This window comes from Schistocerca piceifrons, chromosome 1, assembly GCF_021461385.2.
Source record: "Schistocerca piceifrons isolate TAMUIC-IGC-003096 chromosome 1, iqSchPice1.1, whole genome shotgun sequence".
Taxonomy (NCBI): Eukaryota; Metazoa; Arthropoda; class Insecta; order Orthoptera; family Acrididae; genus Schistocerca; species Schistocerca piceifrons.
The window spans coordinates 814,705,502-814,849,680 of NC_060138.1; the positions used below are offsets into that span (position 1 = coordinate 814,705,502).

The following is a 144,179-nucleotide window of genomic DNA, read 5'->3' on the forward strand; positions in this document are numbered from 1 at the left end:
GGATGTGTGTGATGTCCTTAGGTTAGTTAGGTATAAGTAGTTCTAAGTTCTAGGGGACTGATGACCTCAGAAGTTAAGGCCCATAGTGCTCAGAGCCATTTGAACCATTTTTGAACTCATTGTTGGCCGCCCTTTAGCATGCGTGGCCCGCTGCTAGCATCTCAGTCCGCCTTTGCGCGCACGCGGACTTCGTGCCACGGCGATTGGCCATCCAGAATATGCAGCGAGCCCAGCCGCCGGCTCCATTAACTATGGAGCTTTCTTTAACGCCGCCACCGTTATCGTGCTATATTTTTCTCCACAACTCGGAAGAGCTACGCTGCGGTAGACTGTTTAGTGTTGAACTGGTGTACCTGCTGCTCGATGTTGAGTTGGACGCGCTCTGGACTTAGAATCAAACTGACATATTGGAAGCTGGACTCGAACGTTCACTAGGCCTAGTCTGTCAACGGAATTTCACATTCCACTTGCACTTCCTGGACATTGATATAACCATCTTAATTTCATATTATTTCCATAAAGGGTTCGCCTACCATTTGGCGCTTGGTGACAGAATTATTTGTATAAGTGTTGTGTTAATAAACCGTGTAGCTGTGATATGTTAATTGTGCTATTACTGGCTATAACTCAAATAAATGGCGACGAGCCAGCAACTATCTATATTGGAAACGCTACTCATGCAACTTATTCATCAGCATGACGAGAACCAGAGATTGGTACTGACCATCCTCCAACCACTTCTTCAAGGCCTACTGCAGGAGCAAGCAACGCAGCAAGTGCCAGCTTTCTTTTCTTTCTTTTGATGATGCGTTAGAGAATTGGTCTCAGAGATTACTGGAGCATTCCCACACATTCAAGGTAACTGACACCAGCCGCATGAAATTTTCATTTTTGTCTCAGTCAAACTTGAGATTTACCGGCTTCTGTGCAAACTGCCCCCCTTATCTAAGCCTTCGGAGCTCACCTTTTCAAATAATCGCTCGTTGCTAAGGACTACAAGCGGCATACCCATGTTATTCTATCCTGGGCAGCCTTTCACCAATGCAAGAAACAGCCAAAGATAGAGAATAGTCCGCAGAGCTGCAAGGCTAGGGGCGAAAATATTTTGTTATCCCTAAAAGTAAGGAGTCTTATGCAGAAGAAATGATCGAGGGACGTGATCATCCGGGGTAGTCCAGACAGATTTTCAGCACGAGACCCTTCAACTCGAAGACCCGTTGAAACGTCCCCTTAGAAAAATTATATATGACTGTGCTTAAACTGACACACAATATTTTTTTAGCGCAACGCAGTTTGACTTTCAATAATCCCTACAAAAGAATGGCCCTGACTAACATTAACCTATACGTTTCACAAATCACTTACCTCACAAAAATCTTCGTTACTCGAACTACTGTAATACAGCGAGTGCCACTACTGCCAGCTAAATAAAAGATTCAAACTACTGAAGGCACTAACTACTGACAGGCATAGTTAGCAAATGAAAGATTTTGATAGAGAACAAACAATGTATTTACCTCAATAGTGTTCAAAAATGATAATATGTATACAGCAGTTCATGACATCCATTCTTACAAATGTACTGTTTCTGATGGACACACGTCCAGATCATCCGCTCTCAAAAATGCGCCATCTCACTTCCCAACATCCACCATTGCTGGCGGCTCACCTCCAACTGCGCAACGCTACGCCCTGTTAACAGCCAACAGCCCAACACTACAATAGCCAACAACAATGTAAACCAGCCACAGACTGCACACAGCACAGCCAGTGATTTTCATACAGAGCGCTACGTGGCGTTACCAATATAAAAACCTAAAGAGACTACTTACATAGCCCCCATGCTCCCCACAAAAAAAATTTACAAATTGTTTTGGGCAGTGGCCAATACAGATTTGAAAAAAAATTTTCATAATTACAATAACATGGATATCAAATGCACACACTTATTGATACAATGTTGGTCAAAAGCTAAAATTTTCTCACAGTCCATAAAGACAGTCCTGATTATTCATCACAGTAAAATTGCAGTGTTTTTTTCCCTCAAAGTCTGAGCAGTAAAAGAGAATGCACACAGACGTAGAGGATTTCTATGCAGTCTTGAAGAAGTAGTGTTGTCCTTCCAACGGAAAGACAATGCTGACTCTTGACATGCAGACAGGTAATGGGCCTCAACGGAGCAAACCCACAGCAGAGTCAGTCAAAGTTTTGAAGAATATTGGTAGGTAGGTCATCACAGAGCAGACCCACTGTAGTCTTGGTAGAGAGTATGGTATTGGTGGGCCACCAGAGGTGCAGACCCACTGTAGTCCTTGTAGAAATAACGGTATTGGTGGGTCATCAAAGGTGCAGACCCACTGCAGTCCTTGTACAAATAATGGTATTGGTGGGTCATCAAAGGTGCAGACCCACTGTAGTCCTTGTAGAGACGGCCAGTAGCCATCTGTTGCGACTGTGCAGGTGCACAATCACCAGCGAAGAGTCTTGCAGAGAATATAGCAAGTCCATAAATCACCACTTGTGCACTCACAAAGTTTTTGTAATTATCCTTAGAACCAGCAATGCTGTTAACCAGTCCCTTGCTGAATTATCAGTGCAAACACTAACAGTCCCAACTTCTCATCTATTGTGCATATAATATGACCAACAGAAACGTGTGCAGTGCAATGTAACTTAATTTGAAGAACTAGTGGCTATACAATTATAAATTTACAACATAAGAATACAATTACAAAGGTACAAACTACATCATTAAAGAACATAACAATACAGATAACATTTGTAGTACAGGCTTTACAAAAGAATCGAACTAACATATACATCAGTGTTACAGGAATTATGACATAAGTAAATACATAAAAGATCAGAATAACTTTTGAAACATCAGCTTCACACATGAGCATTAAAACAAAACAGAATAAATAATGTCTAAGCATCTTTATAAGGTAAATAACATATTATCAGAAAAATTCTACAAAATAAATCTTATTAGCTAAACACATACAGACAGGAAAAACACAAATGCACATAGTGTAATATCACAAAAATACAGGACATGGTTTGTTTTCAGTGTAACATTTGTTACTGCAGTCCAACCTAAAACTTCATGCCATAGATCTTTCGTCTTATTTCAACATTTGTTTCCACCAAAAAAATCCTATCCAAGCATGTTTTCTGTATTTAAATGTTCACATATTTCTTACCTCATTATTTATTTTCCATTATCTTACCTCATCATTTATTTCCAAGAAACTCCAACCTAAGCCTGTTGTCCCTAAACCCTACTTTTTTGTTCATATCCTCTTTCAAAATACTTTTTTGACCAAACCATTTTCTTATAGCTCCTCAATGCATTTCTTTCCATTCATCACAACTCGTTCTCTTATCCTACGCCATCTTAAGCTAACTTAAATCTACTGAGCTCAGATGCTAAACTAAGGGACAAGGCAATGCAGCAGCACAAAACAATTAACACAAACGGCAATGACAAAGAAATGCAAATTGGCAAAGCAAGCAGCAGTAAATGTAATAACTTATATCTAAACATGACAAACCCACAAGCAGAAAAAATAGTACACTGAAGACAACAATGCATATAAGGGAAATGTCTATTCACATCTTAATGTCTATGTAATTAAAGTGGTGCACCACAAAAACTAATTCTACAAAAAAAATTACCTAGTACTTGAAAAGAAAATTGTATATGCAGTTACTGTTATTAGTCCCTTCTTATTGTTCTTTCCATTCCAAGAGCTCCTTGTTCGAAGAATGTGGATCATAAAATAATTATTTAATAGATCTGTTGACAGAAAGTGTTCACATTAGCAAATGCATTTAAGTTTATTTTATAAAACCAATGCTGCAACACAGCTGGAAAATAGATATCAAATGAAATAAACAATTACGCAAACCAAAGCATAAAAACATCATTCAATATCTATGTGGCATTTCGTAAGTCAGTAGCTCTCAACTCTCGTAGAAAGACACTTGTCATAATCAGGTTTGCAGATGTAAGAATATTTCCCTTCAATTGATAAGCCTTTCAGTAAGTAGCACAAAGTACAATATGTTTCCAAGTAATGAGCGTGTCGTATTTGCGATGCTTTCTACAATGGAATGTCAATAGCGAGGTTAATGGTTTCTTTTTTTTCACCTAATGCCTTTTTCTCCAGGCGACTCGCACAGCTGGTCGCCCATAACGCATTACGTCAAGGTCACTTAGTTTTCTTACCGAAATATTTACGACACCAGTTTGTACTGCAGTGACAGTCCCATATAAAAAATTTCACAGGTCGAGAATTTGCGTTACAAATGTGTAGAAACAAAATCCTATAAATATAACAGTGTCCAAAAAATTTTCGTCGGCGCTGTGATACATTTACACATATACATACATTTCATAACTCTTAAAGTACGATTCTTGGTTTCCAACGTCCCTTTTCACAAATCAGAGTCCCTAACCACTACTCATTATGCCTTACCTTATTACACATATACATACCCGTCGACAATTCTTTAATATTTCATCATTATAAATATGTAGCATAATCAAATTCCTCATATAGCATCAGCTTATTGATCATAAACATACCTCAACAGCATAATACACATCGTCGTAGTAAAAATAACATCATAACAGATCAATCACATCTCAGAATCGTCGCAGCTTCTTTCAATAATTTCAAGACCTTCAATAAAGTCATCTACCTCAAACGTACTTCAAAAATCATGGTCCCTTACCAAACACATCATTCAAAGCTCTCATAGTATCACAATGGTTCCGAAAAATATGAACAGTTCACAAAGTACAGACAAAATACAGTTTCATAAGTGCGAAGTTATTCAACTGTGTAATTACGTAAACATGTGTCATTGATGTAGTAAAAAAAATGTTTGTCTCTCAGTTAAATGATCAGATAGCTGTGTAATTTATGTGTTAGAGAAATATGGTACTGATGTGTAAAGTTGTATAAGCAAATACCATATTAGCTAGGGCTCCTTGTGCTTGCCAAACACATGGTACACAAAGTAAGCGTGTACCCCCCTGAGGATTAATGTAATTATACCCTCAGGTGTTACAGATTACAGCAGTGGAATGAAATGTATCATGGAAAACTTTCTTTGTAATTCAAAAATCTTGAAAAATAAATGGTTTAAGTACAAAATTAATCACTCAAATGCGTGTCCTGTAGCGCTAAATGTGCGTCTTGCTGTAAGATAATTCTGTGGAACTGTCGTAGTTATCGTCCTCTGTAAGCAAAGTTCTGCTGAAGTCAATGTACTTACCTCATCATAAACGAAAGTGAAATGCTTTGCGTATAGATATCGTAGCTATTACGTACCTTACCGTGATCAAGAAAGTACTATAATGTAGCGTATTGTTGTGCTACGAAAAAGGCTGTCTCATTGTAGCTATACCACAAAAGTTACTACTAAAACATGTTTTACTTTCCAGAATAATACAGAAAAACTGTGCAGATATAAAACAGATACAGCGCAAAAGCAACATTGTAAATTGTGTCACTCGTTAGTAGCGTCGTGATATAATCGTGTAGCTGTCAAATAAACTAACCACTGTGTCTTCTGATATCTCTCAGAAAGTACTTTAAATACATAATGTATTTCCAAATAAACCAAAATGTTGCATTAAAATCTCATTAGCAGTATATGTTCTAAGTATGTAAGCCTTATAGTCGTTACGTAATCGTGCAATTAACAAGCAAGAATATACACACACAATAACACTGTGTCCTCTGTTGACTATAACAATGCATTCGTAATTTCTGTTTAAATAAGTACTCTTGGTTCATGACTGGATATTTAACTTCAAACATTGTCGCATGTTAACAGATTCTAAGTCTGACAAAGCATACTAGTAATTTAAAGTGAAAAATTTTATAGCAAAGATTAAGTTAGAAAAACAGATTATCTCTCAATAAACGGTTTTACATGTGAAATTTGGTGTAATCCTTTACTCTTCCTAGTACGCAGAGGTTCAACTTGAACGCAATTATCATGCGGTATACGTCGGTAAGGAATGCTAAAATTTTTCTCAAGGTTTGCGTCAATGTTATTTTTCTCTGAGCCAGCCGGCGCACGTGGCTGCCTGGGGTGCAAGTCATTGTCTGTCTCTTTGTTGGCGCGCGTCGTTATTGGGATTTGGAGATCTAACTGCTACAAATTCACCTTGTTGAGAGTGCCCTGCTCTGTTTGAATCCAGCCAGTTCTGATAAAATTTAGGTCTGTCGTTACGATCATATCGTCTGTCGTCATGTCGGTAGATTCCATAGTTTCTTTCTTGTCGGTCACGTGGTGAGAATTTGTACCTGAACCGTAACTGCGTGCTGAACTGTTGCGTCTGAAGTTATTCTGTCTCCCTTGATAATAATTATTTTGGTTCCCATATTGTCTGTTTCTCTGATTGTTTCTGTGATAGTCATTACTGCGGAGAAGTGATCTTTCCCTGTAATTCTTACTACTGTGCCATTGGTTGTCATACGGGTGGTGTCTGTTTTGGTAACGATTTACGTTGTAAGAATAGCCTTGTCGTGTCCAGTTATTATTTTTGTCATCGCAGAATTGTGATGGATGTGACCTGTAATTGTTGTGCTCCTGTTTTCGCGTTCCGCGATAGTCAGTGTCAATTTCTAATTCTTGTAAGAGTCCCTGAAAAGCTTCAATGTCGTCTTTGTAACGTCCTGCTAAAATAATATGTCGTAAATGTTCAGGCAATTTGATTAAGCAAATGCGGATGAGTTCTGAGGGGCTGTATGGGTTTGACAGGTACTGATTCTTGTGCAACATGTCTTCAAAATATTTCACAAGACTGGAAAATTCAGATCGTTCGAAATGTTTCATCATTATGATGCTATGTTTTACTCGGTCTTGTGTGGCTTGAGACCAATATGTTGAGAGGAAGATATGATAAAATTCTCCTTCACTGTGGCAATCGCGAATGACTGATCGCATTCTTACAGCTGGTTCATTCTCTAAGTAGCCACACATAAATTCTAATCTGTGCTCTAATGACCAGGTGGGAGGAAAACAATGAGAGAATTGATGGAGCCATGCTTGTGGATGAATGTCGTTGCCAGAATTCTTAAATGTTTTAATTTGCGTGTAGTAATGAACAGCTTATAGTCAAAATCATCTTGTCGGCGAGTCGCATGTCGGTCGTTGTTACGTCGTTTCGGCGGTTCCATTTCAAAATTCGGTGCACCTTGCCAATTTCTTTCATAATTTCCGAAATGCGCTGTGTTATTATTTAGTGGCTGTTTCGTATTTCTATGTCCCTCTTCCCGTATTGGAGCGCGAGTGTCCTCTAAAATATGTAATTCTTGTATTACCTGTGTCAACTGATCTTGTACTTCCCGGATTTCTCTTTGGTGTTTCGTATTAATTTGATTCTGATTTTGTTTGAACTTCCTAATTTGTTCGCACTCTTCTGTGTCATTAAAGAATACCGGTTTTGTGTCATTCAGACTATCGTCTACCTTCGTAGATAAATTATTTAGCTGATCCGAAAGTTCAACTACTTTCTCTGATAATGAACTAATTTCCTCCATGTGTCTTTCTGAACCAATTTTCAGAGTATCTATTGTGTCCTTTAAGTTTTCCTGAGTTTTTGCAAGTTGCGTAACCGAATCGGTAGATGCAACTGAGTCAATTTTAGCTTGCAAGGTGTCGTGATTTTCATGAACAATAGTTTGCAATTCCTTTATGGCTGCTTCGTGATTCTGTAATGCATTTTCATGACGCGAAAAAATAGGTTGGAAATGCTCACAAATTTGTGTTTTTACGTCATTATAGACTTTTTGACATTTCGCTTCGATTTTATGTAACTCAGTAGTTAAATCTTCACGTGTTTGTTCAAGCGTGGTGTCTAACTTCGGAAGATTTTGTTCCATTGTGTCTAACTTTTGAAGCTTTTGCTGTGTTTGTCTCTGATTTTGTTCCATTGTGTCTAACTTTTGAAGATTTTGTTCCATTGTGTCTAACTGTTGCTGTGTTTGTGTCAGATTTTGTTTCATTTGCTGCATTAATTGCAATAATAATATATTAGTGTCTGGAATCTGTTCCTCTATGCTTTTCGGCAGTGCATTTGCACCGGCAACATTCACATTTTGACGAGCAGAAAATGTGTCGTGACTTATTTGAGAAAACGGTGAGGACCCAAAACCTGAGTCTACAGTATTTGCAATATTGTGTTCTGTCATTTCGGATTCCTGAGGCGAGCTGTTGCCGACCGATCGATCGATAATGCTTCCCTGTTAACTACTTGTTTCACTGTCTACACCATTATTTGCCGCCCGCTCCATTTCCCTATGCACAATTACCAAATTACTACTTTGAACATTAGTTAATTCATTACTCGGCGGCGCTAACACACTGCTTTCGTCTTCACTGTCATTTCTCAGATTACTCTGGAGTCTAGTATTACGTTTTTCACACGCCATTATTGTCACAATATTTCACACGACAACACAGAAAAGCACAATTTGAAGAGCAAAAATAAGAAAACACGTTAACATTGCACTGAAAATAATATCTAGTTAATTGCAAGCGCAGCTGCGAAATACTTGGTGCAAATCTACATGCATGCCACAACTGTTTTACTGTACAACAATGAAAGACTACAACTACAAAGGAGATTCTCTCTACAATTACGCGCTAGCAATAAACAAAAGCTACACTATTTACACAAACTACAAGAAAAAATCAGAAGATTCCGGTGAGGTATCCTCGGCTAAGGGTCGACATATGAAACGTCCTCTTAGAAAAATTATACATGACTGTGTTTAAACTGACACACAATATTTTTTTAGCGCAACGCAATTTGACTTTCAATAACCCCTACAAAAGAATGGCCCTGACTAACATTAACCTATACGTTTCACAAATCACTTACCTCACAAAAATCTTCGTTACTCGAACTACTGCAATACAGTGAGCGCCACTACTGCCAGCTAAATAAAAGATTCAAACTACTGAAGGCACTAACTACTGACAGGCATAGTTAGCAAATGAAAGATTTTGATAGAGAACAAACAATGTATTTACCTCAATAGTGATCAAAATTGATAATATATATACAGCAGTTCATGACATCCATTCTAACAAATGTACTGTTTCTGATGGACACACGTCCAGATCATCCGCTCTCAAAAATGCGCCATCTCACTTCCCCACATCCACCACTGCTGGTGGCTCACCTCCAACTGCACAACGCTACGCCCTGTTAACAGCCAACAGCCCAACACTACAATAGCCAACAACAATGCAAACCAGCCACAGACTGCACACAGCACAGCCAGTGATTTTCATACAGAGCGCTACGTGGCGTTACCAATATAAAAACCTAAACAGCCTACTTACACTGTCATTAGACAAAGTTTTGGACTTAGCACAAACCTTCGAAATGACCTGAGCAGCAGGCAAGAAACTAGAGTCGTGGGTCGACGTAGCAGCCGTTAATGTAAACACATCCGAGCAAGCAGCCAATGGCCACGCCAGTGGCGATTTGCACGTAGCAACAGTACAGGCGTGACGCCGTACCACTAACCAACAATCTCTGTTGGTGCATCATGGCCAGGGGATATCGGCTTGTGAGTACTTTTCTATGTCAATAAACTTCACCAACAATGTCCTCCGCCCCGATCCAGCCGATAAAACCGGTCTTGGGTACCGAAAAGATTGCCGTCATGTCTGGGCTGTTTGAAGAAACATCAGCGCGAAGACTGTACTGACAAATGGCCCTATTACCAAAAATGTTGCTCCGACGGTCATTTAACTTCTGCGTATCGCAAGTTCCGTCAGGCGAAACAACCTCCTGCCCAACAGATGGATGCTACTCTGTTAGTCACTATAGAACACCAAGAGACTTCCAATAAGCTTTTCATAGAAGCGCAAATTGCAGAGAAATCGGTTCGCTTAAAAGTAGATACCGGTGCAGCCATGAGCATCATGAATTACGCTATTTGAGACTTTGAGCTCCACCCTTGCAAGAAACAAAAAGACGACTAATACGTATAATAAACATACCGTTCCATAACGTGGTCAAGTCGAGCTGCCAAAGACATACCAGAATGCCACCCGCCACGTTACCTTCTACCGAGAACTTGTTTGGTCTTCACCCTTTTCAGAAATTTGGATTTTCGATACACGATTCCGAGAGCTTGGTATCCGAAGATGTTCCGTACTCGTCCCTAGGGACACTTTACCTGGATTAGGAGAACCTGTTCACCCCGGAACTCGGCATCGCAAAGGATTTTGAGGTGCTTTCCTCGCTGAAACATAATGCATTGTCTCAGCACTTTCCAGCCAACGCCGTTCCGTTAGCTCTCAGAGACCAAGTACAGGAAGAGTTGGATCGCCTAACTGCACTTGCAGCTCTTGAACCTATTCCTTCTAGTCAACGGGATAACCCAATAGTCATAGCGCAAAAGCCATCGGGGAAGATCCTCCTGTGCGGCGATTTTAAAGTAACCGTCAACACCCAATCACAGACTGAGACATACCCTATTCCGAACCAGGAAGAATTAGTGTCCAAAATTGAAATTGGAAACTTCTTCTCTAAGACAGACCTACTAAATGCATACCATCAACTTCCCCTCGATGCAGAATCTCAACAGTTTCTTACACTTAACACGCCGCACGAGTTATATCGTCTGAAACGCCTAATCTTTGGTATAACAAATGCCTCGCTATATTTTAACGGTATTTGGAGCAGTTACTACTCAAGAGCGGATGGATGCATCAACTATTTAGGCGTCAGCATTGCAAGAGGGTTTAGACGACATCAGTGAAGAAGGGAGGCTCGTAATCTAAAATCTTTATTCAGCGTCTTAAGGGAGGCTGGTCTAAAATGCAGAAAAGAAATATCTTGCTTTTTCCAACCTGAGACTGAGTACCTCGGCCACATGATATCCATCTCTGGCATTCGTCCACTGAATAAATATGTCGAAGTCATAATCAAACTCTCCAGATCAACAACGCTTAAACAATTTCGTTCCTTTCTCGGGAAGATAAGATATTACCGGAAGTTCTTACCCGCAGCACAACAGAAACCGCTCCCTTGTCCCAGTTATGCAAGAAAGGGATGTCTTTCCAGTGGACACCAGCTTGCGAGCGTGCCTTCCACAAGTTGAAATACCAGTTGTTAACGGTCCCCTGCTCTCACTGTTTGATCCAACAAGCAGAGAGTTATTGTAACAGACGCGTCTGAAACAGGCGTCGATGCGCACACGGAAGGCGGACGGATCAGAGCATCCTGTGGCCTAGACATCAAAAACATTGACTGACACACAACGCTGGTACTCCCAAACAGAAAAAGAAGCGCTGGCCACCATCTTCGCATTAAAGAAATTCCACGTTTTTGCTTATGGCACAAAGTTTCACCTCGTCACGGATTATAAACAGCTGATCTCCGGCCGCAAAGATTCCAGACAGGCCTGCTCAGCACCTCCAGCTCTAGCCCTTATTTTTGGCACACTTCGAGTACGATATTCACTTCCGCAACACGTGTCAGCATGCCAACGCTGATGCTCTCTCCCACCTTCCATGGGGATCCGATCCGGAGTTCGACAAAGAAGAAATACTGTGTTTCCACATCGGTGAAGGAGCACAAGCCGCCGTCAATTCTTTTCCCATTACCAGCTGCCAGGCGCAGACGCAACAGGCAACGACGTAGTACTCAAACAAGTCTGCAGTCAAGTACTTCATGGTTGGCCAAAAAGACAACCTCCAGGGCTTCCGTGGCATTCCGTCAGTTCTTTAATACTCGCCTTCAGCTCATGTTGATCGAAGGAGTAATTCTACTTTCTCCCCACGAAGGACACCCAAGGGTAGTCGTTCCTCATTCTTTACGTCGCACGTTCTACAACTATTGCACCAACGTCACTGGGGAATATCCAAAACTAAAGTCCTGGCTCGCAGTTTCACGTACTTGTTGGGCGTGAACCAGGGGATTTAATGACTCGCCCTAATATGTCCATCATGCTAAAGCCAGCAGGCAGCCCTATGATATCCATTTGCTTTTTGGCCACTATGTGCTTGCCCTTAGGAACCGATGGATTTTGATGGGACAGTTTTAACCGCCATGTTCTTGATAGTGGTTGAAGTTTACTCCAGATTTCCGTACATTGTCCGACGCAACGCCACACCAACCACCAACACCACCACAGCCTTAGAAAAAAAAAATTGCAATTGGAGGTCCCCCAGAAGTGCTTTTAACTGACAATGGTCCACAATTTCGTAGCGAGGAGTTTCATGCTTTCTGTGCCCAACGTGGCATTCGTCACATTCCAACGCTCTTTTCCATCTGCTGTCTAATAGGGAAGCCGAGAGGATGGTCCACACTTTCAAAACTCATATGAAGAAATTCCTCCTGGATCACTCCACCAATGAAGCACTAACTTTGTTTTAAGCAGCTACAAATTCACACTGATTGGAGACAAAAGTGCATCAGAATGTCTCCACATACCGCAGACCTGGTACCTCTTGAACTGCGCATGCCGACACTACAGTCAGCTCCACCACTGCCTGCTTCCAAATTCCACCCTGGGTCCCTGGTGTGGGTGGAAGAATTTGGCCAGCAATCAGCCTGGATTCCGGGACCATCGTCCAGTACCAGGGCCAGAAAGTCTTCTGGGTGCAGCTTCCAGACCGGGAGGTTCAGTGACAAGCCAATCAGCTTCCAAACAGTCTTCCCCTCCTCCCTCTCTGCACTATCATTACGAATCACCTAGTTTCCCCCTACCCCAAACCAGCCAGCTAATGTAACACCAGACTTATACATGCCTTTTCCCCAGACATCGGCCAGCCAAAGAGCCTGCCCACGCAAGACTACAAAATGTCATTCCGGATGACGATGAGGACATGCCGCTGGCTCCTCCTGATCCGCCTACTCCACTGCCAAGGTGCACACCAAACAACTTTCGCCCCAAGATGGGGCGTTTTCGTCCGTATGCTCCTGTACCCTGAGACACCCAACACTGAGGACGCGGAGGACCCCATGGATGTGGCCCTCGTTCGCAGCACATACTTACCCGCTTCCGCAAGGAGGAAGGGGTGTGGTATCCACCACTGTTAAATCTCCACACCTAGTACCAGCGCACTCCAGTACGCCCGATCGAGAGCGTCAGCGTTGGCCACCCTTCCCCCGCGTGGCCCGCTACTGGCATCGCAGGCTGCCTTCGCGCTTCAAGCTGCAGCGATTGGCCACCCACAACACACAGCGATAGGCCGCCCAGAATGTACAGCGACCCCAGCCGCCGGCTCAGTTAACTCTGAAATCTTATTTAACGCCGCCACCGACGACTACAAGCCAGTTCTCATCGTGCTATACTCTACTCCACAACATGGAAGTGCCACGCTGCGGTGGACTGTTTCGTCTCCTGGACTGGTGTATCTGCTGATCGATGTTAAGTAGGCGGCGCTCTGGACTTGGAATCGGGCTACCATACTGGAACCTAGACTTCAAAGTTCACTGGGCTTAGTATGTCAACGGACTAGTGGTTTCCAGCGAAATTCCACATTCCACTTGCACTTTATGGACATTGGTATAACTAATCTTAATTTTATATTATTTTCGTAAAGTGGCGTTTGTGACAGAATTATTTGTATTAGTGTTGTGTTAATAAACTGTATAGCTGTTATATATTTATTGTATTATTCCTGGTTATAACCGGTATTTTGTGAGTTCCGTTTTAGTGTGTTTTTAGCTTTTTTCAACCCAGTTCAAACACTATATTTTACACACTATTTGCATGTGATCAGAACTGGCAATTTGTTAGGGACCCAAATATAATGGAATTCACAGAACTGTCTTTATAATGAACCACCAGCATAACGATACTTACTTTGATTTATAACACACGTCGTAATTTTGACGTGGAGCTTGTCTGAAGCCATAACAATGACCGTCACTAATCACTAGAATAAAATCAGCGTCCTCAGCTGATTCAAATGGCCCTGAGTACTATGGGACTTAACTTCTGAGGTCATCAGTCCCCTAGAACTTAGAACTACTTAAACCTAACTAACCTAAGGACATCACACACATCCATGCCCGAGGCAGGATTCGAACCTGCGACCGTAGCGGTCACGCGGTTCCAGACTGAAGCGCCTAGAACCGCACGGCCACACCGGCCGGCCCGTCCTCAGCTAAAGGGGTGGCAGTAGCACTGGTGTGGGGTGTTGTTGTGATGAGAGTCCTGGCAGGCGTTTTAGCAGACGACAGATGTGCGTCTGTTTCCAAGACGGCTCTATATTGTTTTTTACTAGTGGGACGGTGGAAACACTAACTTATTGAGGAAACAAGTTATTTTATTGCATCAATCTCGTGTTGTTGTATGTGTACCGAACAGTAATAAAACAACATTATTCGACTTTCTGGTTTGTCATTTATATAGTTAAAGGAACATGTCAAACGTAAACATGAATCCGTGGGCCTGCAGTCCAGGACAACCAACGACGGCAAAATAAGTCCGGGGTTATTCGTAAGAACTTCCGGGATTTCACAAGACAGCTGCACGAAAACTACAAGACATACATAAATCAGGCACGTATTAATGGATAGAGTATGCGTTCAAATTCTTAATGTGGGTATTGGTTGTGGCGTGACAAATGTCCATACGTGAGTGCGACGTGCTTTCGTGTGCAACGACTGCAACCCAGTTCCAAAATCTGTTCACTTGGTTGCGTATCAGAGGGCGCGAAATAATCGATGCGTCAACACGGAGTCGATGACACGACTGCCCCTCCCCCGTGGTGCACTCTGCACTATGCCGCGAAGCAAATTACGAATTGAAACTTGAAGAACTGCTCTGTCCACTGATATGTGCCATTTTTCTATATGCCTTGTGATTATCGAGCAGTTGTCTTCTGAAAATCTGGATGCACTATGAGTAACCCTTTATCTTCATAGTAGTTGTGAATCTACATTATAGCTGAGGACTCGACTTAATGTAATTTAAAATAAACATTTTAGCTCAAAAGATTAAAAGATAATCAGCAGGCTTAGTTTAAAGTTGTTTACTGTTCTGTAAAACATTGCACCAACCACAATGCAGCTCAACTATAAATGCCGTTACCAGAATGAGATTTTCACTCTGCAGCAGGGAGTGTGCGCTGATATGAAACTTCCTGGCAGATTAAAACTGTGTGCCCGACCGAGACTCAAGCTCGGGACCTTTGCCTTTCGCGGGCAAGTGCTCTACCAACTGAGCTACCGAAGCACGACTCACGCCCGGTCCTCACAGCTTTACTTCTGCCAGTATCTCGTCTCCTACCTTCCAAACATTACAAAAGCTCTCCTGCGAACCTTGCAGAACTAGCACTTCTGAAAGAAAGAATATTGCGGACACATGGCTTAGCCACAGCCTGGGGGATGTTTCCAGAATGAAATTTTCACTCTGCAGCGGAGTGTGCGCTGATATGAAACATCCTGGCAGATTAAAACTGTGTGATAGAGCACTTGCCCGCGAAAGGCAAAGGTCCCGAGTTCGAGTCTCGGTTCAGCACACAGTTTTAATTTTTAATTGCTGTTCTCAAACATGTGAAGAGTTAGCTGATTTTCCTCAACAGCTGGAAATCGCCATGTCTACTGTCAAACCATTGGCAGTTGCTGCGAATCATTGTGTAGGGTGGACTCCCGAAGTTCATGAACCCGAGTTATCAAAGGTATCTCGAATACTATCCTCTCCTCTGAAATCTGTCTCCTCTACAGGAAGTGTGGAATCTGTCACTATCCGTCCACTTGACCGTGAGTGCTGTGTCGGTGGTAGGTATGAGTGTTCTGCATGTTATAGACAGGGAGGACTCTGGCTGTCACCCTAACCAACAGGTTCGAGGCGCTTTCTTCCACTGAAACTGAAACTGACCCAGTGGGACTAGCTTCGCCTGCTGGGAAACTTGCTTTGTTCTGTGTCAAGAGAAGGCAAACGCAAAAGGATGGGATAGGAGTCTATTAATTATCAGCATTTCAAACGTACGACGAACACTGGTGCCCCTTAGGGAAATGGCAGCAAGGGACAGGAAGAAACAGCTGGTGCAGTCGCTGTGTAGGCCTGGGGGCGTCACTCAGCATGTTGAACAGGCTATTCCGGCAGCCATTGAAGGAGAGGGGTGCAACCAACTGCAGATTGTGGCGCACTTTGGCGCAAACGGCGCATGTCGTCTGGGCACCAGGGTGATATTTCGATCATTTCAGCGACTGGCACAGAAGGTTCGGATCAGCGTTGTTTACGGAGTTTGAAAGAAGCTCACTATTTGCAGCATTGTCCCCAGAACTGATCGTGGCTCTCTGGTTCTGCATCGAGTGGAAGGATTGAACCAGAGACTTCGAAGGTTCTGTGACAAGCTAGCCTACGACTTCCCGGACATGGGCCATACGGTTGAGAACTGTAGGATCCCCTAAATGAGTCAAGTGTGCACTACACATCAGAGGCTGTCATCCAGGTAGCGGGCTGTGTGTGGGGTATACAAAGGTCTTTTAACGACAGTTGTAGCAGAGCCGGAAGTATTAGTGTAAGGTCCAAAGGAAACCCCCCCCCCCCCTCCCACCGGCCACCCCACACAGGCGAGACAAACACAATCGCAGAAGTTAAATGTAGAAACATTCGCAACGAAGTGCCAGAGTTTGAAGCGCTACTGGAAAGCAATGAAGCTCACATAATGCTACATACATAAAGCTGATTAAAACCTGAACTTGACAGCACTGAGATTTTGGGAGAAAATTTAAGAGTACGTCTAAAGGACAAGCTAATGAGAAATTGACGTGGTGTGTTTATCGCAGTAGACAAGAAACTCAAATCCACCGAGATAGAAATTGAAGCTGCATGCGAGATTGTTTGGGGAAGAGTCAGTATCAGCCGTGGGCATAAAATTGTAATTGGATCCTTCTATCGACTATCAGACTCATCTCCTGATGCAACCGAAAACTTTAGAGAAAACCTCAGTCGCTTGTACGTACGTTCCCCACTCGTACTGCAGTCATCAGTGGAGCCTAATAATTCAACAAACAGATGGGGCCGCGCGAGGTAGCCACGCGGTATCAGACGCCTTGTCACGTTCGCGGGGATCCCACCGTCGGAGGTTCGAGTCCTCTCTAGGGCACGAGTGTGTGTGTTGCCCTTAGTATAAGTTAGTTTAAGTTAAATTAAGTAGTGTGTAAACCTAGGGAACGATGACCTAAGCAGTTTGGTCCCATAGGAACTTAACACAAAATTTAAAATCAGTTGGGAAAATTACAGCATGACAAGACATTCTGCAAAACATTACTAAATGCCTTCTCTGAAAACTACTTAGAATACATAGTCTGGAAACCCACTCACGATGGAAATACACTCCTGGAAATGGAAAAAAGAACACATTGGCACCGGTGTGTCAGACCCACCATACTTGCTCCGGACACTGCGAGAGGGCTGTACAAGCAATGATCACACGCACGGCACAGCGGACACACCAGGAACCGCGGTGTTGGCCGTCGAATGACGCTAGCTGCGCAGCATTTGTGCACCGCCGCCGTCAGTGTCAGCCAGTTTGCCGTGGCATACGGAGCTCCATCGCAGTCTTTAACACTGGTAGCATGCCGCGACAGCGTGGACGTGAACCGTATGTGCAGTTGACGGACTTTGAGCGAGGGCGTATAGTGGGCATGCGGGAGGCCGGGTGGACGTACCGCCGAATTGCTCAACACGTGGGGCGTGAGGTCTCCACAGTACATCGCTGTTGTCGCCAGTGGTCGGCGGAAGGTGCACGTGCCCGTCGACCTGGGACCGGACCGCAGCGACGCACGGATGCACGCCAAGACCGTAGGGTCCTACGCAGTGCCGTAGGGGACCGCACCGCCACTTCCCAGCAAATTAGGGACACTGTTGCTCCTGGGGTATCGGCAAGGACCATTCGCAACCGTCTCCATGAAGCTGAGCTACGGTCCCGCACACCGTTAGGCCGTCTTCCGCTCACGCCCCAACATCGTGCAGCCCGCCTCCAGTGGTGTCGCGACAGGCGTGAATGGAGGGACGAATGGAGACGTGTCGTCTTCAGCGATGAGAGTCGCTTCTGCCTTGGTGCCAATGATGGTCGTATGCGTGTTTGGCGCCGTGCAGGTGAGCGCCACAATCAGGACTGCATACGACCGAGGCACACAGGGCCAACAACCGGCATCATGGTGTGGGGAGCGATCTCCTACACTGGCCGTACACCACTGGTGATCGTCGAGGGGACACTGAATAGTGCACGGTACATCCAAACCGTCATCGAACCCATCGTTCTACCATTCCTAGACCGGCAAGGGAACTTGCTGTTCCAACAGGACAATGCACGTCCGCATGTATCCCGTGCCACCCAACGTGCTCTAGAAGGTGTAAGTCAACTACCCTGGCCAGCAAGATCTCCGGATCTGTCCCCCATTGAGCATGTTTGGGACTGGATGAAGCGTCGTCTCACGCGGTCTGCACGTCCAGCACGAACGCTGGTCCAACTGAGGCGCCAGGTGGAAATGGCATGGCAAGCCGTTCCACAGGACTACATCCAGCATCTCTACGATCGTCTCCATGGGAGAATAGCAGCCTGCATTGCTGCGAAAGGTGGATATACACTGTACTAGTGCCGACATTGTGCATGCTCTGTTGCCTGTGTCTATGTGCTTGTGGTTCTGTCAGTGTGATCATGTGATGTATCTGACCCCTTCCTGGGACAATGAATTCACGGTGTTCTTATTTCAATTTCCAGGAGTGTACATTAGACCTAGTGGCAACAAATAGAACTAATCTCTTTGAGGATTTCCACATCAAAACTGGTGTCAGTGACTATGATACGATCGTGGTAACAGTGATTACCAAAGTACAAAGGGCAACTAAAAAAAGCAGGAAAATATATATGTTCACTAAACTAAATAAAAAATCAGTAGTGTCATATCTCAATGAGGAAACTTTCAGCACAGGGCAGAAGCATGTAGTGGAACTCTGGCTGAAGTTTAAAAGAGTAGTTAACCATGCACTGGATAGATACGTACCCAGTAGAACAGTTCTTAATTGGAGGGACGCTCCATGGTATACAATCACTGTACAAAAACGTCTAAAGAAGCAGAAACTGCTGCATAATACGTGCAAAAGGAAACATAGGGCTGTAGAAAGAAAGATTCTAAATGCAGCGTGTTTTGCTGTCAAGAAAACAATGCGTGAAGCCTTCAATGACTACCGCAGCGAAATATTGTCAAATGTTCTTTCACAAAACCCGAAGAAATCCTGGTAGTATATAGAGGCTGTTAGTGGCACCAATGTTAGCGTCCAAGCTCTAGCGAATGAGACAGTAACTGAAATTGAGGGTAGTAGAGCAAAAGATGGAATACTTAGCTCCGTTTTCAAATAGTCTTTTACAAAGAAAAATCCAGGAGAGTTGCCCAAATTTAATCCTCGCGCCACTGAAAAGATGAAACAGGTGTTAGCGTCCGTGGTGTTCCGAAACAACAGAAATCATTAAAACTGAACAAAATTCTAGGGCCCAATGGAATCCCTATCAGATACTATACTGAATTTGTGATTGAGTTAGCCCCTCTGTTAACTATAATCTATCGTATATCCCTCGAACAACAATCTGCGCCCAGTCGTTGGGAGAGAGCACAGGTCACACCCATTTACAAGAAGGACAGTAGAAGTGATCCACAAAACTACCGTCCCATATCTTTGACATCGATCTGTTGTAGAGTCTTAGAACATATTCTGTGCTCAAACCTAATTAAGTGTATCGAACAGAATGACCTCCTCTATGTCAACCAGAATGGAATCAGAAAACATCGATCATGTGAACCCAACTCGCAATTTTCTCACATGATATACTGAAAGCTTTGGATGAAGTTAGCCACGAAGATGTAGTATTTCTTGATTTCTGAAAAGCATTTGACTCTGTACAGCATCTTCCCCTGTTATCAAAAGTACGCTCGTACGGGTGTATCAAGTGAAATTGGTGAGTGGATTGAGGATTTTTTGGTAGGAAGGTTGCAGAAAATTATCTTGGATGGAGAGTCGTCAGCAGGCGTAGAAGTAACTTTGGGGGTGCTCCAAGGAAGTGTGTTGGGAACTTTGTTGTCATGTAGTACATTAATGACCTTGCAGACAATATTAATAGCAATCTCAGACTTTCAACAGATGATGTAGCTATCTATTATGAAGTACAGTCTGAAAGAAGTTGCATAAATATTCAGTCAGATCTCGATAAGATTCAAAGAGGTGCAAAGATTGGCAACTTGCTTTAAATGTACGGAAATGTAATGCAGTCTCGCGCACTTCACAAAACGGAAAAAAACGCAGTATCCTATGGCTACAATAACAGTGAGTCACAGATGGAATCAATTAACTCATACAAATATGTGTGTGGAATACTTCTTAGGGATAAGAAATGGAATGAGCACAGAGGCTCAGTCATAGGTAAAGCAAGTGGCAGACTTCGGTTTATTGGTAGAATACTGGGGAATTTCAGTGAGTCTACAAAGGATATTGCTTACGACCCAACCTAGACTACTGCTCAAGTGTGTGGGACCCATATCAAATGTGACTAGCAGGGGATATTGAATGCGTACAAAGATGCTCAGCACTAATGGTCACAAGTTTGTTTGATCCGTGGGGGAGTGTCATATAGGTGCTCCAGAAATAGAACTGGCAAACTCTTGAAGAAAGACGTAAACTATTCCGAGAAAGCCTACTAACCAAGTTTCAAAAACCGGCTTTAAACGACGATTCTAAAAATATACAGAGTGACCCAAAAGTCCATTAACATTTGAAAACGCATTAATTCACCGAATAATGTCGGTAGAGAAGTGAACTTGACACACTTGCCTGAAATGACATGAGTTCTTATTGAAACAGAAACGATTGCCAAACTCGGCAACAGGTGACGTTGGACATGTAAATAATTATTTATATATATATATGTGTGTGTGTGTGTGTGTGTGTGTGTCCGATGCCACCTTACCATGGTTTAAATATATTCACAGATTTTTTGAATATTTCCATCCATCTCAATTCAGATGGATGGAAATATTTAAAAAATCAGTGAATATATTTAAACCATGGTAAGGTGGCATCGGACATATACTTTGAGAATTTCGTCGCCGTAAGAAGGTGGCCACGTTATTTCTGAGCTAAAATGAGATAAATACTGAAAATACAGTTTACATATAATGTTAAAATTTTAGGATCATGGATTAAACAAATAATGAAATCACAATAGCGTTAATCATAACTATAATTACTGAAGTGCACTATGCTACTTACATTGGGAATACAATATTAATCACTAGTGATATGTTTATTATCCGCACGCCGGTATCTAGTCCGTGCGCAGTGAAAATTTCCTTATATAATTATTACTATGAGCGAGTATGCGCCCTGCTGTACGCAGTGACTTTTTATAAAATTAAAGAGCTTAAATTAGAGCGGCCAGTCTAACGCGCGAGGCTCTTCCTCGACTCCATTCCAGAACAGATAACAGAAGAAGTAATTAACAAAAGACTAGACATCTTTTCTGTGTCTCACCAGCGATCACATGCGACCGCGCACAAGATAACTTGCATTGGCTTTCATACTTTATTAAACAGGGTTCACTGATTTTAAAAAAAGTAGATTTACATGCTGTGGCTTAAAATGTGCCTTTAAACCGCCCTCAAAATTGCGAGGCAAAATATCACATCTTTAGACAAGCAACTTTCCCAAGTGGGATGGCAAAAATTAAAAATAATAATAAATAATAAATACTCATACAATTCCTTAAACATAACAACATATACAGATACATTATGATTGCATTTATTTACATTTTGACAAATCAAGTTCTTAGCCGGTCTGTAAGTTGCCGGATTATGTCCCTTCGTTGACCACAGTCTGTTATTGTAGTCCGCGCGCATGCGCTTCACTGTAGGTTGCCGCCGCGCCGCGATCGTTGCTAGATACTCCGTCTCGCATAGTTGCCGGTTTCAGTCTCTGTTGCCGCGCGTATATTAACGGATGTATCTCGTCGTGATAACGTTCATATGACTGCATACCAAAGTTCCTTGCAGGTAAGTACTTCATCACTTTGAAAAGAAAATATTTTCCGCTGGTTTTCAATGTTTATTGTACTGGTATAGTTTATAATTTATTCATTTCTTGCATCCGTTAGGTTCTCGTGCCGTCAATTGACGTCAGCGGTCAAAGTCCATTTGTTGGTGTTATTGTAGATGTGGTACAGGTTTGTATTGTCCATTAAAGTTCATTACAGTGCACCTTTTCCTCGCTTTTGACGAAGGAAAGGGTTAATTTTTGTCGTTTGATTGACTATTTTGTCGTTGTTCACAGATCCGGTCGTACGTAAGAACTGAAGTAAGTAACTTCAGGTGTGCCACAAGTGTTTAGTCCCGGAGAAGGCATGGAAATCACTTCCGACGTCACAGTTTACTGATTTGGTTATCCAATGTTCTAAGGTTAGTGTTCGTCATGCGTTGAATTATTAGCATTTTTAAGTGTTCCATAAGTTGCTCCTCCGGTCGCTTGCATGGCATTACATAGTTGATAATATTCTTCTCGTTATGATCCGGCTGCACACCCGAGAAAAATATTATCAATTATTACGCCGGGAAAGCCTTCGTAGTCACATTACATAGTTAGTTTCTCATGTTGTTAGTGAGTGCGGGCGCACTCCGACGATAATTGTTCGCGACGGCTTGCGCTCGTCGTCAAACATAATTGGCATGTCTTTGTTCAGAGTCTGCAAATTTCACCGTATTACGTCTTTGTCGCATTCACACACAAGATCTAACAACGCACTTGTTCATACACGCGAATAACTTCACACGTAAACACACTGATCTCATTGTGTCTGACAAAAGTTTCAATTTGTGGACGTTTATATATTCTGGTCCTTTTCTACACTCTTGTCCTTATTTACAGATATAGATCAATACATTGACATGGAAATAAAATTAAGAATACAATTATAACTATATTCCACACTCATTCATGTGAGGGTTTCATGTTAGACATGTACAATATTATTTACATTTCTCCTTCTGTTGTGATCTAGTTTTTACAACTAAATAACATAATGAAATAAGTATCCTTTGTCAACAAGGTATGGAAAGAATTGCTTGCAAATCAAAAACTCAACAAATATATACAAGTTTAAATTCACCTGAAAATAGAGAATATAAGACAAAATACATCATAACTAGAGCACTGGACCCTGACGCGCTTATTAAACACAAATGTTGCCGCGTAACGAAAAGGAAATTTATTCAGTAAATCATAGCCTAAGGTAACCACGCAATTAATTAGCCACTGTGTTCGCGTCACTCAGTGTGGCGTGTTTTTGTCTCAAATCGCTGTGCTCAAGAATTTCTATTTGTTCCGCAGGCGTGCGTGTGAATCGGTGTCACAATCTACACATCGTACTGCAAACTTCTTTAATAGATGTGCCTTGCACAACCATATATACTTAATAACAAATAATATCACTTACCTTCTATCTCAATGACTATAATATTCAGCATCAGAGCTCTGCAATCATGTCTTCTTTCTTCAGTCAGGAACATAAATATTACTTAATTAGTATTAGTATCCTCTGACTGTCATTATTCAGTGCATTCCCTTAAAACTACTATTTACATGTAGTTATTCTGTGTTGTACTTTTTAATGTCTTTATGCGGATATAATCCTATAATCTTGTCATTTCTCCTGTTCTTTAGTAAGTACGCTCCTGGATGCAGTATCCCGTGGATTATGTATGGACCATCGTAGACAAGTCTCCACTTAGCATTCCTATGCATCAGAGCTGAGGATTTGTGGTGAGTACGCAAAAGTACAAGTTCACCTTGCTTGTAGTTTAGTATTTTCTTAGTTTGTTTACTGTAGTGTCCTTTTCTTATCTTACTTTCCCTTTCCAATGTAATGTAGACTTCTCTTAGCTTGTCCTCTAGTGGGATTTCTTCGTGTTTCAACTTTGGTATTGGATTACTCCATTCATTTCTTTCTGCTATGTTAAACATGATTTCTACAGGTGTATAGTTAGTGTCATATATGTTTAGATTACTGTGCACCTCCTCAAATGAGTTCAATAGGCTTACCCATTTGGTTTGCTTATTTGGTATGTAAGTCCTGATAAACCGATTGAGTTCCCTAAATACTCTTTCTGCTGGGTCACCTTGTGGTGCAAATTTACTAATGAATATGGGTTGTATGTTGTTGTCGGATAAAAATTTCCTCCAACGAAATCCTGTATAGTATGTGGCATTGTCTGATAGGATTTTAACAGGTTTTCCTACATGTGGTATGTAATCGTTCTTAAATCTCCTGATAATGGCATTTGCTGTTGCAGATTTCAGTGCAAATAATTTTACATGTTCCCTAAAAACATCATAAAATACAAGTATATATTTTGCTCCTCCAGAGCTTGTAGGATGAGGTCCAGAAATGCCAGTACTAATTATTTCCAATGGTTGGTAGGCAGTATTGAATGTAGTTCTCTTCTGTGTGACTGGTTACTTGCTTTTGCTTTCTGACATATGGTACAAGTTTTGAGTATGTTATGTACTTTTCTCCTCATGTTCGTGAAGTAACAGTATGAGCTTAATTTAGAAAAACATTTCTTAGATCCATAATGGCCAAAGAGAAAATGTGTATGCCAAATAAGATATCCTTCATATTCCTGGGGAATACAAACGCACCAGTTTTTACGCAAAATGTGTCTTCTGTAAATAATACTCCTCTATATAGTTTATATCTACTGCACAGTGTGTGCTGAGGCTGATCTGTGATAACTTTCCTAATTTTTGACCAGTGAGGGTCTGCCATCTGTAGTGTCTCCATGTTTGTACACAAGTCTTTGTAATACTGAGTATAATTGCTATTCTGCATTAGCAAAATTCAGTCATCATGGAGGTTCTCTGGTTCTGTTGTATCCTTACTTAATCCTTGTGGAAGTCGTGATAGTGTGTCTGCTATGACATTATCTGTACCTTTAATGTGATTTATTTCAAATGAGTATCCTTGAAGGGAAATCGCCCACCTGGCTAACCTGGGGTGTAATAATTTACATGATAGAAGAAATGTCAACGTATGATCTGTGTATACCCTTGTGTGCTTGCCAAAAATATAATAGTTAAACTTCTTGAAACCCCAGACTATGGCTAATGTTTCTAGTACTGTAGTTGTGTAAGATCTTTCACATTCGGTCAAAGTTCTGCTAGCAAATCCTATAATTCTAACTTCTTCCTTACCATCTTTATTTGCAACTTGGAAAAAACATGCTCCTAAACCATAGTTGGAAGCATCACAAGGTAAACAGAATTCTGAGCTAAAATCTGGGTTGCATAATATGTCTGCATTCATTAGTGCATGTTTAATTTTCTCAAAGCCTTCCTGACACACCTTGCTCCAATGCCAAGCCTGGTTTTTCTGAAGTAGTTTGAGTATATGTGGGTTGTTTAGAAGTGGTTGAGGTGAAAAGTTTCTAAAAAATGAGAAAAACCCAATTAGTGATCTTAGTTGTTTCTTTGTTCTTGGTGCTGGGAGGTTCTTCAGTGCATCCAGCTTCATGGGATCTGGCCTTACGCCTTGTGCATTTAGTTTATGTCCTAGAAATTTTATTTGTTCACAAGCAAACTTAGACTTAGATAGATTCACTGTAACACCACATTCCGTAAATCTGTTTAACAGCTATTTAAGAATGTATGAATGTTCTTCCCATGTGTGGGTTGCTATCAAAAGATCATCCACTTAGTGTGTGACAGAATGTTTTAAGTCTTCATTCAGTACTGTCTCTAAAGCTGGGATGAAAACACCAGAGCTGATATTCAAGCCAAAAGGCAGTACACAAAATTGATAACTCTTTCCATTAAACGAAAAAGCTGTGTATTTTCTACACTGAGGTTCCAGTTTTGTTTGCCAGAAGGAATTGATCAAATCTAAGGAACTAAAATAGCTTGCATCTAGAAATTTCTGCAGTTGCTCTTCAATGTTCTCAGGCTTTGTTCTAACAGGTAGTATAATCTTGTTTATTGCCCTAGCATCTAACACAAGTCTAATGCTACCATTAGCTTTCCTTACAACTAATAGTGGGCTGCAATATGAAGATGTACTGGGCTCAATAATATTCCACTCCAGCATCTGTTTTAACTCTTTCCAAACTGCTGCTTTCTGTGAGTGTGGTACACTATATGATTTGTGGTAGAATACTGTATGAGGCTTCACTTCAATGTTATAAGAATGTGTGTTAATTACTCCTGGTCTAGTTTCTGGTACTTCCTACAAAGTGAATAAAGAACCCTCTCTAGCTTGAGCAGAAATGCTCTGAAGTCAAAGTTAGGGGACCTATAAACAACAACAATTAGAAGTTTAGTTTCACTAAATTCAACTAACGCAGCACAAGATTCAAATATCAGTTCAGTGCAGTGTCGTGATACATCTATAGACTCAAATGGAATACTGTTTTTTACGTACAGTGCCACTCCCCCACCCCGCAAGGAACTCCTTGGGAAACAGCCAGCTAATCTCTAGCCTGGTAAAGGAAGCCTCTGAATTGTCTATTTAAGTGGTGCTCTGATATAACAATAATTTCAGAGTCAACATCTATAAGCAGTTCACTTACTTTATCTCTAATCTCTAATACCTCTTATATTTTGATGAAATATACTAATTCCTTCTCTTCTTGGAAACATTACATCCTCTGAAGGTGAGCCCTTATTTAGAGAGACTTCCTTTAAGCAAGTATACCTATCAGCTGACTTCAATCTAAAAAAGGTGCAGCTCTAACACCAACTACTACAGGAATTTTTCCATGAGTGACACCACCACCACCCACTACTCACCACCACCATTGATTGAGAGGCACTTAACTTATTGTTCCCCTTCCCTCAGCCCTCAGGAAACCACCCCCCTCACTGATACAGGTACACTTTCAGGTCTGAGTTACTGGAATAGACCCTCTCACTCTTATCAAATTAAATTGATCAATTAACTAACCTCTCCCCCTCTGGTAAACCCCTTCCCCTCCCACCCTCCCTTCCAGAACCTGACAGGAAAAAGACTTGGTTGATCGGTCATTTGGAGCGAATTCGGTTATAATATGTGGAATAATGTTTATACACTTTAGACAATGTAAAGAATATTATTTAATTATTTATGGCAGTGTATGGAATGTAGTTTATTTACTTAGTTACAGAATTCGTCTGGAAATTAACTGCTGTATATGGAATACTGTTTAAACAATTTAGGGGATTCAAAGCAGTGTGTGGAATATATGGAAATTGGTGGCTCTTTGGTGGAGAGGAAGGATCTTATAACAGGAAATTCAAGGGTATACTGTTTATTTATAAAACATTCAGTTTGTGGGGGTTGGATTTCTCTTCCTAACCATTTTTTGCTGTTTGGAAACATGTAGGTATTGTGAGAAGTAATTACTTGGGCAAAGATGTTGCATAACCTAATGTTCGGAACTGTACTATGGGTGTCTTAACCTAATGTTTGGATCTTTGTTAGAACTTAACCTATTGTTCTGTTATGTGATATTTCATGTCATCCCCATTTCCTTAAACTATCGCACCGCCTTTGATACCAAATTAAGTAATTAGTTATGTCCTCCCACCATTTTCTGGTACACTTTTCGAATTTTACATGCTTTTGAACGCCATTTCTGCTGCATTCTTCTTTGTTACCCACCCCCCTAAACTATTGTACTTCGTTTTACACAAAAATTATGCGAATTAGCCTAGTGTTCTGCACTTAACGTGTTGTTCTGTTCCATGTAACCCACTCATGCACACCCTCCCCTTAACTATTGTACCGCTAACACAACGTTGATACAAAAAATTATGCAAATTAATTAATTCTATATTCTTCTCATATATGGGCTAGATTATTTAATTCACAGCATCCTATTCATTGGTGTAATAGATGGAATACAGTTTAAACACAAGATCGCTAGTAAAAAACACATCCCACCACTCGACACCCAACGCCGATGCTGACGACTCCACACACGCCTCCAGGAGTTAAGATGCACTGGTGGTCCCCACGAAGTGACGACACAGCCGTCAGCTGCTGAGCCACTCACAGGTGTCAGTTTGGAACCCCTCAAGGGCATCCCTTTCATACATGACACCCAAGAAATACCTGTCGAAACACATGTTCACCTAGACACTTGGTGGCGCGATGGCGCATAGCTGAGGTGCAGGTCCAGCGCCGAGAGAGATTTTGTAATGCTTCCCAGAATAGCACCGGGAGCATTGTTTCTAGAGATCCTAACAGGACACGCGAGACGCATCGGCCTCGCACATGTGTTTATCTGCCCAGTGAGGCTGGTGCATCGCCACAAGATGTCTACGTAGCATGGCTGGAATTTTCGGTCTCCTACAGCTATTGGTCTGGAGATGTCCAAATACCACAATGTTGGATGAGGGACAGCATCATGCCAGAAATGTATCGTCTGCTTCAACTTGTGTTGAACACATGGACAGTTTAAACACAAGATCGCTAGTAAAAAACACATCCCACCACTCGACACCCAACGCCGATGCTGACGACTCCACACACGCCTCCAGGAGTTAAGATGCACCGGTGGTCCCCACGAAGTGTTCACCTAGACAAAAAGTGCATCACCTTACACTCAGAACTTTCCGTAGATAAACCCCGCAAAAGTTGTCTACAGATCATCAAATACATACAAGACTCACTACAATATAGGGAACCAGGAACATATTTACAAGTATAAATACAATTAAATATTACGATTGCTGCTGCAGTCTGATCAGTGAACAGGTAATGCCTCCTCTTGACAGCCGTTGTTCTGGAACGAATCTCAGTATCTATAGCGCACATAATCCCCCACATACACTACTGGCCATTAAAATTGCTACACCAAGAAGAAACGTAAATTATGAACGGGTATTCATTAGACAAATACATTACACTAGAACTGACATGTGATTACATTTTCACGCAGTTTGGGTGCTTAGATCCTGAGAAATCAGTGCCCAGAACAGCCACCTCTGGCCGTAATAACGGCTTTGATATGCCTGGGCATTGAGTCAAACAGAGCTTGGATGGCGTGTACAGGTGCAGCTGCCCATGCAGCTTCAACTCGATACCACAGTTCATCAAGAGTAGTGACTGGCGTATTGCGACGAGTCAGTTGCTCGGCCTCCATTGACCAGACGTTTTCATTTGGTGAGAGATCTGGAGAATGTGCTGGCCAGGGCAGCAGTCGAACATTTTCTGTATCCAGGAAGGCCCGTACAGGACCTGCAACATGCGGTCGCGCATTATCCTGCTGAAATGTAAGGTTTCGCAGGGATAGAATGAAGGGTAGAGCCACCGGTCGTAACACATCTGAAATGTAACGTCCACTGTTCAAAGTACCGTCAATGCGAACACGAGGTGACCGAGACGTGTAGTCAATGGCACCCCATACCATCAGGCCCGGTGATACGCCAGTATGGCGATGACGAATACACCTTTCCAATGTGCGTTCACCGCGATGTCGCCAAACACGGATGCGACCATCATGATGCTGTAAACAGAACCTGGTTTCATCTGAAAAAATGACGTTTTGCCATTCGTACACCCAGTTCGTCGCTGAGTACACCATCGTAGGCGCTCCCGTCTGTGATGCAGCGTCAAGACTAACCGCATCCATGGTCTCCGAGCTGATAGTCATGCTACTGCAAACGTCGTCGAACTGTTCGTGCAGATGGTTGTTGTCTTGCAAACGTCCACATCTGCTGGCTCAGGGATCGAGACGTGGCTGCACGATCCGTTACAGCCATACGGATAAGATGCCTGTCGTCTCGACTGCTAGTGATACGAGGCCGTTGGGATCCAGCATGGTGTTCCGTATTACCCTCTTGAACCCACCGATTCCATATCCTGCTAACAGTCATTGGATATCGACCAACGCGAGCAGCAATGTCGCGATACGATAAACCGCAATCGCGATAAGCTACAATCCGACCTTTATTAAAGTCGGGAACGTGATGGTACGCACTTCTCCCCCTTACTCGAGGCATCACAACAACGTTTCACCAGGTAACGCCGGTCAACTGCTGTTTGTGTATGAGAAATCGGTTGGAAACTTTCCTCATGTCAGCACGTTGTAGGTGTCGCCACCGGCGCCAACCTTGTGTGAATGCTCTGAAAAGCTGATGATTTGCATATCACAGCATCTTCTTCCTGTCGGCTAAATTTCGCGTCTGTAGCACTTCATCTTCGTGGTGTAGCAATTTTAATGGCCAGTAGTGGAAGAACCTCTATCATACCCTCAGGGTTATCGAAGCGCTGAATCTATACTTCCCTCACGATAGGACACGCACTTACTTTCTCTGGTCATGCCACAGCATAAACCACAGTAACATTACAATGCAATATATACACATTTTACAAAATTAGAAATTTGTGGTAAGTTCTTAGAGCACCAAATAGCTAAGGTCATCGATCCCTAAGCTTATGCATTACTTAATCTAACTTAGACTAACTTACGCTAATGACAACACACACACTCATGCCCAAGGGAGGACTCGAACCTCCAATGGAGGGGGAGCCACCCGGACCATGACAAGATGCGTCAGACTGCGCAGCTACTCCACGGGGCACACATTTTACACAAACCGTGAGGTTATCCTTTATATCTGTACAGTGACCCAAATAATTAAGATATGCCTGCACTCACATCTATCTACATCTACATCTACATGATTACTCTGTAATTCACATTTAAGTGCTTGGCAGAGGGTTCATCGAACCACAATCATACTATCTCTCTACCATTCCACTCCCGAACAGCGCGCGGGAAAAACGAACACCTAAACCTTTCTGTTCGAGCTCTGATTTCTCTTATTTTATTTTGATGATCATTCCTACCTATGGAGGTTGGGCTCAACAAAATATTTTCGCATTCGTAAGAGAAAGCTGGTGACTGAAATTTCGTAAATAGATCTCGCCGCGACGAAAAACGTCTTTGCTTTAATGACTTCCATCCCAACTCGCGTATCATATCTGCCACACTCTCTCCCCTATTACGTGATAATACAAAACGAGCTGCCCTTATTTGCACCCTTTCGATGTCCTCCGTCAATCCCACCTGGTAAGGATCCCACACCGCGCACCAATATTCTAACAGAGGACGAACGAGTGTAGTGTAAGCTGTCTCCTTAGTGGACTTGTTGCATCTTCTAAGTGTCCTGCCAATGAAACGCAACCTTTGGCTCGCTTTTCCCACAATATTATCTATGTGGTCTTTCCAACTGAAGTTGTTCGTAATTTTAACACCCAGGTACTTAGTTGAATTGACAGCCTTGAGAATTGTACTATTTATCGAGTAATTGAATTCCAACGGATTTCTTTTGGAGCTCATGTGGATCACCTCACACTTTTCGTTATTTAGCGTCAACTGCCACCTGCCACACCATACAGCAATCTTTTCTAAATCGCTTTGCAACTGATACTGGTCTTCGGATGACCTTACTAGACGGTAAATTACAGCATCATCTGCGAACAACCTAAGAGAATTGCTCAGATTGTCACCCAGGTCATTTATATAGATCAGGAACAGCAGAGGTCCCAGGACGCTTCCCTGGGGAACACCTGATATCACTTCAGTTTTACTCGATGATTTGCCGTCTATTACTACGAACTGCGGCCTTCCTGACAGGAAATCACGAATCCAGTCGCACAACTGAGACGATACCCCGTAGGCCCGCAGCTTGATTAGAAGTCGCTTGTGAGGAACGGTGTCAAAAGCTTTCCGGAAATATAGCAATACGGAATCAACTTGAGATCCCCTGTCGATAGCGGCCATTACTTCGTGCGTTGCACAAGATCGATGTTTTCTAAAACCATGCTGATTACGTATCAATAGATCGTTCCCTTCGAGGTGATTCATAATGTTTGAATATAGTATATGCTCCAAAACCCAACTGCAAACCGACGTCAATGATATAGGTCTGTAGTTCGATGGATTACTCCTACTACCCTTCTTAAACACTGGTGCGACCTGCGCAATTTTCCAATCTGTAGGTACAGATCTATCGGTGAGCGAGCGGTTGTATATGATTGCTAAGTAGGGAGCTATTGTACCAGCGTAATCTGAAAGGAACCTAATCGGTATACAATCTGGACCTGAAGACTTGCCCGAATCAAGCGGTTTGAGTTGCTTCGCAACCCCTAAGGTATCTACTTCTAAGAAACTCATGCTAGCAGCTGTTCGTGTTTCAAATTCTGGAATATTCCATTCGTCTTCCCTGGTGAAGGAATTTCGGAAAACTGCGTTCAATAACTCCGCTTTAGCGGCACAGTCGCCGGTAACAGTACCATCGGCACTGCGCAGCGAAGGTATTGACTGCGTCTTGCCGCTTGTGTACTTTACATACGACCAGAATTTCTTCGGATTTTCTACCAAATTTCGAGACAATGTTTCGTTGTGGAACCTATTAAAGGCATCTCGCATTGAAGTCCGTGCCAAGATTCGCGCGTCTGTAAATTTTAGCCAATCTGGCTATATGTCTCGATTCTCCTCAGTCCTAGGGAATTATCTGACAAAGTCTTCGAATCAGCCCTTCTGGAAGGTGCTGCATCCTGCCAAGATTCTCCCAAACAAGTGGTATGAAGGACAGGCGTCTGGCACTATGTGATAATGAATATCACACCCACGGATGTAATGCTTGGAAAGGCATCACTGACGTAGGTTGGTGTACTGTAATCAATATCACTATAGAGAGAACGCTTAGGGGTGCCGATGAGGGGACACATTGTTACAGCAGTATTGGCTGTCCTGTCCATACACTATAGCAGGTCCAGTTGATCACTTGCATTGCTTTAGTGTGCAGCTGTTTACTAAATGAATCTATCGCCACTTACATTCGGATATACCCTTCAGTGCGCTGAAATCACAATTCACCAAGTCCAATCTATCCTTCCATTACAACTAGACATATGTAATTTTTTTTGTTTTTACGTGAATATTTGTTTGATGACTTCCCAAAAACGTATGTTATAACATCAGCCACAGTACCTTTACGTTCAAGCAGCAGCATAACATTTCTGGCTATCAATTATAGGCGTACCAAAAAATTAAGATATGTCCACACTTGCACCAGCTGGAAGTCATTTTCGCACTGCAAAAAAGCGTCCCGCCATTACATATTTGTTGATGAATAAAGAAAGTAATTACAACTTAAAAAAGCCATATATATGGTGGTGAAATCGATAAACGGAAAAGACTCTAGGGCTTTTTTAAATTGTAATTATTTTCTTTATTTATCAACAAATATGTAATGGCGGGACGCTTATTTGTTAATGTATATATTCAGACCACCAAGTCGGGGTTTGTGTCAGAGCATTCGATGCATAGTTACGACCACCCAGATCACACAACTTTCCCCTGACAAAGAAATCATTGTGAGCCATTGAGTAACCAGAAACTTATCCCGTCTGCGAAGTCCTCTACGTGAGATCTAGAAAAAAAATAGAGGAAACTGATACTTCCATTCGCGAATACCGAGGTCGGTGATATAACAGATTCCAAATCATCCATATAATTTACAAAATTAACTAAGGTATTTCTCATGTCTAGAAAACCAACAAACAATATCTTCCAGCTGTCTTTCAACTCGTAGATGCACACACCACAGTCGATGTTCCCTCAACTAAATAAAGGCGCGAAATGTGCAGAAGCAGTCAACTAAACAATTTGCATGGGAGGGAATAACGGTGCAGCGCAAACACACGTCCATATTGAATCTTCTCAAAATTCCACGCGACAACGAACGCTGTCCAACACATACTAGGTATTACTTCACTATTCGGTCGTCTAGAGGATGACACAGTTAAGTCAGCTACATTCGTACACCCCAACAGGCCTCTCCATTCGGACGACTCCTACCATTAGCCGCAAACGTGAATCATTCCCGCCACAGGTCACTGGCGCTGCACACCAAGCACGCATAGACAGAATCGCCTAGGGAAAAAAACGGCCACATATATATTTTATCCCTGACTTACAATTAAATATTTTGATCGAGGTCTCAATTGGATGACATTCGACGAAGCGTGAAGTATCGGAAATACACCCTGATGTACCATTCTTATGACTTGACATACTCGTCCCTTTGCTATCACAGTATTCCACGTCAAATTCATACCTTCCTTACGATTGGACATAGGCATTTCCTTTGCACATGTCGGAGCACACACAGAAACCTTACAAGACTGATGCTCATGCTGAACCTATCACGCACCCCCTACTACTAAATATAAAAATTCGCCAATAACTGATTGCTCGCGATACGAAATAATACTGACCGAAAATCAGCGATGGGTGGACATGTCCCATAAGTTTTCTTGTGAGTGGTACCACTGTGTCTTAGAAAGAGAGATGTAATCGTCTTACAAACCGCCAGATGTTACAAAACGCGACCATATTACTATCACAAGCGATCTTGGTTCTACAGGTGCACACAAGTATCCATGTTAAAAGCTATACAGGCTTTATAAGTCGAGGTATGGCATTACCTCCGAATGAATGGTTTTTCCAGACAAATACCGTGACACTGAATATAGACAGTGACCGCTGGAGTGTATATTATCAGACCAGCAGTGCGGTTACACGTCACCGACGGCGTGGCATCGTGATAAAATTAACGAACTTAGAAAGTGATTCGGCTAAGGAACATGGTATGAAGCTGGTATTTGCAACTCCCTCATGCTGCTACTAGATATTTCTCCAGTATTTGTAACGTATTCTGTCTCGATACCATGTCAGAGGTTCAGTGACTTATTGACTGGGTTATAGGCGGTGGTTGATTGACAAGAATCGTAAACAGTAGTAGATGGTGTGCTCATTGATGTTTCAGACCTCTAGTGCTACGCTTTGGGTAGAAATGATGTCTATGATTTGGAATCAAGTCTTTCCATTCAACCACATACCTGCATTCTATCTGATGGAGAAATCCCTTAATGATTACAGCCACTAGTGAATCATATTTCTGGCACTCTCATATCTCGAAACGAGTCACCTATTTCGAACCTATCTGCTACAGTAAAATTTTAGATAGTCCCTATGCATCTTGCAACCACCCCTCAGACTCTGCGCTACCATCCCGGCACCTTTGCGCATGTGATCATCCCAATTTAAGTCAGAACTGAGTAGAAGTTGGAGAAAGCTATATCTACCACCTTCTACAACCCGTGCAGAAACAGGCTAAGCTCAGTTAGTGCAACAGGTCTGTGTTTTGACCATTCGATCGAAACAAGAACATGTTGTCGTAGCCCTGCCATCTGTGCATGACGTCTAAGGTCAGCACCAAATGAAGCCCACTCCTGCAACATGAGGTAGTATAAAAGTCAGCACAGGAACTGGTAGAAGGACGAGGATTTTGCTACTGTATTGTAGTACGTCCCCAAACTACGTACAGATACTGCACTCTGAAGCAGATTCATGACCCTCAGGGCCCATTCATGTCTGTCACCCCAGGATTCTATCATCGTTACTCTGCACCATCCAAGAGATAAAATTACGAATTATGAATACTCCACTAACTTCATCTAATAAAGAACTCGATAAGATTTTAACTACATCTCTCTCTTCCCATATATCGAAAAAAATACCGTAATGGGTGCCGGTATCGAACACATGTAGCGGTCCTATTAAATATACAGGTATTGATCAACTGCACAGACCAGTTTAAAGTTTCATCACCTGTACTGTAGGAGGATGACCGTATCCCACAGACTACACTGTAAGTTGCAAGAGATGCTCCCTGTGATCCTGTGTCTGTGTTTGAAACTTTGCTTTTTCGTTTCTACTGTAACACGCTGTTTACACTGCCATACATTTTGTTTTTCTGTGAAGACTTCGAGGTCTGTGTCAAGTTCTAAACTGACATTAACCCGTTTTGATTCATTGCCTCTCGCAGAAAACTAGACGTCCCATGGTGTAAATCATGTTGTTACTGCTGCTACTATTACACACCCCACGTACTGGATGATTTTAAATAAAAGACAGTTACAACATAAGGAAACTGGAAGAGCTCTGTTGTGTTGTGGAGCGTTTCCAAACTGCTGTCTGAAGGTGACTGACAGCTTCTACATATAAACTCATCTCTCACAGTGATGGATAAATGATGGCCCTGTGTTCCGTTTCGACTGATTCCTCATATTGCAATCATGTACACGATTACTGTTTCAGTGCTAGCTATCCCCAGAAGGTGTTGCCTCTCCACCAAAACTATTTCTCCATCTCAGATAAGCATAGTTTCAAACACCAACACAGGAGCACAGGGAGCATCTCTTGCAACTTACAGTATAGTCTGTGTGATACTGTCATCCTCCTACAGTACAGGTGATGAAACTGTAAACTGGTCTGTGATGTTGATCAATACCTGTATATTTAATAGGATCAGCACATGTGCTCGGTACCAGCATGCGTACGGTGTTTTTTTTTTTCGATATGTGGGAGGAGAGAGATGCAGTTAAACTCTTATCGAGTTCTGTATTGGATGAAGTTAGTGGAGCTTTCATAATTCGTAATTTTATCTGTTGGATTGTGCAGAAAAACGATGATAGAATGTTGGGATCATAGACATGAATGGGCCCTGAGGGACACAAATCTGCTTCAGAGTGCAGTATCTCTACACAGTTTGGAGACGCACCACAGCGCAGCAGCAAAATCCTTGTCTTTCTACCGACTCCCGTGCTGTCTTTCATACTACCTCGTGTTGCAGGACCGGGCTTCGTTTGGCGCTAACCTAACATGTCATCCACAGTTGCCTGGACTACTAAAACATGTTCCCGTTTCCACCGAATGGTCAAAACACAGTCCTGTTGCACTAAGCCTATTCCTACACGAGTTGCAGAAAGTGGTAGATATATCTTTTTTCTACTTCTACTCAGTTCCGATCTATATTGGAATGAAAGGTGCTGGAATGGTAGTGCGGTGTCTGAGGGGTGGTTTCAAGATGCATAGGGACTATCTAAAATTTTACTGTAGCAAATAGGTTCGAAATAGGTGACTCGTTTCGAGATATGAGAGTGCCAGAAATATGATTCACCAGTAGCTGTAATCATTAAAGAATTCCTCCATCGTATACAATGCAGGTATGTGATTGAATGGAAAGACTTGATTCCAAATCAGACACCATTTCTACCGAAAGCGTTGCACTAGAGATCTGAAACCTCAATCAGTACACCATTTACTACCGTTTGCGATCCTTCTCAATCAACCGCCCCATATAACCCAGTCAGCATATCACTGAACGTACGATGTGGCATCGAGACAGAATACGTTACAAACACTGGAGAAATATCTAGTGGCAGCATGAGGGAGTTGCAAATACCAGCTTCATACCATGTTCCTTAGCCGAATCACTTTCTAAGTTCGGTAATTTTATCACGAGGTTACACCGTGACGTGTAACCGCACTGCTGGTCTGATAATATACACTCCGGGGATCACTGGCTAAATTCAGTGTCACAGTGTCTGTCTGGAAAAACCACTTCATTTGGAGGTAATGCCATACCTCGATTTATAAAGCCTGTATAGCTTTTAACATGGATACTTGTGTGCACCTGTAGAACCAAGATCGTTTGTGATAGTAATATGGTCGCGATTTTTAACATCTGGCGGTCTGTAAGACGATTACATCTCTCTTTCTAAGATACAGTGGTACCACTCACAAGAAAAACTTATGAGACATGTCCACCCATCGCTGATTTTCAGTCAGTATTATTTCGTGTCGCGAGCAGTCAGTTATTGGCGAAGTTTTATACTTAGTAGTAGGGGGTGCGTGATAGGTGCGGCATGAGCATCAGGCGTGTAAGGTTTGCGTGTGTGCTCCGACATGTGCAAAGGAAGTGGCTATGTCCAATCGTAAGGAAGGTATGACTTTGATGTGGAATACTGTGACAGCAAAGGGACGAGTATGTCAAGTCATAAGAATGGTTCAGATATATCTATTTCCAGAACCACAGCCGTCAGCAGGGTGTATTTCCGATACTTCACTCATCGTCGAATGTCGTCCAATTGAGACCTCGATCATAATATTTAACTGTAAGTACAGGGATAAAATATGTATGTGGCCAGTTTTTATCCTAGGCTGATTCTGTATATGTGCGCTTGGTGTGCAGTGCCAGTGATCTGTGGCGGGAATGATTCAAGTTTCGGGCTAACAGAAGGAGCTGGCTGAATGGAGAGGCTTGTTGGGGTGTATGAATGTAGCTAACTTAACCGTGTCGTCCTCCAGATGACCGAATAGCGAACTAATACATAGTATGTGTTAGACAGCGTTCATGATAGCGTGGAAATTTGAGAAGGTTCAATATGGATGTGTGTTTGTGTTGGACCGCTATTCGGTTGACTGCTTCTGCACATTTCGCGCCTTTATTTAGTTGAGGGAACATCGATTGTGCTATGTGTTATTTAGCTGCGGTTCTGGGCGCTACAGTCTGGAACCGAGCGTATGCTACGGTCGCAGGTTCGAATCCTGCCTCGGGCATGGATGTGAGTGATGTCCTTAGGTTAGTTAGGTTTAATTAATTCTAAATTCTAGGCGACTGATGACCTCAGAAGTTAAGTCGCATAGTGCTGAGAGCCATTTTTGTTATCTAGCAGGTGAAAGACAGGTGGAAGACATGTCTGCCGGTTCTCTAGACATGGGAAACACCTTAGTTGACTTCGTAAATTATAGGGACGATTTGGAATCTGTTAATATCACCTGCCTCGGTATTCGCGAGTGGAAATATCAGTTCCCTCTATTTTTTTCGAGTTCTCACGTAAAGGTCTTCGCAGAAGGGATAAATTTCTAGTTACTCAATGGCTCACAATGATTTCTTTGTCAGGGGAGAATTGTGTGATCTGGGTGGTGGAAACTATGCATTGAATGCACTGACACAAACCTCGACTTCATGGTCTATATACAGGGTGTCCCACCTATCTTGTCCACCCAAAATATCTCTGGAACAATAACAGCTATTGGAAAACGACTTGCACCGGTATCAATGTAGGGCGGGGCCCATGAATGTACATATTTGGAAACATTCTAAAACGAAAGCATATGTGTTTTTTAACACAAACTTATGTTTTTTTTAAATGGACCTCCTATATTTTTTCTTCAGCAATCCATAGCATGACAAAGCACATACACTATGGCGTTGATTGCATCGCAATATTCCCATTACATCCCGAGATATTGAGACGCGAAGTTGACGCTTGAAACACCCGACGTGCGCTGCTAGCGCACGTCCTGAGGCTCAGGCGTGAACCCCATGCTGCCCGTAATCGCGATGTGATTGACATGTGTAATCACACCTCCATACTTTTCAAGAGGTCCGAAACGAATAATACGGTCTGCTGCCATCAACTCTCATAAGCATATAATGGTTTCCCTCTTGCACGTTTTACGTATCTACGTACACAATATGAACCAGTACCGATCGGCGTACACCCGTCAGGTTGTCTTATTTATCCTGCACACCCAAAATAAGGTTTATCTAATGCGTTATATGACCCATTGTGCCTGTCGCGCAGGGTCTGGCTCTACCTAGTCAAGTGTCCAACGTAGTTCCCACTACTGCCACAGTTACCACTTCGCCTTGTTTATGATTTGCGACCCATGCAAACTCCTGTACTCCTCCACCCTCCGAGCATCCCATTTGTTGTTGCTTTGGCGTGCAGTACATCGCTTGCCAGTGTAGTCGTGCATCAGAGTAATCTAGTGACGGCACAGAGGTAGTACACATTGTGAATAAACGTTGTGTTGTGGAACTTATACTGTACAGTATAATGTACACACGTGAAGATGTAGAAATGCTGCTGATCTATGGAGAATGTACGTTGACGGGAAATACGTTATGAAATTGCTTGTTTGTTGATAGTACTGTTAGCGAACATTATGATTATTAAGTTAATATGTCTGTTTTCCACCCTACTCTACATACCTGTACTGTACCCTGTTGTAGGTGGACGAAATGCTGTTCAGGCAGAACGACTGTACAGAAGACGATTCCCTGACAAGCCATCGCCTTCGCACCGGATGTTAGGTCGTCTCACATCTCGTCTACGTGAAACGGCAAGCTTAAATCCAAGACCTCGGCATCGTCCTAGAACACGCACAGATGAACGTGCTGAAGTTGCTGTGCTCGCTACCATAGCTGTGAATCTTCAAATCAGCACGTCAAATTGAACGTGAAGTTGGTGTGTCGAAATCAAGTGCACAGCGTATTCTTAAACGTCATAAATTTCATCCTTACCATGTTCATTTACACCAGGATCTTCATGGAAATGACTTCCGCACTAGGGTAATATTTTGTCGGTGGGCCCAGCAAAAACTTCTGACTAATCCAAATTTTTTTGCAGATGTTCTCTTTACCGACGAGGCATCATTCTCCAACAAAGGAATTGTCAATATGAGGAATATGCATTATTGGTCCGCAGACAATCCAAAATGGCTCCGTCAGGTAGAGCATCAACGTCCGTGGAAAGTTAATGTTTGGTGTGGGATTATTGGAGATACCATTGTCGGACCTTTCTTTATAAATGGCATCCAAAATGGCAGACAATACTCCAGATTTATACGACACAATCTTCCTGTTCTCTTGGACACCGTACCTCTGAACCGGAGAATGGTCATGTGGTATCAGCATGACGGATGCCCTGCACATAACGCCTTACGAGCAAGACGACTTCTGAACCGTAAGTTCCCTGGTAGGTGGATTGGACGAGGTGGCCCAGTTAGGTGGCCTGCCCGATCTTCGGACCTTACACCGCTGGATTATTTTCTTTGGGGAGCAGTGAAGGATGCTGTTCACCAACATGAACCAACAACACCAGAGGACATGAAGCAACGCATTATTGATGCTTGTATAGCCATCAAAGAGGAAACAGTAGCACGAAGTAGGGCATCCTTCATCCGCAGAGTGACCCTAAGTATGCAAGCCAATGGGCATCACTTTGAGCATGAGATGTGAACGCTATGTTTAGTATGTAGTGCTGGTATCACAGTGGAAGTTTCTACAAAGGGCCATTTTACCCAGTGATGTTAAGAAACATTTGTTTGCAACAATTTGTCATTTAACGCATTAGATAAACATAACATTGATAATTATGTGATAATAAAACTAATTGGTTAAACATGTTTACATCAAAACATTTTTACCTAAACAACGGTAAAACTTTTAGTCCACTTGCTCGTTTCACTAAAACCATCAACATGAATTTTACTATAACGAGTGAATGATTAACTGTCACTTGCGCTAGATCTACAGTAAAGTAAAATTTTAACGTTGAACGGCATTACCTTTTTAGTAACGGATTAACGATAAGCGAAGTTAACTTTGTGACTAACGTTGCGGTACACAGATATGTTACAGAACCGCATCACCCCTAGCCTATGGGATAAATACCTGCTGGAATGTACGACGTTAATGCAGGATGGCAGCAAACCGTATAATTCGTTTCGGACCTCTTGATAAGTATGGAAGTGTGATTACGCATGTCAATCACATCGCGATTACGGGCAGCATAGGGTTCACGCCTGAGCCTCAGGACGTGCGCTAGCAGCGCATGTCGGGTGTTTCAAGAGTCAACTTCGCGTCTTAATATCTCGGGATGTAATGGGAATATTGCGATGCACTCAACGCCATTGTGTATGTGCTTTGTCATGCTATGGATTGCTGAAGAAAAAATATAGGAGGTCCATTTAAAAAAATATAAGTTTGTGTTAAAAAACACATATGCTTTCGTTTTAGAATGTTTCCAAATATGTACATTCATGGGCCCCAGCCCTACATTGATACCGGTGCAAGTCGTTTTCCAATAGCTGTTATTGTTCCAGAGATATTTTGGGTGGACAAGATAGCTGGGACAAATCGATAAACCGAAAAGACTCTAGGGCTTTTTAAAATTGTAATTACTTTCTTTATTCATCAACAAGCATGTAATGGCGGGAGGCTTTTTTGCAGTGCGAAAATGACACCCAGCTGTTGCAAGTGTGGACATACCAAAAAAACTTTATACACTTATAATTGATAGTCAGAAATGTTATGCTGCTGCTTGAACTTAAAGGTACCGTGGCTTATGTTCCAACATAAATTTGTGTGAAGTCGTCACTTAAAAAAAAATTACGTTTGTCTTGTTGTAATGGAAGGATAGACTGGAAATAGTGAATTGTGATTTCAGCGCACTGAGTGGTATATCCGAATGTAAGTGGTGATAGATTCATTCCGTAAACAGATGCACAATAAAGCAATGCAAGTGTTCAACTGGACCTGCTTAGTGTACAGACACGATGGGCAATAGGGCTGTAACAATACGTCCCCTCATCGGCACCCCTAAGCCTACCCTCGCATTTTCCTTGTTGTTCTGTCGATAGTGATGTTGATTACAGTACACCAACCCACGTCAGTGATGTCTTTCCAAGCATTACATCCGTGGGTGCGGTATTCATTATCACATAGTGCTAGACGGCTGACCTTCATACCACTTATTTGAGAGAAACCTGGAAGGATGCAGCACCTTGCAGAAGCGCTGATTCGAAGAATTTGTCAGATAATTTCCTAGGACTGAGAAGAATCGAGACATTTTGCTGGCGTGAGTGCAGGCACACCATAATTTTTTCAGGCGCTGTACAGATGTAAAAGATAACTGAACTGTTTGTGTAAAGTGTGTATATATTGCAGTGTAAGGTTACTGTGGCTTAAGTTGTGGCATGACCAGAGAAAGTGAGTGTGTGTTCTATCATGAGGGATGTATCGATTCAGTGCTTCTATAACCGTGAGAGTATGGGAGATTTTTATATGGAAAATTAATTGCGCTATAGATACTGAGATTCATTCCAGAACCACAGCCATCAAGAGGAGACATTACCTGTACATCGATCAGTGTTGGACTGCAGCAGCAATTCTACTACTTAATTGTAGTTGCACTGGTAAATATGTTCCTGGTTCCCAATATTGTAGTGAGTCTTGTATGTGTTTGACGATTTATAGACAACTTCTGTGGGGTTTATCTGTGGAAAGTTCTGAGTGGAAAGTTATGTATTCATTGTTCATGTGTTCAAACACAAGTTGAAGCAGACGATACATCTCTGGCATGATGCTGTCCCTCATCCAACATTGTGGTATTTGGACATCTCCAGACCAATAGCTGTAGGAGACCGAAAATTCCAGCCATGCTACGTACACATCTTGTGGCGATGCACCAGCCTCACTGGGCAGATAAACACATGTGCGAGGCCGATGCGTCTCGCGTGCCCTGTTACGATCACTAGAAACAATGCTCCCGGTGCTATTCTGGGGAGCATTACAAAATCTCTCTCGGCGCTGGACCTGCACCTCAGCTATGCGCCATCGCGCCACCAAGTGTCTAGGTGAACATGTGTTTCGACAGGTATTTCTTGGGTGTCATGTATGAAAGGGATGCCCTTGAGGGGTTCCAAACTAACACCTGTGAGTGGCTCAGCAGCTGACGGCTGTGTCGTCACTTCGTGGGGACCACCGGTGCATCTTAACTCCTGGAGGCGTGTGTGGAGTCGTCAGCATCGGCGTTGGGTGTCGAGTGGTGGGATGTGTTTTTTACTAGCGATCTTGTGTTTAAACTATATTCCATCTATTACACCAATGAATAGGATGCTGTGAATTAAATAATCTAGCCCATATATGAGAAGAATATAGAATTAATTAATTTGCATAATTTTTTGTATCAACGTTGTGTTAGCGGTACAATAGTTAAGGGGAGGGTGTGCATGAGTGGGTTACACGGAGCAGAACAACACGTTAAGTGCAGAACACTAGGCTAATTCGCATAATTTTTGTGTAAAACGAAGTACGGTAGTTTAAGGGGGGTGGGTAACAAAGAAGAATGCAGCAGAAATGGCGTTCAAAAGCATGTAAAATTCGAAAAGTGTACCAGAAAATGGTGAGAGAACGTAACTAATTACTTAATTTGGTATCAAAGGCGGTGCAATAGTTTAAGGAAATGAGAATGACATGAAATATCACATAACAGAACAACAGTGCCAACAAAGGGCCAAACATTACGTTAAGACACCCATAGTACAGTTCCGAACATTAGGTTATGCAACATCTTTGCCCCAAGTAATTACTTCTCACAATACCTACATGTTTCCAAACAGCAGAAAATGATTAGCAAGAGAAATCCAACCCCCACAAACTGAGTGTTTTATAAATAAACAGTATATCCTTGAATTTTCTGTTATGAAATCCTTCCTCTCCACCAAGAAGCCGCCAATTTCCATATATTCCATACACTGCTTTGAATACCCTAAATTGTTTAAACAAACAATTTAGACAATATGTGCGTCGTCTAAATTGTTTAAAGAATATTCCATACATAGCAGTCGATTTCTGGACAAATTTTGTAACTAAATAAATACACTGCCATAAATAATTAAATAATATACTATACATTGTCTGAAGTGTTTAAACAATATTCCACACACTACAACTGAATTCCCTCCAAATGAACGATCAACAGAGTCTTTTTCCTGTCAATTTCTGGGAGGGGAGGGGGTTTACCAGAGGGGGAGAGTTAAATTAATTGATCACTTTAATTAAGTAGTCAATCAAATTGGTAAGAGTGAGAGGGGCTATTCCAATAACTCAGACCTGAAAGTGTACCTGTAGCAGCAAGGGGGAAGTATTCGTGAGGGGTGGGGAAGGGGGAGGGGTCGGGGGAACAATAGGTTAAGTGCCTGTCAATCAAAAGGAGTTATCCTTTTAGCAGAACAATTGGTTAAGGACCTGTCAATCAAAGGAGAACAATACGTTTGCCCCTAAGTGCATACCTCTCCCTGGTGTAGGCAAATTGCACTAACAAAATGGGCCAGCTTTCTCTTCAGTCTACTACTATCGCTTCCCATGCTCCATACGTGAATGGAATGGGGAAAACTCTAATAATTGGTACAATGGGACGTATCCTCTGCCATGTACTTCACAGTGGTTTTTAGAGTATAGATGTGGATGTAGACTTAAACTATAAGTAGATTTAACTATAATTTCCCTTGTAAGATTGTTCCCCATCGGCGGCTCCGTCGTTTCCTTGTCTTTTTCAAAGATAGCATCGACATGAGGACGACTGATGCAGCAGCTGGAGGTATGGCAGAGCACGCCGACATGATTGTCTCGCCCAGACTGAATGCTCAGCCTCTCCGTTTCTGTGTAGCGCAAACGTTTCGCTCTTTGTAAATGAAAGGGTGAGACAGCCGTCTTGAAAAAACCCTTAGCATAAATGTTTCATGAGGCATGTTCGCGTAGTATTAACGCATCCTAACGGCATCTCTTAATCATCGTGGTTGTCGATAGCATTTCCGGACACCAAAGGCATCATCAACTACACATCGCAAATGATCCATCTTCGATAAAATAGCTCTATCAGCTGTTATACCTACTATTAGCAAATGGACGGCATAAAACCAGACGGTACAAGTTTGCATTACATTACATAACTTGTATTCCGTGGATCCCAGGAAGAGCGGTCACTGGGATGTAGAAAGAGGTCAAAGATCCATATTTTATGTAGTTTGAGCGCAGTATAGTTATTACAGTGCTAATTCTAATTGCAAAACAGCCTATAGCATTAAATTTAAGAATTTCTGTTAAGGTAGTCTTCACTGGAGTAGGAGAAGTTGTCCAACTGAAAAGTATTTAATTCAATCGTAAATTTGATCACATTGCCTACATGACATTTAATGTGCTCTAGCAAGCTCCTGAATATCTGCATACCCATGTATCTAACTCTTTTTTGTACTAATGTCAAAACCTTGACGTCTTTGTAGAGATTGTGTTTGGTCCTAGTGTCATATTCAAGCTTTTTACAAATTTTCGAAAAAAGAGAAGTATTGGCAATGAATACTATATTGTAAAGGAGTTATGAAAACAAGATTTTTGAAGAGTCTTCGCAGGATGTTCCGGAATTAAAACCAGGTCCAGTTCCTGTAATACCTTCCTTTATTCTGAAAACACTGACACCGAAAGTTGAATATCAAGACGATCAGTTGTTTCAGCTGGATGAAAGAAATTGTATCGATTCTCTCACTTTTCTCAGCAGTCAAATAACACTGGAACGAATGGTTGAAATTAGGAAAAAAATTATAACAGTTCGTCTTTAGCAATACATGAAAAATTAATGGATTACTTCATTATATGAAATTATCATTTTATTGATCGTAAAGTCCCGTGAGTGTTCTGAGAATCGACCTTTTTTTCCTATATATGTCCCCTTGTATGAATATCGACTTGGGCTTACCCCTATCTACTATCTGACAAATCACTTTACTTATTCTCAATTCTGTGCCTGTATTACCTCTGAGTTGCTACACTCGTCAGTTTAGCAGGGTTCTCGCACGCATCTAAAGTGGCGCCACAGCTTGTGGTATACCGCAGTAACACCGTGAGCTGCCGTTCACATAGGACATCAGAAATTCTACCCAGTCCTGAATATGGCGTCAGCTGAAATGATTCGGGCAGATATTAATGCTATAGTGCAGGTTATGGCATAAGACCTAAGGCAAGTGTTACACACAAAGAAAATTGAACCCAAATTCTTGATCCGAAAGTATATTTCGCGTAAGGATAAAATAGGGGCAATGAATACTCACAAAAGGTAAACACTTGAAGTTGAAAACAGATTTCTAATACTTTCTCAGTTGTGTATCAGATTCCATTCCAATATCGGATACTGGTCTTAGGGATGTAGTCCCAATTCGTGTAAAACTGGAAGTGACATGTGGTTACTTGGCAACTGGTGAGTCACTATGTTACATAAAAATATCCTACGGTGGATTGTAAAAATCGCCTGCAGACGTTCCATTCTTCCAGCATTTTGGAATTTTATGTTATTCCTTAATGCAGGCATTCGAATACTTCAAATTTTTGCTTCCCTAACTGTCACATCTTGCTCGGAGGAGATATTTCCTGTTTTCCAGCAACGTTTAGTCTCACAAACCATGGTCTGTATGCAACTCGCTTTTTTGGTTCCACAAGCAAGATCGCTATTGGTATATTTTCTACAAACAGCCAAATTGTCCCTATCGACAACTTTCTTTGCTTTTTTCGGTACAAAAAATGAAAATATCCTGAAATAGAACGCACCATCGGGGAAATTGTTCTGAAAAAGCTGGGGCAGAAGCTGGTGTTTCGAAACACAACATTCAGGGAGCTGTCAATGATGAGGGAAGGCTACAATTGTCACTAAGTACAAATGACTTTTAACTTTTAGTGGCCTGGCAGAAGGTGGCACCTTCCCAGTGACACCACCAACAAGTGCAACTACGGTGCCACGTCAGTATATCGGGAGCTGTGGTGTCTCTTCAGTTGCGTCTGTGAGCGGCCCTTTACCCTAAGAGAATAAAGTCGTGTGTTCCATTTCTGTGTGAAGCGTGTAAACTTTGTTCTTTGTATATTTGTAGTTTAACAGATTGTTTGTAGGCATAGGTGGGGAATTAGGCCAGCCTACACAAATGTTGAAACCCACGTAAAATCATAGCCTGTCGGCGCATCTGGAAATCGAGCAAGTCATTTATTATTCTCAGAATACCGGGAGAACGTCTAACGTCTTTACAAATTTCCTCTCCTCGTTTGTAGAGCTCTTTAAAGAGTCACTAAAATTAAAGAGGAGGAATATAATAAATGGCTGATCAGTGAAAGACACGGCGAGGGGCTGCACAGCACTGTGCCACAACGAAGCTTTAGCTTTATTTTCAGTGGAGACACGCGAAACTCAAATGCAAGTTCAGAATACGTTTGAAAACAGGTAACTCACTAGTTACTATTTTTCTTTTCTATGTGTATGGGGAATACAGGCAGCTCGATCTGTGATCCAGAAATATTTGGCTGTTTGCCACAGTGGCTGATAAAGTACCGTAAGAAGTGAGAAATACTGAATTCACCGGGCGGCATTTTGAAAGCGCCTTGTAAACCCTACAGAGATTTGTACGCTATGTGAGTACCTTGCGGAGAAAGTTTTTTAATTTACCTGTTCAGTGAACGGGCTACAGTTGTTTACAACACAAACAACACAGAAATGTAATGTTTCATGGTAACACAGCCGGAAATTTGGTCTAAACGAATTTCGCGTGCGCTGAATTTCCTACCTTTGTGTGGAAGCAGAGTGAATGCAAACAACATGCCAAACATTGTAAATAAAGCAGGAGCGGCTGGTGTAGCTTTGCGTGCTGTCGCACACTGCGATGGTAGTCGATCCCTCCCCGCAGTCGACTCTGCTTCTACTTAACAGTTTTTGGAGACAGATCTCATCCTCACTCCTAGCTGAGAAATAACTCTCCTTGCAGATCGCAAATAAAAATCAATGTAATACATATTAATACTTATGAAGTAACCGACACCCGCGTTACCACGACTTCTGGTAACTGATTTGTGGCGAAATAACGATTGAATAAACTTTTGGAAAAGTTTTTTTGGATTTTTCTGTGCTTTGAAGTCGTATAGTAAATTTATGCCTTAGTTTTCAGCCGACGTTTCTTATTGTTTCTAGAGAAATAATTTCACTAAAATTTTAATTCACTGTTTTAACTTCGTTGAGTGTTCCAACGGCCGTTTGAATTTTTGGTTTTAGCTAATTATTTTGTGAAGCTTTGTTGGTATTAGTATTAGCGATGGTGTAGTAGTATTAATACAAGTAGGCCTAGTTACTTTCTTAGTAGACAGAGAATTTCGAGACCGCTATTTTTACTACAAATAGTACTACTGGTGTAAATGAAGTTAGGTAAAGTTGACGTACAGTTTTTTTTCAGTAACAGTAAAATTTTACCCTGAGTGAGAAGTGTGGTTCTGTCGTAGGTTTGTGAGTAGTGGGTTACGGTGTGGGACTCTTCAAAGTATTTTCATTTGGGGGAATGTAGTGGGAAAGCCACTGGGCATTCTAGCGAGATCCTCTCCACCTCCTATGAATGCAGAATCCTGCCGTGTGCGCATCTACTGACCATGGTATATTCTACACGCACTGGGCACGTGCTTTCCATACCGCGAGCAAATTGAATGATGGGCAGAGAGTGGTCCTCGCAGTTTTGCCATGCAGGTGCTAGTCATTCTCACTATTGGCCATTCTGTTCTGGCGTGTTTCAAACGTGAGTCAGAAAACAGTTTGACAGCTTATACTTTAAAGGCTTTTCCGTCACATAGACCGCTAGTCCTCTGGTTGCTGTCTCCACTGTGGTGCTTGGAGACCACCGACATTCGGCCAGGTTTGCCAAGTTTTTCTAAATCAAAGTTGGGATTTTTTTCGAACATGACACTTTCAAAATGAATAAAATCGGAATTTTTTATGTGGGTCTTTAATGCAAGCCCTGCCCCCACATCAGTGCCACTGTGCAGGATGAACAAGCCACAGCAGCTTCTGTGAGCCAATGTCGGAGATCAAACTGATTAAATAATGTTCACAATCGAAACTGAAACTGTCATATTTATTGATATTTTTAATAAAGATCATAATTGAAACAATTATGAATTCTTATCACAAAGAATGGAAACACGTGAAAGAGAGAGAAGTACAGCTCACAGTAACAAAGCAAACAATTATATACCTTACACAGTTCTGTCAGCTATGTATGTAAAGTTGGCTGCAGCCAAAAACAAATCACTGTCAACTGAAGCCTATCATCTTCTATTGATTGAGGATGTTTTTGTCCTAAATTGGCATTTGGTCATGATCACACAGCGATTCAGCTCTAGGGAGCTGACCAGTCAATGAAGTATTGAGTTCCTGAATGGCTGTTGAGTGCGAGTCTTTTACGACTAAGAACCCTATTTTTAAGTTGTTACAAGAGTGCCTCTTAGCTTGTATAATGAACAGACTATATTATATGAAATATATTATCCATTCCGATGTCATCAGGATTTTTATGTACTCCAACAAGGGTTCTCAACAGAAAAATTGGGACAATCCTGCTCAAATCAGGGTACCTGGCAGCCCTGCATTCAGTGCCACCATGTCTGCTGCTGGCTCTTTGGTCATACCCCTGCTTTATTTTGCAAACTGAAAAGGTGATCTCATTTGTGCCTGGGTGTAGTGCATGAACCAATCGAAGTCCGTTTCTTGTGTAAATGGGACAAGTCAAAACATCCAGCTGCTACACCTCAGTATTGTTAAAAAAAAAAAATTAAATTCTGAGACTTCACAACAAACTTGTTATACCCTGCTTAACTAAACAGCAATAATCCATGCCATTTCCCTGGGCCACAATGCACCAATTTGTAATGTATTACAAATTCCCACATGTGATTCAATTTAATTTGACTTAGCATTTTTATGCTAATTAGAATAAGAGAGGACTAATAAGGGTCTGTGGCTGAGTGATGACACAGACTTATCTTCTGATGCTGCTCATTCGAAGTCCAGTCACACATACTTGACTTGTTAATATTAACCTTACTTGACTTAACCTGTTTTGGAGTTATCCTTACATTATGCTCCCCATGTGTGAAATCTGCTTATACTTTACTTCAAGACAACAATATTGTGGGACAGGTTGCTACACCATCAAAGAAAGAATAAACTAATCTGGTAAAATTGTAATATATTGTTGAGAGAGCCTGCATCCTACAATATGATGGTGTACATGCCTTACAAAAATAACGCAAACTTACATGTGTGCTTATCAGAATTCAGAGCTTACATGACAGAAAATCACAAGCTATTGCAAAGGCCCTTCCACGTACAATGGAACAGTTACTAATGTAGGTATAAAACACTGTCTGCCACACCATTTATGCTCTCTGTCACACAGGACTTAGAAATGAAACATCAGTATAGTTTGAATCTGCTGGCAATTTAAGTCACATGACATTCTCCACGATACAAAAAAATCTAAAGCCATGTATGTGACCAGAAGGCCATCAGTGACAATCTATCAACAACACTGAAGTAGTATAGAACTAGATAATCAACATTGTCCAACTTACCAAATAGTGATAGTTCTATCAGTGCTGGAACATTTACACGACATTGACTTTGTACATTATACTACTTTCAGCTACAGCTACAAAGTACTTTATCAATACCAATTAAAAGCACTTCCTACATTAATGCACTTAATCAGATATTGTCAACTTAATATGAACAGAGACGATGGTAGGTGGAACTGGCACTTGACACACATCCTACCTCAGCCGGATGCATTCTCCCAAACAATGGTCTATCACTCCCAGTTTTAATTTACGTGTGCTGCAAGTGATGTTAGCCAATCCATTTTACTGATATTTTCCCTTTGTGTAAAAACATTTACATAGCCATACATCACTTCCTCCCATGGAGACACTTGCATAACAATACTTGAAACAGTTTTCTATTCATTTTAACTTTTCCGCAACATAATTTTCTGATGAGCTATTTTTCCTTCCTTGAGTTGCACATCCTGGTACAGGTCCATCTACTTGTCATGAAGAAGTGTATGCCCCTGCAAACTGCATCACACCTCTATCTCTTCCTTTTGTATTCTCACACCAGACTTTCAATGAAATACTCTAAATCCTCATCACAATAATTTGACATTTTCATGCATTCCATCGCCCCACCAAGTGACAATGACTGCTTGAGGCCATAGCTTGCTTTTATCAGTTCTAATTTTAGTACTCTATCAGAATTCAAATATCTCGTGATCCTGAGCTCAGATCAGATGCAGTGTGGCCCACTCTCTCTTAAATAAAAATCTGCACCCAAACAGTATATATTTCCACCTGTATTCTTATCTTAAATAACTGCTGTAATTCCAGAGCTTTCAAATGAGTGAGGACCATGAGAGGACATATCATTGCCATGTATTAACATCACAGTCAGGTCTGATATGAAAGTTACACACACACACACACACACACACACACACACACACACACACACACACACACACTATTGGCAGACACAGGGAACGTTCTACAATAGCAAGTGGGCCTCAGTGTGTGTGGCATGCAACAATATTTGATAAAAAGTTTATTTAAATGGAAAGCGCAATTTCACAAGAAGAAAGAATGCATTTGGGATAATATTCATACGTGGAATTTCAAAAAAAATTACACTTATTTCTAGAGTCATTCAAACTGGGGAACATGAAACTGAATCAGATAGTCCAGGATGGGTGGTAGTGATACACACCAGTCCAAGGGAGTGAGGCATATCCTAGACCCTCTTACCAACGAATGATACTCAAAACAAAAGTAATTCATTTAGTAAGAAAATAACGACACAATATAATATGTCTAATGTAAAAGGACAGATACTGTGCACTGATTACATTCTTATTGTGAATGTAGTGAGCTATATCGAAAGACAGCATAGATCTTCAGCACAGGACGGCAGTTGTAGCGACTTAGTGAGATGAAATAAATGCTCCACCCTGGAGATGCGCTGACTTTCAAAGAACTATTTTATCACCAACAGAAAAATGGTGCAATGGAAGTGTGATGAATACTTGAGATTGTTTATGGTGACTGAACATGTCAAATTAGTATAAATAATTTCAATATAACATTCAACCAGTCACTTTTTTATGAAATTTTGATATAATTTACTTGTTGTAAGATTAACTAATTTTCAAGCCACAGCAGGCTTACAATCGGTGGATCACCATCCACAACCGATATAGTGAATTGCTGATGTATTTAGAAGAAAATATATCACATCTTCAGTTGTAAGTGGTGTGGAAAGTTCATGTCTAAAATCTGGTGTAAATAAGACAACATTTTTTGGATTTACAGGAGGTATTACAGCTTTGGTGATGATGCCCAGAAGATCAACATGGGAAGTACACAGTCAAATTATCTATTATTATTATTATTATACAAATATAGCAACCACTTCACATCTGAAGAAACAGTTACACTGTATTTGTGATTCCCCAGTGCACTGTTTCAGTGACAAAATATAAGAGAAATGTAAATATGAGAAAAAATATTTGCAATTAATTAATATATAATGGAGTGCAAAACTTGACCATGAAAGTAATTTTCCCACAATATGTCACTGCCAAGTAACGCTGCTCAATGAAACTTGGACCATACATAGAACGACCTGCTACAGCATATTACAGATGGTAACTGAAACACATATGCAACGAGACGAACAGAAATGACACTTGTTCAGAGACAATAATTACACTGAAGTCACTGTGATTTACGATGGTCCCTTGGACATCACAAAATGCAAGACATTGTTCTTAATAGGGTGCGTGTGCTCTGCAATGCGCTTCCAAACTGGTCACAAGGCTGGTAACAAGTCATGGTAGGGCATTTCATTTCTCCACTAGGGCAGTTGACAACTGTTTGATTGTAAATAGACTTCACAGGTCACAACTGTGTGATTGTCACTGGTACATGTGAACCTGCTGCAGTCCATCTCCTCAATACTCCTCACAGGTGCTCAACTGGATTCAAGTTGGGGGAGGGGGACAGAATGAGCAAGCCAGTCCATTCACCAAATATCCTCTCACTCCAACAGCTCATCCACCTACACAGTTTAAAGCGGTCGTACAGTTGTCAACCATAAAAATGAAGTCCGAAGCAAATAAACCCCTGACAAGATGCACACTGGGAAGAAGTCAACACAATAATGTTGACTTGTGAGTGCACCATGTTCAAAGATTTGGAGGCAAGTATGCCCATGCAACATTATGCCTCCCCACACCATAACACCTTGGAAAATCCTAATGTTACTTATAATGTATTTCCACATTGTTTTATGTTTATCTGCCATAGTAGTCATATGTACAACCCTGCCATCATACAAGTATGTATTACCTTCTTAGCATTCTCTCTTTGATTGTAATACGTTTAGTGCTTTTTTTTTTTCATGCTCCTAATAACCGTCAGTTTCAGTGATTCTATGAGCTTCCGTAGTTTGTCATTCCACTTGCAGCTCATTTGCTAAAATTATTAAAATAATATTTCCCATTACATGTTTCAGGACAATACAATTATCATCATGATTTAATTATCTATTATACACGGTACATTACAATGTTTGTTACTGTACAAGACAAATTATTCATGTAATTCTTTAATGGTAGAATAATTGTCAACCACATACCTCTAATATGAAATACATTTTTGCAAGTAGGTTTCTCATAAACCAATTGTTCGGCTTAGTGGTTTATGGTGACCTCCCTTAAACGTTACAAAAATTAGGTGACATGATCAAGCCATCAAATTGCTAGTAGACATTTTTAAGAAATTTGTAATAATTATTATAAAGAACAAATTCCAGGAAATAATTTAGTTATCTAGTTTCTGTGGAGAACATGTTTTTTATCTTTGCCCAGATGATCATTCATTATTAGCTGCGACCAACAGCTGCTCTTGCATATCAGTGGTTTTGTTGTGATGAGTGATGGTGACTACATAAGCTACTGTAAATGCAATAACATCACCCACCCCTCACGTGTCCACCTGTTCATATGAGCATAGCTCATGAAGTGCACACCACTCTCCCCCTTCCAAGCCATCCCAACACAAGATGTATCATCAGCATGCACAGCAATGCTGCCAAGCAGTGTATACAGAGGGGAAGCTTGCATCTAAGCATCATGCTACTGAAGTAGCAATACATTATACAAAGTGTACATTACACAACAAATAGTGTGGAAGTATGAAACAAACGCATTTAAGTTTGTATACACATTATAGTCATTGTTTTGGATCACATCACATGGCACATATCAACTAATAAAAGCATTTTCACAGATACGATAAAGATCAGAAGTCAGAGTAAACAGCTTTTTCAAACAGTAAATATTTTTCCCTAATTCGCATAAAATTCTTCAAATCAGTAAGTATCTTGTACTACACACTCTTTAAAGCACCCTCTATTCTTCCTCAGGGTTCAAGCTATCACCATACCAAATTTCATCGAATCGATTCAGCAGGTTAGTGATGAAAATGTGACGGACAACAGAGCTACTTTCACATTTATAATATTAGTATTGATAAAACTTTCAATTATGATATTGTTTTCCATGATTTGATTTTGATGAGAAGAGGCCTATATGGTGCCCCAAGCTATGCTCTAGTTACCTGCAAAAACCCCCATGAAAATTCATCAAAAAGTGTTGGAGAAAGCATATTCAAACAAGCACAAGAGTTTTACAGATTTATTATTAGTATATATTTGTAGTGATTGGTTCACAGAATTATTATTGTAAAGATTTAAAAAGTTAAAACTCCTACAGATGCTTGCCTACTTCCATTTGGAACATGAAAGTATGAAATTGTCAATGGATGTAATGGTGTTCTTGATAATTTGACTCCTCTCCAGGCACAAAACCTTGCAGAACTGTCTGAAGCAGTGTTGTTTACAATTGGTCTTATTTGTGGACTTTGCATCATAAACTGCTACATGGTGCTTGAAGATTTGTGTTAAGTATGTTTCCTATACTGTGAAAGGTTAACGGCTGCCCCCCACCCCCCCAAATCTTTGAAAGTCCAATACAGGGTCTTCCTCACCTGAGTAATGTTATACTGCTCACAGGTGTCTCTTGTTGATATGTTCCCACTCTGAAATCATGCCATCATTCACTCTGCCTGCCTTTATTACAAGATCACTACTCAACAGATAGGATAAGCACTAAACAATCCACACACACACACACACACACACACACACACACACACACACACACACACACACAACAACAACAACAACAACAACACTGTTTTCTAACAATATAGAAGCTGCCTAACTGTAATGAGTAATGATACTGGAAGGGCTGAGTTGTGGAGAAATCAAAGGTGCATGGGGTAATGAGGGAGAGGAAGAGCAGATGAAAAGTGTTAAGAAAGATAGTCACTATAGAGCTTTAGGTGTGTAAAAGCCAATTTTGCCTGGCATCAATGCAAGGAGGCAAGGGAAAGGGGCAAGACCTGCTATGTGAATGCCAAGAAAAAGGTACAGGAGGAAGACATGGAATACACAGCAAGAGAAACGCATAGGGAAGACAAGGGTAAAAAGGACCAGCCATCGACATGTATTAAACATCATGCAGCAGATGCAGTAAAGATCGTACACAATGTGGGTGTTTCCACAAGTGGCCCTGCCTTTGATCAGCATAAAATGCCAGCGACAGGAGTGGAATAGTGACTAGATATGAGACAGGTCTTCTACCTGTACCAAATGAGATATCACAGTGGTAAAACACTAAACTTGCATGCATGAGGAGTGGAGTTCAAATCCTTACTGTGCCCATCCCAGTTAGATTTTCTGAAAATTCTCTATTCCCTAAATCTTAAAACTGCTCGGATGGTTGTTTTGAAACTAAAGTGGCTGAATTCCACCCCGTCCCCTTTTTTTCAAAATCCTTTCCCAGTTCCAGCTTGGGCTCCACCTCTAATGACTATCTCATTGAAATTATTTTCAACTCTAATCTTCCTTCTTTGGACCAGATCTTTCAGAAGGAAATGTCAATAATACGGAGGGGGCTAGTAGTTTTTTAAGGGCATAGTGAGAGACCTATTTTATGTAGTTTGGATGTGCAGAAGAATATAACTTTGAGAGGGGTGGGATGAATGGTAGGGAGGATATTTTTAATTTCCGTGAATGAGAAGAGTTAGTCAATACCATGGCCGAGAACACAAAATAGTTATTTCAGTCCTGGTTGATACTGTGAAACACTCACATTCAAAGATTCATTATTATAACCATACCTTCATCATATCTGTACTACAATGGCATACCACTAACTCACATTTTAATTATTGTATATCCACACAGACCAATTAGGTACTTCCAATATTATTGCTTTGTAGCAAGTACTCCTAAATGGTCAACTTTTTCAATCACATGCAAAGACATGTCGAGGTCAGTTTGTTCCTTTTTTTATGAGACACCTTGACACCCTCACTGCTTCAACCTGCTAGAGTGCTCTCACTGCTTCAACCTGCTAGAGTGTCATGAAACAATCAGCAATATTTCCATGAATGTCCACAATGAATCGCCCACTGAAGCAGAGCTGAATAGTAATTATGACTTCAGTTTTAACCAAAGTTTTGGGGGAGAGATTTGATACTCCACCAGAGCAAACAGAAACACAAAAAAGTCTCTTTACCCTATCTTGTTCAACAATATTACCCAAATGTATTGGCAATTTTATTTACAGTTGTACACATATACCACACTTATCAAAAACATTCCAAACAGCACAAATAAAGGTTGTTCTACTCTCCAATTTATTTCAGTGTTCGGAAGACATTTCAGGTAAAAGAAAACAATCACTGAATAATTCCGTTATTTTCATGATGAAACAGGATCAATGTTGTTTATTTTCTCTGAGTTACACCAGTAGTTACAACTACGCTTTCCTGCAGCACGAAGACAAGAAATAATACAAAAAGGCTTGCACAAAAAAATCACACAACTCTGCTTCCCAGGTCTGATAACTGCATGCTACTATTTTTAATTGCATTGACATATTTAATAGCTAATCCAAAGTAAATGAAATAAAAAATGGAGTGTGACAAAAACACGATTCAAAAAACTAGCTACAGTTGTTTATCAACTCAAAATCAGTAACTACCATATCACCTCTCATCCTCAATTCATTATGCAACTCAAATAGTGTCCACAATATCTAAGTACCAGCAGTCAAATGCCGTCTTGCTTCAAACACAATAATAGCAAATGCAACAGCCGTGTTGAGACTATCAACCCCAACACTTATTGGAACATGGAGACGAGCAGAAGCCAGTGCCAGGGCAGATGAGCTGAGCCCATGGGTCTCACCACCAACTATCAGAGCTATGTGTGAAGCCAAGTGAAAGTCAGCCTTGTTGTAATAGAGCAATGGTGTCACATGACTTTGTAGTTGAGAACTGTCTGCCGCAAATGTAACACAACCATCCGGCAGGTGCTCGGGAACAACTTCCCATGAAAGATCTTCTATTAACTGCAAGCGACCATGTGCACCTGCTGCACTGCGTAACACTTTGCTGTCCCATAGATCTACACAACCTGTAACATTTTGGATGTTAACTGCATTGTACAAACATGTGGCACAGCGGATAGAGAAAAGATATTACAGAAAAATTAAATGATGTGAAGGTGACAAACCACTTTACTAAAGTTAAAAATATCTAATTAACAACACATAAAATACTGTTTTCAAAATTCTTAATACCGAAGAACCTACTGCTAGCGCTACAGGTGTTCTTTGAAATACACATCAGGCAGAGAAATACTACATTTCATTAATACCACTGTAGGCCAAATGAAATTTATACAAAATGAACTTTTCTAAATACATGCAAGATTTCTATGCCACAGTTCCACTATTGCCAAGAAACCTTCTGTACAAAGTATATGGCCGCCCATCACAATTAAGTCATGGAAAGACATACATATGGTATAGGACACGATAATTCATTTTACTTGGCTTTCAAATATTTTCTACTACTGTTTTCCTGAAAATTTTCTCTGATCTATGTTGTTGTAATCATCAGTTTTAAGACAGATTCGGTGTAGCTCTCCACTTTAGTCTACCTTGAGCAAATCTTCTCATAGCTGCATAAATACTGCAGTCTGTTTTCATTTGAACCTGCTTACCATTATGAAGCCTTTCTCTCCCTCTTCAATTTTTACCCCTCCATTACAAAATTAAATAGCCTTGATGCCTCAGGCTGTACCCTTTCAACCTATCCTTTTTTTTTCTGGCCATATTGTGCTACAAAGTTCTTTTCTCCCCAAACTGATTCACTACCTCTGTGTTAGTTACTCAGTATACCCATTCAATATTCAGCATTCTCTGTAACACCACCTCTTAAGAGCCTCTTCTCTCTTTGCTATATACTGTATATCATCCACGTTTCACTTCCATAAAAAGCTACGCTACACACAAATACTTAATAAAAGCTTCCTAACACCTAAATTTATATTCAATTAGTGACCCATCTCCTATTCGCACAGGTAGCACTTAGTATCTACAGCCAGATGACTTGCCTTATGTAGGAATAATTTTGTTTAAGGGGCACTGCATAGAGGTATGATTAAAAATCGGAGAACAATGATAGGTAACCCAAATATCATCACTTTCATATAAATTAAATGATTTAAACACAGGCGCCACTTGCTACTTGCTAGTATACTGCAGCACTTGACAGTGTGAGCAGACAGCCTGACTGCAACCCACAATTGCAGATTATCGGTACACTCACAACAGCATGTGCTACCAATATATTCTGAAACACCATGCATAAAAATGGGATTCTTCCAAAGCTCATACCTCAGTTTCTATTGATGATAGAAAATTAGGGTCAAGTGTTTTGGATAGCCCTTGAGCTAGGGACCATCTGTATACCACCCAAAAGATCATCTTACTATAACTATCCTACAGTATACGGTTAAGTTTTGAATATTACACACCTCCTCCAGATCAGGCAAATAGAGCAAACTGATTGGTTCTTTTTTGCATTAGATGTGGTCTACCATATGCCTTAAGAGTCACCATTTACTTCATGGGCAGTTCCTGAGAAAAACTGCAGCATATATCTAAATAACTAACTGTAGCAAACTGCTCAAATTTAAATGATATATTCTCTAGGATTTCTCTAGAAGTGCCATCTTCTCATTTTCAAAAAGCCTTATTGGTTACCACGAAACAGCCCTAAAAATGGTTTCTGGGTAACAAAACCAAGCTGTGGATTCCAAGATGGCTTTGCACAGAAAATGGCTGTAATTTTCACAATATATTCCTACAATGCCAATCTCGAACAATCTTGAAAAATTTTTTCACTGTCCAGTTTTGAAATACAGAGGTTCAAAGTTACCCTACTTGTACATGTAAAATACACATGTAAAATCTGATGTCAGGCAAACACAGTGCAAAATTTTTTTGCACATAAAATCTGGATTGAGGTGTACAATTATTTTTGCATTATTTCATTTTCACATATGTAAACTATCAAAATTTTACCGAACCATAAATTTCTTTTCACATGAGTGACATGCTGTGCTGTAGCAGTAGGAAGAAGGGAACCAGTGGGAAAATCCTCCTATCAGAGCCCAAAGAAGGTGGATATGCTCCTACTTAAAAGACTCAGGCTGAAAAGTGGACCCCAGCTGCCTCATTCTTCCCTCCTCAGCACCTTTAAAAATTTACCCAAAATTTTGGTATGCAAAAATATTCACAATTTTTTATGCTGAGGGAGAACGAGGCAGTAGCAATGACAAAGGGGGTGAAAAGTAATAATACTACAAGAGGATAGATGATGGTTGTGTTATCGAAAGAGTGCAGGGGACAATGGCAGAGCGAGAGAAAGAGAGGGACACAGCAGCAGGGTGAAGAAAAACTGGAAGAGCCAGTGATAATCAGAGACAGTCTTATGACAATGAGGAAGAAAGAGAAAGTCATAGTGAGAAGAGACAGCAGCATTGTGAAGGAATAAATGAGATAGCAGAAGTAAGAGAGAGGAAGGCAGAGACAGTGATAGTGAGAGGAGACAGTAGTGGCAGGATGGAATAAAGGAGACTGTGGCTGTGAGACAGAAGAAAGTGACAGTTAGAGAGAAACAAAGAGATAACGACAATGGGTTGAGCTGAATGAGTGAGTGAGAGTGGGCAAGTGGGGATGGATGAGTATGAGCAACCTGCGGCAATGGACTAGCGGGTGAGAGCGAGTTACAGTTAGGGGAGATTGTGGGAATGAGAGGTGAGTTGCACGATAAAAAGAGCAAACTTTTTGGGAAAGCTTTAAAGGTGCTGAAGAAGGTAGAATGGGGCAGCTGCTACACCACTTTTCAATTCGAGTATTTTACACAGGAGCAACACTTTCTTTTGAGTTCCAATAGGGGCATTTTCAGCCGGTTTAATTCATTTAAGACCCAACATATATTATATACAGGTCACATTGTGAAATTTGATGTACTATGTTGTGCCCACAAAAAAGTACGGGGAATGAATAGAAAGAAGTGGAAGAAGTGCATGAACAGGTTCAACAAATACGGAACAAAGCATATGTCTGACCTAACTTCCAATTTTGTTCTTTGTTATGGTGTTACCCTAATTTTTAACATTTAAAAACAACCAAATGTACAGTGCATTCCATATTTTCACATCACATCGCATGCTTTCCAAACATTACAAAGCTTAACAAACATGCAAGCAGGTATACAACAGTTTTGGGAAAATTATAAGTTCATCACAGGCTTTGCAATCAAGTGATACAGACCTACAAGTATCTGTTTCAAGTGACATATGCCATACCTTCAATGACAAGTAATATAAAGTAGACTATTTATGTTATAACTGGTAAACAGTATTTATATTAAAGAGAGAATATAGATAAAATGTACTGTTCATGTCCAACTAAAACAACATACTGAGGGCAGAATAATTGTTTCTGTGGAAAATAAATTAGGCCAAGTGATTCCACACACACATGGGTTCGTCCCGTGCTATATACTGCAATATGCGAACCTGAATACTCATGATGGGGAGGTTAAAACTTACACACTGTGGAAAACAGGTGGTAAGGAAAAAGATGGTTGGCATTCTATAAATATTGTAAAAAACATAAAAGAGTTTCTATAGCAACAATGTCATGAAAAGGATAGATTGTCCCTCATCACACAGAGGAAGCACTGAGTTGCAGGCAGACACAGTCAAAAGACTGCTAAACATTTAAGCTCAGATTTAGAGTCTGGTCACAGTGGTCATGTTTGTGTGTGTGTGGGTGTGTGCGCACGCACGCATGTGTGCATGTTTGCTTTCTATTTCCAATGAACACCTTTTAGCCAAAAGCTTAAATGTTTAGTAGTCATGATTGTACCTGCGTGCAACTCAATGCCTCTTCTGTTTGAAAAGTAGCAATTTCTTGTTTCATAATATTGTTGTTATTCCAGACTGGACTTTCCACAGTTAAGATTCGAAAGCAAGGGACACACATAAACCAAGATATCAACCATATGTCCACTATTCAATCCATAAAACAAATATTACTTACGTTTGTCTTCCGTTCTGCCACCCACTGCCTACACAGTATATTCTATATATTAAAAAATGATGCATGCCTTACATTACATTAAAATTGTTAATACGCATAACAGCATGCTTGCATACTCTGGGGCGATACACAGTTTCACAAAAACATATTTAATGATATAATAATATAAGGGATCATGTGTGTGCATAAATTTTCTTTGTAAAATAATTACAGGTTATCCTACGTCTACTTTTGATCTGCAGTACCACACAAAAACTTCCTCTCACACAATTACTGAATAAGTGTCAGGTTTTCTCCAAGTTAAATCTTTTTAAATAAAGAAGACAATCTAAAGTATCCTGCCATCCAATAAAGTTTAAAGATATAGAAATACATATTTGAAGGTACATTTACATCATCTCATAGTCTGCTTAAACATTTGATACGTACCCTGAGGCTCCATATTATGCTAAATGACAGTCATCATCATTTTGAACAAAAAATTCACATGGCATTAACATTTGAAGGTTATGTATACAACGATGTACTGGCTACTTATAACTGTTCTGTTCAGTGGTGTGCAAAAGAATCTACATATAGGAATAATGCAGCTGACCACTTATTTATGTCTGATAATCTGTATAGAAGACAGTGTAATGTTGCAATACTCCTGTTATATAACTCTTATATTTGCCTTTTGTAGCATAAGAGGGGAGGTAATAATAATATGGCACTTAATCTCATTTGTGCTTGGTAACCCTTAGTCAAATTAAAGAAATTAAAGACCGATTACATCTGATGAATGATACAGTGTAGATACCACCAAGTTTTTCTGTATTGACCCATAGGTTTCTATAGCTTTTACTTCTGCTCTTAGATGCCTGGTATGCACATCAAGCATCAGCCAAGGACCCAACAGCAGCAACTTTAAATGGTTGGTTCTTGATCTGGTCAATATCAAATTGTTCCATTTGGAATTACCATCAAGAAAGAGCTCCAATTCTTAGTGAAGTTTTGCAAGCCATGACTTATAATGGATTATGTCCACAAGTATTGAAGATTGTTGTGTGTGCAGTACATATGTATGACCCAGATGACAAAATACATTTTAATGTGAGCAGTACCTTTGGTTTATCAACTGTTTCAGCAGAGCAGAGAATTTCACTTGGCTTTAGCAGTGCTAATAGGCCCTAGTGCTTTTCTGTAGTGTAATGCTCTCTGAAGCCACTGTATTTCATATTAAAGTTCCTTTTAAATGATGATTTTTCCCTTATTTGGCTACTGCTACAAAACCTTTTAAAGTCTTTTACTCACTTGTGTAATGGATAGTGTGCACCGTGTGTACATTTTGCAACTGTCAACAAGCATGTACGCAGCACAGTGCTCCAACTCTTGACTCTGTGGTATGGCTCAGTGTACAAAATTAACTCCATTTTGAATGGGCCTTGCACAGTAACCAGTTAATAATAAATGTACATGGTGTCTCCCTAACTCAGAACCTGAAGAGGGTACTTCTCTGAACAACATCTAAAGCATGTATGTTTTACCCTAACCACAAGTTCTTAATCACCATTGTGTACATTGTTGCTGCAAAGCCCAAAATTGAGAAAAAAACTGAAAATCAACCATAAATACAGATCCCTATCAGCAGGAATGATGGTTGACTTGAAATGGTTTTTTAAGAGAGATAATTCTCTTGCACACCAGGCAGTATGTCACCACTCAAAAGGTTGAAAGTGCTCTGGCATAAGAAGTGCAGTAGAAATTTAGGAAAAAAATGTAAACTCCCACAGACAGTTGGATCAGTATGTTTTATCTCCATGTAGTGTTACATTCCTTCCCATATGAGTATGTGTATGAACTGATGTCTTAGTAGAAGAGCCCTGACATAAGATCAAGTTATCTAGTATCTCTTAAAACCTCATCAAAAGTTACTAAAAGACTTCTTGATTTCCGAGATCTATAAAAGCAACAACTTACATTAAGTCCACTAGGTAGGAATTGCAATGACATTTAGTAAAAAGTGCTAGTGGGATTTTCTTCTTCTCTGTTCTCAGTGTGCAGTAACAGCCTGGTACTGAATTTGATCTTTGATAGTGCATTGTCACAAGCCTTGTACCAAATTCACTTTCAGCACAGAGAATGTGAATTTGTAACTGTTGAAGAAGCAACCACCATCCCCCACAGCTGAACAGTGCCATTGAAATTTAACCTTTTGATTCAACAACCTAGGAAAAGACAAACTGATACTTATCATAAAGAAGACACATCAAGTTGCAGCCACGCTCAATTACAAGACACTTGTATAAAGCTTTTTGCCACAGCCTTCATCAGTAAAAAGAGAGACACACATCATTCGCGCACACAAGCAAGAACACTTAATGTACACACGACTGCCAACTCCATTGGAGTTTCCATTATCTGACTGACCTTTTGATGTTGTTAGTCAAAACTAATGCTCTACAATAATGTTCTTTCACGAGCAATGAATTAGACAACTTTTGATATGATGATGGTAGCAACACCTAGAATCCACTAAATACCAAAAGTATTAAGTGACCATACAGATCCATGATCACTTAACCACAAAGCACAATTCTCAACAACTGATCAAATTTAGCTCAAAGGAACCTGAAAATGTGCTCAATACCATTAAGATCAGCTGAACTGGAAGATGGGGGACAGGTGCATACACATAAGCATCCTCATGTTCATGGACTGTTCTTCAAATCATTCTGGTAATTCAGAAGCGCATTCACTTAGTGAAAATACAAGCATTTAGGGGTGCTGCTTGTGAATAAATGGCTGCACAAGTTGGAGAGTAGGTTCCATTTCCACCACCTCATGAAAAGTGTTCAGTACATATGTAATATGAATCCCCACATGTGGTATTTGATAAACTGATGTGTGTATTAATGTGTACTGTGACTCATCAGTACAGACGACCTTTCTCCATACCTCCAACATGAAATGGTGGTGTTTATGCACCATGTGCCATGTGACGTGTGATGACCATAGCAACACAAGTTGGACAGTGGCCTCTGTACACCATAGAAGATGGTATGGCTGCTCACTGGTCATTGTTGTTATCAATCACCATTGAATTGGCAGATGATTTGCTGCACTATCATCTATCCACTCTCCCCGTCTACAGCAGTAGACAGTGAATTGTGATCAACATATTGATGGCCTTGGTAGTAGCCTTTGACAGCAGTGACTGTCACTATCACTGTACATCACTGAAACAGTGGCATATGAAAAGCCTAATGCCACCACAGGCTACGAGTTTTGAGTGAAATAGGTACACACTACCTGCCCATAATCAAATACAATGGTATTGTGAATATTACCCATCCTACACTCAACTGTCACACCAATAAGCAAGTTGATGATATCCCAGACCCATCATTAGTGGAACTATTACATTTGCTGTGGGAAGAGGAGCACTTCCACCAGCACAGCAACTAATATCTCTTATTCAATGGCTCAATGTGCATATTTTCACGTACCTGAAATGACCATCCCCTGTTAAACAAAATATTTTTCCCATGAGCATGCAGGAAGCCAAACTACACTCCTGGAAATTGAAATAAGAACACCGTGAATTCATTGTCCCAGGAAGGGGAAACTTTATTGACACATTCCTGGGGTCAGATACATCACATGATCACACTGACAGAACCACAGGCACATAGACACAGGCAACAGAGCATGCACAATGTCGGCACTAGTACAGTGTATATCCACCTTTCGCAGCAATGCAGGCTGCTATTCTCCCATGGAGACGATCATAGAGATGCTGGATGTAGTCCTGTGGAACGGCTTGCCATGCCATTTCCACCTGGCGCCTCAGTTGGACCAGCGTTCGTGCTGGACGTGCAGACCGCGTGAGACGACGCTTCATCCAGTCCCAAACATGCTCAATTGGGGACAGATCCGGAGACCTTGCTGGCCAGGGTAGTTGACTTACACCTTCTAGAGCACGTTGGGTGGCACGGGATACATGCGGACGTGCATTGTCCTGTTGGAACAGCAAGTTTCCTTGCCGGTCTAGGAATGGTAGAACGATGGGTTCGATGACGGTTTGGATGTACCGTGCACTATTCAGTGTCCCCTCGACGATCACCAGCGGTGTACGGCCAGTGTAGGAGATCGCTCCCCACACCATGATGCCGGGTGTTGGCCCTGTGTGCCTCGGTCGTATGCAGTCCTGATTGTGGCGCTCACCTGCACGGCGCCAAACACGCATACGACCATCATTGGCACCAAGGCAGAAGCGACTCTCATCGCTGAAGACGACACGTCTCCATTCGTCCCTCCATTCACGCCTGTCGCGACACCACTGGAGGCGGGCTGCACGATGTTGGGGCGTGAGCGGAAGACGGCCTAACGGTGTGCGGGACCGTAGCCCAGCTTCATGGAGACGGTTGCGAATGGTCCTCGCCGATACCCCAGGAGCAACAGTGTCCCTAATTTGCTGGGAAGTGGTGGTGCGGTCCCCTACGGCACTGCGTAGGATCCTACGGTCTTGGCGTGCATCCATGCGTCGCTGCGGTCCGGTCCCAGGTCGACAGGCACGTGCACCTTCCGCCGACCACTGGCGACAACATCGATGTACTGTGGAGACCTCAGGCCCCACGTGTTGAGCAATTCGGCGGTACGTCCACCCGGCCTCCCGCATGCCCACTATACGCCCTCGCTCAAAGTCCGTCAACTGCACATACGGTTCATGTCCACGCTGTCGCGGCATGCTACCAGTGTTAAAGACTGCGATGGAGCTCCGTATGCCATGGAAAACTGGCTGACACTGACGGCGGCGGTGCACAAATGCTGCGCAGCTAGCGCCACTCGACGGCCAACACCGCTGTTCCTGGTGTGTCCGCTGTGCCGTGCATGTGATCATTGCTTGTACAGCCCTCTCGCAGTGTCCGGAGCAAGTATGGTGGGTCTGACACACCGGTGTCAATGTGTTCTTTTTTCCATTTCCAGGAGTGTATGTACAAGAGATGCTGTCACCACTTGCCAAACAGAGGAAACTACCACCAAAATATTACCACTAGTAAACACTAACGCAATGAAGGAATGTGCTCATTCAGTTTCTATGTAGTTCAACAAGGAGAATGGTATCCCACACAGAGTTTTTGGAATACAACTCCACCCTGTTTATAATGTCACATGCCAATTTAATCTCAGTAGATTTCCTTAGAACATTGTCCTAACGGATAGAAGTGAAGGCTGAAATTTTTGTATTCAAGCACTCCAAGGGATGGTCAGTTTCAGCGCAATGTTCAGCAACAACTGATATGCAAGGCTGTTGCATGCATGCCTGACACATATTCAATACATTGGTCAGGATGAGCTGACCAACACATGCGAAGCCACAACCACAGGGGACACAATAGACATCTGTCTTGCGTAGACATAACCACCTTGATGAAACATGGAAGAACCTTGATCTCAAAGAGAGACTAGAAAATGTACTTCAGATTATTATTATTATTATTATTATTATTATTTCAAATCAAGATCACTTTTGTTTCAAATACTTCCCCCACATGCTACTGATGCAGGGGCCTTCTTCCAATCTCAGTCTTCCAAATATAATAGTGCAGAGTGAATCCAATCTGTTGCTCACTGTAAATGTTCTGCAGAGGATATACTTGATGTAAGATAATTTAGTTGGCTGACTTTCAGGATCCAAGACTGCATGGCCCCTGTGCACCAACGAACAAAGTATATTTTTATGTTTGGGTAAATCATGAGACTTTCAGCACAGAGGCACAAAATTCTGCTAGTTGGATTGCGCAGAATGGAAAGTACAGTTTTCTTTGGTTTTTCTGCAAAGCAAAAGAAGGTTTTTTTTTTTAGGAGGGCATTCTGATTTTCTATCCAACCTTTTGCCCAGATCACTGCCACAAAGATATTGTTTCAGACATATGCATCCTAGTCAGTATCCAGTATGTTTCCTTCTAAGCTCCTCCACAATTTCCCAGGAAGATTTAAAAACTGTTTGCTTGACTAACACCTAAAAGTCAAAGCAAAATTTAGATCCTTCCAAATGCAATATAGATGTGTTTCTTGGTAATATTAGTTTCTTGTTTCTTAGTTTACCAGGTCCCAAAGCATTCAAATTTCACCAGTAGCCAAGCAGTAAAGCAATATTTCCAAAGAGACAAGGTCCTACAGGAACCATCCAGCCAATAGCAAAGAAAACACTGAGATGTTTGAAGCAATCTGCAAATCATTTAAGAACAACTCTCTCAAGACAAACTTCTGGCAGTAAGTATCATGAATCCTATCCCAGACAAGAGTCTGGCTAGCCTAACGTTTAATGTGTTTGGTGGCAGAAGAATTAAACAAGCAGAATTCCTTTTCTGCTTGCAGAGGTGTAGTAGTACAGGATTATCTGCCAGGTGCATCTATTAAAGTTATTTTGTATCAGTTGATAAGACATCATCTAAGCAGAAACTCAGTTTAGGGTGAGTGTATGTTGGTTTTCATATACATTGTTTCATGTGTTCAGTTATTTTTGTTTCATCTCTTTTCTGTCCTGGGAATGTTTATCTTTAGAGCCTCTTTTCATTGTGGAGAATACAGAAAAGTCACAGACAGAAAAGACCGTGAACACTATTTATTCTCAAACACTCTTAGACATCATGCTTTCTCAGGTGTAAGTAGTAGGAAAGAGCAAGGCAGAGGGCCAAAATTTTAATTCAGCTTCATGTTGCTACATTCAAAAGCTGCTGACAACATCTTGCACACAGACAGAAGGATCCTTGTTCATAATGTAGAGGCACGCTCTCTCTCTCTCTCTCTCTCTCTCTCTCTCTCTCTCTCTCTCTCTCTCTCTTTTCAGGCAGAAGGGACAGGAGTGATCAGTTTATCTGTTATGTGCCTCTATGATTTACAAGTTTGGCAATTTACCTTTCACCTATTCAATGGTTTGAAATGTTTCTCTTTTCATTATGTGACAAGCAAGTCACTGGGGTCACCTCCAGGGAATACAGTGGGTTGCAAAACTAGTTTTGTTTTAATGTTGGTCAAAAACATACCTGCCACTTAACCCTCACAATAATAAGGGTAGGAGGCAAGGGAATTACTTTATGCAAACCTTTTGAAATTATTGTAATATAGTGAGTTACTTCATATTTTAAAATTCTGAATTTTTTTTATTACTTTTAATGAATTCTTCTACCCAATTACACAAATGTTTTAAATTTTTAAGTTAAATTTAACTCAAAAATTTAAGTCTTAATAGTCAATGTCACTTTCCCAGTGAAAGTGATATTCAGTATTCAACAATGGAAAATCAAGGATGGAATGTAACAGTATTTTGAAGAGGCAGTATTTTAAGGTTCAGGACCATACCTATTGCTATCTCTTTAAAAAGTATAATGCGAGTAAAGTCAACAAAAAGTAACAAATTTTGTATTTAATTTTTTTTACAGTGGGCATAAAATATCCCCCCACCCCCACAATCAGTAGAACACAATATTGGAAGTGCATTCAAGTCACAAAGGAGGCAATGAAAGATATTTTCAGATTCTGGATCTTTCTTACACAACAGTATCTCTTTAAAACATATACGGTTACTACAACCCAACAACAATTAACAATTTATTTATTTTTTTAGATTGGGTGTACAGTGCCCACATGCCATCCCATCCCTTGGTTATAAGCATTATGGAAAATATGTTGATATGGCTATGGTTAATGCTATATGACCAGTAGTATTGTTGAGTTGGAGGATCCATCATTTGACTCCACAGTGTAGGACAGCTGTTCCACATTCATTTTAGCATTTGAATGAAGTAGTGTTGGTTAACTGTAGTAGCTTAAATTAATGGTAGATTATTTACTTAATGTCAGATTCCTCTCATTAGCAAATGGATGTTAGACCCTCTCCCTTTCTTCCAGCCAGTTAGCCATCCTTTCCCCATTCCTTCGATCAGGTAAAAAAAATAAAGATAAAAAAGAAACAATGCATATATTCCTGTTTGTTTTCATCCAGTTAAGTTGCTCCTCGGGTTATGTCTCATACTTGTAGCATCATAAAAAATTATCTGTAATTAGTTGTTCATATTGCTCTGACTTTTTCACAACAGCAAAATTGTCAAACACATGAAACAGTGTTTATAAAAACAAGCACTTCAACCTAACTGACATTTCATTTTGGATGGTCAACAGATTTAAACAGTGTGTTCTAAAGGTAGCTAGCAGGAAAACCCATTTTTATGGCCACTCCACCCACAGGAAAGGAATACTGTTCTCTCTTTTGGTTCCCCATTGTATGGCTGGTGCAAGAATTGATAACATCTGTAATTGCATTTGGCGGATATCCTATAAGAAACTCATCTTTCTGTTACATTTGCCTCAATACAATTTAGCACACCAAACTACTGTGAGTGAGAGTCTACAAAAACTCTCTGTGGTCTTTGCAAGTACCTCTGCTGGTTTAATCTAGTGTTAGACTAATAGTATATCATTTCAAGAAAGTATGCACAAGATGCCTCAGCTCTGAATCTAAGGAGAACACCTAGGTCAACTAAGGCTTCTGTGGTTCATAGGACTGTGTGGATAGCACACATGCTATTTGTGCGTCATTCATACAATGCAACAATATTATATCTTACTACTGTCCAGAATCCACAAAATTATTTAACGTCCTTTTCATGGCATAAAAGTACAATAAGATCAGATGATAACATTACACAGAAGATGTTCAACAGAAGAAGGAAGAGTCCCGCAAACAGTATTAATGTAAAAAGTTTTCAGATGTACAGCCAGCAGCTATAAATGAGAACATATACTGTTACATGTGTGCTTCCGCGTGACTGTCTCTTTTTTACTTCACTCACTAATCACAACTCAAGGACTTCTTACAAAAAATCCAAAATTATTCACTTATTTTCACTGTCTTTAGTTTCATATAAAATGTATGGTAATAGTATCATACTACAATCAACTACAGTCCAATCATACAATTTCTGAAAGTTAAAGGACAAGGTACTGTCTCTGGAAGCAAAGACAAATATAGCAATGAGCTTAACTCTTTATCAACAGTAATAATAAGCAATATTAACTTTGTACACAATACAGGGGTGTGAATTATAGTCAGTGAGTCACCAATAACTCAATTGAGTGTTTGTAAAATTGTTGTTTAATGGTAAAATAGCTCCGAGAACTGAAAAATTGACAAATCAAAACAACAACCTGGGAATGAAATATCTCCTGCTCACAGAGTTTCAATGTTGATGTTGTTGTTGTTGTGGTCTTCAGTCCTGGGACTGGTTTGATGCAGCTCTCCATGCTACTGTATCTTGTGCAAGCTGCTTCATCTCCCAGTACGTACTGCAGCCTACATCCTTCTGAACCTGCTTAGTGTATTCATCTCTTGGTCTCCCTCTGCGATTTTTACCCTCCACTCTGCCCTCCAATACTAAATTGGTGATCCCTTGATGCCTCAGAACATGTCCTACCAACCGATCCCTTATTCTAGTCAAGTTGTGCCACAAACTCCTCTTCTCCCCAATTCTATTCAATACCTCCTCATTAGTTATGTGATCTATCCATCTAATCTTCAGCATTCTTCTGTAGCACCACATTTCGAAAGCTTCTATTCTCTTCTTGTCCAAACTATTTATCGTCCATGTTTCACTTCCATACATGGCTACACTCTATACAAATACTTTCAGAAACAACTTCCTGACACTTAAATCTATACTCGATGTTAACAAATTTCTCTTCTTCAGAAATGCTTTCCTTGCCATTGCCAGTCTACATTTTATATCCTCTCTACTTCGACCATCATCAGTTATTTTGTTCCCCAAATAGCAAAACTCCTTTACTACTTTAAGTGCCTCATTTCCTAATCTAATTCCCTCAGCATTACCCGACTTAATTCGACTACATTCCATGATCCTCGTTTTTCTTTTGTTGATGTTCATCTTTTGTCCTCCTTTCAAGACACTGTCCATTCCATTCAACTGCTCTTCCAAGTCCTTTGCTGTCTCTGACAGAATTACAATGTCATCGGCAAACCTTAAAGTTTTTATTTCCTCTCCGTGGATTTTAATACCTACTCCGAATTTCTCTTTGTTTCTTTTACTGCTTGCTCAATATACAGATTGAACAACATCGGGGAGAGGCTACAACCCTGTCTCACTCCCTTCCCAACCACTACTTCCCTTTCATGCCCCTCGACTCTTATAACTGCCATCTGGTTTCTGTACAAATTGTAAATAGCCTTTCGCTCCCTGTATTTTACACCTGCCACTTTCAGAGCTGCTAGAAACATAGGTGTGCCTTTTCTTAATCTAGCTACTAAAATAAGTTGTAGGGTCAGTATTGCCTCCCGAGTTCCCATATTTCTACAGAATCCAAACTGATCTTCCCCGAGGTCGGCTTCTACCAGTTTTTCCATTCGTCTGTAAAGAATTTGCATTAGTATTTTGCAGCCATGACTTATTAAACTGATAGTTCGGTAAATTTTCACATCTGTCAACGCCTGCTTTCTTTGGGATTGGAATTATTATATTTTTCTTGAAGTCTGAGCGTATTTTGCCTGTCTCATACATTTTGCTCACCAGATGGTAGAGTTTTGTCATGACTGGCTCTCCTAAGGCTGTCAGTAGTTCTAACAGAATGTTGTCTACTCCCGGGGCCGTGTTTCGACTTAGGTCTGTCAGTGCTCTGTCAAACTCTTCACGCGGTGGGATATCTCCTATTTCATCTTCATCTACATCCTCTTCCATTTCTATAACATTACCCTCAAGTACATCACGCTTGTATAGACCCTCTATATACTCCTTCCACCTTTCTGCTTTCCCTTCTTTGCTTAGAACTGGATTTCCATCTGAGCTCTTAATATTCATACAAGTGGTTCTCTTTTCTCCAAAGGTCTCTTTAATGTTCCTGTAGGCAGTATCTATCTTACCCCTAGTGAGATAAGCCTCTACATCCTTACATTTGTCCTTTAGCCATGCCTGCTTAGCCATTTTGCACTTCCTGTCGATCTCATTTTTGGGACGTTTGTATTCCTTTTTGCCTGCTTCATTTAATGCGTTTTTATATTTTCTCCTTTCGTCAATTAAATTCAATATTTCTTCTGTCACCCAAGGATTTCTACTAGCCCTCATCTTTTTACCTAATTGATCCTTTGCTGCCTTCACTACTTCATCCCTCAAAGCTACCCATTCTTCTTCTACTGTACTTCTTTCCCCCATTCTTGTCAATTGTTCCCTTATGCTCTCCCTGAAACTCTGTACAACCTCTGGTTCTTTCAGTTTATCCAGGTCCCATCTCCTTAAATTCCCACCTTTTTGCAGTTTCTTCAGTTTCAATCTACAGTTCATAACCAATAGATTGTGGTCAGAGTCCACATCTGCCCCTGGAAATGTATTACAATTTAAAACCTGGTTCCTAAATCTCTGTCTTACCATTATATAATCTATCTGAAACCTGTCAGTATCTCCAGGCTTGTTCCATGTATACAACCTTCTTTTATGATTCTTGAACCAAGTGTTAGCTATGATTAAGTTGTGCTCTGTGCAAAATTCCACCAGGCGGCTTCCTCTTTCATTTCTTAACCCCAATCCATATTCACCTACTACGTTCCCTTCTCTTCCTTTTCCTACTATCAAATTCCAGTCACCCATGACTATTAAATCTTCATCTCCCTTCACTATCTGAATAATTTCTTTTATCTCATCATACATTTCTTCAATTTCGTCGTCATCTGCAGAACTAGTAGGCATGTAGACTTGTACTACTGTCGTAGGCGTGGGCTTCGTGTCTATCTTGGCCACAACAATGCGTTCCCTGTGCTGTTTGTAGTAGCTTACCCACATTCCTATTGCTTTATTCGTTATTAAATCTACTCCTGCATTACCCCTATTTGATTTAGTATTTATAACCCAGTATTTACCTGACCAAAAGTCTTGTTCCTCCTGCCACCAAACTTCACTAATTCCCACTATATCCAACTTTAACCTATCCATTTCCCTTTTTAAATTTTCTAACCTACCTACCCGATTAAGGGATCTGACATTCCACGCTCCGATCCGTAGAACACCAGTTTTCTTTGTCCTGATAACGACATCCTCCTGAGTAGTCCCCACCCAGAGATCCGAATGGGGGACTATTTTACCTCCGGAATATTTTACCCAAGAGGACGCCATCATCATTTATCCATACAGTAAAGCTGCATGCCCTCGGGAAAAAATTACAGCCGTAGTTTCCCCATGCTTTCAGCCGTTCACAGTACCAGCACAGCAAGGCTGTTTTGGTTAGTGTTACAAGGCCAGATCAGTCAATCATCCAGACTGTTGCCCCTGCAACTACTGAAAAGGCTGCTGCCCCTCTTCAGGAACCATACGTTTGTCTGGCCTCTCAACAGATACCCCTCCGTTGTGGTTGCACCTACGGTACGGCTATTTGTATCATTGAGGCACGCAAGCCTCCCCACCAACGGCAAGGTCTATGTTTCATGGGGTGGGAGAGTTTCAATATTCTTACTAATCTATGAATACTGTAACAGTCAAATGGTTCAAATGGCTCTGAGTACTATGGGACTTAACTTCTGAGGTCATCAGTCCCCTAGAACTTAGAGCTACTTAAACCTAACTAACCTAAGGACATCACACACAGCCATGCCCGAGGCAGGATTCGAACCTGCGACGGTAGCGGTCGCGCGGTTCCAGACTGTAGCGCCCAGAACCGCTCGGCCACACCAGCCGGCACTGTAACCATCACATTACATTGCCAGCAATATGTAAAATGGAAGTTGACTACCTGACTGCATATTTTATATACCGGTATATCTGACTCACACATGAACATTAGGTAAAAGAATACATACCTTTTGTTAAGATGACCTTCTCACAACCAGCAGCAGCAGCAATTCTCAGCACAGAGCCCATATTTCCAGGATCTCTGACATTATCACAGATTATTGTAATTGGCAATGAGTTCTCTGCTGGAGTCTGCCTTAATATATTTGATATCTCGAATAATCCTAAGTGAAAAATGAATAAAATTGAACATAAAGCACAACAACTTTGGGAGTAACTGACTGCAATTTTTTTTCAATCTGAATGATGGAATGGATGAATATTCCTTTGACTCAAATTTCAGTTCTACAAAACCCTATGAACAACCTACCTAAAAACACTGAACTTCAGTGAAATATCATTTTCCACGAGAACTGACTCATTCATCTATCAGTCTGTCACAAGAAAATAAAAATGAAGCTAGAAAATGACACGCAGTATGACACATATGGATAGTATGGACAGTTAAAGAGCATTTGAAATCAGGAAAGCATGGCATATTAACAATGATGTCCTGGCACGTTATGCACTGTAGATGTTGTTTGTTGACATTTTCCCTAATCTGTTTACCTAAAAGCCGCAGTCACCCTACAATACACTGAGAATTAAAATTAAAACCACAAATATACAAAGAATATGCATAATACACATGCAAACTGTGCACACATTTTTTCTCCATTAATATAAATAATGTTGTTATCATAAAGAGCATTCAGACAGAAAAGCTACTGCTAAAAAGCTCTGCATTGACAAATCAATAACTTTATGGGACTCTCATATTTTTCAGGCAGTGTATCAAAAACAAGAAACACAAATACGATGAAAGACTTTATGAATTCTATGAAACCAAAGGTGTGATTCTCAGAATAAAATTCTATCGTATCATACAAAAAGAAACAATACAGGTGGGTCATGTGTCTGTTGGTTTTTTTTACATCTGATGAAAACCCACTTGAACGAAGGATATGTGAAAATATAGACCAGCTTTGTAATTCTGTAGCTCTGAAAAAACTGTTGCCCACTCATATGGCCTAGATGTAAGTGGATCATTATGTAACAAGAGAAACAGCAACCCAAAACTGAAACTTGAAAATTTCATTCTGGAAACCAGAATCATTAATTAGTATGGAATATTTATACAACTGCCTATTTCTACATCTACACCTACATTTATACTAAGCAAACCACTGTGAAGTGCATGTCAAGAGGGTACATCTCATTGTATAGGGTTTATTCCCATTCCATTCATGTATGGGTTGCAGGAAGAATGATCATTGGAATGTATCCGTACGTAGTGTAATTATTCTAATGTTGTGCTCACGATCCCTATGTGAGCGATGCATACAGGTTGTAGTATATTCCTAGAGTCATCATTTAAAGCCAGTTCTTGAATCTTCGTCAGTAGACTTTCTCAGGATAATTTACATGTATCGTCAGGAGTCTGCCAGCTCAGTTTCTTCAGCATCTGAGTGATGCTTTCCTTTGAAACAAACAAACCTGTGACTATTCATGCCACCCTTCTCTGTATACACTCAATATCCTTTGTTAGCCCTATTTGGCACAGGTCCCACACACTTGAGCAGTTTCTAGAATGGGTCAAATGAGTGATCTGTAAGCAATATCCTTTGCAGATTCATTGTACCTCTCCAGTATTCCACCACTAAACCAAAGTGGGGTTGGGGTTGTTTGGAGGAAGAGACCAAACAGCGAGGTCATCGGTCTCATTGGATCAGGGAAGGACAGGGAAGGAAGTCGGCCGTACCCTTTCAAATGAACCATCCCGGCATTTGCCTGGAGCGGTTTAGGGAAATCACGGAAAACCTAAATCAGGATGGCCGGACGTGGGATTGAACCATTTTCCTCCCGAATGCGAGTCCAGTGTGCTTACCACTGCGCCACCTCACTCGGTAAACCAAAGTGGACCACCTGCTTTACCCATAACTGAGCCTATGTGATCATTCCATTTCATATCCCTCCAAAGTGCAACAGCCAGGTACTTGTATGAGTTGGCTGATTCCAGCTGTAACTAACTGATATTATAGTCATAGTTTTGGGTTTGCTCCACCTGCTGTACCTCTCTTGGGCTCAAGGCCATATTGGTCGGAACTTAGATCACTGGAAAAGCGTGGCTGGTCATATGAGTCCCAATTTCAGTTGGTAAGAGCTGATGGTAGGGATCAAGTGTGGTGCAGACCCCACAAAGCCATAGGCCCAAGTTGTCAACAAGGCATTCTGCAAGCTGGTAATGGCTCCATAATGGTATAGCCTATGTTTACACAGAATGGACAGTGTACTCTGGTCCAACTGAAACATTCATTAACAGGAAATGTTACATTTTTCTACTTGGACACCATTTGTAGCTGTTCATGGACTTCATGCTCCCAAACAACTATGTGCCATGTCACCAGGGCACAACTGTTTTGAAGAACATTCTGGACAATTCAAGCAAACGATTTGGCCACCGTGATCACCCAACACGAATCCCCTTGAACATTTATGGGACATGTGTGAGAGCTCAGTTCATAGACAAAATCCTTAACTGGCAACACTTTCACAACTACGGGCAGCTACAGGGCCACCAGCATGGCTCAACATTTCTGCAGGAAACCTCCAATGACTTGCTGAGTCCATGCCACATCTAGTTTCTGCACTAAGCCAGGCAAAAGGAGGTCCGACATGATATTAGGCAGTATCCCATAACTTTTGTCACCTCCGTATATATTGTTATTTATTTTCTGCATTATTAAATACAGTGTTAGGCTTATACACATACACATGTACAACAATTAGTAAACATTACAACATGTGTTTTACAAAGCATCAACTGAAAAGTTTGCATTTTTAACACATTTACATCTAAACACATTTTCATCTAAGCATCATCATACATTTCACATTACAGCTGTCACACAGTTCACAATAAATGTTCGAATATCCCACCGTCAACTTCATGCATTTGTGCACTCTTGGAAGAACATGTTGTATTGCTTGTCTGAGCGCCTCTGCACACTCCCTAATTAGGACAGCAGCATTTTGCTACTTCACTCGCAACACACTATGGACAAGCTCAACAGGCTAATTTAATGACAGAAAGATGTCCCAAGAAAAGAGGTTGAAAGCAATGAGGTAGGTTGGGCTAGTATAAAATGTCAAAGAGGTCGGATAGGTAAAATCGTAAGTGCATGTGTGCCAATAGCCCAAAAAAACTACATCAAATGTGTTCTATCTTGGAAACCATTCGGAATAGGGCATATGTCAGTTATTTTGCTTCAAATGAACATTCCTGTTATAGCCCTGAGCAGTGGCCATTCCTCCTAGGACACCCTGTAGAAATAGATTTGGTACTAGATTATTCAGTTGTATAAATGCATTTTACCCTTGAGGACAGTGACACAGAATGACTATCTATATTATTATTTTTACTGTTCACAATATAGGAGGAATGCCACACAACAGTTTTGTGTATCTTAAAGATGATGGTTTCAGTCAATACTGGTAGCAAATAAAGGCTTGCTTTATCAACAGCTCTAGATGTTATATATAAAAACATTACTGTGTTGGTGCAACAACTATTAACACAATTATATGACACTACCTGAGAAGCAAATTTTTGGAGAGCAGGAACAACATGCTGTCAAAGGCATCAGTTGAATAACATCAGAGTCAATCAGTTAATTATGACCTATAAGATGTTAAACAGTTAGTGGAAATTGTTTGTTCGCGACTTCCTTCAATTTTATACTGCCCAGTAAAACAAACTGTGAATATCCTCATCTTTAAAAGCCACATTAAGAGAAAGTGTTAGAAAAGAATGATTTTCTTGAGGTAAATTTTCTTCCACACCACAGCAACATTGGTATTGCTCAATGTCTCTTTCTATTAGGGCGTAGTATAATAAGACATAGTATCCTTTGGTCACCACTACAGAGCTTCCCCTCTACATCATTATTCATCTGATAAGCACTGATTGTTGTTGTTCAAACACATCCATGTTTGTAACAGAATGTTGTCTGAACTGATGTGCAATGCTTGAAGATCCATAATCATGTGCAAAATATTCTAACTGAAGAGTTATTACTGAACTGGGCTATCGTTTTGGACATCTCTAAATACGAGTTCACAAGTCCGCACTCCGAAGTAAAACTTGCTACCATGCACAAACCGCTCCACACTCCAAGTCTCTCTCATGACCGTGTGTCCCTCGCGCCATACCATCCCAGACTCTCAGTGACCTGTCCCGTCCTGCCTAGAACTCTTCTCCTGCTTTCATCCAGTCTCCCCATTCACGAACGCTGTGATTAGCTACAGCGCTCGCGCCGTGTCTTCAAGCCAACACACCCACACAAACATAATGAAGCACATTCAAAATACTGGATTTACATTTAAATAACTTGAAATTAAATAAATATTCCTAAGGCTGGACCATAAATGCACTCTAACACACATTATTAGAGACATAAACAAATTAAATAAACATATATCAAAGGAATAGAACAAGAGGTAGGCCAGTAGCCTAATGTCTCTGTGCTTTCTAAAACACAGTAAATATTTAACCAATTTCTTCATGAATAGTATAAATCGGATATAAGCAAAGACATAGACAAATAAATATATTTATAAGCATTCTGCTACCGTTAATTCGTGTAACTGAGGAGTACTTATGGCCTGATGCGATCGATAGTAATCGGCCACTTTGACCTCCAATAACTCATGTACTATTCAAGTTACATGCCTGTAATGTATACCAATTTATGTTTACACAAATAGCTTTCTAAAGACATGACGATCGACAAAATCGGATGAACCGTTTAGATTTTGGAAATTCGTTGCTGGGTGTTACTTGTATAATTTACAGTCAGATACTAAACTTTAAACTAATAAAGATATTGAAAATCTGATTGCACCATCAGAATCACCATGCAAATAATGGTCATGTACATGTTTCTTTTTGATGTATCATGATTCATCTTGCTACTATTAATTTCTACACGAATTGTGAAATGTCTGCCATGATGGTTTCACAAAGTCCGCCATCTTTGGCACGCTTGGCATACAAGTCTCTTTCATTGACACAGCGTCACCATGGAATTCCCAGCCACGCAGTCTCTGGACCCCAGCTAACGTTCGGCACCATGTGGCCGCAGCCCACTGAGTGGCGCCACAGCTTGCCCGTTACCTCACACTGTCATCCTAAATAGAGGATTTTCATCTGTAGCAGCCTCACCTCTGTAGATAGTTGGCTCGAGCAGTTTTCAGAAATTTAACAGCTGGATGAGCAGTTGGTACTTCTGTACAACAATGGGGTATGGCTACAGCTTGTCAGGAAGTGACCTCATCCAGGTTACAGCAATGAGCTTCGTCACATAGGTCAACTACAATCATCTGCAGTTCATTGGCATGAATAGAACTGTTCTGTGGTTTATGTCTTACAGCAAAGTAGTTGTAGAACACTACTCTTCTTTCTCTGCAATAGTCCTCTGTCCTCCAAATGTTCCTCTGCAAGGTGTTATAATTGGTGGAGGAGTTATTGTACCTGTGTTGGTCAGATGCTGGGTTGTCATTTGAAAGCTGTAGCTGTAGCATATGTTCGCATTTGACAGGTGGTGAAGACCTGATGTTAGATACTGATACACCTCTTCTTCAACATTCTCTATTTCCTCCTGCCATACGAGGTTGACATTCATGGCTACTACCTCTCGTGTACTCAGTCTAACATATCTGGCTGTCACAAACCCCAAAATCTCTTCTCTTAGTACCTGACATATCAGAGAGGCAAGGTCATGTTGGGCTTAAACAACTGACACAGGGACCACATTCAGGAGTTGTTCATACTTCATTCACCCAACTTTTTTCAGTTGCATTTCCTCGATGCACTGGCACCACTTGATGACCCTTTATAATATGGTTACAAAATTGTTGAAAAATCATTGGAAGCAGTCACTTCCACAAACTATCTAAGAGTATGCATACACAGCAATCTCAAGTGGAACACTCACATAAAATTAATCATGAGTAAGGCAGATGCCACAATGATACTCATTGGAAGAATCCTCAGGAAATGTAAACTATCAACAAAGTAAGTAATCCACAAAACTCTCGTTTGACTAGTACCTGTATAGGGCTCATCAGTATGCAAATCTGCACCAGATAGCACTGATAGAGTAAACACAGAGGATCCAAAGATGAACAACACATTTCATTACTGGTTCATTTAATAAGCACAAAAGTGTCATGGAGATGCTCAGCGAACTACAGCAAAGAGGCACTCTGCATCATGTTGTGGTCTACTGTTACAGTTCCACGGGTGTACATTCCTAAAGGAGTCGACCAATATATTGCTTCCTCCAACAGCTATCTCATGAAAAGACCACGAAGATAAAATTATAGAGATTTGAGCCCACACAGAAACTTACCAGCAATTGTTATTCCCACATGTCCTACACAACCAGAACAGGAAAAAGAGGGAAGAGACAGTGGTGTACAAAGTACCCTCCACCACACACCATACAGTGGCTTGCGGAGTATAGATGTAGACGTAGATTCCTTGGCTTTTGTGACATCGTTTACCAGAGAAAAGCTTGGTACATGTCTTTTACAACTCCTTTCATCAGAGTGAGATTTTGTTGTCTTCTGGTATTCAGAGTCACAATGTGGCCCAGAGCCAAAACATTCTTTGTGTAGGACTGTGTCATTTCTCCACGACATTGAGTCCCACTCAATTGTTCTTCCACTAAACTGACTTCTTGTTGATTGTTGCCAAATGTTTTCTTGAATTCGAAGGAGGAGGAGGAGGAGGAGGAGATCAGTGTTTAATTTCTCATCAACAATGAGGTCGTTAGAGGGAGCGCAAGCTCGAATTAGGGAAGAATGGGGAAGGAAATCAGCTGTGCCCTTTCAAAGGAACCATCCTGGAATTTGCCTAGAGTGATTTGGAAAACTCACGGAAAACCAAAATCAGGATGGCTGGATGCAGGTTTGAACCATCATCCTCCAGAGTGCGAGTCCAGTGTGCTAACAACTGCACCACCTTGACCGGTTTTTCTTCAGTTCATCCTGGAATTTGTCCCAGATATCCAGCTTCCCTCTGTTGTCCTTGAAACACTGCTGGACTGTGCCATCCAGGCAAAAGTACATGTTTGCAAACACGTCATGTCATATCATCCATTGTATTTGGTGACTCGGTCAAATTCTTTCAGCCATTTCAATAGGTCCTGACCAGTATCTTCAAAAACACTGATGGATGCCTGATGTGCACATGACTGACTTATTTTTTTTTTATCTATTGGTCACCTATATAAAGGGATCTCGGAACAATAAACTGGTTACATTCCAGTTCCTGTCCATGTTGGCGACGATTTTTATGTTGGCTAATTGGAGCTATAGCTTATAGGTGTTTTGAGGTACCCATAGTCTTCACCAAAACATGTCATGTCGTAATCACATTTAAGCCCAAATCTGCAAGCAGAGTCATCAGTGAAATACAACACTTAGCACCGACAGTTCATTTACTATGGATGCCAATGTACAGACAGCACAGAACTCCTTCCTGGGTGGAGAATTCTGCTACTTACACACACAGCAAATATTCCAGAATATGCAGGTAGATTAGAAAATTTAAAAAGTTAGATATAGTGGGAATTAGTGAAGTTCGGTGGCAGGAGGAACAAGACTTTTGGTCAGGTAAATACTGGGTTATAAATACTAAATCAAATAGGGGTAATGCAGGAGTAGATTTAATAACGAATAAAGCAATAGGAATGTGGGTAAGCTACTACAAACAGCACAGGGAACGCATTGTTGTGGCCAAGATAGACACGAAGCCCACGCCTACGACAGTAGTACAAGTCTACATGCCTACTAGTTCTGCAGATGACGACGAAATTGAAGAAATGTATGATGAGATAAAAGAAATTATTCAGATAGTGAAGGGAGATGAAGATTTAATAGTCATGGGTGACTGGAATTTGATAGTAGGAAAAGGAAGAGAAGGGAACGTAGTAGGTGAATATGGATTGGGGTTAAGAAATGAAAGAGGAAGCCGCCTGGTGGAATTTTGCACAGAGCACAACTTAATCATAGCTAACACTTGGTTCAAGAATCATAAAAGAAGGCTGTATACATGGAACAAGCCTGGAGATACTGACAGGTTTCAAATAGATTATATAATGGTAAAACAGAGATTTAGGAACCAGGTTTTAAATTATAATACATTTCCAGGGGCAGATGTGGACTCTGACCACAATCTATTGGTTATGAACTGTAGATTGAAACTGAAGAAACTGCAAAAAGGTGGGAATTTAAGGAGATGGGACCTGGATAAACTGAAAGAACCAGAGGTTGTACAGAGTTTCAGGGAGAGCATAAGGGAACAATTGACAGGAATGGGGGAAAGAAGTACAGTAGAAGAAGAATGGGTAGCTTTGAGGGATGAAGTAGTGAAGGCAGCAAAGGATCAATTAGGTAAAAAGATGAGGGCTAGTAGAAATCCTTGAAGAGATACTAGATTTAATTGATGAAAGGAGAAAATACAAGAAGGCAGTAAATGAAGCAGGCAAAAAGGAATACAAATGTCTCAAAAATGAGATCGACAGGAAGTGCAAAATGGCTAAGCAGAGATGGCTAGAGGACAAATGTAAGGATGTAGAGGCGCATATCAGTAGCGGTAAGATACATACTGCCTACAGGAACATTAAAGAGACCTTTGGAGAAAAGAGAACCACTTGCATGAATATCAAAAGCTCAGATGGAAACCCAGTTCTAAGCAATGAAGGGAAGGCAGAAAGGTGGGAGGTGGCAGGGGTAAAATACAGGGAGCGAAAGACTATTTACAATTTGTACAGAAACCAGATGGCAGTTAGAAGAGTCGAGGGGCATGAAAGGAAAGCAGTGGTTGGGAAGGGAGTGAGACAGGGTTGTCGCCTCTCCCCGATGTTATTCAATCTGTATATTGAGCAAGCAGTAAAGGAAACAAAAGAAAAATTCAGAGTAGGCATTAAAATCCATGGAGAAGAAATAAAAACCTTGAGGTTCGCCGAGGACATTGTAATTCTGTCAGAGACAGCAAAGGACCTGGAAGAGCAGCTGAACGGAACGGACAGCGTCTTGAAAGGAGGATATAAGTTGAACATCAACAAAAGCAAAACGAGGATAATGGAATGTAGTAGAATTAAATCTGGTAATGCTGAGGGTATTAGATTAGGAAATGATACGCTTAAAGTAGTAAAGGAGTTTTGCTATTTGGGGAACAAAATAACTGATGATGGTCGAAGTAGAGAGGATATAAAATGTAGACTGGCAATGGCAAGGAAAGCATTTCTGAAGAAGAGAAATTTGTTAACATCGAGTATAGATTTAAGTGTCAGGAAGTCGTTTCTGAAAGTATTTGTATGGAGTGTAGCCATGTATGGAAGTGAAATGTGGACGGCAAATAGTTTAGACAAGAAGAGAATAGAAGCTTTCAAAATGTGGTGCTACAGAAGAATGCTGAAGATTAGATGGGTAGATCACATAACTAATGAGGTGGTATTGAATAGAATTGGGGAGAAGAGAAATTTGTGGCACCACTTGACTAGAAGAAGGGATCAGTTGGTAGGACATATTCTGAGGCATCAAGGGATCACCAATTTAGTATTGGAGGGCAGCGTGGAGGGTAAAAATCGTAGAGGAAGACCAAGAGATGAATACGCTAAACAGATTCAGAAGGATGTAGGTTGCAGTAGGTACTGGGAGATGAAGAAACTTGCACAGGATAGAGTTGCATGGAGAACTGCAACAAACCAGTCTCTGGACTGAAGACCACAACAACAACAACAACAACAACAATGCAAACATTAAAAACATGAAACATTTTTAGATCCTTCTTGAAATGATAAATAGTAAATAACAAGTATTTGTTGGTGATTGGATCTGAACTGGAAAACAGTAGCACACCAGCCTGGATCGCTAAGCGCTACTCCACTTTACATTCAGCATAACTCACAGCAACATGACCAGTTTATGGCCACAACCTGGGACATCACCCTAAATGAATTCTTGCAGTAAGAGGTTACGTACAGGTCTGTCACCATTATCATTGTGAACTGTCATGTACTTAATCTGTGGTACGAAGTTCTTCTCAGGCACATTAATCACTCTTGATGTTGCAGTTTTCAATGTTTGTTTGCAGTGTAATTCCTTATTTTCTGTATGTCCTGACAAAAGGATTCTTGTATATTTAAAAAAGGGTAACATGTATATTCACTGATTAAGGAGTACTGCCAGAAGAGCCTCCAATCCGACATTTATTTCAATACAGAAAATTATTAATAGCTTCTTTTAAAGGGACTTTTCTTTGTTTTGGTGACCATCTTCCAGGACTACTTATTATAATGATTTAAGCAATGGAAATTTCAATTTAGAACATCAACAGTCAGGAAAAGATAGACTTCTACTAACCATACAGATGACTTTTTAAATTGCAGATGGGCACAATTAAAAGATTCTTGCACATTACCTTTCAGCCACAGCATTCATCAGAAAAAGAAACAGGAACACCCACACATTCATCCACACAGACAAGCACACGTCACACATGCATGAATGTCACCTCCAAGAGCTCGGTCCGGAGTGCAACTGTCATGTCACAGTTGCACTCTGGTCCGAGCTGCCATGGTCATGTGTACATGGGGTATGCTTGCTTTTGTGAATGAATGTGTGTGTGTGTGTGTGTGTGTGTGTGTGTGTGTGTGTCTCTCTTTTTCTGATGAAGCCTGTAGTCGAAAGATAATGTGCAAGAGTCTTTTAACTGTGCCTGTCTGCAACTTAATGTATCACTTATTGTAATGATTTGATGAAGATGATCTATCTACAGCTGTCTGTGGATATTTAACGTAAGCTATCATCATTATCTAGTCTGATCAACACCAAGAAAACTGTGTGCATGAAACTCTAACACACATACTATCACATCTTAAATGTCTCAAAAGATTTTGTAAAGAGTAATACAACTCACCTATAACGCCCTGAGAAGTAGCAACATCTGTCCACAGAGACAGTTGTTTATATGGAACTCTGTGGAACTCAATATGGTTTTGACCAGTACAGATGCTCTTAATATCCTGCTGCCTGCTGAAGAATATCATTTTTGGAGTTGCTCCAGCATCTATGAAATCTTGTATCAATCGTTTTCCTTCAACAGCCACAAGATTATTCTTCTCTCTCATTTTCTTTGATTTTGTTAGGAGCATTATCTTTCTGAAAGAAAGTGTTCAATCAACATATTTGCAAACCGAAAAAAGGAATATATGTTGTATAAAAAGGAAAATTATCTTTAAAAAACTGTAAAATTACAGAGACACAGATTAAATGACCAGGACTTACCTTCAGGAGATGAAGTTCCAATGCTGCTAATATACACATTTAGAAATGAAATAGCTACTCCTAGCTTTAGAAACCATTAGCACCTTCCCAAAGGAGAAAAGAGGCATGGGTTGGGGAAGAACAGAAAGGAGGGACAGGCCATTCAGATCCCAGGATGAGGGACCCAGCTGTTGTGAAGATGAGGAAAATCTCTACATACTAAGAACTGCATCTTTGTGGGAATTAATAGAACTGATCAGACATAAATACTATACAACAGCTGCTAGTACCTAAATGACAACAAACATGAAAAGACAGCATTGTGGGAAACAAATATGGATGGGCTGCAGACAAAACCACCCTGTCAGCATGGTGAGTCTGTGTGTGAAACCATATGCATTATGATACTTCACAAGTCACACAACGGTTCACATCTGTTAAATGGATACACAGCCTTGAGACTTAGGGTTCTCCTTGCACGTGATCACAATGTCAACTGGTTATTTTGATTCCAAGATCTGAATCTTCCAAGTGATCAGGCTTGGCTGAAACTGTTGCGAGCATAGCTTCGTTGAGAAGACTTACTGCTGTTCACATGCCTCATCAAACTCTTCAGACCCAGGCAAGCTAGAGTATCATGAGTACATTTTTTCAGTGGCCCTACTGCCACATGCATGTTCTTGGAACACTTGTATTCCAGCCCGAGAGAAAAAGTATTGACAGTAGAGGACTGAGAGAAGTCAAGCAACAGCTTTAGGCCACAGAGTATGGCTATCCTATGTTTGACTAAATCAACAACGATATGGACCTTATAAGCCATGCTGTTTCTACTTTCTATTTAGTAACAACACATTGCAGAAGTTTAGTGTCCAAAGACAGGTTAACTGAATCTGAAGAAGAATTGAAAAACATCAAACTGGGTATAGCAGTATTATCAGAAGCAAAGTTTTAAAAAAAATTATGAGGAAAAATAGAATTAAAATCAGAATATCGGCTTCATAACAGCTAACAGTGCAGTAAGGAAATTCAAGTGTAGATTTTATGATAAACAAGAAAATTAAAAACAATATTCTACATACTGGAGGAATCTCAGACAGAAAAGCAAGGTGTATTTTAAAAATGAACAAAATAAAATGACAAAAAAACAACAACTCCAAGAAGGAGTTGTGTTACATAAATGAAAGTGGGTAGGGGTGTTTCTAAATCTCAAAGACGGTGTCTATTCAAATTTCATGCCACTCACATAAGAGTGGCATTAATATTGCCACTATGAGAATGCAGATCAGGTTTGCTTTAAATATATGCTGTACAGTCATAGTGACAAAGCAAGGTGGGATATTTTTACTTCCCCTCGTTTTTCCATCTGCCTCCGTAAAATTCATTCTTTCATGTCTAACTAATTTTGATTGACATACGTGAGTATAATCTGCATTTTCACAAAAGAGAAAGGTTGGCCCTCATTTTTAAAGAATATAACACCAGATCTAATTTTGTGCTTAGTTTATGTATGTAACTGATTTTATAATTTAGTTTGACTATTCCTAGTTAGTATCTTTTGTTATAGGGTGAAATCAATAATTGTTTCGTAACCTAAATTCTGTTGTTGACTTGTAAACAAATATAAATTCTGTATTAATTATAAACATTTGGAAGACGAAATACTAGTAATCTTAAAGCATCTATTTGGCTCTCTTCGAAAACATGTTGATGATATATGTTAATTTCATGATTTAAACAAATAATTCGGCCAAACCCTTGTAGTAGAGGAAATTGTTAAAAAGAACCAGTTTTTCAATGTATTCAGTTAATTTAATGAGTTAAGTTTTAATTGCAATTTCTATAAATTTAACTTCGAACAATGTGTAGTTTCAGCACCTATTATTGTGAGGATATATAAGGGCGAGATTTTTGTTCCCGAGACAGTCAGTCCATGGCCGAGTTTCATATGAGAAACCTGTGCTTGTTAGAACAACAACAATGCTTCAACTTAACTGTGAAATAAGTGTTATACAACTAGGCCGTGTCTTAAAACAACAACTGTGTCTGCTCCATACATACCATTCTACTCATCAAGAACTGTTAACTTTGTGGTTACGTTTCTACTGCTCATAGATGTTCAATAGTAAACTATTGTAGCAGTATGTGGATTTTCACCTGAAAACTATTAATGAGGCTTATCGAAAGTTAAAGCAGTAGTGCACTGGCCATATATAACTGTGTATTGTTGGGAGGTTGAGAACGGTGAAAGTAAAGTGCTGTGAAATGCAAATGTGCACCTGTCAGCTGCATCATTTAAAGTAGTCAGTGATGTACTTCTGCAACCCATTTTTCAGCCGGTGTAGCAATGCAGTACACCGAGGACAACAAGCGAAGAAACAAAGAAGGCAGACCGTCACATCGTAAGCGATAGTTACCTTTGAGATTGGACGTGGTGAGTTGATGTTTGTCCAGAATGCCTTTAAAGCAACAAAGATGCCATTATTAACACCTCACAGAGTTTGAACAAGGTTGTGTAATAGGGCTATGAGCACCTGGATGTTCCTTATCAAAACTGCACAAAGACTTGGCTGAACTGTAGCCACTGTGTGTAATTGCTGGCAGCCTTGGTCACAAGAATGTATAGTGCAAGAAGACTGGGCTTCAGATGGCCACATTGCCCTACCAAGAGGAAAGATTGCAGTATTCAGCGTATGGCTCTGGCGCATTGTACTGCATCTGAAGAACAGCTCCAAGCCAGACACCCTGTAGCATGCATTCCACTGACCCCTAACTATCACCATTTGTGCCTTCAGTGTGTCACGCAAGAGTTCATTGAAAGCAAGAGTGTTGGTCTGTTGTGTTTTCTATTGAATGCGGTTCTGCATCAGTGCCAATGATGGCCAAGTGTTGGTTAGAAGAAGGCCATTTAGGGTCCTGCAACCAACCCATCTGCGTGCTACACACACTGGACCTGAAGAGACAAATCTTGCCAATCACTGTATACCATAGTCCAATAAAATATAAATGAGTTTATGACTCATGCAAAGGAACTGAGCTCTTGAGCACAGATGATGTCAATCAGTAATTCTCCAGGAGATCCACTTTAAACAATATGACATTTCTGTACTAAGCCTATACAGGAGGGTGATCTCAGCAGGGAGAAATGGTAGTCTGAGTGGCCACATTTCCAAAATGTTCCATATACTTTCCTCCTAATGAAGATTTTGGTAAAAATGCTCTGAAAGACTACTGTATGTTATAACGGTGGCCGGAACAGTCGCGGGGTTGAACTGTCAGAAAATGTGGCGGGACCCGTGGAGCGGCCCGCGAACAACAACACAACGAGAGAGGACGGACACGACCAACGAAGGACCTTACAACAACAACAACAACAACGAAACAACCGAGTCAATAAAACCTAACTAGACAACCACGTACACTCATAAACAAAACACGAAAGTAAATACGCTGTCTAAGGAGAGGCGACATGTCCTGAGACGTACGCAAGGTTAGACTGGCAGGCTGAGCGAGAGGCAGATGCTTAAGTACGCTATTGGAGACACCACTACTGGCCGCTGCAATCACGTGGTCCACTGTGGTGCCCTCTAAATGCGGGTCAGGAGGCGCGTGCCGACACAGTATACGGCACGATGGTGCAGAGTCCTCTAGGGGTCTTCGACGTCCATGACGTCTGGCGGGGATTCAAATCGCGCGGCGCACTGTACCAGACTATACAGCTCCCTCCTTTTTGAGGATTTTAATGACATAATATACTACAGCATTTTGTCATCACACCTCCCCAATGTCAAGTTTTTGAGTCAGGTCATCGGAAGGTCTGTACCTTCTAAAAATAGCAAGAGCACTCGCGTAATCACTGCTGCAGTATCATTCTGCATCTTCAGTCTCTCAGTATGCTGTCTCACAATCAGAGATACTACTTTCCATCTGGTATACATCTGACGAATAGAACAGTCCCCAAGAATGAATGGTGGTCAAAGCTTTCTGGACACTGTTGTTCAATTTTCTTATGACAATGACGATTGAGTGGAACACATCACATCCACCATGTCCTTGATGTATCCATTCCAGTGTAATGTAGCAACATATTACAAGTTGTCACCTTCCATTGAAAACATAACTTGCCGTGAACCCAGGAAGAGAGGAGATTTCGGTTCTCATGCTCACACGGCTGACATTGGCTACTGGGCCGGGCAAGTGGTATACCTTCCTAACGCTGTGTGCAATGCGCTACACATACTCTCTATGAATCTGAAGAAGTACTATTAAATATTAATCGATCTTTTTCATACTGAGTGTACAAGATTCTATGGATAACAGAACCACACCGCTAAAATTTCAAGTCAATAACTTCAATACTTTCGGAGATATAAATTTTTACCTAAAACACAGAATAACTGAGTTAGGGATTATAATGCATTCATCTATAGTATCAATTGAAACTACAACCAAGAGGATACGTTAATATAAACTAATATTCTGCAATTTTCTTCAGTTTCATTGCCACATATTTCTGACATAATTAACAGTACATTGGAAAAATATCATTTCATTGTGTTACAGTTGTGTGACTATTTTGGAGAGATTGAGAGTGAATAGAGGACAAACGTGAAGTGAGAATGTGATATTTTATTAAAATTATATAAATGTAAGCTTGAGAAAGTTGTGTACTAGGGGAATTTGTGATGTTTGTAAAGGAACCAGAAGAGGTATTGAGTATAAAATTTATTAGTGATTTATTTTGTGGAAGGGAATCATATTTTGTTTACATTAAATTTTATCTAGTTTTGGAATTAAGAGATTTCTAGTCTAAATTGTGTGTAGTAATATGATTGGCTGACATTAGAAATACCACGAGCGTAGAAGTGCTCTAGATAATCTGATTGACTGCTTAACATATTAGCCAAAGGAATTCAGCATTTCCTGTGCATCTGAGTACGGCTTTGTGCCTCAGATCTATGAGTCGAGATAGTCACTCAAGAGCCGCATTCTGGTAAACACATATGTTAAATTGTACTGATCAAATCTGTACCAAAATGAAGTAATCTGTATGTTTAGTCAGTTCTCATGTAGTTGATGAAAAAACAACTACAGTGCTGAGTATTTTGAGAAAGTTCGAGCTTTGTGAATGATTTATTTTAGGAGATTTTGCATGTGAACATTTCAAGGTGTGTTTCGTGCAAATTACGAGACATTATGGCGAGCACTTCTGTACAAGAAGACTGCTGAATGACTGACTGTGTTAACTCACAAACAGCTGTGGGTCAGTGATTGTTTAGGACATTTAAAATGTCAGGTCAGACTAAACATCTTCTGGCTGCTTCTGGGTTTGAACTTGTTACAAAGACAGTCAGTAACACGGCATAATTAGTCATAATATTAAATAAGGACTTGATAGCCATTTTCTGTGTTTTAAAGACAATAAACCAGCTGACAGGAAATTTTACACACTTTTCAAACGAGTCATGCAAGAATCCCGAACGTCCGATAGTTTAACTAACTTTCAGATGCTTCCCATGGCCTGGAGTTACATGGCCTTAGCGTGGTAGGTATTTAGTTGAATTTTGTCAATGCTGTTTTTGTCATCTAAGCCAGTTTCTACCATCGCAGTGTGAAGGGGCAGAAAACCTGAAACCTATACAGGTAGGTGGACAGATTGTTTAAAGGATAGTGAGTGACTGAACCACCACGCCGCAGCAGGAACTTCACGTTTTTTTTTTACAGAGACAGCCTGTCCTATGGTGAAGTGAAGAGAGTTGCTCTGCAATCTACATGTGTGACTGCTAGGCTTCCAATAGCAACTGATTGTAAAGAACCTCACAATCATTCTGGGAAGGAGTGTAAAATATCACTGAGCTATTACAAAACACAAGAGATTGTGGCTTTGATTCTTAACAAGAGTGGACACTATGTTATCCTGTCCCACCACATTTGGAGGATTTGAGATGCCTTGACTCCTGGAGGAATGCAGTCCTAATAATCGATCTGAAGGCACGGAAGGGCTGTACATATTGAAATGGTTATCATAGAGTTGATCATTAAAGTGGCTCACGGACTCTCAAGTTGTTTCGAGGCTCAAATCTATACAAATCCTTAGTCAATTTTGGTTTACATTCAGAGAGATAGTTCCATTACTGTAAAGCTGACACTAGTCATTGTGGCTCTACAACAATCAACACAAAGTGGACACCTCTTTTTAAGGTGGCTCCAACACTAGGGATTCCAGAGACATCTTACCAACTTTATTCAGTCATTCCTACCATACTGATTTCAGGTATCATGTTTGGGATAAAAGCCACCAAAAAAAACATAAAATTGTTCCTTACTCAAGAACGAGTGCTAAAATTTATGTTTCATCCACCTGTATAACACTAACATCAACATCTATGTACATACTCCACAAGGCACCATATTGTGCGAGGACGACGATACCTTGTACTACTACTAATCATTCCCTTTCCCCTTCCACTCACAAACAGAGTGACAGAAAAACATGTGTTTATATGTCTGCATTAGACCCCTAATTTCTATCTTATCTTCCCACAAAATGTATGTTGGCGGCAGTAGCATCATTCTGTAGTCAGCTTCAAATGCTGATTATCTAAATTTTCTCAGTAATGTTCCTTAAAATAGAATTCGACTTTCTCTGTAAACTTGCACATTGATCAACTGGTAACAAGACTAGCAGCCCTCATCTGCATTCCTTCAATGCCCTCCTTTAATCTGAACTGGTGAAGATTCCAAACACTTGAGCAGTACCCAAGAATGGATCTCCTTTACAGATGAAACACACTTTCCTAAACACACTTCCCTGAAGTTGACCATTCGCTTCCCCTACTACTATCTTCACACATCCTTTCCATTTCATACATTTCATATAGCTCTACAATATTTGCACCTAGATACTTAATTAGTCTGACTATGCCAAGAAGCACACTACTAATATTGTACATGAACATTACACAACAGTTCTTCCTACTCATCTGCATTAACTTACATTTTTCTACATTTAGAGCTACTTACCATTCATCATACCAACTAGAAATTTTGTGTAAGTCATCTTGTATCCTCCTAGTCATTCAACAAAGAAATGTTCCCGTAAAAGACAGCATCATCAGCAACAACGACAGATTGCTGCTCATCCTGTCCATCAGATTATTTAGGTGTGTATAAAGGATAACAGTGGTCCTATCACACCTCCCTGGGATACTCCTAATGTTTCCCCTTGTCTCTGATGAACACTCACCATTAAGGACGATGTACTGGGTTCTATTATTTAAGAAGTCTTCTAGCCATTCAAGTATGATACTACCTTTGTTAACAGCCCGCAGTGGGGCACCATGTGAAATTCTTTTTGGAAATCTAGGAAGACGAAACATGTCTGTTCAAAATGGTTCAAATGGCTCTGAGCACTATGGGAATTAACATCTGAGGTCATCAGTCCCCTAGAACTTAGAACTACTTAAACCTAACTAACATGAGAACATCGCACACATCCATGCCCGAGGCAGGATTCAAACCTGCGACCGTAGTGGTCAATCTGCCTGTTGCCCTTCAGCAATGGTTCATAGGATATCATGCGAGAAAGGAGCAAGCTGAGTTCTACATAAGTGATGTTTTCTAAAACTGTACAGAAGCTTTTCTGTCTCAAGGAAATTTATTATATTAGAACAAAGACTATGTTCATGAATTTTGCAGCAAACCAATGTTACGGCTACTGCTCTATAATTTCATGGGTCAATTCTTTTACCTTTCTTATACACAGGAGCAGGAGCTCCTGCACTTTTTCCAGCTACTTGGAACTTTAAGCTGTAGAAGAGATTCATGATCAATGAAAGCTAAGTAAGGAGCCTATTACATGGAGCACTCTTTGAAAAACTGAATTTGGATTCCATCCGGGCCCGGACCTGATATTTTATTTGTTTTCAATTCTTCAATTGCTTCTCTATGGCAGGAATGTCTACTACTATGTCTTCCATGCGAGATGGTTATATGATGGTATGTTTGTATGATCCACCAGAGTGAACAATTTCTAAAATTTTGAAACTTTAAACTTTAGCTTTTCTTTCGCTGTCTTCTACGGGCATACCAGACTGGTTAATGAGTAACTGGACAGAAGCCTTCGACCCGCTTAGCGATTTTACATATGACCAGAATTTAGGTTCTCAGCAATATCTTTTGCTAGTGTATGATGCTGGCAGTCGGTGTAAGCTTCATGCATCCACCTTCTTAAAGATGCATGAATCTCTACTAACTATTGTCTGTCATTGTGCATTCTCTTTCGTACCGATAGTCCAACAGTCTTAGATTCCTCAGCATTATTTGAATTTATTAAACCACAGTGGGTCTTTTCCACCCTTAATCCACTTAATCAGCACATACCTCTTCAGAGCATGATTCACAATCTATTTAAACTTCGTACACAATTCCTTTGTGTTCATCATACTGGAACTAAATGATGTCCATTCATTGTCTAAGTGGGATGCTAACAATTGCTTATCAGTTCTTTCTAGTAAAAATTCTCTCCTAAACTTTTTGATTGGTATATTAACTTCAGTAAGCTTTGTCACTATGATGACATCATTATCAATAATTCCTATCTCAACACTGAAACTGAGTTGGTTGGTTGGGTGTAGAAGGGACCAAACTAAGTGGTCATCAGTCCATCTGACCTTAGATTAACTAAAACCGATAAAATCCCACATTAGGAGAGGGAACTACAATGTCCATAAAATGATAAACTAATGGCAGGGAAGGAAGGAAAATGGCAGAAGAAGAGGTGAGGGAAAGAAAGTGCTAATGACACAGGCGGGAAGGAAGCAGCACAGGACACAAGAGAGGCGCTCAAGACATAACAGACCCCGTAAGGAAAGGAGTGGGAAGGCAGAGGGCCAGGCTGAACCACCAAGCCCAGTTGAAGCCAATCTAGTTGGGGCGAAGGGGGGAGCAAGAGGGCCTGCCATCCCCTCCACTCACCGATAATGTGGAAGGTCCCTCCCATAAATAAAGCGATAAAAACCCCCATCAAGAATAAAATGAAAACGAGATCTGCCGCTGAAGCACTGTCAGCCAACACCAGGAGTAGCAAGTCTGGAAAGCTAAAAGTCCATCGTAGGGTGGCTAAGTTGGGGCAGTCCAATACGATGTGAGCCACAGTCAACATTGATCCACAACGACAGAGAGGGGGGTCCTCACGATGGAGGAAATAACCGTGAGTCAAAAAAAGTATGGCCGATGCGGAGCCGGTATAAGACGACAGAGGCCTTACAAGAGGCCCATAAGGAGGACTGCCATGGAGTTGTAGAATCTTTAATTGCCCCAAGCTTGTTCGGCGAAGAAAGAGTGATCCATTCTGCATCCCAAAGGCCCAAAATCTAATGACATAATGCCAAGCGAAGGTCTATTTCCGGAATGCCAATAGCAAGAGATGGCCTAGAGTAGCTAATTTAGCCAGTCGATCAGCAAGTTCATTGTCAGGGATCCCAACATGGCCTGAGGTCCAAATGAAGACCACCGAGCATCCACGTTGAGCGAGGAGAGGAACGGAGTCCTGGATAGCGATGACAAATGGGCGGCAAGGGAAGCACTGGCTGATAGTGTGCAAACTGCTCAGTGAGTCACTACAGATAGTGAAGGACAGCCCTGAGCAGGGGCGGATATGGTCCAGTGCGCACAAGATGGCTACCAGATCTGCAGTAAAGACACTACAGCCATCTAGCAAGGAACGAAGTTCTTCATGTCGCGAATAAGTGTAAGCAAAACCAGTGCAGTCAGCAACCATCGAGCCATCAGTATAGATCACTTCTGAACCCTGAAAAGAACTGAGGAGACAGGAGAACTGGTGGCAAAGAGCCATCGGAGGGACAGAATCCTTTGAATCGATTGAGAGATCAAGACAGAGCTGCAGACGAGAGACGCACCACGGAGAGGTACGTGCGTAAGCAGAGAAGAGAGGCGGTAAAGGCAATTGCTGGAGATCAGAAAAGAGCAACTGAATGCGGACAGCCATAGTAAGTCCACATCATGTCCGCTGCTGCAGAAGGGTGATCTCCATGTCTGGATACAGGAGACCATAACTAGGGTGCTTTGGGGTGCAGCGAATGTGGAGCGCAAAAGATATCAGCTGTTGCTGGCGCAAAACTCGCAGTGGTGGAATCCCTGCCTCTGCAAGAAGGCTAAGTACGGGGCTAGTCCGGAAGGCACCAGTCGCAAGTCGGACCCCACAGTGGTGGATGGGGTATGGTACCTGCAGTGTCGAAGGCAGCGCAGAACCATAGACAGGACTTCCATAGTCTAAATAAGACTGGACCAATGCTTGATACAATTGCAGGAGAAAAGAGCGGTCCGCACCCCAGGAGGTATTGCAGAGACACCTAAGAACATTGAGATGGGACCAGTACGTCCTCTTCACCCAGCGAAGACGAGGGAGCCATGTCAACCGGACATCGAAGACCAGACCCAAGAAGTGATGGGTGTCTACCACCTCAAGGAGCTGGCCATCAAGGAACAGTTCCGGATGGGGATGGACTGTATGGCGACGGCAAAAATGCATGACACGTCTTGGCTGCCGAAAACTGAAAGCCATGGGAGAGAGCCCATGAGTACACCCGACAGATTGTCCCTGTAGACGGCGTTCTGCAGCACCCTTTACGGAAGAGGCGAGATAGATACAAAAATCGTCAGTATACAAAGAGGGGGACACTGTCAACCCAACAGCTGTCACCAGACCATTAATGGCTATGAGAAAGAGAGGGACGCTCAGCACGGAACCCTGTGGAACCCCATTTTCTTGCTGATAGGGAGAGCTGTAGGAGGAGCCAACTTGGACCCGAAAAGAGCGACAAGAAAGGAAGTTACGGATAAAAACAGGCAGAGCACGACAAAGGCCCCATTCGTGAAGGGTGTTGAGGATGTGGTGGCACCAAGTGGTGTCATAGGCTTTATGCAGCTCAAAGAAGATTGCAAGGAGGTGTTGCCGATGGGCAAAAGCCGACCAGATAGCAGACTTCAGGTGGACCAAGTTATCCACCGTATAGCGGCCACAGCAAAAACCACTTTGAGTTGATGACAAAAGGTCGTGGGATTCAAGGAACCAATACAGCCGCCGACTCACCATGCGTTCAAGGAGCTTGCAGAGGGTGTTAGTAAGGCTAATTGGATGGTAGCTATCCAACTGAAGAGGCAGCTTCCCTGGCTTCAGCACCGGAACAACAATGCTTTCCTGCCACTGGGTAGAAAAGACTCCCTCACTCCACAGACGGCTGAAGAGGGTCAGTATACAATGGTGGCCAGCCATTGGTAAGTGCTGGAGCACTTGGTTATGTATCTGATCCGGTCCAGGAGTCGTGTCAGGAGAAAGGGCGAGGACGCTGGCAAATTCCCACTCGCTGAATGGGGCATTATATGGCTCCGAGCAGCAAGAAACTAAAGACAAAGGCAGTCATTCTGAATGCTCTTTCAGGAGAAGGAACATGGGCGGATACTGAGCCGATGCCGAAGCTTGAGAAAAGTGATGAGCGAAATTTTCTGCTACAAAGTCCGGATTGGTAAGGACAACACCATGCACAGAAATTCCTGCAATCCCGGTGGGAGGACAGTGGCTAAAAATTCGCCTGAGTTTCGCCCAGGCTTGTAAAGAGGGGGTGTGGGGTTCAAAGGCAGCTACATATCGTTCCCAGCACATCCGTTTCTGAAATTTGATTAGGTAGCGGGCCCGGGTGCAGAGTCATTTAAAGACCAGAAGAAGAGCAGTAGAAGGGTACCGCTTGAAGTGTTGACAAGCACGATGGCAGTCTTTTATGGCTGCAGTAATTTCCAGAGTCCACCAAGGGACCATCTTCCGGTGGGGGGAACCTGAAGAAGGGATTGCTGAAACAGCTGCTGAAAGGATGGCGGCAGTCGAAGTCTGAGTAGATTCAACACTGTCATGTAGCAATACAGGGGGGATGGCAGCAGAGGAGAGGGCACTCCAATCAGCCTTAGAAATGGCCCACCTGGGAGGGTAATGGAGCGAGAGACACTAAAGGAAGGTCAAAACAATGGGGTAATGGTCGCTGTCACATAAGTCACCATGGACGCCCCACTGAATGGAGGGAAGAAGGCCGGGACTGCAAATGGAGACGTCAGTGGTGGAGAAAGTGCTGTGTGCCACACTAAAGTGTGTGGGAGCACCTGTGTTTAGTATACAGAGGTCAAGCTCTGCCAGAACAGCTTCAACTGTCCTGCCCAGGGCAGTAGTCATACCCCAAAGAGGGTTGTGGGCATTAAAGTCCCCTAATAACAGGAAGGGAGAAGGGAGTGGTTGAAGAAGGGTGGTGAGGGCATGGGATGTGGGCGGCCTGTCAGGTGGGAGGTAGAGATTGCAGATTGTGATTGGAGTGACCAGATGGACCGTGACAGAAATGGCTTCCAGATGGTGTGGAGGGGAACCCATTTACTAACAATGTTCTTGCGGACCAATATGCAAACACCACCAGAAGCCCGCAAGAGGCCAATTTGGTTCCGACAGAAAGTGTGGAGCCCACAAAGGGCGGGTGAGTAAGAACTGACAAAATGGGTCTCCTGGAGTGCAAGACAAGTGGCAGAGTAGAAGGAAAGAAAGGGCTGCAAATATCCATTACAATTCCACTGGAGGATTCTCAATCCAGAGTCTAAAGTGGAAGCAAATGGACCTGAGTCAGTCACGTCACTGAGTTGCTAACCGTCACCGATAAGGATGAGGCAATATCCATATAGGTGACGTCAGATTGTTGGTTCATTGACTGTAGGAGGGGAAGGCTGCACTGCAGGGGGTACCAGAGAGGTCTTGCCCCTGTTCCTGCTTCTTTATCTCAGGAAGGAAGAGAAGGGCAGACTTCAGCGAGGGCAGGCACAGAATTACACCGGGCAATCTTGGCGCCCACTGGCCGCGGATCATGCTGCCGATGTGGAACAGTATATCCCCTTTCAGGGGGGTGCTGGAAAGAGGAGTCCCGGAAGGGAGCTCCAGTACCAGCGGCCGCCGAAGGAGGGGAGCACTTCTCTGGCAGAGGAGGGGGAGCAGCACCTGAAGGGGTGGGTAGGGGTACTGAGGGTGGAGGGGTGTGGGAGAGGGGGTGGAGGAGGAGGAGGAGGATGCTGAAGGCATGAGGCGAAGGGGATGAGGCTGGGAAGAGGAGGGGGTAGGAGGGGGAATGGACGTAATTGAAGCAAGAGTAGAAGTCATAGACATGGGATGGAGCCGATCATATTTTTGATGAGCCACAGTGTAGGTGAGCCGATCTAAGATTTTGTACTTTGTTTCACAAACACCAGGCATGTAGGCGAGCGTGGAGAATGCTCTCCATTACAATTTACACACATTGGTGGGGGAACACAGGCACTCCCCTCATGGACGGGGGGCCCACAGTCACCACAGAGGGGATCGGTGGTTCAGCGGGAAGACATGTCCAAACCATAAGCATTTAAAGCACCTCATCGGTGGTGGAATGTAAGGTTTTACATCAAACCAATACACCATTACATTAACCTTCTCTGGGAGGACATACCCCCCAAAGGCCAGGATAAAGGCACCCATAGCGATGCAATTGTTTTGAGGGCCTCACTGCACACGGCGGATACAACGAACCCCTCGCCGCTCAAGGTTAGCACAGAGCGCCTTGTCAGTTCGCAGAAGAAGATCTCGGTGGAAAATAATGCCCTGTACTGAGTTCAAAAATTGGTGGGGTGTGACGGAGACTGGAACATCACCAAGACAGTCACAAGCATGCAGGGTGTCGGATTGGGCAGCAGAAAATGTCTTGATGAGCAAAGCACCGGACCACATTTTACTCATTGATTCAAATTTGCCAAACTTATCTTCAATAATCTCCACGAAAAACAAAGGCTCAGTTGTGGCAAAACTACCACCATCCATCCTGGTACAAACCAGGTATCGAAGGAAAGGTTTCAACCCAAGCCAGCGAGCTTGACCCTCCTCCCATGGGGTGGCCAGGGAGGGGAAGGCTGAAGGAGTGTCACGTCGGCTACCACTCTTAGAGACGGCCACAGAATGGCCAGTATGGTGAAGCTTTTGTCACTTCATGCGCAAGGCGTCCGCCCTAGTACCACACATTCCGATCAGGGGCTCGCCCCGTGGGCGCCACCCAGCCACAGCAAGGACCGTCTGGCACGGCGGCCACTGCAGGGAGTTCTGGTGCCCCAAAACGATGAGCATCGACTCCTGGTCATGCACGAGGCATTAACAGCTCAGGTACTAGTAGTGTGATCCTGTGGTGTCAGGGGGCTCAGCCAAGTGGGTGCTTAACAGCCCCACCACACGGACTGGCTACCATGCTGGTGACCTAGGAGGAGGGGGGCCAGGGAGCAAAGGCAAAGGGGAGGGGAGGGGAGGGGAGGGGGAGAGGAACCTGCACCATGGAAGCTAGGTAGGGAGTTCATCCCCAAATGGCTCACAATGAATGGAAAATTTTGGAAATGGAGGTCAAACCCGAAAAGGAGATGGAAACAGCAAACTAAACAACAGCACAGACCAAAACAAAGCCAGGAGGATAGCCAGGTCGACATAAAGAAGTCCACTAAGAGGGAAAAGAGTGGGCAGGGACAAAGAAGCAAGGATAAGGAGGGAGAGAAACAGGGATGGTAATGCAGGCAAGAAAGGAAAGGAGATTGCAATAGCTCGGGGCCCCGTGCACGCCACACACGTACCCACAAAAGGACTATGGGCCCCCTGGGGGGACTGACACTGAGGTCTGCCTCAAACTAATATTGCACGATCTGGGTATTCCCACACCGAATGACTCTAAAACTGTCATGATGGAATTGGATGGCCAGTAAAAAATTCCAACAAGTACCTCATTTCATTCAGACCTGTTATACAGATCTAGAAAACTTCAGTCACATTCAAATTCAATCTCAATAGAGAGAGTATTTTTTTCAACTGTAATGAACACCCCCTTTCCTGTGGCATCTGATCTGTCCTCCTCATTTAAGTTCCATGACTCGCCAAGTATTTTAGAGCCTTCTAATTCAGGTTTCGTCCAGCTCTCAGTCCTGAGAATAATTTGAGTGCGACCAGTTTCTTGAAAGGCAGTAAATTTGGTAATTTTGTTATGAACACTTTGACAATTTACTGTTAAAATTTTGACAGTCGAAGTTTCTTTACTATGGATACAGTTTGATATCGCTATCTTCATGGTTGACTGGTTAGTGTTCATCAGAATACCTCAAATTATGGCCTAGCCTAAAAAACTGCTATGTGGATTGCACAAGTACTCTGGTACCCAAAGAGCTGCTTTCTTTGTGTAGTACATTCCTGACCTATCAAGGGGAGTCTAACAATTCTCTACTTGATAATACAGGCCACAAAATCGGCAGCCAAAACCGTCGCACAGTGAATGAAGCCTTTGGTTGAGACCCTCCACTCGGTTTCAAATCAAAGGATACTCATCAAACCTGGAAACAATGCTGCAAAATGCATGCTCTGGATGCACCTGACACACAGGCCCATCAGTCTTCACCACTTTTGCCAGCCGCTTACACGAACTGAGGATGGCCTCAGAACCTAAGTGATACACATCATTGTCGGTGACATGTGTCACACCTTGCAGATAGATGACTGTACACACAATCGACAGCCACAGGCAAGGCTACCTCCAAATCTCAGAGGAGGCCCCGTGGAATAAATATCAAGGGCATATTGGCTTTCTTTCTGGATATGAATTCTATCTCCCTAAGGGGCTCCATAACGCACCTAACACTAAAGCTCCTGATAACCAACAAACCCCTCCTCACGTGTGCCTGCTCGGACCCTGCTAAAGGAGTAGCTACCTGTCCTCTCAGAGGCTGAAGAGGTGAGGCCAGATGGCCAGCCTCTACACTGAATATGATTACACATTTCTGATTCACTGGCGTAGTAAGCACTATGATGATACTGCAAGTGATTATCAGACTGATGTTCCAATTTAGGATTTTACATTTATGTCCAAATTTCACCAGTAATTTTTAATGTCATTCTTCTCACAGTCAGAATTGTACAAATGAATATGGCATCTTGTCATAGATTCACTTCTGTATTTCCATTTATTGTAAGAGTAAGTACCACCAAGCACACACATGATAAAATTTGGAATACAATCAACAGAAAAACTGCTAAGCATAGTGATAATTTCTGCATAGCCCATTGCATTTTCTCCATCAAATTCTTTTCAGTGACACCAGCTGACAGACTAAAGGGAGTATACACGAGATGTTCGTCGTCTTTAAAAGTTGCTATGCATTTAGGCTTAAAAATTTCCTCGCTATGCATTTAGACTTAAAAATTTCAGCCAATTATGTCACAGCTTGGTAGTGTATGACAATTCTGATCAACCAGAGGCAGATCCAAGGGGAGGTGGGAGGGATGAGTGCTCATGGACGTTATGATTCTTCCCCCACCCCAACCTCAAAAAAAAAAACGCACAGTAATTGTATTTATATTTTTAAATATCTCATATTCCACTGCCCCCCCATTAACCACACACTTCAAGTAGGTGGAGTAGCTTGCATGGCTCTATGGTACAGATAGCAATACTGTACATTCAGCACACAATGGAGGGGTATTTGTGGACAGGCCAGACAGACAGGTATTTCCTGGAAAGAAGCAGCAGCCTTTTCAGTAGCTGCCAGGATTATAGTTTGTGTGATTACTGATCTGTCCTTGTAACTTAACCAGCATGGTCTTGCTATATGATGGCACTTTGAGCAGCTAAAATCAGAGAGGAAGTACAGCCATTATATTTTCTAAGGACATGTAGGTCTACTGGGTGATTAAATGATGATGGCATCTTCCTGTGTAAAATATTCCAAAGGTAAAATTCATATATTTGACCCTGAATTACTCCTGATGATGATGTCAGCAGCAGACATAAACAAATCTACAGGTCAGAGTATGGCATGTTAGGTACCTTAGTTGGGTAGGAAGGCTACAGAATTTATAATGAGAAATAAATAAGTTGAAGTTAAATTTAGTGAAGTGCTGTGGCAAGAAGAACAAGAGTTCTGATCAGGTCAGTACAGAGTTATCAACATAAAATCAAGTAGGACTAATTGAAGAGTAGTTCTAACTATGTATTAAAAAAAATTGGAATGAAGCTGACCTACAATGAGCACCATAGTTAACACACTACTGTATGCAAGAAAGACACAAAGCCAACACTCCATCACAGTTTTACAGATCTATATGCCCACTAACGATGAAGAGTTTGAAACTATATATGATGACGTACAAGAAATTACGAAACAGTTAAGGGGGGAGGGTGAAAATTTAATTATAATAGAGGACTGGAATTCAACAGTAGGAAAAAAAGAGAAGGGGAAAGATGAGAAGGAAAAGTATTAGCAGAAAATGGAGTGGGAAAGAAGAATGAAAGGGTAAGCCACCTAGTAGAATTTTGCAACGAGCACAATTTAATCAATCCTAATATGTTACTTGCTTTAAACATCATGAAAGGCGTTATACATATGGAAGCAACCTGGAGACATCAAACATAACATATTGATAACAGAGAGAGTTCAAATCAGATTTTAATCTGAAAAACAATTCCTGTGGCAGATATACACTCTGAGTATAATTTATTGTTTGTGAACTGCAGATTGCACATGAAGTAATTGCAGACATACAGGAAATTAGGGAGATGGGATGTGAATAAGTTAAAACTACAGGAGGTTCTTGAGATTTCAAAAAGAATGACTGAAACAATGAAAAGGGAAACATTAGAAAATGGATGGGTAGCTGTGTGAGATGAAGGCAAAAATACAAGATTCAGAAGAAATACTTGCAATATCCACAAGATATTGAATTTAACAGATCAAGGAGAAAATATAAAAATGCAGCAGCCAAAATGGAATACATCTGTCTAATAAATAAGATTGACAGGACATGCAAACTGGCAAAGCAGGAACATCTATGTGAGTAATGCAAGGTTGTACAAGGCATGTCCGGAAACTAAGTACCACTGTGAAAAAAACTCAAAAAACATTTTTTTTCCAAATCAAAATTTATTTTTGCAAGAAGGAGCATGTCTTAAATCATTTTTGTACATAGCTGCCACCACTGTTCAGAAATTTGCTATAGCGAACCAACTTTTCTGTTCCCTCTTCATAGAAAGATGTCGCCAGTGCAGACAGCCACTGCTGAACACTTTATTTGGGACGTCATGAGCGCTTTCAAAGCACTTTCCTCCAAAATCACACATCAAGTTCGAGAATGAATAGAAGGCAGAAGGTATGAGAGTGGGACTGTACAGAGGGTGATCAAACTGCTTTCAACTGAACAGTTGAATAAGGTTTTGAGTGACACTAACAGAACAGGGAAACACATTGTCATGAAGCAACACAATGCCTTGACTGGGCATTCCACACCTTTTGTTCTCAATTGCACACCAAAGTATTATCAGTGTTTCACAGTATCAGGCCACATTGACAGTTTCACCTCTGGGAAGGAACTCAACGAGCAGTATGTCCTGTCTGCCTCAGAACACAGTGCACATGATTTTTTTGTGCTGAAAATGATGTTTTGAATTTCTGTTCTTTGGGGGATCGTGAGTGCCTCCACTACATCGACTGTTGCTTTGACATGACAAATCCAAGTTTCATCACTGGTCACAATTCTGTTTAAGAGTTATCTCCCTCATCAATATATTGGGTACGAAATGTCCAAGCTCTGCCAAGTTGCTTCCTTTTGTGGAAACCTGTAAATATTTTCAGAGCCCAATGGGAACACAATATGTGAAAATTTAAGGAATTTGTGACACACGCAATAAAGTTCTTGGAATTTCTGGAAACTCACCACAAAGCATTCTTATTGTGAACCATCTGTTTTCATTCACTTTCTATGCTAAACCATTAACATTGGCTCGTCCATCATTAAAACGTCTCACGCACTTTCTCACCATTCCACCAGTCATTACATTTTGACCACAAATCTCTACAAGTTGACAACAAATTTCAGCTGGGTTAACATACTTTGTGTTCAACAACTGTACTACAGAATGCACTTCAAAGTTGGCAGGCTCAGAGATTGTCTTAAACAATTTGAATGATCACTAACAAATATAAACACAGCACAATCTGTCTGTAATGGAGTCAGTGGAAAGCCAATGAACCAGAGAGACGAGTGTGAATGTGAGGAACTGCAACACTAGCAGAGCAGTGGCGGTAGAATGAAACATTGATGTGTATGGGAAAGTGAGATGCTGTGTATGCTTACAGAGACAAAAGAATCACCTATTTGAATATTAAGAGCTCAGATGGCCAACCCATACCAAGTAAAGAAGGGGGAGAGGGAAGCCAAAAAGGCAGACTGAATAAATAGGAGATCTTTACAAGCGAAACAATATTACAGACGGAGAGGAGGACATAAATGAAGAAGAGATGGGAGACACAATAATGCCAGAAGAATTTGACACAGCTGCACTGAAGAAATTCCCCAGAAGTAGATAACATTCCCTTAGAATTACTGAGATCCTTGGGAGAACCAGCAATGACAAAACTATTTCACCATCTATGCCGGATATATCAGGTGAGTGAAATACCCTCAGATTTCAAGAAGAATGCAGTAATTCCTAGTCCAAAGACTGCAAGTGCCAACAAGCGTGAATGTACTAAGCCACCAGTTATGGCTGCAAGGAACTGACATGAATTACTTATAGAAAAATGGAAATATTGGTGGGGGCCAAGCTTGGGGATGATAATTTATAGTTCAAGAGAACTGTAGTAAGATGTGAGGCAATAATGACACTATGACTTATCTTAGAAGACAAACTGAAGAAAGACAAACCTATATTTATAGAATTTGTAGAATTACAGAAAGAAAGCTTTTTTAACAACATAAAATGGAAAACACTATTTGAAATAATGTAGGTAGCAGGAATAAAACATATGTAGTTAAAGTTTATTTACAACTTGTACAGGAACAAGACTGCAGTTACAAGAGTTGAAGGACAAGAAAGGGAAGTAGTAGTCGAGAAGGGGGGTGAAACTAGCTGCAGCGTGTCCCTAATGTTATTCAATCTGTGCACTGAGCAAACAGCAGAGGAAATCAACAAGAAATTTGGAAAGGAAATTAATGTTCACAGGGAAGAAATAAAAATTTTGTGGTTTGCCAGTCACATCAAAATTCTGTCAGAGACACAAAAGGAGTAGCAGGAACAGTTGAACAGAATAGATAGTGTCCTGAAAAGAGGTGATAGGGTGTTGGTGGGGAGGCTTGCATGCCTCAGCGATACAGATAGCTGTATCATAAGTGCAACCACAATAGAGGGGTATCTGTTGAGAGGCCTGACAAACATGTGGTTCCTGAAGAGGGGCAGCAGCCTTTACAGTAGTTGCAGAGGAAAAGGAAGAGAAGGAAAAGCAATATGTGAATATGGACTGGGGGTAAGGAATGAAAGAGGTAACCGCCTGGTAGAATTTTGCTCGGAGCATAACTTAATCATAGTTAACACTTGATTTAAGAATCATGACAGAAGATGATATATGTGGAAGAGACCTGGAGACACCAGGGGGTTTCAGATTGCTCATACAATGGTAAGACAGTGATTCAGGTACCAGGTTTTAAATTGTAAGACATTTCCAGGGGCACACGTGGACTCTGACCACATTTTATTGCTTATGAACCGTGGATTAAAATCGAACAAACTGCAAAAAGCTAGGAATTTAAGGAGATGGAACCCAGATAAACTGAAAAAACCAGAAGTTTTATGGAGAGTTTCAGGGGGAGCATTAGGGAACGACTGACAAGAACTAGGGAAAGGAATACAGTAGAAGAAGAATGGGTAGCTTTGAAAGATGAAATAGTGAAGGCAACGGAGGATCAAATAGGTAAAAAGATGAGGGATGGTAGAAATCCTTGAGTAACACAAGATATACTGAATTTGACTGATGAAAGGAGAACATGCAAAAATGCAGTAAATGAAGCAGGCAAAAAGGAATACAAATGTCTCAAAATTGATATTGACAAGAAGTGCAAAATGGCGAAGCGGTAATAGCTACACGACAAATGTAAGGATGTAGAAGCATATATCACAAGAGGTACGATAGACGCTGCCTACAGGAAAATTAAGACCGACCTTTGAAGAAAAGTGAACCACCTGTATGAATATCAAGAGTTCAAATGGAATACCAATCCTGAGCAAAGAAGGAAAAGCAGAAAGATGGAAGGAGTATATAGAGGGCCTATACAAGGGTGATGTATTTGAGGGCAATATTATGGAAATGGAACAGGACACAGATGAACACGAGATGGGAGATATGATAGTACCTGAAGAATTTAGCAGAGCACAGAAAGACCTAAGTTGAAACAATGCCCCGGGAGTAAAAAACATTCTGTTAGGACTATTACTGATAGCCTTGGGAGAGCCAGCCATGACAAAACTCTTCCATCTGGTGAGCAGCAGGTATGAGAGAAGCGAAATACCCTCACACTTCATAAAGAATATAATAATTCCAATTCCGGAGAAAGCAGGGCTGACAGGTGTGAGAATTACCAAACTATCAGTCTAATAAGTCACAGTTGTAAAATACTAACACAAATTCTTTGCGGATAAATGGAAAAACTGGTAGAAGCCGACCTCGGGGAAAAACTTTTTGGATTCTGCAGAAAAGTTGGAACACGTGAGGCAATACTGACCCTAGGACTTCTCGTTCAGGAAAGGCAAACCCACTTTATAGCATTTGTAGACTTGGAGACCCTTTCGACAATGTTGAATGGAATAGTCTCTCTCAAATTCTGGAAGTGGTAGGGGTAAAATACAGGGAGTCAAAGGCTATTTAAAATTTGTACAGAAACCAAATGGCTGTTATAAGAGTTAAGGGGCACAGAAGGGAAGTAGTGGTTGAGGAGGTTGTAGCCTATCCTATATTTATTCAATCTGTATATTGAGCAAGCAGTAAAGGAGACAAAAGAAAAATTTGGAGTACGAATTAAAATCCCAGGGGAAGGAATAAAAACCTTGAGGTTTGCCGATGACATTGTAATTCTGTCAGAAACATCAAAGGACTTGGAAGAACAGTCGAACGGAATGGACAGTGTCCTGAACACGGGATATAAGATGAACATCAACAAAAGTAAAACAAGGATAATGGAATGTAGTCTAATTAAATCTGGAGACACTGAGAGCATTACATCAGGAAACGAGACACTTAAAGTAGTAGATGAGTATTGCTATTTGGGCAGCAAAATAACTGATGATGGTCGAAGTAGAGAGGATATAAAATGTAGACTGGCGATGGAAGGGAAAGCGTTTCTGAAGAAGAGAAATTTCTAATGTTGAGTATAGATTTAAAAGTCAGGACGTCTTTTCTGAAAGTATTTGTATGGAATCTAGCAATGTATGGAAGTGAAACATGGATGATGAACAGTGTAGACAAGAAGAGAATAGAAGTCTTTGAAATGTGGTGCTATAGAAGAATCCTGGAGGTTAGATGCATAGATCACATAACTAATGACGAGATACTGAACAGATTGGGGAGAAGAGGGATTTGTGACAAACTTGACAAGAAGAAGGGATCGGTTGGTAGGATACATTCTGAGGCATCAAGGGATCACCAATTAAGTGTTGGAGGGAAGTGTTGAGAGTACAAATTGTAGAGGGACACCAAGAGATGATGATGATGTTTGGTTTGTGGGGTGCTCAACTGCACAGTCATCAGCACCCATGCACATTCCCAATCTGAACGTAGTCCATAAACTGCCCAAATCGATGAAAATATTGAAAAACTTCGACAGCTTGTGCTCAAACTGTTTATTTGGAAGTTTGAAGAAGATTGTGCAACAGTGTGTGGCAGACAGGAGACTGGTTCTTCCACCACTACAATGCATCTGCACACACAGCCATCTCTGTTAGACAGTTTTTGGCTAAAAATGGCATGGGTCCACTGCCCTATGCACCTTACTCGCCTGACCTGGCTCCATCAGACTTTTTCTTATTTCCATGCATGAAAAGGGGCATGGAAGGACAATGATTTGACAACACTGAAGAAGTAAAGAACCTAATGAGGGAGGAGCTGTCAGCCAATTGTAAAGATGACTACAAAAAATGTTTTGAACAGTGGAAGCACTGGTGGGACAAATGTATTAGTGGTAATGGAGAGTTTTTGGAGGGGATAAGGTTGTTTTGTAAACAATTTGAAAATGTATAACTTTTAAAAACTAATGCCAATTTCTGTGTGTGTGTGTGTGTGGGGGGGGGGGGGGGGGGCACCCCCTCATATTTCTGCTTCAGCCCCTACAGCGTCATGAAGTTACGATATGTGGTGGCACTAGATGTACCCTTCCAAATGGCATCTGTAATGGAGGTGCATTCAAAGCAGAGAGCTGTGATTGAATTTCTTTTGGCAGTAAACCAGAGCATCACAGACACTTGCAGAATGTCTATAAAGACCTGGGTATGAACAAAAGCATGGTAAGTTGTTGGGCGATGTGTCTGTGATCACCACAACAAGGTCATGTAAACCTGTCTGATCTCCGGCATACCGGCTGGCTGCACAGAAACTCCACTGGGTAACATTATGAGAGGGGGCATTGTGCATCATGGAGAGGTTTTCAAGAGAGCACTTCCCAGGAAAAGTTGGACAACCTATTACTTCCCCCCACCTTGCATAATGACCATGATGAGAAAATTTGAGAAATTAGAGCCAATGCAGAGACTTACCGACAATCGTTCTTCACAAGAGCCACTCGCAAGTGGAACAGGGTAGGGAGAATCAGTTAAAGGTGCCAGAAGTACTCTCCACCACACACCACTAGGTGGCTTCTGGATTATGATGTAGATGTAATGAATGTCCAGAATGCTCAATCCTTCAACAGATGTCTACAAGACAATCATAGGTGAGCATCACATATTACTCTTACAGCACATTTATGAGCTATGGAGACTTTCTTTCTTAAAGATGGGTTAGCCCAGAATATATTCTATATGACATTATTGAGTGAAAATATACAAAAAATGTCAACTTACTGATGCGTCTCTACCCAAGATTTGCAATGATCTAATTGCAACCGTGGCTGAACTAAGTTGTTTTAGGAGTTCCAAAATGTGCTTTTTCCAGTTTAAATTCTCATCAATGTGGACATCCCATTTATTATTTCCTCATCATGTGTTACAATTATCATTGGTGTAATACCTTTACATGTGCAGAACTGAACATGTTGTGTGTTTTAAAACTGAGATTGAGACCATTTGCAGAAAACCTGTCAATGATACTTACAAGAACATTATTTACCATTTCTTCTGTTTCTGTTTGTGTGCTTGGAGCGAGGAGAGTACTAATTCTGCTTGTTGTATATTACATGGGCGATCATTTACTTACCAGTATGAGGAACAATAGTGGACATAAGTTTCAGTGCTGGGGAACCCCATATGTGATTTCTCCCTGTTCAAAATAATGGCCCTGGACTAAGTTGGTTGGTTTCTAAGTACAACTTTTTGCAATTTTTTGATTACATATGACATTGTCCATTGGTTGGCTAAGCCATCAATCCCATAAAACTTTAACAATATAATGAAACGGATAGTTGCTACTCACCATATAGCGGAGATGCTGAGTCACAGAAAGGCACAACAAAAAGACTGTCGGAAAGTTAGCTTTCAGCCAATAAGGCCTTTGTCAAAAGAAGACAACATACACACATGCACACTCTCATGCAAATGCAACTCACACACCCATGACCACAGTCTCTGGCAGCTGGCAGTCTCGCTCTATCTACCACAGACTGTGGTCATATGTGTGTGTGTGTGTGTGTGTGTGTGTGTGTGTGTGTGTGTTTTGCCTACTTTTGACAAAGGTCTTGTTGGAAGAAAGCTAACTTTCCAACAGACTTTTTGTAGTGCCTTTCTGCAATTCAGCATCTCTGCTGTATGGTGAGCAGCAACTACCCTTTTCATTATATTGTTACATTCCATCCTGGATTTTCAATAAAATTTTAATTTATCTAGAAGAATACTGTGATTCACGCAGTCAAATGCCTTATAAAGGTCACATTATTTTATTATTTAACGCCTGTAAAATCCAGTGAGTGAACATATAAATGGCATTCTCAGTAGACCAACTCTTCTGAAACCCAAGCTGTGATTTGCTGAGGACATTATTGCTCCTCAGGTGAGATACTGTTCCAGAATACATCACCTCAAACATTCTGGAGCATGATGTCAGCAGTAAAAGAAGTCAGTAGTTATTGACATTTCTCATATTACCTTTCATAAATACGCATATTTCAGTCTTTCTGCAAAATACCTGGAGTTTGTGATGCATTATGTATTTCAGATAAGGCCAGGCTTACTGTATGGCAACAAACATCTATGATTCTATTGAAAACACCATCAAAACCAATGAGCTTTTATTCTGAAGAGAATATATAATTTTCTTAATTTCACAAGGAGAGGTTGGTGATGCATTCACATGATTGAATTTTATGAGAGTTACTTTTTCAACACACTGCTGTGATTTTTCTCTTGAACTGTTTGTGTCTACACTATTATATTTAAGAAATGATTATTACATATCTTTGCTACTTGTGGTTCATCATTCATAGCCCTTCAATTCAGTTGTGATATTATCCTGTTCTGTGGCTGGGTGCCCTGTCTCTTGCTTCACTGCTTACCATATAGACTTAAGTCTGTTGTAAGAATTACTAATTTCTGATGTTACATGCATGTTCCTTGATTTTTTAATAACCTTCCTTAGTAGAGAAATTTGTTAACATCCAGTATTGATTTAAGTGTCAGGAAGTCATTTCTGAAAGTATTCGTATGGAGTGTAGCCATGTATGGAAGTGAAACATGGACGATAAATAGTTTGGACAAGAAGAGAATAGAAGCTTTCGAAATGTGGTGCTACAGAAGAATGCTGAAGATTAGATGGGTAGATCACATAACTAATGAGGAAGTATTAAATAGGATTGGGGAGAAGAGAAGTTTGTGGCACAACTTGACCAGAAGAAGGGATCGGTTGGTAGGACATGTTCTGAGGCATCAAGGGATCACCAATTTAGTATTGGAGGGCAGCGTGGAGGGTAAAAATCGTAGAGGGAGACCAAGAGATGAATATACTAAGCAGATTCAGAAGGATGTAGGTTGCAGTAGGTACTGGGAGATGAAAAAGCTTGCACAGGATAGAGTAGCATGGAGAGCTGCATCAAACCAGTCTCAGGACTGAAGACCACAACAACAACAACAATTATTATTATTGTTGTTGTTGTTGTTGTTAATAGTATTGGAGAGAGAAGAAATTTGTGGCACAACTTGATTAAAAGAAGAGATCAGTTGTTAGGACACATTCTGAGACCTCAGGGGATCACCAATTTAATATTGGAGGGAAGTTTGGGGGGTAAAAATTGTAGACAGAGACCAAGAGGTGAATACGGTAATCACATTTGGAAGGATGTAGGTTGTAGTAGTTACTTGGAAATGAAGAGGCTTGCACAGGACAGAGTAGCATGGAGAGCTGTATCAGACCAGTCTTTGGACTGAAGACAACAACAACAACAGTATTCAGAGTAGTTTTGTGGGATGCAACTACAGCAGGTTCTTTATTTGTTTTTACAGCAAATACATGTCCCTTTTCCTTTCACAAGATGCTTTAAATCCTCTGGTAACTCATGGTTTGTTGTTTTTTTTTTTTACATGGTTGTTTATAATGTCGTTTTGGACTAGCTCACACAGAAAGCTATTTTCAAGTAATGATATATATTTACCATGAAACAGATTAAATTTTATCTGAGCATTTTGTCCATTATTCATCCCAGGGGCACATCTTGTAAAATATTCACAGAAATAATTTTCCTGGAGTCATTAATTAATCTTAACTGATTTACACTGAGGACTATGTATACTGTAAGGCAGTATGTTATTTATCTTAACTAACTGTGCATTGTGATCAGAGAGAGCACCTGTTAATGGGTAAATAGTTATTTAGTATATTCCATCAGGAAATGAAACTGTATTATAATTATTCAAATGCGATAACTACAACAAATACATTTATTTAAAGCAGCAGTCAAAATGTATATCTTTAATGATGAATACTACACAATTAAATATTACTTAGAGAAGGTAGAAGTTAATAATAGTAATGAAGTTCCATTAGTGCATAATACTAATGTCTTACCATTTTTCTGAGTTCACCATCTAATTCACTATGAAGAGATACTGGTACTGACTTTTAAGAAGGGCAGAAAGAAGACAAGAAGGCTTGGCTGTACAGTTGTGATCCTAAAGACATGCACTTGCTTGTGGTGCATGCAGAAAAAGTTATAGAGAAACTACACAAACAGTGTGTAATTACTTTTATGTCATTAAGCCAACTTGTTTGTCTACACAAACATAAGACAATTGTATGTTACTATATATAACTGAATAAAGCAGTCTGTTTGTTAAAACACTGACATTGAGGCCTACAATCAGCTGGCCAGAGGTTCATGTCTATTAGCAATACTGAGTCGTGCTTGGGTAGCTCAGATGGTAGAGCACTTGCCCGCGAAAGGCAAAGGTCCTGAGTTCGAGTCTCGGTCCGGCACACAGTTTTAATCTGCCAGCAAGTTTCATATCAGCGAACACTCCACTGCAGAGTGATAATCTCATTCTCAATACCGATTTTGATTTTCTGTAATTTTTCTAAATCATTACAGGCAAATGCCAAGGTGATTCTTTCAACAAGGGCATGGACAAACCGATCGGTCAACTTAACGCCTACTAATAGTGGGTGTTGGTTTTGTACTGTTATGTAATGATGGTGATGTATGCGACATCATACACGAAAAAAGCATGAGAGACGGGACACTGAAAAAAAATTATGTCTACATTATTTTTTTAAATACAGGCTGCGGTAACATACTGAACTGTAGTGTAGTCTGATGTATAGGTTAGGTCGAAAGGTGACAACTTGGTTGGAAGTTTGCAAAGCCAACAAATGTAATTGCAAAATCTTTATTCTGGTGATATACTGACCTGTAGTGTAGCCTAAAGCCTAGTTTAGGTCAAAACACGAGAATGTGATTGTGAATTGATAAAACAGGCAGCAATTAGTCCACTCCCTCTCCTATACTCACTAAACAGAACAGTATATTCATATGCCCTCATATGTTGTCCTTGTATTAAACTGACACATCCTATATCATTTTAAAATGATATTTGGACAAAAAATTAGTAACATTAATGGCACTAATATTGTCCAACAAATTAACATTAACAGCAACAACTACTACTGCTACACTCTATTAATGATTATCAAGAATATAAACGTATGTAATAACATTAAAATGAAAGACACCACTTTGAAAATTAGTCATTGCTTCCTCAGTCACATTACATAGCTTCAGTATATCTACTCTTACTTGCTAAACATTTTTACATATACTTGGTTAAAAAATTTGGGACCTACCTCAACTTTTCATCTCCCCCTTTTCGTCCAACGGGTTTAGGCGCACAAGTTTCTACAGGATCGTGCTCAGTTTTATTTCTTGTAGGTTTCTCATTTCTGTCCAAAGCCTGAACTTGATCTCTCATAGAGTTCTTAGTTACAGTACTATTTGAGTTATAGGACACTGTGCAGTTTCCGTATGCATGCGATCCTGGAAAAGTGTGCATGTCAATCTCCGGAAGTTTCTCGGGAACATTTTCATCTTCTGTAATCAAATTTGATAACCCGAACGGGTCAGTTCGGCGTGAATTTTGTTCTTCCTTTGCTAACTGTCCAAGCTCTCTTTTAAGTCTATTCTCACTAGCCTTTTGTTTGTGTAAACGTTCCGCAGCTACATTAGACAGTCTATTCCGTTTTGTGTCTGTCTGTTTACTAACAACTTCATGTATTTGTGCCTGGCTACCCGCTTTCAAAATCTGCGTTTCAATGTTTAACTTATTTTTGATTCCATCCTGCAAATCTGAAGCGTTTTCACTCAAAACCTTAACGGGGTTTCTGCTCAACCATCTGGTGCGGAATCTTTTTTGTGGGATGAAATTAATTTCACTTGTAAGGCGAACTAGAAGGTTAATCCTACTACCCATTTATACCAATAGATTACGCTGTCGCTGTGAGCACTTCTGTTGTAGCACACTTATTTACAGTGCCTTGTTCCGAAGGATCAAACCAAAACAAACATGCTTATTGCTTATGTTTAACACAAACAGGATTGCCAACGGGGCAGATGGTGAATAGCAGCACCACAGTTATGTTAGACTGTGGTAGTACCACAGTATTAGAGTCGACACAGGTGAATAAGTAATAGTGAGTAAAACACATTTAGTGCCAGTAACTAGATTTGCACTTCCAGGTAAAATACATCGAACACAACAACTAACGAACATTTCATTAATTACATTCGTAGAAATCAAAGCTTACAATAGCATCTGAGAGGCCTATTATATTCCGCATGATGCATTTTGCCGCCGTTTCATCCGAAACATATTGTTCACACAATTCCAACACCCCCTTTTGAACATATATTTTGTGGCTTGCCTTCACAAAATAAACCAAATAGTCCCACAATCTTTTCAAACTTATCTTTGTCCAAGGGTTTTGTCAGACAACATGTCTTCTGTGAGCAGGTATTCCACGGTGATGTTCTGTCGCTCTATGTGGTCCCAAATAAAATGGTGCCTTATGTCAATACGTTTTGTTCTAGCACTAGTGACATCATTTTAGCTAGGTTAATGGCTCCTTTATTGTCACAGAAGATCGTTATGGGTTCCACTATTAAACTGGGTTCTATTTCACATATTAACGTTCTTAGCCAAAATGCTTCCTGTGTGGTGTAAGATAGCTCTGTATACTCGGCCTCCATGGTACTCAATGCATCAGTTTTTTGCTTTGACAGGACCATGAAATGAGCCCCCCCCCCCCATTAATTTAAGACTGAAGCCAGTAATGGAGCGCCTATCTCCCAATTCACTCTCGAGTCTGCATCGCTGTAGCCTTCTAGTTTTGCATTACCTTCTCTACGGTATCTTAATTCGTTGTTTGAAGTTCCTCTTAGGCATCGGAATATCCTTTTCACAGCTTTCCATTGCTTTTCTTAGGGTCTCTGCAGTATCTGCCCACTGCATTCGTGGCAAAAGCAATTTCGGACTGTGACGTTTGAAACAAGTATAACAGACTTCCTACTGCTTCTAAATATGGGACATACTTATCACATTTCACATCTGTCTCAGTTACATTTAACTTCACTCCTACTTCCATTGGAGTAGTCATGGGTTTACAATCACTCGTGCAAAATTTCTTTAAGTTTTTTTTGTGTATGATGATTGATTTATTCTTAATTCTTGTCTCTCTTCATCCTTAGTGATCTGCATACCTAAATAACGTTCAACTTCCCCCCAAGTCGTGCACCTTAAACCTGGTTTGCAGCTGTTTCTTAAAAATTCTCATTTGACTTTCGTTTTGAGCCAGGATAAAGAAGTCATCCACTCATATTGTCATTATTATTATTCCTTCTCTTTCCCTTATATATATATATATATATATATATATATATATATATATATATATATATATATATATATATATAAGGGACCATATATATATAGGGATCTGCCTTAGATTGCTTCACATTCATATTTATTAGAGTCTTATGTAGACATCGATTCCAGCAATGTCCACTCTGTTTAAGTCCATAAATACTTTTTCCTTTCCGATCTGGTTTTAATAGCTTCTCTTGGCTGAATGACATATATCTCCTCCTCGAATTTCCCATTTAAATATGCTATTTTTACATCCATATGATGAATTGTTAAATTTCGTTTTGCTGCCAAGGCTAAAAGACATCTCAATGAGACATACTTGACTACAGGTAAAAAAGTTTCTTTGTAATCTGCCCCTTGTTTTTGAGAATATCCTTTTACTACATGTCGTGCTTTATAACTTGGTGATGAATTTTCAGAGCTCTTCAAAGTGAATATCCATCTTGCCTGTAATGGCTTCTTATCTGCCGGCATATTTACCCATGCATTTCGTTCTGAGATAAAGATTCCAATTCTCTCTCCATTGCTTCTTTCCATTCTTGAGAGTTCGGGTCGCTCATTGCTTTTTCTGCTGTTGCTGGCTATCAGTGAAAGACTGGGATGCACACATTTCAAAATCCAGATATTCTTTTGGGGTTTTGGTAGGCGAGAAGAGCGCCTTACACTGTTCTCTTCATCTTGTTCGTTCTCAAACTCACTGTAATCATAAACAGTCTCCATTTGTCTTTGACTGTCCTCTTCCTGTTCTTCACTTTGTTAACATAGTAGTCTTGCCCTCTTCAGAGTCCTTTCTATTTTCAAAGAATACCACATCTCTGCTTCTGGCTACCCTTTTATGGATCCATTAATCAGTAGCCCTTTGAATTCTCACAATAGCCTAGAAACAATACTTTTCAGCTTTCGGGTCCCATTTTCCTCTTAGCCGTTGCATCACACTCAAAAACCCTTATATTGCTTAGGTCAGGTTTCCATCCTACCCATATCTCATAGGGGGTTTTATTCCTTAATGCTTTTGTGGGCGATCTGTTATTCAAATATACAGCCGTTGATACCGCCTCTGCCCAAAAACCTTTTGATAATCCTGCATCAGTTATCATGCTCCTTCCCTTTCCGACAATGGTCTTATTAGCCCTCTCAGCAAACCAATTTTGAGATGGGCTGTACCATATGTTAGTTTGATGCCTGATTCCTATTTTCGCCAGAATTGTCTTCAATTTCTGGTTAATATATTCTCTCCCTTATCAGACCTGATGATGTTAATCTTCTTTCCTATCCACCTTTCGACCATATTACAATATTCCTCAAAAAATGGCTCCCATCTATGGATTCACACTGCATTGGGCCACATACATCTGCATGGATTAACTGTAAGATCTCTGTATATTTACTTTTCCTAGTCTTAAAAGGTAGCCTCACTTGTTTTCCTTTTATACATATCTCACAAGGGTCCTTGATTACACTATAATTCTGTATTCCCTTTACCATATCCCTCATTAAAGACATACTCTTTCTATTTAGGTGTCCAAGTTCGCAGTGCCATAAAAAACCTTCTGCTGAGTATACTGAATGACTAACAACTCTATGTTTACTGTCAATGGTAACCATACCCCTTTTGTTACTTGCTGTAGTTATAAATTCAACATTTTCGTCGATTACTCTTGCTCTGTGCATGTCAAAAATGACTGTATTTCCCTTCTTAACAATTTCCCCTACAGACAGTAGGTTAGTCACAACATTTTTTACATAATGAACATCATGTGCTGTAACCATATCAGGTTCACCATTCACACATACATGTAGGTCTAGTTTCCCAGCCAAATGACACTGGAGCTTGCTGCCATCAACAGTAGATATTCCCATATGAGTCTTATCTTCAACATCTTAAAGAAGAGATTTGTCGTTAACAATATGCATAGATGCATCTGAGTCTAAAATCCATTCCAGTTGACGATTCCCCACATCTCCAAAAGAATAAAAACAGGAGATTGCCTAATTTATATTATTGGTCCCTCAGTCTGGGCTATCGGCAACATACCTTTTTTGCTGCTTGTCTGACCTGTGGTCTACTTTTTCTCTGCACTGAGATGCAATATGTCACTTCTTCTGACATCTATTGCACCTCACTGATTTCTTCTTTTTGTTTTTCGAATAAAGGGTAAATGCAGTTTCTTTCTCCAATACACGACAGCTTGAAGTACTCTTTACAGCCTGCAGGATTTTCACTTTAACACTTCCATCCGTGGTAAGTATACCTGAGCTTTTCAGCCCCATAATCGTAGGTGCTTAGCTTTCAGGCAGTCTTACAAACAGTAGTGTCCCCATCCATTCGTCAGTGATCTCAAACCCATTGTTTCTCAGTCGGTTCGACGTGGCTATTATTTTGTTGACATATTCATCTACACTCTTGCATTTGTCCATCTGAGTGGTAATTAACTCATGTAATAATCCTACTTTCTTCATAAGATCTCCATCATCAAATGCACTTAGTAATTTGTCCCAGACTTCTTTCACTGTTGCAGCTTTTTCAACGTGACCATAATTCACTGGGTCAACTAGTAATATCAACTTTGATTTCGCTTTCCTATCCTTACTTGAATAATTCTGATCTGTGGATTTCATTGTCCCATCCACCACATCCTATAAGTCATCTAAGTGTAAATAAGCTTCTACTGCAAATTTCCGTAATGCATAGTTTTCGCGACCCATAAGTCTTTTAATCTGTGGAATTTGTGTCATGCTTATTTTAAAGGTAACATTGATCTTTCATGACGAAAAGAATAATACCAAAGAATAATACATAAGAGTTGTGTTCGTGTTTTAAGGAAAACTCGTACTTCACGCAAGCATACTACTTGGAACTTTTCCAATACTTTCTCACTATTTTCTTATGTATATACTTATTCCAAATGCATCACTAGGCCCATAACCTATTAGAGTCGACACAGGTGAATAAGTAATAGTGAGTAAAACACATTTATTGCCAGTAACTACACTTGTACTTCCAGGTAAAATACATTGAACACAACAACCAAGGAAGATTTAGTTACATACATAAAACACAGAGTGTACAATAGCACCCGAAAGATCTATTATATTTCACATGACGCACTTTGCTGCCGTTTCAAATAAAATATATTGTTCGCTCAAAACTTTAACTGGGTTTCTGCTCAGCCATCTGGTGCAGAATCTTTTTTGCTGGATGAAATTAATTTCACTTGTAAGGCGAACTAGAAGATTAATCCTACTACCCATTTATACCAATAGATTACACTGTGTGCACTTCTGTTGTAGCACACTTATTTACAGTTCCCTGTTCCAAAGGATCAAACCAAAACAATCATGCTTATGTTTAACACAAACAGGATTGCCAACAGGGAAGATGATGAATAGCAGTACCACAGTTATGTTAGACTGTGGTAGTACCACAGTCTAACATAACAGTCCTGACACTTCGCCTCGATTTGTTGCCTACTGCGCCAGCCACACAGCAAGCGGCCAATAAGTTAAAGTGTTAAGTTCGATCCTGAAAGCGAAAGCGCATAGTAGTTGTTTACTTTGCTTCAGGCCCCCACCGCCGCACGAGTGGTCGACTGTGAAGAGCGGACAAATTGAATAGCTGGCCGGCGGCCATTAGAGTGGTAAACTGACGTGCGGAGTTCGAATGTTTATGCATCACTTTTGGTTATAAAATGCCTTCCCTTGAGTTAGGTCGCAAACATAATGCCTCATTTAAATACATTACTACAACACACTTTTTAATTTATGAACAAACAGCAACTAGTCACTGTTTATGAATTTATCTTACGTACTACATGGAATCTGCCGTAGCTAAAAGTTATGTACTGGACCCCTAGCATTTTTCGTAGTTCATTTACGATAGATGTACGCAAAATGCATCAAAATACTCGAAGATTTACCCACTATATTAATAGATATTTTCTGTCTCTACCTTGCTTTAGATTTTATAACGAGAAGTGCGTTATATATGGCATAGTGCTTTGGCAACTCAAGACCAAATTATCAAGTTTTAACCTAACCTAGACCACGAAAACACTACCGATCAGTCAACTTCCTTCAAAATGATCAGAACATATAAAATGGTATTCTGTCGGTCGGAAATCTTGCCTCCTGACAGCGTGTAACCATTTTTGTAACAGCTGTGGTTTTGAGAAAGGAAACCTGCAAATAGATGCACAGACATTATGCTAATACCGTGTTACAAAAACATTTATTAAGCAAGTGCACTGACATACAAAACAACTTAAAATATTCACATATCTGTGAAATGTAATATTCGTTCCTTTCTCGAATTTATTTGTACAATTAATCGCTGCACAACTCTTCACCATTGTACTTCTTTTGATTGGAACGCACAGACAGTAGAATTACGAGTAATGAATACTGTATGTACGCTCCAACAAATATACAACGTTGAATCAGGGTCTTCACAAACAACAATACTACACAACACATCAGACTACAACCACTATAATGGCGTCCAACCGAAGGTTCAAATTATCCCGCGACTGCAGCGCCATCAGTGAGTCTAATTATTTTTCACAAGGTCTTTGTTTTGCTTATACAACGGTTTTTACAAATGGGAGCGTAGTGTGGCGCAATAAATTGCAGAAACAACAAGAAGAAAATACCACATCTGCCTTTCTTTAGGTTTCCTAAGGACCCTGAGAGATATATACGAGGCCTGTTCAGAAAGTAAGCTCCGATTGATTGCCAAATTGAAACCACAGTGAACATCAGAAATGTTTTACTTGTAACAATTAGCTACACCTTTCAGCTACTTCTCTACGTAGTCGCCGTTCTGACTTAGACTTTTGTCATAGCGTTGTACCAACTTTTCAATAGCCTCATCATAGAAGGCAGCCGCCAGTGCTTTCCGCCAATTCTCCACGCTGGCCTACACCTCGTTGTCTGTGTCAAAATGTTGTCTTCAAAGACAGCGGTTCATGTGACCAGAGATGAAACTCAGGGGGAGACAATTGCGGACTGTATTGTGGGTAATCTAACATTTCCATTTGAAAACGATGCAGGAGCATCTTCATTGCCCCTGCAGAATGCGGCTGAGAATTGTCGTGAAGACGAAACAGCACGACAGTTATGTAATGTTAGCTGCATAGCTTCAGGCGAAATTTCTCACCAGGCCCTCGTACTTGGCGGCAGACACTATTTTCTAGACATCTTTACGCACTCACTGCGAGCTCAGAAATGAGAAGAGCGACGTGATGCTAACTGGGGTTATACTAGAGACACTACCCAACACATCTGTGCAAAGCTTTATCGGATTTTCATAGTCGTTTCCATTTCGCGACCGATCGGAGCTTACTTTCTGAACGCCCCTCGTACAATCCTGTTACTAAACCATATCGTCAGGATTCGCTTGCCAATTACATTATATTGATGATTAATGTTTCCTTTGAAGAGTAGAAAATGGCTAGTGAATAGCAAATGAGATCTTATGAAAAAAGACCCTGTTTACCTAATAATAATGCTCAGTTTTGTCCACTACACGTCGAACAAAACCAGTTCATAAATGCAGACAATAATAAACTCGTGTGGAATGCTGTTAATCACATTGTTTGACATTCCAAATACGCCACCTCAACTGACGGTGAAGAGGACACTGCCACAAAGATTCGACAATCCATTTAAAGCTGTAAAACACTCCTATAGCACAGAAGCAGGCAGTTCAACTCTCCACATATCAGTGCCAGATTCGTCTTAATCGTCAACACAGACCTACTTTGACGATGAAGTGGTAAAATTAAGTGCAGTTATTCGCGTTTAGAAAAAGCGTTTGGCGTATCAGAATGTACACATCTCTAGATTTCATGCAAGACTGTTATTGGACAAGGAAAGTGTCTATCATTTTAAGTACAGACGCAACAGAAACTGTATCAGAAGGATCAAGTGAAGAAGGACAAACAAATTTTGAGCACCATAAGATCCCAATATTGAAAAAAAGATGCCATTGGCTTGTTAAACCAGATTAGCATGTCATCTGTAAGATGAAAAGACAAAAAAAAGCTGTTTGCTCTAAATTTATTGTACTCGTGTTACACCACTCAGGCATACAGGTTTTGTCAGAACGTCTTCTGTTTCCATCAATGTGTACATCACAAAGGTATGTTAAAGGCATACACATAAAATGTGGGATAAGTGACAATATGTTCCACCTTTTAAAGCGGAGGGTACAGCATTTCTCCAATACTCTCATAAACTAGTGCATATGTCATTGGATGAAAAGTCTCTAATGGCGAAGTTAACATATGACATCACTTCTGATAGTTGATTGGCGACTCCATAGAGTGCTGTGCGCACAACGACCGTATGATAAAAAAAAAAATAGAAGGAAGGCAGCGTTGGCCGTAATTTTGATGATTTATTAACAGCAAAATCGATTTTCGATCACATAATGATCATCTTCATTGCTTTTGCGTACAAATTAAAGGCCGTAGGCACTGGTGTCCGGTTATTAGCAGTAACAGAAGCTATGAAACGATCACGATAACTGGTCCAGTATCGTGATCATTTCATAGTTTCTGTTACTGCTAATAATTAGACACCAGTGCCTACGAGCTTTAATTTGTAAGCTAAAGCACTGAAGACGATCATTATGCGATCGAAAACCGATTTTTTTAATAACTCATCAAAATTACGGCCAACGATGACCTTCCTTCTAATTTTCCTTCTGACAATGTTATTGGCTTTGAGGACTTCGGGTTTACACTCACAGTATATTTCTCCCACTATTGGGCAGTTGTTTGTCCCACTAAGAATAATATAAGGATGAAGGTCGTACTTGAGGCAGAGGGCAAAAATGACTAAAACACAATAGGCCTATGAAACGGCAAATGGTGCGTTGATCCCTATTGCATGTAGAGGTACATGTCTGTGCTTCTTATGTGTGAATGTATGTGTTTATATTCCGCTGATATCAACGTGATAAGCTGCAGTTCTATCCAACATCACAAGTGTTTCTTCACGAATGTATTGTAACTTGCCAGTGGATTCATGAAATTTATTCCCACTTTTAGAACATTTTTTAGAAACATCTATGTCTTGTGATGTTACACAAACTCCTCGAGCCAAAAAGTAATTCAAATTTCTCGTAAATCACGTAGGAAATGGGTGCAAAACAACACCGTGCTACGATGCATCTGAAGTTCTCCTTTCTCGCCGCTTGGAGTGTTAGTGTCGCTCCAGCTGCCAAATAGTAAAAAATTTTACAGCAGAGAGCGTCGCCACTGTTATGTTAGACTGTGGTAGTACGTAATGTTTCGAATTGCCGTTTGTTATGTACATAGTTTTCTATGAAATGTTTCAGGAAACTCTTTTCTGTGATGTAAAAATTTATTTTACTTGATTATTAAACTATTTCTTACTCCGACCATTAGCCATGTGTCCCTTGTGTGTTGTAGGTTTTGTGATTGATGCAGCGTACTGCAAGCAGCAGAATGGTCCACATTCATGTAGGGAAGAAGCAGAGATGGTGTTATGTAGCAGAGATGGTGTTATGTGTATAGCCAAGAAGATGTAAATGCTCGAGAGACAGCACGGCTGTACCAAAACAAGTACCCTCACAGACACCGCCTTGCAGCCAGGCGGACGCGCGTGTACGAAGCTCTCACTAAGTTAAGCGATTAATATTGAAGTAGGAGCTAATTTAATTAATATTACATTTTAGACTAGCGCATTTACTTCTTATCTAATCTATCTATTGAAGATTTCGCTATTCTAAACGTAATTACGCCGCAAAGGAAGTATTTCGTAAAGGCCGGCGGTTCCGAGTTTGTTTACATACTTAGGCGTAAATTTCGTACGAGCGTAGATATTTGTTTTTGACTAGACTTAGCACTTCAAAGTTAAATTAATTTGTGTCTCTCAACCAGAATTTGTGTGGTTAATTAAAAGTTTCTGAAGCAAGTTTATAAGTTTGTTTGCATTTGTGTTTAGTTACGTATTAGTACAGGTTACGAAACTATTGTGTTGTTGAAGTTACTTTTTACTTTTATGTTACGTTTTACTATCAAACCATGTGTGACAAGTGTGGTGGTTGCCGTAGAAATTTGAAAGAGGGGGTGTTCTGTATAGACTGTAGGTTGTGGTTTCATTGGGGCGAGTGCAGCGGAGAGGAAACGAGGGTAGATAATGAGGCATTTCCATGGCAGTGTAGGTTATGTAGAAAGGACAGAAAAATCGCGGAACATGAGGCAAAGATTTGTGCCCTTAAGGCCGAATTAGAAATCGTGAATTTGGAATTATGTAAACTAAGGGAGGAAAAGGACTCTGGGCGCTGGGAAAAGGTAGCAAGCAAAGGGCGAAAAAGGGAAATAATTGATAAAACTTCTGAAATTCAGTTAGCAAATCAGTTTGGCTTGCTATCTGAAGTAGTGGAGGAAGGGCCTCATTCAGATGTAGCTGAATGTCGGTTGAAGCAGAATACTAGCTTAAAGAAAAAAGGCAGATCGTGATCAAACCAGAATAGGAAAAGAAAAATTCTGCTTATAGGTAGCAGTCATGGGAGGAGTGTGAGCCAGCAGCTTCAAGAGAAATTAGGGACAGAGTACCAGGTCACAATTTTTTTGAAACCAAGTGCTAGCCTTAGCCAGGTGACAGAAAACTTAGGTCAGCTGTGCAAGGACTTTGAGAAGAAAGATCAGGTAATTATAGTTGGGGGAGCAGGAAACAGCCTGGCTATGAATCCAAGATATAGTATTAGAAGTGACCTGGATAAAATAGGAGCAGAAACTGGGCACAAGAATGTGGGGTTTGTGGAGGTCTTTCAGCACCATGATCAGCCCTGGATAAACACTGCTGTAAGGCATGTTAACATTGAGCTGCACGGGATGCTCCAGAGACCGGCAAAGTCTCACATGAATGTTGTTCCAGTTGATGCTATTGGTAGATGGGGTTACATTACACATGGCCTGCACCTTAATAGGAAGGGGAAAGATAAGTTAGCTTCTCTATTAGCAGGTACTGTAAGGGCCACAGGTACTGTAAGGGCCACAGTCACACAAGGGGTGAACCCTGTGGTTATTAGGACCAGGCAGACAGGTTTTTTAGGTTAAAGCCAAATTCCAGACAGACAACAACCAAGGAAAACAGAAGAAAAGAAACTTCATGCACAGCAAATAGGGGTAAAGCTAAGGGTGGTATCAACTTACTTCACCAAAATATCAGGAGAATAAAAAATATAGTAGATGAGCTGACAGTGTGTTTAGATGATCTCGAACATAAGAATTAGATTGATATACTTTGTCTGTCTGAGCACCATGTAACTATGGGGATGGAAAATGCCAATATAAGTGGGTATAAATGGCTCAAATGGCTCTGAGCACTATGGGACTTAACATCTATGGTCATCAGTCCCCTAGAACTTAGAACTACTGAAACCTAACTAACCTAAGGACAGCACACAACACCCAGCCATCACGAGGCAGAGAAAAGCCCTGACCCCGCCGGGAATCGAACCCGGGAACCCGGGCGTGGGAAGCGAGAACGCTACCGCACGACCACGAGATGCGGGCTAAGTGGGTATAATTTAGCATCTTACACTTGTAGATCTAGTATGGATAAAGGAGGAGGCCATTTTCATAAAACAAGGGTATAAATACAGAACTGTTGGAGTAAGCAAATTTTGTGTTGATCAGCACTTTGAGGTTTGTGCATGTGAACTTCAGCTAGGTAATGTTGTGTTGATATTAGCAACAGTGTACAGGTCTCCATTAGGAGATTGGGGGCTATTCATAAATAAGTTTAACTCCCTATTATGCTGTCTGTCAAACAAAAAGAAGAAGTTATTAATCTGTGATGATTTCAATGTTAACTTTCTAAGCAATTCTGATAGGAAAAGTGAACTATAAGTGTTGTTAACAACATGTAACTTAAAATCAGTGTTCAATTTCCCTACACGTATAGCTCAGGACAGTAGTACCCAATAGATAATGTATTTGTACAACAAGGGGATGTAGTACAAACACATGCTTTCCCTGTGGCAAATGGATCATCTGTCCATGATGCACAACTGATTAACTTACAAAACCTAACAGGGTGTACACTTCAGATACCATTAAGTAAAAGTGAGAGGGTGCTCAACCCAGTATCTATAGATCACTTCAGAGAAAGTTTAGGAAATGTAAACCGGGAAGATGTGTAATATAATTAGACAAATGCTAATGATAAATGCAGCATATTTCTTGATAAATTTATATCCCTTTTTGAACATTGTTTTCCAAAGAAAACTACTAAATGTAACAGCATAAACTTTTTAAAGAAACCTTGGATTACTACAGGTATTAAAGTGTCTTCAGAAAGAAAAAGAAAACTGTATGAGACAGCAAGAACTAGTAAAGATCCAGAAGTAGTTTCACACTACGACACCATTTTAACCAACAGTACACAGGTAGTCAATGTATTTAACAATCACTTCTTAAGTGTAGGAGAAAAAATTGGTGAGAATAGTTCAAAAGAAAAAGCCAGGCAGTACATGGAAGAGTCAGCTTTGAAAAATTTTAGACAGATTAAGTTTCATCTAACAACCTCTTGTGAAATAAGGAAAATTAATAAATCTTTGAAAAATAAATGTTCTGTTGAAGTAGATGACATCTCAAACAAGTTATTAAAACAATGTGGAGCCATTACAGCTGATGTTTTGAGTCACATATGTAATGCATAACTGACTCAGGGTATTTTTCCAGACAGGCTAAAATATGTCACTGTCAGGCCTCTCTACAAAAAGGGGGAAACCACAGAAGTCAGTAATTACTGGCCAGTATCCTTGCTTACAGTATTTTCAAAAATCTTTGTGAAAGTATTGTTCTCAAGGGTGGTTAGCCATCTCAACAGTAATGGGATACTTAGTAAATCACAGTTCAGATTTCAGTAGTGCTGTTCCACTGAGACCGCAATATACAATTTCACTGTACACATAATAGAGTCATTAAATAGTAAAATGTCACCTGTAGAAATATTCAGTGACTTATCCAAAGCATTTGATTGTGTGAACCATGACATTATGTTAGAGAAATTACAATTCTATGGTATAAATGGAACAGCATATGAGTGGTTTAAGTGAAATCTACAGAACAGGAAGCAAAAAGTCTGTTTATATGCTTCAAGTGATTCAAAGGAGTTTGCCACTTCATCTAACTGGAGTGAAGTTACATTAGGTGTTCCACAAGGTTCGATCATGGGTCCCCTACTGTTCTTGATATGTGTGAATGACCTCGCTTCTTATGTGAAACAAGATGCTGAACTGACACTGTTTTCTGATGATATAAACATAGTTATTAATCCAGTAAAAGAAAGTCCAATAGAAAGTGATACAAATAAGGTTTTTGGAAAAGTTATTAATTGGTTTTCTGCTAATGGGCTTGCTCTGAACTTTGAAACAACACAACACATCCAATTTTCTACTGCAAAAAGTATAATCCCTTCAATAAACATAACACAACAAAAGAAGTCAGTAGCCAGGGTAGAGCATACTAAGTTTCTGGGTGTACATATAGATGAGAATCTTAATTGGAAAATTCATATTTTGGATCTCCTAAAGTGACTAGGTTCAGCATCTTTTGCAATCAGAATAATTACCAATTCTGGGGATGTAGAAATTAGTAAGCTAACATACTTTGCATACTTCCACTCTCTGATGTCATAAGGAATAATATTCTGGGGCAATTCAACATATAGGCAAAAGGTATTCACTGCTCAAAAGAAAGTAGTTAGAATAGTGTGTGAGGTTCATAGTCGCACATCTTGTAGGCATCTGTTTGAAAGGTTAGGAATTCTTACAACTGCTTCACAGTACATTTACTTAGTAATGAAATTTTTTCACAACGACGTGGACCAGTTTAAAATCAACAGTTACATTCATGATTACAATACCAGAAAAAAGAAGGACCTACACTATTCTTTACTTAACCTATCTTTGGCACAGAAAAGGGTAATATGTGCTGCTATAAAACATTTTGATAAATTACCAGATGAAATAAAATATCTGACAGACAGCAGTAATAGTTTCAAAAACAAGTTGAAATCATACCTCCTTGACAATTCCTATACCATAGATGAATTCTTGAATATGAGTAAATAAATCTGGAGATATAATATATGCATTTTGTGCCATTTAAGGGAATGGGATAGATATTAAAGGGAATGGGATAGATAATAGAAATATTTAGGTATAACACTATAATGTAAACAAAAAAAGGAAAAAAACCTTGTTTCCTGTGCACATTTCTTGTGCATTTGACATGTTCCATATCATAACGTTTTTTCCATGCTATTGATCAATGGGACACGTAACTAACTAACTAACCAACTAACATCACACAACATTTCAAGCAACTATGATTACAAAAGTTAATAAATCGGTCAAGAAGGCTAGGAAACTGTTTCTGCTAAATAGAACAGGGAAGCAGGTATTAACATCTCACTTAGACAGTGATCTGACATCACATACTTTCAGTAAGATGGATGTGGAGAATTATGAGCAAAGTTTAAGCAATTGTAAATTGTGGTCTGGAGAGTTATTTGCCTAGTAAGTGGATAAGGGGTGGAAAAGACTTACCATGGTTTAATAACCTGAGAAAATTCTGGTTGTATGTAAAATCGCTAAGTATGTCTAAGGCTTCGTTTCAGTTCCTTGTTGACCAGTCTGGTGTGGCAGTTGAAGATAGCAAAAGGAAAGCCGAAGTTTTAAATTTACGTTCAAGAAATCATTCACACAGGAGGATTGCACAAGCATACCGTGTAATGTTGTTGCATTAATTTGTGGTGTAAAGTGGGTTAAAAGCTGTGAGCTGTCTGGGGAAGTTGACCTTGCATTACTGTGCAACTGTTTCAACAGGTATCCAGTCTAGCTTACCAAATTCCCAACCAAACTAACATTAATTATAATCTTTTAATAGTCATATGACAACCAGTGATATATATAAAAAAGAGAATTTAAACAAAAAGAAATAAATCAGTTTATATTTGGAAATTTATTTTAACATTGATCATTGAAATTTCAGCATCTTAAACTTGATTCATAACTAAACTGGTGCCTTATTTAGGATTGTGAAAATGTGAGACTGTAATCTTACGGAACACATCAAATATGGAGCCAAGATTGGGAGAGTGCATACAACACTGCTTTCATAAAATAACACACGAAAAACGTTGAAACATATGCAAGAGGAAATTAACCACAACCAACCGATTCAATTTTCACCCAAAGAATTTACGTTCGTAGCACAATCCTGTCCGTCATGTAATTACCACACACTGGTATACTAAATTCATACTAACTCCCTGTTAAATCTTCCCGAAAAGAATAGCTGAGGGCTACTTTGATGATTACACCACATGCTTCACGTGGTCAACTTGATTTACACAAAGAGTGTACCTCCACAATAATTTTGATCATTAAAATAAATTAGATCAAAAAGCAATTTACAAAAGAAAAACTGCGAACTAGTTACTATCGTCTTACTATTAACATGATGGGTCAAACAATTGTATAAGCACGTGGTACTGGTCTCACAAAGTACACCCCACGTGGGTTGAACATAAAGAAAAGTTGCTATATTGAAAAATATTGTCAAGACGAGACATAATAATCTCACGCACATTCGCATTTAAGATTGATAATCTTAGTTACAGTTACTGATCAACATGTGGTTCCACTTTACTCACAAAGTAGTGACAAAGCAACTACCAGAATATATTCTGAACTTCACACTCGAAATACACTGCGTTGCAATTTATGATAACATTAGATATTTTAGAGCTAAACCTGAAATAAAGGTGATTAAATTTTCAGTTAGGCTGAACTTAAGAAATCCATTGTCCTACAGACTTAGCAGAGACGTGCTTAGCCGGAGATCTTACCACTTCAGACGCTCGCCGCAGACCGACTGGCGTGCTCCCTTCCTGAGGGTGCCTCACAAATACAAACGGAAGTGACCAGAGAGGCAGCTTCCTATACCAACATGACAAGGGATGGACAGGACCATACTAAGAATAGAAACCTCTTTGCTTTTAGAAAGTGTAGCTACCTGTTCCGACGTTGGTCCTACTGTTCTCTAGCAGACAGGCTTGTCTGCTACCATCCAGCATGCAACTAGAAATACATTTGCTCATTGATTCTTTCACACAGAAGGGAAGGGGGGTGACAGTATCTTATCATATACAGTGTGTAAAAGAAAGCGGATGTAGGTTCCGTATGAGACTGTGTGACATGAATTACATGTAAACTGTGTTTTAAAGTGTAGTAGTGTGACAGATCGTTCTTGTTTCTGTGTAAAAGTAACACGTTTCACTGCTCAGTCTCCTCCCAGATAGTCAGAAACACCACAGTACATTTATAAGAGGAATTTATGCCGTAAATGACAACAGAGTTAAGAAATTAACATGAAAGGAATCCAACAGAGACCTTTCAACCGTCATCTGACCATCAGACAGACTCCTGAATGGACGGCATAGTAATAAGCATACTTGGCAACGCTCCAGGAAAAGACTGTGCAGGGAATTTTCAGGCCATGCTAGGACATTCCCAAGCAGGCTTCTCACACCCATCTTAAACCAAAATGTAAAGAAAAGGCAAAAGGTCACCAGCTACTTGCTAAAACACAATAATTTCAACACATCTTTAGAATCTACCAATTTCAAAGAGAAAAAGAAACAATTTGTGACACCTATTTAAAAGATAGTGTAGACCTAATTCGGTCAGCAAGTGAAGACAATGGTTCCTGTGTCATTAATATGGAAACAATTTCTGGTTGTTACCCTTATGGAGTTCACCAGTATTTGCTCATTGCAAGACCCAACTGATCACAGGAAAATTTATGACTGTTTATTAACCAGTAAAATTTATGAAAATAGCAAAGGTGCCACAGCAATAAAAAAACATGAAAACATCAGTATTATAAAGCAGAACATTACAATGCACAATCTGCAAAAGCAAAAAAACATAAGAGAAAAAACATATTTTACAAAGTGGTTATCGCAAAAAAATTCTATATCTTATAAAACTAATAATTTGTAGAATTAAAATAACTTTGTGGCACTAATTTAATCACTCTACTGTATTTCAGTTAGTTAGCAAACAACGATCACTGTGTCATTATACTGAAACTACAATTAATTATGTGATTGTTACACTTAAGGGGTTCCTCACTATAAATATGCCCCATGCAAAGGCTAATCGATCACAGTCCAATGAGAATGAATAGCTAACTGACTGATAAACGAAGCAATGCCACAGGAATGAATTTACAAAACAAAATATCAGAAATCTAATACATCACACAAGAACAAACATTGATCAATAAAATAGCTCTGAAAGTACAATAGTCAACGTCTAAAAAAAACACCAATAAATAAAACACCTGCAAAATACAAGAGTCAAAGTCTAAAAAAAACAATAAATAGAACACCTGCAAAATACAAGAGTCAGTCTAATAAACACCAATAAATCGAACCCCTGCAAAACACATGAGTCAAAGTTTCTCTGACAGAAACACACATATATGCATCGAACTAATAACCGTATGATCACTGTTCCGAGGCACAATATAAGGGGGGGGGGGTTTGTCGCCGCAGCTGTCAGTAGGGATTTTTGTCCATCTGTTGCGTGCAATCCCGCCGTCTCTGCCCTCTCATGAAGTTTCTCTTGGTGGTCCGTGTCACGTACATCTCGATTTGGTTCCATGTTTGCGTTGTCAAATTCGTGTGGTATCCCCGTTTGACACGCCAGGTTGATATTCCTGGGCAAGGATGACACTTAATGGCTCTTCTTTGTGCCACCCTTAGCAACCAGAGAACACTGAACCATGGTTTACTGTCGCTTGACAGTGGGCATCCGCCAGGAAATGTTGATAGGCGTCGTTGAAGTCTGCCAGTTTCTCTGGACAGTATGTGTCAAAAGGCTCCATGCCCCTTGTGTTGTTAAATTCTAGAGTTATCCTCAATTGGCTCGCCGGTTTGATATTCCTGGGCAAGGATGACACTTAATGGCTCTTCTTTGTGCCACCCTTAGCAACCAGAGAACATCAAACTATGATTTACTGTCGCTTGACAGTGGCCATCCGCCAGGAAATGTTGATAGTCGTCATTGACGCCTGCAAGTTTCTCTGGACAGTACCTGTCAAAAGGCTCCACGCCCCTTTATCCCCTGTCTTCTGTCGTTTCACCGCGGCCGTCTCGTCACGGTCGCGTGCGTGTGGTGCGTTGCCAGCAGATGGATTTCCGCGCGGTGGACCGCTCGGCCATCTCAGGTCATCGCCTCCACGAAGGGTCGCACTGGTGCGGCCGGCCATTAGCTCCGGGCGCAAGGGAAAGTGTTTGTCCCATACCCTTCTTTTGTGGTCGACCGCGCTCCTGAAGTGGCCCGGTTGACAGTGTGTCCTGCTGGAAAACCCGCCAGTTTACAACTAGTCCTCCTCCTCTCTGCTCCCGCTGTCTCGTAAGAGTTTAGCCGGTTCGCTTTCACGTTCTCAACTGCATTCACAGAAACTGTTCATCATAGTTATGTGATTACAAAATGTCATACATAATACCACTTAGTATTGTCTTTCACAATTTTTAAGAACAAAAGTGAGACTTAATTTTTTTAATAAAAACGATAGATGAATCGACAATATAAAAATAAAAGTTAAATGACTTGACAATATAAAAAATTAAAGTGAAATGACTTGACAGTATAAAAATAAAAATTAAATGAACTGACAATATAATATCTAAATCCACATCACTAATGTGGTTCACTTGCGTTTTAATAAATCAAATGCTACTTATTAATTCACTAAAATGAATAGGATTATGCCTTGTGCAAGTATAGGTCAGGACAGCATAGGGTTCACATGTTATTTACACACACACATGCACACCTGTTGTCTATTCTACAAACTAACTACCCATAAACATGTATTACTCAAAATTCTACTTCAATCCATTACTAGTTAATCCAACAAGCTACTTCAATGCTACTTCAACACAGTGTTTATACCACTACAACGTTGTTCTAAATCGTCCTCTTCTTGACGCTTGCGGCATATGTCTTGTCACATGATAAATATGGAGAAAATTCCCTTAAACATACATAGTAAAAAGAACAATGGTTATTTACACGCCAAAACATTTATACCAATTGACACACCTGATGAGAGACTCGCAATTATACATTTATCATACTCATATGTTTATACATAAAACAGTAAGCCAATTTCATCTAAAATTACGTTATCACAAGAATTAATAACATAGATGACTCTGAGAAGGGTAAAAATATTTTTTCATACCGGTTATACTACCTTTTCTTACCCATTTTGCTGCAATTTCGTTACTTCTTTAAGTTACCTTTCGCTTCCAAATCAGTTATTTCGCCTGTGGTGGTTATTCTGAATTCATTTCTCATGAATGGCAAAGTTGTGATCTCCTCTAATCTGTAAAAGAGTTTCATCTTAACATCCTATTGAACTTACAACTGACACAAAAGATCCGAATCCTCCTGTAGTTTAAATGACAAATGTTTTGCTTCATCCTTATTACCTTAAACCAAGCTTTCCTTCGGTCCCATAATCGAAATTGTTTAATCTTCCTCTACCATCAAGAGGGAAATTTCCTCAGTACAAATCATATAGGCTGCAGTGCATCCCGCACCAGCGAAAACAGTAAGCTGTAATGCTCACAGCATCAGCAAAACATATAAACGTCGCTTTTCTAGGACAAGTATTAATGCAGAATAATTTTTTAGGCTTTGGCTCAACATCAATCAAGACTACAGAAAGGATCCATATTTCTGTTCCATTCTCCATTTGCTGAAAAACTACTCGTATTTGACTACCACAATAATATTTCAGGGCCACATAAATTACACAAACCTCAATTCTTCTTTCACCTTGAAGGGAATCAATATACTGACGAAATCCACAGACAGCACTTTACATACTCAGCTATAAAGAACAAAAAAGACATATATATCATCAATATTAACATATCATCGCATATTGGGAAGCCATTGGTTAAACAATCGTATTATCGCATCCTGTTTTCAAGTTTCTAAACTTACTTATTCCTTTCTCAGAGTTCTCCTATCTTAAAATATTCATACAGCAAGCATACTATAGTAAGAGATCCTCATTTATACTGACATATATAGAATAGTAATAGATAGATAGTAGCACTGAAAGTAGAAAATCGGAAACACGGCTACTAACAGCTGGGGACCTGGGTTTGCCAGACCCATAATACCCACAGATCGGATATTCTCCTGAGTTTTGCATTAATTCAACAAAAACCTTGCTTCTCTCAGAAGCGACTCTTTTCAATTTACACAAAAAACATAAACAGCATTTCACTTGTTCACAAAGAAACCTTTTATCTTCTCATTTGAACCAACCTAAATCCTAATTGCACAAGGAAAGAAAAAAAACTAAAAACATCACTTCAATCAATCACATAGAAACATCTTTATCATTATTTTTACCAACATATTATTCAAAATGCATATGTCACAAATGTAAACTAATCAATTCTTTCTCCTCACCGTCCTCTCTACTCCTCACTGTCCTCTCTATATACCCAATGTACTCGTTTGCCATGTCGCTCATTTGCTCCGATTGGGCGCCTCCTGCGCTGATCATTTGTCATTGCCGGTTTTGTTCATTTCCATTTGCTGGATTATGTCTAGGGTTGGCCGGCCGAATTTCAACATCATGTGGTGCTCCGCCTACAACCTATTCCCACCGTGTTCAGCATAGTATCGATACTGGTTGCCGTACCTGTTGCGTCCACGATCTTGTCCATGTCCTCGATCATTTCTGTTGTTCCACCTGTGTTCGCGACTGTCACCCCAGTTCCTATACGGGCGGTCTCGATTATTGTTCCGTACGCGTCGCGACGACCAGTCACGCCGTTGATTAGTACTACTGCCACGACTGCGATCGCGCTGCTGTGCCCAGTAATAACTTTGTGCCTGATTAGGCGGGCATTCTGCTGTATTATATTCCAACTCCTGGAGAAGTGTCTTAAACGTTGCCACGTCCTCTTTGCATCGTCCCGCAAGAATGATGTGGCGCAAGTGCATCGGCAATTTGGTGATGCATATCCTTATTAGTTCCGCAGGCCCGTATGGGTCGTATAGAAATTGATTTGCCTGCAGCATGTGGTCGAATAGGCGTGCTGGGCTGCCGAAACCAGACTGGTTCAAATTTGGCATCATAATTATACCATGCTTGACCCTATCTTGTGCCGTTTCCGACCAATAGGCGGACAGAAAGGCTTGTCGAAATTCTCGAGTGGAGTTGCAGTGACGCGCTGCCGACCTCATGCGAATCGCCGGTTCGCCTTCCAAATAGCGACACATATATTCTATCTTATGTGAGGACTGATGACCACAGATGTTAAGTCCCATAGTGCTCAGAGCCATTATCTTATGTGAACTTGCCCAGTCTGGGGGAAGACAGAACTCAAATTGCTCGAGCCATGCTCGTGGATGTATTCCTTTTTGCGAATTTCGAAATATGTCAAACTTTCTCACCGTAAGGAAATGTTTGAAATCAAATCCCAGCATGTCCTCCCGGCGAGGCCCTTGAATGTTTCTATTTTTCTTATGTCTGCCCCTCAAAATACATTCTTCCCTGTCGTCCAAATCTCCCTCGTGGCCGGAGTCCCTCTCTGCACTGTTCGTATGGCAATTTTTAGTGCTATTGGCGAGTTCGGAATCACACGCCATGCGGTTTTCCAAATTCGCCTGTTACAGCTTTGTGCCGCCTATTCACTTCGAACTGTCCCTTCTGAAATCTAAGAAGTGAACGCACTTCCTTGGTCTCTGGGACCGCTATGGTGTAGTATTGTTCTCGCCTTCCGTCACCTTCATCGTGCCTACGATGTCCGCTAATGCCGCAATCTTATCATGTATTTGTCTGTTGTCCTCCGCCCCAGTCTGCTTCAATTGTTCTACTTGCTGTTCGAGTGCGTGAATCGCTTGACTGTTGTCTGCTATTCTGTTGCTAAAGGACGTGGGACAATGCGTTTCCGCCGGTGTTCCCTTTGGCATTCTTCTCTCAGGGCTTGGAAATTCCGAAGTAGCTGTTCTTCGCTCTCTTTCGATTCCGCATCGCGCCTCCATTTGCCCTGTTCTAAGGCTTGCAGTCGATCATCGATTTGTTCAAATGTACAGCCTAATTCTTTCATAATATCACTTTTTATTTCACTTGCCAGATTGTTTATTCTTTGTGAGATATCATCGGACACTCTCTGCATCGACTTGTCGACTTTATTTGTCTGCTGGATTAGTTTTTCGTCTATTTGTTCACCTAGCTCGCGGATCGATTTCTCAGATTTCTGCGTCATTTGTTCGCCTAGCTCTCGGATCGATTCTTCAGATTTCTCTCCGTTTTCTTTATTTTGTTGCAATAAGGCTTTCAAGAGTTCTGCCAAATCAATTTGGTTAGTTGGAGGCAAATTAATTTCTGGCTCTGATGTGAGCCCGTTCATCCTGTTTTGCATTTCTTCTGAAGTATTCCCCATTGCATTTTCGGAACCGTCCGACGCGTTAATATTAGAAATCAAATTATCCCCTTGGTCCATGTTGCTTAAGTTGTTGGACCGCCTGCTTTCAGCTTGGTTACGTGTCTGCATTAGTTCAACTTATAACTGGTAAGCAATACACTAATCAGAATAAATGTATCCCCCAAAAATCACGACAGTCACACGGAAGGTACCCAACCTAGTACGCACTTTTTCACACGCAAAACAAATTTATGTCTTTGATCGAAGTCAGTGCAATTTACAAGCGAAAAAAAAATACACACACACAAATAAAGAAAACAAAACAAGACAAACAACACAACGCCACTCAACAATGCCATGAATCTTTTGAAACTCTGCTCAGAAACAACGCAGAAGTTGTTTGAGCGCTGCAGGTAAAAAAATCAAGATTATACAACACTCGCAATCTAACGTTTCAGAGATTCCAGAGTCTAGCGGAATCACAGAACAGGGTCGCCATGTGTAATGTTGTTGCATTAATTTGTGGTGTAAGCGGTGCTGATATTCAAGACCATAAAAGTGGGTTAAAAGCTGTGAGCTGTCTGGGGAAATTGACCTTGCATTACTGTGTAACTGTTTCAACAGGTATCCAGTCTAGCTTACCAAATTCCCAACCAAACTAACATTAATTATAATCTTTTAATAGTCATATGACAACCGGTGATATATATATAAAAAAAGAGAATTTAAATAAAAAGAAATAAATCAGTTTATATTTGGAAATTTATTTTAACATTGATCATTGAAATTTCAGCATCTTAAACTTGATTCATAACTAAACTGGCGCCTTATTTAGGATTGTGAAAATGTGAGACTGTAATCTTATGGAACACATCAAATATGGAGCCAAGATTGGGAGACTACAAACAACACTGCTTTCATAAAATAACACACGAAAAATGTTGAAACATATGCAAGAGGAAATTAACCACAACCAACCGATTCAATTTTCACCCAAAGAAGTAATTACCACACACTGGTATACTAAATTCATACTAACTCCCTGTTAAATCTTCCCGAAAAGAATAGCTGAGGGCTACTTTGATGATTACACCACATGCTTCACGTGGTCAACTTGGTTTACACAAAGAGTGTACCTCCACAATAATTTTGATCATTAAAATAAATTAGATCGAAAAGCAATTTACAAAAGAAAAACAGCGAACTGGTTACTATCGTCTTACTATTAACCTGATGGGTCAAACAATTGTATAAGCACGTGGTACTGGTCTCACAAAGTACACCCCACGTGGGTTGAACATAAAGAAAAGTTGCTATATTGAAAAATATTGTCAAGACGAGACGTAATAATCTCACGCACATTCGCATTTAAGATTGATAATCTTAGTTACAGTTACTGATCAACACGTGATTCCACGTTACTCACAAAGTAGTGACAAAGCAACTACCGGAATATATTCTGAACTTCACACTCGAAATACACTGAGTTGCAATTTATGACAACATTAGATATTTTAGAGCTAAACCTGAAATAAAGATGATTAAATTTTCAGTTAGGCTGAACTTAAGAAATCCATTGTCCTACAGACTTAGCAGAGACGCGCTTAGCCGGAGATCTTACCACTTCAGACGCTCGCCACGGACCGACTGCCGTGCTCCCTTCCTGAGGGTGCCTCACAAACACAAACGGAAGTGACCAGAGAGGCAGCTTCCTATACCAACATGACAAGGGACGGACAGGACCATACTAAGAATAGAAACCTCTTTGCTTTTAGAAAGTGTAGCTACCTGTTCCGACGTTGGTCCTACTGTTCTCTAGCAGACAGGCTTGTCTGCTACCATCCAGCATGCAACTAGAAATACATTTGCTCATTGATTCTTTCACACAGAAGGGAAGGGGGGGTGACAGTATCTTATCATATACAGTATATAAAAGAAAGCGGATGTAGGTTCTGTATGAGACTGTGTGACATGAATTACATGTAAACTGTGTTTTAAAATGTAGTAGTGTGACAGATCGTTCTTGTTTCTGTGTAAAAGTAACACGTTTCACTGCTCAGTCTCCTCCCAGATAGTCAGAAACACCACAGTAAATTTATAAGAGGAATTTATGCCGTAAATGACAACAGAGTTAAGAAATTAACATGATAGACTCCTGAATGGACGGCATAGTAATAAGCATACTTGGCACAGAGAAACAACTGAAAGCTTAGAAAGCAAATAAATCACCAGATCCAGCTGAAATCCCAGTTCGACTTTACAAAGAGTACTCCAAGTCATTGGCCCTTTGCCTAGCTTGCATTTATCGTGAATCTCTCGCCCAGCACAAAGTCCCAAGCGACTGAAAAAAAGCACAGGTGATCCCAGTATATAATAAAGGTAAAAGAACACATCCGCAAAATTACAGATCAATATCCCTAACTTATGTTTGATGCAGAATCCTTGAACATATTCTCAGTTTGAATGTAATAAACTTTCTTGAGACTGAGAACCTTATGTCCACGAATCAGCACGGTTTTAGACAGCATCGTTTGTGCGAAATTCAGCTTGCCCTTTTCTCACATGATATACTGAGAACTAGGGATGAAGGGCAACAGAAAGATTCCATATGTCTAGATTTCTGGAAAGCATTTGATATGGTGCCCCATTGGAGGCTGTCGACAAAGGTACAAACATATGGAATAATTTCACAGATATGTGAGTGGCTCGAAGACTTCTTAAATCGTAGAAGCTAGTATGTTGTTCTCGACATGGAGTGTTCACTGGAGACAAGGATATTGTCAGGAGTGCCCCAGGGAAGTATGATAGGACCACTGTTGTTCTCTGTATACATAAAGTATGTGACTAACAGGGTGGACAGCAATCTGTGGTTGTTTGCTGATGATGCTGTGGTGTACGGTAAGGTGTCAAAATTGACTGACTGTAGGAAGATCCAAGACGACTTAGACAAAATTTCGAGTTGGTGTGATGAATGACAGCTAGCCCTAAATGTGGAAAATGCAGATTAATGTGGATGAGTAGGAAGATCAAACCTGTAATGTTCGGATACAATATTACTAGTGTCCTGCTTGACACAGTCAAATCATTTAAATAACTGGTAATAATGTTGCAAAGTGATATGAAGTAGAAAGAGCATGTGAGAACTGTGGTAGGGAAGGCAAATGGTCGACTTCTGTTTATTGGGAGAATTTTAGGAAAGAATGGTGCACTTGCAATGGAGTCCACATATAGGACACTGTTGCAACCTATTCTTGAGTACTGTTTGTGTGTTTGGGATTCATACCAGGTCAGATTGAGGAAAGATATCGAAGCAATTCAAAGCCGGGCTGCTGAATTTGTTACTGATAGGTTCGAACAACAGGTGTTACGGAGATGCTTTGGTAACTCAAATGGGAATCCCTGGAGGGAAGGCAACGCTCTTTTCGAGAAACACTATTGAAAAAATATGAAGAACCGACATTTGAAGCTGACTGCCAAACAATTCTACTGCCACCAATGTACATTGTGCATAAGGATTATGAAGATAAGATACAAGAAACTAGGGCTTATATGGAGGCGTACAGACAGTTGCTTTTCCCTCGCTCTATTTGAGAGTAGAACAGGAGGGGAAATAACAAGTACAGGGTACCCTGCAACAAGCACTGTATGGAGACTCCATCTAGATTAAATAATGGGTTCTTTCAGACAGCGAATGTGCAAGTTGGTGGCAGACTGTGCCTACACCAGATTTGGAGACTGGATCATACAGCATTTTGAATCGAACCTTAGTACAAGCTTCAGACAAGTGATCCACCAACATGGTGTAAGTCAGAGTCTGATTATGTGTAACCTGCACGACAACTGCTACTATCCCTATCACCTGCAACACAGGAGGAATGCACAGCACATGGTCACAAGAACTGTCAGTCGTCAGCACCATGTACTGTGGCAATGATGCATTTCCAGACACATGTTCATAGGACCTTTTTTCCTCTATTTTCAGCCAAGAATCTGCCCCTGCAGTTTTTCGGTTTTATTAATGTTCGTCTTTTATAAAGAACCCAAAATGAAAATATATACAGGTGGAACAAGAACAACAGTGAGTCTAATATATAAGAGAATAAAACAAGGGTGCTCCATATCACCCACTCTTTTAATATTCATGTTAATAACGTTATCCTAAATTGGAGACAACACAAACGAAAGAGTGTTAAAATATCAAAAGACATCATGCTAAATGTCTTACTTTATGTAGACAATGTCTTGATATTGCTTGAAAAACGAGATGACTTACAACTTGCAATGAACCACTTTAATGACTTTTGTAAACAATATGATGTTGAGCTTTCTAAAACCAGGTTTAAAGCGATTGTTTCCTGGGGCAAATAGCTGGTCTTATCCCAAATCATCATAGACAATATGATTTTGAAACAAGTATTGTCATTCATTTATTTCGGAAATCAAATTCTCTTAGACAGCAATGAAGATTAGAAATTAAGAATGTCTGGATTTGTAAATGTGTGTGGTACTATTCATAATGTATTTAAAAATGAGATAAGACATGAGAATAAAATTTTATGAGACTCTGACGCCTCCAACTTTGTTGGATAATGTCACTGAAGTCAAGTTTAGCAGGTACATCGTATTCTGTCTACAAGATGCGTAAATTAGTCGTCCTTAAACAGTTTATTATCATATCTAATTTTCCGAAACTGTAATCACTGGAATTGACATCTCTTGACTCATACTTTGAAATAAGCTTCAGAATATCCAACTGGAAAGCCATGTCAATGCCCTTCATCATTTCTTTCACCTGGAACTCGAATGCAGCTATTTTGTCGACTCTGCAAGATTTAGCATTAAATGAGGGTAAGTTTTAATTCAAGCCTGTGGCATTTCCTGTTCTGACAGCGAATCGTTCAGCAGAGGAGATCACCAACACACAATTGAATGCAAGAAGGAAGCACTTTATTACCATAAATGAGACACACCAATACAAGCAAGTGCACCCAATGGACATTCATACCAGCATAAGTCAGAGACCATAATATCATGAATCAAAGTAGTTTTTCTCAAAGTCGATAACAACATGTTCGATGATGGTGGTCAACACACAACCCAACATTGCGGGTTGCCTACATCAGGGGCAAGTTTACCTTCAGAGGCAAACCTATTGTTTTCTTTTGATTGACAGGTCTGTAACCTATTGTTCTGCTAAGCAAATTATAACCCCCTGGGGATAATTCTTCCTTTTGATTGACAGGTCCTTAACCTATTGTTTCCCAATCCCTCCCCCTCCCATTCTATCTCCTCAAGAAATCTCCAACCCCTCCCCCTCGCTGATACATCTACACTTTCAGGCTGAGTTATTCGAATAGTCCCATCTCATTCTATCAAATTGATTGACTACTTAATTAAATTGATCAATTAATTGACCCCTCCCCCTCTGGTAAACCCAAAACCCTCCACTCCCCTCTTCCCCTCCCCACCTGGAAATTGGCAGTTCTGTGCTGGAGAGGAAGGATCTCATGACAGGAAATTCGATTACATAACAGAAGGAATATTGTTTATTTATTTGAAAAATTCAGTTTGCAGGGACTGGCTCTCTCTTGCTCATCATATTCTGCTGTTTGGGAAGATACACATCTTGTAACATACATCGAAAATAAGTAATTAAATCGATCGCTTTTTTTATCCCAATCACGCAAAGAATACCGTCATGAAACAGTCATCACACGTAATTACACTGTTAAAAATCTTTCAGTCATGAAGCACATACCATCCACCATCTCGCCCCCAGTGTTGGCTAACGCCACCTGCACAAGCTGTCTGGACTTAGGGTGCACCGGAGGCCCCATGAAGCGACGTGTGTCCAAGAAGTGTCCGCTCGGGCCCTGCGACTGACAGACCAGATGCCACGCTAATCCCTGAACAAAAGCATCAGGGTGGCAGCAACCCTTTGGTACTTGACACTTTGCAACGGGATATCCTCCTCTAACATTACTTTTCCTCAACAGTGGTTGTTGATACCAGTATTATTTTTCGAATTTTGGACACGTCAAGATTATCTTAGTTGCTTTTCCAAAAGATTTCATATACTTTTATCAACCGTATATTTCAAGCTAAAATTTATGAAAAGAAATTACTTTATAAAATATTTTAGTACAGTTAAAATTATTTTTTAGAAACATTTGAATTTACGAATTATTACCACACTTAAAAATTCTATTATTAATTATGCAATATTTTACTGTTTACTATTTTTATTTCTGGATTCATTTATGAAATAATAATCGAAATTAATAATGTCACGAAAACTAGTAGGTATTCATTTGTTAAGAAAAATTGTTAACCGTATGGCAGTGTTTTTCAACCTTTTTGAATACGTGGCCCCTTTCCAAATAAAAATATTCTGGCGACCACCCAGAATCATAATAAAAGTGTCAACAATTTCAAAGGCAACATATTTAATTTTCCTTCTATTGATACAATACTGACTAACAAATCAAATGCAATGTGAAAAGAGGTTGCAGTGCTCTGTGGGCAGAGATATAATTATATTTTTTGCCATGGTATAGGCGTGGGGGTGAGAAGGGGTCAACAGGGACACAGTCGCGCGTTTTCGGTCATTACCATCAGTTGTTCGAGTACGCCAGCAAGTACAGACATGATTACTGTCTTCGCGCTTTGCTCTGAGCAAGCATAAAATGGCCAAGTTTTTTAAAAAATTTTTTTAAAGATCGTTCTGGGATCTCCGTCATTTAGTTATCGATCGGTTCCTGAAAACGGTTTTCCAGTTTTGCGTTTATTTATCGTTAACATGGTATATTTATTATAAAACAATCTACATTATGCTCAATTCAGAATTAATATTAAACGAGGAATTACGTTATTTCAATACAAAATAAATAGCATTTTCCATATGCCTGTGTTTTTGTATTACAGAACCCCTAGTTTTGAGACATGTAGCAGGATTGTTATTTCATTTACTTTCATTCAGTTTCAGAAGAAGCCAACATTTCTCTTTAATTAATTGCGAGAATATGTAGCATATATTTTTACAAGTGATGGTACTAGTTTTTTCTACAATATTTATCAAACAAACAA

General features: G+C 40.6%; 1 protein-coding gene across 2 annotated transcripts; it reads right to left on the bottom strand.

Annotated features, from left to right (window-relative positions):
• Window positions 1–57,243: 57,243 nt before the first annotated feature.
• On the bottom strand, window positions 57,244–115,419 carry LOC124790074 (rRNA methyltransferase 3, mitochondrial). 2 transcript variants are annotated; one of them, XM_047257642.1, is made up of 4 exons: window positions 114,502–115,419; window positions 85,763–86,004; window positions 74,802–74,957; window positions 57,244–57,978 (listed from the first exon to the last, which is right to left on the bottom strand). In XM_047257642.1, exons 1-4 carry the CDS (start codon window positions 115,122–115,124, stop codon window positions 57,599–57,601), a joined length of 1,401 nt encoding a protein of 466 aa, XP_047113598.1. In that variant the 5' UTR covers window positions 115,125–115,419; the 3' UTR covers window positions 57,244–57,598. The 2 variants fall into 2 exon arrangements, with proteins under 2 accessions (XP_047113598.1, XP_047113605.1); XM_047257649.1 differs by having other exon boundaries at window positions 85,763–86,000; window positions 114,502–114,615.
• Window positions 115,420–144,179: the final 28,760 nt, after the last annotated feature.

Coding starts and splice junctions, on each gene's coding strand:
- LOC124790074 (XM_047257642.1), bottom strand. CDS start 115,124: ATGGGTAGTAGGATTAACCTTCTAGTTCGCCTTACAAGTGAAATTAAT. Junction 74,958..85,762: donor TACTTCTCAGGGCGTTATAG/GTGAGTTGTATT, acceptor TTTTTCACTTAG/GATTATTCGAGATATCAAAT. Junction 57,979..74,801: donor GAAGGTCATCTTAACAAAAG/GTATGTATTCTT, acceptor AAAATGTTACAG/GTTGTGTAGATCTATGGGAC.